This window comes from Eucalyptus grandis, chromosome 8 (genome assembly GCF_016545825.1).
Source record: "Eucalyptus grandis isolate ANBG69807.140 chromosome 8, ASM1654582v1, whole genome shotgun sequence".
Lineage (NCBI taxonomy): Eukaryota > Viridiplantae > Streptophyta > Magnoliopsida > Myrtales > Myrtaceae > Eucalyptus > Eucalyptus grandis.
The window spans coordinates 16015719-16134668 of NC_052619.1; the positions used below are offsets into that span (position 1 = coordinate 16015719).

At 39.5% G+C, this 118950-nt stretch overlaps 10 protein-coding genes and 1 pseudogene across 17 annotated transcripts; 7 read left to right on the forward strand and 4 right to left on the reverse strand.

The window, feature by feature from the left end:
• Positions 1–836: 836 nt before the first annotated feature.
• LOC104444159 (probable cinnamyl alcohol dehydrogenase 1) lies at positions 837–3870 on the reverse strand. The gene is given in 9 exon segments (XM_018873789.2): positions 837–1108; positions 1195–1272; positions 1275–1344; positions 1430–1500; positions 1503–1714; positions 2557–2784; positions 2884–2997; positions 3422–3519; positions 3712–3870. Coding segments are annotated over 8 exon segments (1059 nt in total). The 5' UTR covers positions 3511–3519; positions 3712–3870; the 3' UTR covers positions 837–911.
• Positions 3871–7876: 4006 nt separating this feature from the next.
• LOC120287774 lies at positions 7877–8601 on the forward strand (annotated as a pseudogene).
• A 32478-nt stretch (positions 8602–41079) lies between these two features.
• On the forward strand, positions 41080–47996 carry LOC104456826 (E3 ubiquitin-protein ligase MIEL1). 3 transcript variants are annotated; one of them, XR_005545724.1, is made up of 14 exons: positions 41080–41248; positions 41358–41445; positions 41597–41653; positions 41742–41774; positions 41864–41941; positions 42063–42106; positions 42202–42242; positions 44423–44505; positions 44587–44678; positions 44769–44838; positions 45747–45785; positions 46528–46660; positions 46841–46948; positions 47295–47996. XR_005545724.1 is itself a non-coding variant. In XM_010071684.3 (13 exons), exons 1-13 carry the CDS (start codon positions 41184–41186, stop codon positions 46873–46875), a joined length of 858 nt encoding a protein of 285 aa, XP_010069986.2. In that variant the 5' UTR covers positions 41080–41183; the 3' UTR covers positions 46876–47293. The 3 variants fall into 3 exon arrangements, 1 of the variants encoding a protein (XP_010069986.2); XR_005545725.1 differs by having other exon boundaries at positions 47300–47996; XM_010071684.3 differs by lacking the exon at positions 47295–47996 and having other exon boundaries at positions 46841–47293.
• A 2060-nt stretch (positions 47997–50056) lies between these two features.
• Positions 50057–54486, forward strand: LOC104416446 (zinc finger protein CONSTANS-LIKE 13). Its single transcript, XM_039300478.1, is given in 6 exon segments — positions 50057–50577; positions 50580–50891; positions 51436–51645; positions 52139–52404; positions 52621–52713; positions 54110–54486. Coding segments are annotated over 6 exon segments (1137 nt in total). The 5' UTR covers positions 50057–50322; the 3' UTR covers positions 54111–54486.
• Positions 54487–55109: 623 nt separating this feature from the next.
• LOC104416447 (CASP-like protein 1E1) lies at positions 55110–57485 on the reverse strand. Its single transcript, XM_018861628.2, has 2 exons — positions 57235–57485; positions 55110–55678 (listed from the first exon to the last, which is right to left on the reverse strand). The coding sequence occupies exons 1-2, from the start codon at positions 57483–57485 to the stop codon at positions 55330–55332; spliced, it is 600 nt and encodes a 199-aa protein (XP_018717173.2). The 3' UTR covers positions 55110–55329.
• Positions 57486–64324: 6839 nt separating this feature from the next.
• LOC104456827 (rRNA-processing protein FYV7) lies at positions 64325–68121 on the forward strand. Of its 2 annotated transcripts, none has more exons than XM_039298760.1 (3): positions 64325–64657; positions 66110–66216; positions 67597–68121. In XM_039298760.1, exons 1-3 carry the CDS (start codon positions 64441–64443, stop codon positions 67861–67863), a joined length of 591 nt encoding a protein of 196 aa, XP_039154694.1. In that variant the 5' UTR covers positions 64325–64440; the 3' UTR covers positions 67864–68121. The 2 variants fall into 2 exon arrangements, with proteins under 2 accessions (XP_039154694.1, XP_010069988.2); XM_010071686.3 differs by having other exon boundaries at positions 64328–64657; positions 67588–68121.
• Positions 68122–69513: 1392 nt separating this feature from the next.
• On the forward strand, positions 69514–70704 carry LOC104456828 (glycine-rich cell wall structural protein-like). The gene is made up of 3 exons (XM_010071688.3): positions 69514–69674; positions 69768–70133; positions 70395–70704. The coding sequence occupies exons 2-3, from the start codon at positions 69863–69865 to the stop codon at positions 70505–70507; spliced, it is 384 nt and encodes a 127-aa protein (XP_010069990.2). The 5' UTR covers positions 69514–69674; positions 69768–69862; the 3' UTR covers positions 70508–70704.
• A 2406-nt stretch (positions 70705–73110) lies between these two features.
• On the reverse strand, positions 73111–77519 carry LOC104456829 (tubby-like F-box protein 3). 2 transcript variants are annotated; one of them, XM_010071690.2, is made up of 6 exons: positions 76372–77513; positions 75240–75327; positions 74852–74981; positions 74598–74777; positions 73988–74473; positions 73111–73475 (listed from the first exon to the last, which is right to left on the reverse strand). In XM_010071690.2, exons 1-5 carry the CDS (start codon positions 76723–76725, stop codon positions 73999–74001), a joined length of 1227 nt encoding a protein of 408 aa, XP_010069992.2. In that variant the 5' UTR covers positions 76726–77513; the 3' UTR covers positions 73111–73475; positions 73988–73998. The 2 variants fall into 2 exon arrangements, with proteins under 2 accessions (XP_010069992.2, XP_010069993.2); XM_010071691.3 differs by having other exon boundaries at positions 73154–73485; positions 76372–77519.
• A 4813-nt stretch (positions 77520–82332) lies between these two features.
• Positions 82333–90502, forward strand: LOC104456830 (sodium/hydrogen exchanger 2). Of its 4 annotated transcripts, none has more exons than XM_010071692.3 (15): positions 82333–82478; positions 83177–83391; positions 83501–83619; positions 84300–84397; positions 85103–85165; positions 85829–85875; positions 85961–86155; positions 86574–86620; positions 87401–87467; positions 87567–87667; positions 87788–87889; positions 88221–88359; positions 88437–88499; positions 89270–89353; positions 89818–90502. In XM_010071692.3, the coding sequence occupies exons 2-15, from the start codon at positions 83218–83220 to the stop codon at positions 90211–90213; spliced, it is 1695 nt and encodes a 564-aa protein (XP_010069994.2). In that variant the 5' UTR covers positions 82333–82478; positions 83177–83217; the 3' UTR covers positions 90214–90502. The 4 variants fall into 4 exon arrangements, with proteins under 4 accessions (XP_010069994.2, XP_010069997.2, XP_010069996.2 ...); XM_010071695.3 differs by having other exon boundaries at positions 82382–82580; positions 89818–90262; XM_010071694.3 differs by lacking the exon at positions 82333–82478 and adding an exon at positions 82535–82686 and having other exon boundaries at positions 89818–90262.
• Positions 90503–94003: 3501 nt separating this feature from the next.
• LOC104456832 (probable indole-3-pyruvate monooxygenase YUCCA10) lies at positions 94004–96976 on the forward strand. Its single transcript, XM_010071698.3, has 4 exons — positions 94004–94711; positions 95512–95745; positions 96191–96319; positions 96479–96976. Exons 1-4 carry the CDS (start codon positions 94088–94090, stop codon positions 96695–96697), a joined length of 1206 nt encoding a protein of 401 aa, XP_010070000.2. The 5' UTR covers positions 94004–94087; the 3' UTR covers positions 96698–96976.
• A 1249-nt stretch (positions 96977–98225) lies between these two features.
• LOC104456833 (protease Do-like 2, chloroplastic) lies at positions 98226–111266 on the reverse strand. The gene is made up of 21 exons (XM_010071700.3): positions 110962–111266; positions 110373–110546; positions 110214–110270; positions 109794–109867; positions 109615–109678; positions 108033–108077; positions 106040–106147; positions 104761–104838; positions 103666–103732; positions 103465–103523; positions 103254–103353; positions 102639–102718; positions 101697–101753; positions 100553–100656; positions 99819–99906; positions 99639–99724; positions 99501–99525; positions 99270–99341; positions 99009–99059; positions 98873–98933; positions 98226–98787 (listed from the first exon to the last, which is right to left on the reverse strand). Exons 1-21 carry the CDS (start codon positions 111169–111171, stop codon positions 98543–98545), a joined length of 1905 nt encoding a protein of 634 aa, XP_010070002.2. The 5' UTR covers positions 111172–111266; the 3' UTR covers positions 98226–98542.
• Between the last annotated feature and the right edge of the window lie 7684 nt (positions 111267–118950).

The window sequence follows — 118950 nt, forward strand, 5'->3', positions numbered from 1 at the left end:
AAGGAAAAAAGCAATCTATTGTCGGGCCAATATAAGATCATTTCATGTCAAACTCCGCAGTCTTGAGGCCATGGAATCTACGACATACTTGCTCATTCACAAGGACTGAGCAAATAAATGATAAAATAAGAGCAATGGTCGTCATTGATCGTCTGCCCTTTAACTGATTGGATTCTAAATATTTTATTTTCAATTGGGGTCTAAATATTTTATTTGATTCAATTGACTTCTAAAGATTTCAATTTTAGTCAATCAAGTCCCTCAAATATTATCCTCGGAAAGAGCCACATGGCTGTGATTTTCCTAGTGGCTAAGGAGATGCTTGAGGAGAAAACCTGTAGGAGAGGCGAAGCCATCCAAGCAGAACTCTCAAGAAGTCAATTTTTCAGACAGTTTCTCAATCATCACATAGAGAAGTACCAGGATTTCATTACCCATTTCACTTGTTTCTGCTATAAAACTCACGAGTATCGAAGTATATCAGGCATAGTTTATTTGTACTCCAGCAGAGCAATTAAGAAGGCATAGATGATGCTCTCCTCTAGCTGAAAGCCCGAAACTCCCACTTTTCCTCTGTGTGATCAGCCTTGCCAGCAACAATTTCCAACTACCCAAATTGATGTTGAAATTTAATCAAATAGACTCAGAGAAGAAAACAAACAAGAGAATTGTTGCTGTAACTTTCGTTACTTTATTCATCAGAGAAGCCTATTAAATAGGCAGAACCAAACCACTTAGCAAGAAAATAGCTATAGAACAACAACAAAGACCCACTAACATACCCCACTAACCAGAACATATGCAGAAACTAACTCCTAAAAACAACCCACATCCTATTGACTAGGACTCCACTATTACATTATTGAAGACACGTAAAAACTGAAAGTTAACTACTTCAACAATTGATGGTGTCACTTCAAGGAGTTCTCAATGTCAATCACAAATCGATACTTAACATCTCTCTTGATGAGCCTCTCCAGAGCTTCGTTGGCGTAATCGATCGGTATCACTTCAATGTTTGGGTATATCTTCTGCGCCGCACACAAGTCTATCATTTCTTGGGTATCCTTTGTTCCTCCCGTTACGCTACCCGTAACAGTTCTCATATCTGCCAAAAGTTCACCGCGAGCAACTTAGTTCACCTATCAGGTATGAAATTTCATTTAGTAATCAGATTTGAGAACAAAAACATACTGAGGTTAAGGCTGGCTGGACTGAATTTAACTTCGCTCGGGACGCCGACCAATGCTAGAATGCCACCCGTCTTCAAACAGACATGTAAGGATCAAATGGGTGATCACCGGCTGCCGTGTCGATTATAAAGTCCAGGGACTTAGCAATGGCCTGCGTGCATTGGATTTATCAGATCACAACAGAATTTGACCACCATGGATCTCAATGTGGATAATTCTAGTTTTTCCTCTTTTACCTTCATCTGCTCCAGGTCAGATGAGATAATGAAATGGTCAGCCCCAAGCAGGCTCAGTGCTTCCTCCTTTTAGAAATGCTTGTACTTAACACTGTGACTTTCAGTCCAAAAGCCTTCCCAAACTTAACTGCCATATGACCGAGCCCACCAAGTCCAATTACACCTAGAGACTTACCAGGTTGGTTCATCTTGTGACGTATCATTGGAGTGTACACCGTGATTCCAGCACAGAGCAATGGCGCTGCTAGATCCATCGGGTAGTTTTCTGGAATCCTGAAGCAATACCTGTCAATGAAGCACCACAATTAAGTTTCCAAATAACACCAAGACAGGAAGTGATTTCCCAATAGAATCAGCATCCTGTCTTTGTTGTCTAAAAGGAATCAAATCACAGAGCCAGAAATCCTATCTTCCACATGCTTGGGAATTTTACTTGCTTAGACCACAATTCAGCATCATGTTGTTTCTGTGATCCTTGTTCTGACCACAAATTGCTCTAGACAAACATTTCTTGCTGTAGCAACGTAAATAAAGCAATTGCAGCATACTGGAGGCCACACTCGATTAAAATTAAGAAAAGACACTTGCTCTAAGAAAGGAAACTAGTGGCATATCATGTATGCTTGACTGAACACGTAATTTTGTATTTCCTTCAATCAATTTCTCCAAAGGACTCAAGATTCCTGCGGCTCTATCAGAAACAAGAATTAGTGAAAGCGCATACATTTAGCTACTCATTTGATCTGATACTTATGATCTAACTCTAACAATCTAAGGACAGCTTATTCCATTCTTGACAATGGTTATTCAAAAGAAAGAATTTCTTTTCGCATTTAATAAAGCCAGTTCTCCATTGAATGGTTTGAATGGTAATTGGATACAGAGGACTTAAAGACTCTCCAGAGTCGTTATAGAAAGTATCTTTATCCCTTTCCACAAGATGCAATTAATGCCTAAAAGCCATTCCTCACAGTCCTATGCATTATGCCACTTCTGGTCACAATCAGAATAAGAAGAAAATTAGCAGAGAAGAAGACATGACATGAAATCTTTTTTGGCCACCATGATTTGGAATTCTGTCACAGTGCAAAATGCTGCCTAATAACACTGTGTCAGTAAGCAATTACCTTTCATGGACGACAATGTGACTAGAATATCCTCCCTTTGTCACTGTACCATCTGCATCAATTCCATCAAAAGTCATAACCGACTTTTCACATTGGACTTCTAGCCTGTCATTGCAATACTCGCACTCTCTGCATGAATTGACATATGTTCCCACCCCCACATGATCGCCAACTTTGAAGCGTTGGACACTGGAGCCAACCTGTTTCACAATTCCAACTATCTCGTGCCTGAATCAATCAAAAAAATCATTCGCAAATTTTGTTCAGAGAATTATGAGGATGGTGCTAAGAAAAAAGATTTAACATTTGAATCCCGCTGCATCCTACCCCGGCACCAGAGGATACTTGGAGTGTCCCTGCACATTCCTAGTCCAAGCCACATCTGCGTAGCACACTCCACAGTGCGTGATCTTAATCGAGACGTCTTCGCTTCCCACGGCCCTAAAGAGATGATTCCCAAACAGGTGAGCATATAATCCAGTGACTAATCAGACTAGGGTGCCCTTTTTTTCCATTTTCAAGATCAACAAACTAAACTTGACCTACGATTATTGAGGAAACAAGAAACCAGAAATGAGAAAAGGAAAAATTCCATGACTACAAGCATATTTGTCCATACGGTAGATACAACCTCAAATGCTCAGAAAGGCAGCCAGTACAGGATCCTCATGTCTGCCATGAAATTCTGAGTAACCCATAACCAACAATTCTCGACTCAGAATTCAGCGCATACACAACAAAAGAAAGAACGAAAAAAAATGAAATGGTCTGGACCGAAACTGTCTCTCGTGAACACTGTACTGAGACTCTCGCATGAACACTTCGGTAGAAATCGAAAAAGAAAAAAAAAAAAAAATGGCAATACCTGCGGGTGAATTTGTAGGGGGAGAGGAACCCAGAAGGGTCCCGGGCAGCCCAACCGAGGCAATCCTCCTTCCCACCCTCCGAGCTCATCTTCTGCACCTACACACCCGGCGAAGCAATCACACAAACAGGTACGGTTAGATTCATCCAAAGAAGAAGAAGAAAGGGTGAGAACGCGAACGAGAGAGTGCCCAAGATCAGAGACTCGACGGGTCATCACACGGCGACGACTCGAGTCACAACGAGCTCGCCATCACTCATCAACTCACTCACTCACCCACCCCCACCTACCCAAGCACAACCCCACAGCAACTCAGAGAGAGAGAGATGACTACGGAGATGGAGAGAGGTTACGCGGTGGTGGAGTATGCGGTAGCGCGAAGAGGGTGATGAGCCGAGCAGAGTCGAGGACGGGAGGTTCAACGAAGACTTTTGCCCCCTCCTACTTTGCAGGAAAGCTACGAGTCGTCGTATGGATTTTATGGCGGTGGCCCCTAGGCTCTAAAAAGAAGGTTCGAGGAGCCTACTGCCTAGCCTTCTTTTGCTGTTAGTTTCAATATCTGCTGCTTTTCCGCCTTAGCCCAACCGACGTTGCCCTCAAAAGACATTAAAGATAAGGTAGTTGGAAGGAAACATCATCCGAAACTTAAAGATGAGGTAGTTGGAAGGAAACGTTATACGAAACTTTGGTTCAATAGGTAACGTGATTTTCTAAATTTTTAATTTACCCGATATGATTCTTTTAAATTTTGGTATAGATTCAACTTAGTCTTTAGAGTATATATTGTCGCAAATTTTAAATTAATGAAATGACGACGTTGAATATTTTCATATGATCAAATGACAACATTAAATATGTACTAAAATTTCAAATAATATTGAATATTTTCATATAATTTTGAGATTATATAGAATATGTATCAAAGTTCATTAACTATATAGTTCCGTTCAATTTGCGGAAAATAATTTCGAAAAACCGTTTTCAGATTTTTCGACATTCATTTCATGAAAAATGAATTCATTGGGAAAAATGTTTCTTCTAAATTAAGGGAAATTGTTTTCCACTTTTAAAAAGTGAAAAACATTTTCTTCACATGATCTCTCTTATCTTACACCTCTATAAATCTCTACTTTCTCCTCACATTTCCTTTTCTTCTTTTCTTTTTTAAATTTTCTTTTCTTTTTTTAATTCAAATTATTTTTAATTTCCTTTTTATTTTATTTTTAATTTTTCTTTATTTTTCTTTTTCTTTTCTTTGTTTCCCATCTTTTCTTTCTTGGCTAGTTGTCGGTCATTACCAAGCGAATCTCGAGTTCGTCAATCTTAAGCTCACACTCTGTACTCTTACTTATCATTTTCTTTATTTACTCTATCCTGCAGTTGTATATTGCTCAAACAAATGGCTCTACATGCTTTACTTCTTTTTCTTTTGTTTATTAGAACACAAAAGACGCATGAGAGAACAGGCCACTCAACTGGAAGATTCTCATTGAGGGCTGTACATGCTTTCCTTCTTTTCTCTTTTACTTCTTTTTAAAATCCATACGAACATTTTTTAGAGTAGATGAGTATTTGGCGACAATGAGGGAACAAAGATATGCTCGAATTTAAATGCAAATTCATATTTGATGGGTTTATAGGTCGGTAAGTGATGCATGCCCAAGTGGTGAAGTCTTAGAAAATATTTTCCTTACTTAACACCGAAAATAATTTTGAAACATTTTCTAGTTTTAGCTGAACACCATAAAATATTGTAATTTTCCTGAAAAACTATTTTTGGAAAAATATTTTTCGGAAATGGCTCATTTTTCACAAAACGAACGGACCCTTAGTCTCGTGAGTTTCTATGTTACATATGATCTAGTCCTTCAACTTTTCTATTTGTATACACTCAAATCTTTTGTCAAATTCAGTTTTTATGCAGATAAGTTTTATTTTGTTCATTCAAATCATTCAATGTTCTCGACTAGTGCAATTGAGTGCTTCACTCACCCATCATAACACACAATTCCATTTTTCTTTTTCCAAGTTTGCTTTTCGCTTATTTGGCACCACCTCAACATTGTGCGATATTTTCTACCTCAATGATAATACTATGTTATTAATTACTATGACGCATTCAACAAGAGGATTTATTGAACGATTTAATTGCACGAATCAAGAAAGTTAGAAGACTTGATTGAACAAAATATAAAGTTAAGAGGACCAAATTGTACAAATATGGAAATTTGGATGACTAAAATTGCATCAAACCCTTTTAAAGGGAGATGGGTCAGCCACAATAACATATTCTTTTTCAGTGACTGGCTTTGACACAACCAATACAACAGTAGTACGAAAATGAAAGATGAGTGGACAAAAGAAGGGCAACAGATGTTAAACGAAACCTGTTTCCCAAAAGCACCATGCAGAAACTTCCTTTCATTGGAAAATTTTTCTTGAAACGGAACTAAAGATTACTGGCTTCGACATAATCGATGAACATACCAAGAGCTGAGGCCTTATCCAACAACAACGTGAAAATGAAAAATGAGTTGAAAAGAAATGGACAGCAGCTGTCAAATTAAACATTTTTTCCATGTCTCGTTCAGAACTTGTCACTCCCTCATTACCATCTTGACCCTTTTGAAATTGGAAGTGAAGGTTACTGGCTTCGACATGACCAATGTATAACTTGTCGCTCATGCAATATAGTATATAGAAATGAAAGTTGAGTAGAAAAAGAAATGGACGATTGCTGTCAAATTAAAACCTTTCCCAAGTCAACTTGTCGCTCCCCTTCCTTCCATTATAATGCTTTTATGGTGGAACTGAAGATTACTGGCTTTGACACAACTAGTGAGCATTATTTCCTAACATCTCCATTATAAAGTTGATATTTTGCTCAATACCGTTAGGACTTTTTGAATAATTTTCCCACGACTAGGGTCCTGCCTGAACTATCTTTGCTTCTCTATTTTCATGTCAGCATTATCTCAACCGGCCAATGTGGATGTTGCACATGCCAAACCTCCTGCTAGCCAAACCTATCGCAAGCACAATCTAGTGGGCATTATTTTTTATAACATCCATAACTATAAATCCGGTATATTGCTTAATACGATTAATGTCTTACAAAAGGCAATATCCTTCTCGAGACATCTATTCTGGCATTTTTAAAAGTGCCAATGGTTGCTGATACAAAATAAGATTATATGGTTGGATAGTTTCGAGTCTACCCATCGGACGTGATTCCTCTATTTAAAATCATATTTCCTATCAATTTACTTAGTCATAAATAGATCGGAAAAAAGTTCTCTGTCTAACCACCCTCTTCCCCCCCCGGCTCTCTTTTCTTTCCCTCTCTCCAAATCTGATGTTGGGGACCTCAAATCCGATGCCGGCAATTCAAGATCTACACGTCGACTTTTAAATTTGATACGATCCAATTCAAACTGTAAATGAAAGTGCTGAATATCTCCCTACCCAATCCCTCTTCATAGCAATGGGCATATATTTAGTCTGTCCCCTCCAGCATGTGAGGAGGAACGTTCAACAGAATGCGCAAGTTGGTGGTCACAACCGGCAGGAATCGCAGCCACCGAAAGCCCTTGTCATTCCCCAATGACCTGTCTGCACAACCAAAGAAAACTGATTCAAAGAAAGTGGGCTTTGAGAATCTCTTGGATTGCTGGAAATCTAAGCATAAATTGACCAAGCCCTCCATATATTCTGTTGCATCTTTTGTTCTCTGTCAGTACAATAGTCCACGTTCCTTCTTCCACCTCCATGTCCTTCTTCCTGTTTTTAAACCCTATGAATAGGTTAAGTCTAGATACTCACACAGATGACCCTCGAAACAGTTAGAACGTAATTGGTAAGATTTGATCCAGCGACCCCACGTTTTCATACCCTTCTTTTTCTTTCTTTTCTTGGCTTTTTTCCTTCCCCTTTTGACTATGTGGGTATTGCAATGCTCATTTCTTGACCAACATAATCAATATTCGATAGCAAAGAAAACATGCACAAATCATCCTTTCAAGTTGCACTCTTTGTTTCAAGTTGAAATTGACTCAATCTATCTACACTGTCTTAGGTCATTATTCCTCCAATTACCTTGAAGTAGGAGATTTTGGTGAGGTGGCTCTACACCTAACTCGATGAAATAAATAATAAACTAAGTTCTATAAACTCGTGAATGAATTAGCAGAGAATGGATTTGCCCCAGTTGTAGAGCCCCATGTCGAATACACTAGTCATTATCCGAAAAAGCTACTTTTATCATGAGCTTGAGCATCTACGTAAAGAAGACCCACTTTTCGAAATTCCTTCCAAAAAGACCGAAGTATCTCTCTACTAGCCTCTTCTTACTACTGGTCTTCCACTAGCCGTCCCTATATATACATTGCGAACATGAAAGCTCAAACACATCCACACCACCTCAAGCCTATTCTAGATTTCTCCTCTCAGCCCCGGCGACCTCCCATCTGATCGAGTTCGGCCCCGGATTCGGTCTTGTGGTGATCGGGTTCTTGTTGGGCACGCTGAGTCGAGAAAACCATTAAAAACATCTTCCTTTTTCCAAACTTGAAAAAAGAAGTTTTAAGTACCATTCCTTGTTGGGAATCACCCTAAATTGATTTAGGGTTTTCAAGAGAGTGAGAATGGACAAGGTGAAGAGATGCGCATCGGAACAGGGGGTGGTGATATTCAGCAAGAGCTCGTGCTGCTTGTGCTATACGGTGACCATCCTGTTCCGAGACCTTGGGGTCCAACCCCGGGTGTACGAGATCGACCGCGACCCTGAGTGCCGTGAGATAGAAGGCCCTGGTCAGGCTAGGGTGCAACGCGCCCGTGCCCGCGGTGTTCATAGGGGGCAGCTTGTCGGGTCCACCAACGAAGTCATGTCCCTCCACCTCAGCGGCTCGCTCATCCCCATGATCAGGCCCTACCAGGCCCAGTCTTCAGCAATCTAATCAAATCAAATTGATTGGGAGTGGTTAGAGTCTCCCTAGATTGTTGGTGCAGCTATATATGAATGTGTATGTGAAAGTGTAATTTTTATATTGGCAATTTGGGGAATAAGGTACAAGCTAGGGGTTTGCTTGATGATCAATATCAATTTAGGAGATGTTGCTTAGTGTTGTTATGAATTGTATGTATTGTGGCTGTGTTATTAGCGTTTTCAGTAGCTTGGAGTAGTGTTGTGGGGTAGTCCCTTTGATTTAGTAAAAATATATATATGAAGAATTGGCCAACATATATTATGTATTCCTTCTTTTACGGGGTCATGGTTATTCATTTTATCCTACAACCACCAGCTTATTCAATTTACTAAGTTCTTAGCCTTCGCAACAGCTTCAAAGATCTCACCCACAATACTTAGTTGACATCCACAACTTGCCCAGATGATTGAAGGGATATAGTGCATCAAGGTGCTCTGGCCGTCAAAGTTGTTTCAAGGGATTTTGTCACCCATTGGTACTAGGGTGAAAAGCAGAGAAGAGTGACCAATTGGAATCCTAGGAAATGCACCGAAGCTTCAAGAGAACTAACTAAGATTCGATACACGCAATCAACCAAAGTCGATGCTTACAGCCTGTAAATAAACATCAAAGAAACAAAAAGTTGAAGAGAGAGAGTGGGAATTTTTGGCGGTCTTCGACTGCTGGCATCTTGGTCGTAATTCCCTGCATATGCCGAAAGCTGGTATATCATTCTTGGATGCACCGAATGCATGTGAATGCATGTGAACTCTCTATTTTTCAGATTTTCGATCATTTAAGTCTCATGCGATACTCATCAATATCAAGGGCCTGGACGTATCGGGCTCACGTGCGGGACTTATATAGGAATTTTTCTATCATATTGGGGGGCAAAAACAATTCCCTTCTTGCAAATGGTGGACGGAATAATAAATATATTCCTCAGCTTTTTCCGGATTGGAAATGAAAGGAATTACATTCCCTGCTTTTTGCAATGTCGTTCTTCATATTCGTTGTTCTTCTTCTCTTCATTCCGGTGGTCGATGAGAACGGAGCAGAGTGGGTTGATTGCCCATTGGGATTCGCCTGCACATTATTGTCGGCCCGGCTGAGATCTTCGTTTTTTGGACTGCGACCCCGCATGTCGGGGGATGGATTTTCGCGAAACTACTGCGCGAAAGGGCCTGGTCGTCATCTTTGTCATCAAAGGAAGTTTTCTCCTTTCGATCTTTGATCGATGGATTACATGTTCCTAGGAAAGAATGCCGTAAACATTTTGATTCCTAAACGGTGAACACATGCACATCCGCCAGTTATCATTGTTCGCCTCCTCTCTTCCTATCACGGTACATCACATCACGGTCAAAGTTGCGGCTATCCATCTCCATCTCCTTCTACTTCCACTTCTGACCCATCTCCTCCTCCCTCCCTCCCTCCCTCCCTCCCTCCCCCCCTCGTGTTTGTGTGAAGAGCCAAGCAGATTGCATGAAAGGGAAAATATTAGGGAAGCCTAATTTGCCATGTGGGCAGTAGGCCATTCCATTTGACGCGTACCATATGTCTCACGAATCCCACTTGTTAGATGTTTTTGAAAATCCCTCTCTTCTCTTTCCGTTTCTTCTCTTTCCCCAAACCATACTAAGCACTTTACAAACGCCCTCTGCTATCCCTTTCTCCCTTTCCTCTTCCTGTTTTCATATTCTTTTTCTAAAAAATTTCAAAGAACGAACGTCTCTCTCTTCGAAAGCATCTTTCCCATTATTGGGAAGGTGTCACTCTCTTCACTCCCAAATATGCCACTACCTCCACCTCCACCTCCACTATGATTTAAAAATAAATATATCTCAGAACTTACGTATAAATGCAAATTAGAGGACAATTTGAAGCTAGTTGGAGGAAATGGAAGACAACCAGCACTAAGAATGACAATTAGCTTCAGGGGATTATACAGCCTCATATATAAACAAAGTTTAGCTTTTGATCGTGATGTTTGTCATGCGGTATAAGATCAAGTCAAAGGGCTCTATTGATAATGTTTTCCAACGTATGTCGATTAAGTGAAGAAAGAAACATTCGCAGTAATGAGAGAGACAAGCTTCAAAAGAAAGAGACTTCATTCTTGGTAATTCTTGAGAAAATAAAAATGAAAAGAGGAAGTGGCAAGGAGAGGAGAACAAAGAGAGTGTCCGTAATGAGCTCAACAACGAAAGGAGGAAGAGAATTAACAGAGAGAGAGAAGTGAGTGAGTTTCAAATGGCGAGCACTGAATGGAGTGGCCCATTACCTGCGTGGTAGACCAGTTATGCCAATTTTTTCTTGCACAGAAGAGATTACCAAGCCTACTCAGACGACCCCAAATATGAGTAGTTAAAAGCTTCCAATTTCATTGCGCTATTCACAAGTGTATCCTCAATAAAATGAGCTTTGGATTAAATAATTAACAAGGCCATTAAGTGGTTCTTTTCGCGGTAATAGATTTATGTATATTTTCCACTGTTTTAAATGTAAAAATGAAAGCCAAATATTAAAAATAGGTCTTATCCTTTTAAATATTCATATCCACCAAAAAAATAATAATAACACTAAAAATTAATTGATAGTTACTTCAAAACACTTCTGATTCATGAGCACGTTGTGATGGGATGATTTTTAACAAAGGATAGGCGAAAGATCTAGATTTAGTTAGAATGGATCTTATGATAATTATAAAAGAATTATAAAAATCGCTCAAGAACTTTCTCGGTGGGGACTTTATGCACAATAGTCGTTCATGTTTTTTCGGTTAAAAAATTACTTTCAACCTGTATTGACTGACGAAATTACTGTTTAACCCAATAACATAATTACAAATACGAGTAAACCAACATAAAACAAAAGCAGATTGACTAAGCTTCGGGTATTGACGACAAAAAAAAAAACGGGTATCAGTATTACAACATGCATAATTAAATTTTTTTTTGTAGAATTTTCTATATCCACGTTAGTTTCCTTTGCCTGTCGTTGTCAATGTAAGCCATCACCTAAGATTTTTAACATTAGTCTCGAACGAAGGGAATTTTTTTTGTCACACTGGTGCAAGTTTGAAGATTAATTAGGGTATTGAGTGACATGTTTAATATAATTTAGGGTCTTTTTCTTTATAAATTTAGGGTCGCGCTTTTCACATTTCTGATTTAATTTAGACACTCCCTTTTTTGTGTTATGGCCATATTAATCCTTGCAGGGTTATCATTTCTATACAACTCTACAAAAGTGATCCTTTTTTTTATTTGGTCAATTCTCTTTAGTTTGTTTCTTCTTCCTTCAGGTTCCACTTTCCTAATTCTTCTATCTTTCCATACTGTCTTAGTTCTCCATTTTTGCAAACCGTCTTTATGTTTTCTTTCTTGCAGGCCATTCTCTTCTTTCTACACCTCCTACTCCTTTTTCTTCTTCTTCTTTTTCTACCACAAACCCCATCGTCCTCCATTTTCTATCAATGATGCCAAACCCGTCGTCCTCCACACTTTTGTCGACATTGAGCTCACTAGTGACCTCCCCACTGAGCCCTTTTTTTTTTTCCGCCCTGCGAACTCTTCTTGCACCATGGAAGGTAATATTGAGAAATACTACATCTCCCTTCCCTTACTTCCTCTCCTCATCTTGCACATGTGAGAGTGTAAAGAAAGAAAAGGTGTCTCCACCATGTGTAGGCATAAAAGTCGAGGGCAATAGGTGTCGTTGACACCTAAGTTTTAGCGATCCAGTCATTTATTTATTGCATAAAAATTAGGGATTAATTTTTAATCCCTAAAAATATATAATTAAAATTGCATATCATATAGTTTTAGGTGTATTTACTTTTCTTATTATTGCTTTCACATTGGATCAACGATGGTGAATGGACTCGAACGAATGGTTTTAAGCCTAATAGATACGAAAGTATTCTATTCTTCGATGTGATATTTCTTTATTTCAAATAAGAAATGAATATCTTCGTCAAATATTTGGGAAAATTCACAATCGGAACAAGACCGAAGAGATATTGCATCAATATTCGTTCAAGAGCATAAAGGAAATTTGACCAACAAAGCAAGGGAAGATCAAGAAAGGAGATTGGTGCATGTGTGCATGGCGGTGGAGAAAGAAAGGCAAATTCAATGTGGTTTTCCAATTATTCGAGGAAATATTCAGCAATGACTCAAAGGAAGTGGGATATTTACGTACTAATAGGGAGCTGAGCATAATATTGAGAATATCAAGTGGTGGATTTCATTCACGCCAGCCCAAGATATATCTTGCCTTTTAGGATTGACACATATAAATAAGAAGAAAGAAGACGATCCCAAGAGGGCCACACACGTTGAATATACAGCCACAATGAGAAATACACTTGGGGAATAGAGAAAAGGGAGGGAAAGAGCCCTCTCGGCCAGCAATCCTTGGCCGAGACGCTCATCTTGCTATCCTGGACTGTCATCACTCGCTGCCCTATTAAGCCGCAACGCCCCCACCGCTGTCCGCTGCCTCCTTGCACCGTTGCCGAATTTTCAACGACGACCGCACGAGAGTCGTTCATCAACGACTTTCACTTCCGGTTTTTTCCAACGTCCACGGCATCACTTCAAGAGCAGCCTTCATCCGCGATCTCCATCGACATCTGGCTCATGTGCGACACCGAGCGTCGTTAACGAACCGAGTCAAATCGTCCAGTGGACTCTAAGAGGTGATTTTGGGGATTATTTAATGGCCTGGTCAAAGTTTTGAAAGTCAGCAATATTGGGAGCGATACACAAAGAAAGGAAGTCGACGTAGGGACAACAAGGGAGCATTCTGGAAGACCTTCACTTCCCATCGACTTCTTCACGGGTGCAATAGATACAGAGGACACGCATTGAAAAGAAGACTAGCTCTTGCCACGTCTATTGTCAGGCACGCACTCCTTGGTTTTTGATTTCCGATGAACGCAGCAAATTCTCGAACCAATCAAAGCTCATCAATTTTCGAAGATTTCCTGACGTTTGTCGCCGCCGCTGACCACCGCTTGGAATCCCTTCGTTGTCGCGACTTCCGTTCGCTGCCGTTACTCCTTTGAAGACCAACAGTCTCGTGACAAGCTGTAATTTCCTAAGGACGAGCTGTTCTAATCTGCACCTGTGACACAGCTGATTTAGCTAGTATAAGCACCTAGAGGGGGTGAATAGGTGTAAAAATAATTTCTCGAGATATGAAAGCAATACTAAACAGACAAAAGAAAAAGCAATACTAGACAGACAAAAGAAAGGCTCTCCTTTAGTTAACAAAACGAACTATGATCAAAGTAAAGCAGAGAGTATGGAAGAAAATTGAACACAAGATTTATAGTGGTTTGGCTTATTCCAAGCCTCCCACTAGCTAGATTTCACTATGAACAAAGAGATATTACAGCATTACAGCACTGATTTCCCTTGATTCCACGGTGTAGATATTCTACCACACTTCCTCAAGGTATCTCAAAATATAGACTCTCTTTTGTGTACAAGATTTCGCTCGGTAAGTGAATTAACTAAGAATCAAGAGCTTGAGACTTTGGAATTCTTCTATCGTACCTTGCCTCGAACAAGCTGGAACGTCTTCCTTTAATACTCCTTTGTGCCATCATACCCGTTGGCACTTACCCAAAGGAATTTTTTCAATCCTCCGTTGGGAGAATCAAATAAGAAGATCATTCGAGCTATTAAAGGAACATGTCGATAGCCCATCAATCTTTCTCACCCATACAATCGGGATCTTGGTTTCCATAAGTAGAACCTTCCAAGAATACTTCGCCAATCATCGGATCTTTAATCATTCTTGATTTGAATAAAGGAATCCGTTATGTCATATCCAGCCAAAGAGATCTTCTCCGGTCAATAAGGCCAAATCCTTAATGAAGCGATTACGGATAGCCTTTCTTCAACGGATTAGAAGCGTCAATAAGAATAGACTTTGAGTCTTAGTGCAGTGATCAGGAGGTCTTGGACTTTAAATAGCGAGTACGCAAGTCTTGGGACTGGGAGTGGAAACGTTTTGTCAACTTCAAAACACTTCAAGATATCAATAGTACTTAATATAAGTAGCGGTCAAATCCCAATCCACGTTCGGTCAATCCTCATCCAGACACGGACACACAAGTCAAACATCAAAACAAACTGAAAATTCAACAAGTTTAAGTTCAAAAGATTTCAAATCTCGCATCTCTCCCCCTTTTTGTCATCATAAAAAAGGTTGAGATGGGAATAGAATGGAGTCAAGTTTGCTTGGGAATGTGAACAAGCTGGAAATCTCCCATGGGTGGATGATGCCTTCCGGCTTTTTCAATTCTTCCTTGAGTTGATCCACCTCTTCACCTTTAGCATTGGCTTGAATGCGAAGAGCAAGGGCTTGGATCGTCGGATAATGAAACGGAAGAAGCTTGTCCTGCATTCTTCAAGTTCGAACTTCGCTTTCCAAAGCATATATACGACCCCGCATTTCCAAAGAACATCAATGATTCTGCGAAAATCTGCTGAGTTATCAATGCAACGTGCGCTTGACACGATTTGATGGAGTAAAAGGCGAGATGATGGTATATCGGCATAATCACGCAGATTTGGCGATGAAGCATCATGTCCCTTCTCGGGGGTGAGAGGCATGAATGTCTTTGGATCTGCTTTGGAGAGTGGTGACTCCTTCTTGGCGCGGGGGATGAGGACATTCCTCTGTTCTCACCATCTCTCCCTGTTTCCATGGCTTCAGGTGGAGAAGAGTGTTCCTCATGCTCTCCTTCCTCTTGATTTTCTCTTTCTTCTTCTTCTTCAAACCTTTCCTCCTCTGCTTCTTTTTCTTCAGCTTCTTTCTCCTTTTCTTCCTTCTCCTCTGCTTCTTGCTCCTCTGCTTTTGTTTCTTCTTCTTCTTTCTCCTATTCTTCTCTCTCCTCTGCTTCTTTCTCCTGTCGTTCCATTGATTAAGAGCAGAGCGACTCGGCTTCTTTAATGCTATAGCAGAAATTGTGAGGTCATCCTCATCATCTTCATCGGTAATGAGAGCTTTTCTCTTTTTGGATGGAGCAACCATGGGCTCCTTCCCTTTTCTTTTTGTTGAAGAGACTTGATGAGATTTGAGGGGTTTTCTCCTTAAATTTCTCCAACGCCTTGTCGAGCTCTTTTAAACACATTTTGGACACCATTTTCAGTCCTACCACCATTTTGTCGCATGGTCAAACACGAGAATTTGTGGATGCTGAATATTCAAATGTCACGAATATCTTTGACACAAGACTTGGATAAAGAAGTTGGCCATTGTCCTTCACCTTGCTCTATACATGTGGAACGAATAGTGTGAGGAAGAGAAAACTTTTTCCTAGTATTGATGGCGTACATCAGCTTTGCCTCGAGTTAGAAACATCAGTCTTGGAAGTTGATTTCGGTCGAGGCAATTGATCACAATCTTGTGAGACGAGAATGTTGAACGCACGCATCCTTGAGTAGGAAATCCTTCCCTCTGTCCTTTTGTCTTTAACAAGTTCCAGTAGTGACGAGCTATAGAGACATTGATGGGTTGATATCTCCCTCTCTCAACCTCAATAACATCGCCAACATATCCACATCCACTACAAAGTCACGATCTCGGACTTTGAAAGAGATTCTATTCGCATCCAAGAAACTAAGATTTGAATAGAAATATGCGATTAATTGAGCATAGCCTTCGTGGTGTCGACAACAAAGCTGTTCAAGTTGAAGAAAAGCGAACTTTTCCTTCAAATTGACATTCACGGCATCAAGGAAATCAAAATCTACACTCCTAGGGTTTATCACCCCACTTTTCAACAATTTGGAGTATAGATCCTTCTATTCCTTCAATCTAAACAACTCTGTTCTTTTTCCTCGAATTTTCACCGCAACACCCATTCTCGGTTGAAATTGGCTGTACAATCTGTCATCATCATTCCCATCTATCGGATTAAATCCCCCAACACGCGGATCACTTGAGATAGTTGCAAGGGTTTTACGCCAACCCCTTAGGAGCAATTTCCAAACTCTCCATTTTCGCAAAAAGATGTACTCATTCCCATATCCCTTGTCCTTAAGAAACTCATCGATGTAGTTCAATGGAGTACCAATGCTCTTTAAAGCACGGTAAAGCTTATAAATAAAAAGGGTTTTGAACTCTTACAGGATCTACATCTTCAATGATTTCTTCCTCTTGTTGATGACTAGCATCCTATGGACTAGATGGTGGAGAATGTTTGGCGAGAATGTTGTGGGCTCTGGCGCCGACTTGGTGACTCCTCTTCCTCGGTGAGATCAAAGTGAGTAGGCCCCTCACTCATTCGCCGTGGTCCCCGCTTGCGATTCTCAAAGACTTTCTTGAAGACGACATCTTTCTCGGTCTTCGAAAGATTCCTTTTGACTTTCCCAAGAAAGATGACAACTTTTCGAAGATTAAACAAGAGAGGAAAACATGAATGGAGGATCGAAGCTTTTTAGGGTTTTGGAGTTAAGTGAAGAGGAACAGGCGTATATCGTTTAGTCGAAATGGGGGAATACTAAACGTCGTAAAGGAAGGTTAAAATATGCATTTTAAAAAAAAGCGCCTTTTCAAAAATAGATAAGCGCCATTAACTCTTTTTGAAAAGGAAAAATTGCACTTTTCACGGAAATTGAAGATAGCATAAATCAATTATGAATGGATAAATGATCGTACATTTACGAGATTTAATATAAGAGAAAATAAAATAACTTACAGTCAAGAACCATGATTGTGCGAGGCTACGAGTCTCTAGACTTTAACTTCTTCAAGCTTCAAGATGTTGAGTGGAACGGATGATTTCAAATTGATTTTCTCTAAAGGCTTTGTAAATATATCCCAGGTTGGTTCTTTGAGTCAACAAAGCGGAATCGAAACTTCTCCATTTTGAACATGATCTCTAATGAAGTGATGTCGAATCTCTATGCTTTGCTCTTGAGTGAAGAATTGGATTTTTGGTAAGATTGATTGCACTGGTGTTATCACAGTTAATCTATGTGCATGAATCTTCAATCCCAAAATCTCTTAGCTGTTGTTTTATCCACAAAATTTGTGAACAACAACTTCCAAGAGCTACATACTCTGCTTCTGCTGTAGAAAGAGCTATTGTATTTTGATTCCTTGAAAACCAAGACAGTCATCCTGCTTCCAAGTAGCGCCCAGTGCAGAGGTGCTCTTTCTATCAACTCTGCAACCCGCTAGATCTGCGTCTGAATATCCAAGGAGAGTAAAGTCTCCCTTTTTAGGATACCAAAGGCCAATGCTTGAAGTTGAAGCAATGTATTTGATAATACGCTTTGCAGCACTTAGATGAGATTCTTTAGGGTCGCTTGAAATCGAGCACAAATGCAAACACTAAACAAAATGTCGGGTCTAGAACGATAAGATAAAGAAGCGAACCGATGATACTCTGTATAGCTTCTGGTCAACTTTCTTTCCTCCTTCATCTTTGTCTATCTTCAAGGAACTTGACATTGGTATATTAGTCTTTTCGCAATTTTCCGGTCAAACTTTTTGACAAGATCATTAGCATATTTTCTTAATGAATAAAAGTCTCTTCCTTCAATTGTTTCACTTGAAGTCCAAGAAAGAAGGTTAGTTCACCCATCATGCTCATTTCAAATTCATCTTGCATAGACTTAGAGAATTTCTTGCACAAACTTTCATTAGAGGATCCAAAAAAATGATATCATCAACATATATTTGAACAAGCAGAAAACTTTTGCTTTCTCTTTTGATAAACGAGTAGTGTCTACTTTACCTTTTTCAAAGCCATTTTGAATTAAAAACTTACTCAGCCTGTCGTACCAAGCTCGAGGTGCTTGCTTTAATCCATACAAGGCTTTTTTCAGTCTGAATATTGAGTCTGGCTTCCTTGGGTCTTCAAACCTAGGTGGTTGTTCCACATAGACTTCCTCATGGATAAATCCATTCGGGGAAAGCACTTTTGACATCCATTTGGAATAACCTTTTGGCTTAGGAGTCAACTCCTAGACATTATTATCTTGAATTGTCGAGTTCTTCTTGCATAGCTTCAATCCGGCTTTCATCGAGATAAAGCTTCTTCTATGCTTTTTGGTTCTATTTGAAATAAGAGCCACGGACACTAGACTCTTCGCGCCTTTTGGATCTTGTGCGAATTCCTTCATTAATGTTGCCAATAATGAGGTCTTTGGGATATTTGGACTTATGCTTCCGATTCTTGGTTGATTTGTCAAGTTGATGGTCACTTCCTTCATTTGAATCTTCAATAACCATTTGTTGCTGATCTTTCAAAGTCTGAGTTGCTTCTTGAGATTTAGACTTTATAGAGTCTGGAGCAGGTTCAGATTCTTCAAGATAAGTCTGAGCATATTCATTTTGCATAGATTCTTGGAATTTGACATTCATTGATTCCTCCACAGATTGACTCTTCTTGTTATAGACTCTGTAGGCTTTGCTTGAGGTAGAATATCCAAGGAAGATGCCTTCGTCGATTTTTCTTCAAACTTACCAACTCTATCATTTGCATTTTTCAATATAAAACATTTGCATCCAAACACATGAAAATATGAAACAATAGGCTTCTTTCCTTTGAATAACTCATAGGGGTTTTTTTTTTCAGAATAGGCCTTAGAAAAACTCTATTGATAATGTAACATCTTTGTTGAAACGACTTCAGCCCAAAATCGTAAGGAGATGTTACTTTCAATTAAAGAGTTCTAGCCATTTCTTGAAGTGATCTATTCTTTCTTTCCACAACTCCATTTTGCTCTGGAGTATATGGAGAGGAGAACACATGCTGAAAACCAGATTCATCACAAAATTTTGTAAAATCTTGATTTTCAAATTCACCTCCATGATCTGTTCTTATACTCGAGATAACATACCATTTTTCATTTTAAACCTTTTTAGCAAACTTTTCAAAGTAAGAGAAAGTTTCAGACTTACTTGCTAGGAAATATACTCAAGTAAGTCGTGAGTAATCATCCACAATTACCGAGGCAATATTTCTTACCTCCAATGCTACGAGTTACGGTTGGTCCGAAAAAGTCCATATGCGAAGGCAGTACACGATTAGTGGAAACTTGATTTATTGGTTTAAAGGAATTTCTTACCTGCTTTCCCAATACACATGGTGTACATAGATCAAACTTTTGGTATGACAATTTGGGTAGACCACGAACAAGCTTCTTTGCTGAAATTTTGGCTATATGCTTCATATTGATGCGCCCAAGCTTTACGTGCCATAAGCTCGCTTCATCTTGAATTGAGATTAGACATTGTGATTCATCGGTTTCACATCCAAGAGGTAGATATTTCCATGTCTTGCCCATGAATGACCGAGTAGAATCTATCTTGGTTTCTGAACATATTCCCTCTTGAAAGTTGATTTTGAAACCAATATCCACAGTGAGGCGATATTGAGCGGATTGTAGTTGAGTCCTTCCACTAGGGCAACATTGCTTATTGTGAGGTTTCCAATCTTTACAGTTCCAAATCCCACAATTCTTCCTTTGTTGTTTTCTCCAAATGATACTTTTCCACCATTTACTTGAACGGGCTTTATGAAGCAATTTGAATCTCCTGTCATATGTCTTGAGCATCCACTATCCAGATACCATTTTACCTTTTTCTTGATAGTGACCTGTATTTAAAAAAGAGACTCAAGCTTTCTTTGGTACCCATATTTTCTTGGGTCCATTAGTGTTAGTATGATATGCGGTTTTTGCCCATACTTTCTTAACAGGTTTCCAAACCATAGGACACTCTTTTTCAAAATGATCTGCACTATTGCACTTTAAACATCTGAGAGCATTTCGACCTACTGATTTTACAAACACTTTTTGAAAATGATTTTTGTAAAATGTCTTTAGAGGTCTTTGCTTAATTCTTTCCTTCACTTTAGGAAAATCAATTAAAGGGATGGCTTTCGCTATCATTCCTAAACCATATTTATTGAAATAAAGTCTTTGTCTGAAAGAATTTTTTCAAGTTTCTCGAATCCTATTGAAAATCTTTTTGAAATATTTGATAAGTTATTTTTAAAAATGCATTTTCTTTCAAGAGATTATCTTCGCTTTCTTTAAGAGTAGAAACATTCATGTCTAAATGTTTCAACTTTTCATTCAAAATATTTTCCTGTTGTTTTAGTGTAGAGTTTTCCTTTTTAAGTTCGGAAATCCTTTTAAGAGAAGTCTTAAGACTAAAACACAGCTCATCAATGTATTTGGAAACTTTAATAGGGATTTTAAAGTTACTTACCTCAAATTCACTGTGCGAAGTCGAGTACTGTCTCGGAGATTGATTCCGAATCCGATTGTGCCATCGACATATATTGGCATAATCATCATCACTTTCTTCACACTCCGTATCACTCCGAGGTTTTACCCGCTTTAAGAGCCTTTCGATACTTTTCAGCTTTTCCTTTCTTCTTTTCAGAAGAGGACGGTTGGGTCGATGTGTCCATTTTCTTACATTCAAAGCAAACTACATCTTTGTTTGATTCATCATCATCAACAGACTTAGCCCGTTGCTTTTGAAAACTCCGTTTCTTTGGATTGAATCTTCTTCCTTTTCTGTTCAGCTTTCTGAATCTTCTTATCATGAGAGCAAGCTCCTCATCATCCATATCGTCTTCAGAATCTGTGACATCAAAATCATCATTGGATTTTAATGCAATGGATTTCTTACCTTTAGGATCTTCGTCTTCATTAATTCGTTCCACTTCATAAGACTGAAGAGTTCCAACCAACTCATCGACAAATAGTGGCATGATTCTTTGTCTCTCTTATTGAGGTCTTTATGTGATTCCAATCCTTAGAGAGTCCACGCAGTAACTTGTTTACCTTCATGGGATCAGAAATTGGTTGACCTTGATTTTGAAAACCATTCACGATTTCTGTAAAACGACTAAACATGTCAGTTATAGATTCTCCTGATTTCATTTTGAAAGCTTCATATTGACCGAGGAGAATGTTGATTCGGGTCTCTTTCACTTGATCGTTCCTTCATAGGTGATATGTAATCTATCCCGGACTTCTTTTGCTGTAACACAAGAAGATATTCCTTTGTTATATTCAGTAGGTGACAAAGCACAATATAAAGAATAAATTGCTTTTGCATCAAGAGCTTGTCTCTTGATTATCTCTTCTGAGTCATTTCACTTGACTCAACGGTTTCTTTTCTCTCTCTCTATGACGAGATGCGGCTTTAGGAGTGATTCCTTTTTCTACAACGTCCCATTCCGGAGGATCCTTTGATCGTAGAAACGCTTTCATCTTGTTTTCCAGATGTTGTAATCCTTTCCATCAAAGTAAGGTGGTCGGTATTGCTTTGCCCCTTCCACCAGCCACGGAGCTAGCATACTAGCCATGAATCTTTAACTCTGAAGTAAAACACTTTAAACAAAGTGAGTACACAAGCTCTTGTACCAATTGATATAGCTAGTATAAGCACCTAGAGGGGGGTGAATAGGTGTAAAAATAATTTCTCGAGATATGAAAGCAATACTAGAGGACAAAAGAAAGGAAGCTCTCCTTTAGTTAACAAAACGAACTATGATCAAAGTAAAGCAGAGAGTAGGGAAGAGAAAATTGAACACAAGGTTTATAGTGGTTCGACTTATTCCAAGCATACGTCCACTCTTATGCACTGACAACCCACTGGTTGGATTTCACTATGAACAAAAGAGACGTTAAAGACCTTGCTTTCCCTTGATTCCACAATGTAGATATTCTACCACACTTCCTCAAGGTATCTCAAAATATAGACTCTCTTTTGTGTACAAGATTTCGCTCGTAAATGAATTGACTAAGAATCAAAGAGCTTGAGACTTTGGAATTCTTCTATCATTACACTTGCCTCGAACAACCGGAACGTCTTCCTTTATACTCCTTTATGCCATCATACCCGTTAGCACTTACCAAAGGAATTCTTCCAATCCTCCCGTTGGACAGAATCAAATAAGAAGATCATTCGAGCTATTAAAGGAACATGTCGATAGCCCATCAATCCACGCTTTCGCCCATACAATCGGGATCTTGGTTTCCATAAGTAGAACCTTCCAAGAATACTTCGCCAATCATCGGATCTTTAATCATTCTTGATTTGAATAAAGGAATCCGTTATGTCATATCCGGCCAAGAGATCTTCTCCAGTCGATAAGGCCAAATCCTTAATGAAGCAATTCTGGATAGCCTTTCTTCAACGGATTAGAAACTGTCAATGAGAATAGACTTTGAGTCTTGAGTCTGGTAGTCCAGAGGTCTTTCAAACTTTAATAGAAGAGTCTGCAAAACTTCAGACTAGACTAATAGAAATGTTTTGTCAGCTTCAAAATATTCCAGAAAGATTTCTCCAACAATCAAGCCGACCCCGTCGTCCTTGTTGTCTCCAAGTTTCAGCAAGCCAGCCGATCTGCTCTTCGATTCGACAACCAGACGAGATCCATGCCACTACCTTGACACCGACAAATCTGCTGCACCTCGACGAAATTTCTGTTTTTGCAGGTCTACTAAAGAATCATTGGTATCGTTGTTCCCAAACAACCACAAACAGCCACGTTGTTGTGAGTTGAGACGCTAGTCGAGGACCGCGAACTATTGCAAAGTAACCCATCGTGGTTCACCACGAACCACTGCTGCTCGCCACCGCCCTGCCACCGTTGCTCCTCATTGTCGAGGAGCCGACTGCGATCCCGGTTCGATTGCACTTGGTCCAAATTTGGGAAGAATATCATCAAATTAGGTAAGATGCACATCTCTAGTATATTTGGATATTTTATTGCCTAATATATGCTATTTATATCTAGTTTCATATCCATGAGTGATAGACATAACTTTCAATTAGGATTTATTTCTTAGTTCGCAACCGCATACCGTTTTTTTATTCCATGCTTTAGATTGAATAATTAATTACGCGGGAATAAAATTGATATATTGATCTTTAAGGCTTAAGATCAATTTATTGATTTTATTAGCGAAATAATCAAGTTTGATTTAGATATTGTTTCTTGATTCAGATGATGTGTGATATATGTGATGATTCTGAATGATTTTGTGCTTATCTTTTAATTGTTTTATTTATCTCGAAAATACAAAAAAGATTGCATTTGCATATCATGTAGATTATATTTGATTTCCTATATAGAATTGCATGATAGAATAGTTAGATACCTTTTTAATTATATTAGAATGCATAGTTTAGATAATATCTTGGAATTAAATTGCATGTCAAGATAAATTTCTAAGTTAAGATAGGATTCAAATTAGTCTATTTCCTAACTTAAAAATAGATAATATCTCACTTTAGTTAGATTTTTATTGCTAGTAATTTTTAATTATGAATTTTTATAAGAAATACAAAAATATCATGCGCATGTCATATAGAATTAGATTCATGAAATGCATGTCATTTAGTGATTATTGCTAGGTCCATTTAATTAGAAATTGTCTGTCATTAGAATTAGGTCGTTTAGTTGGATTGCATTGCATAAAGCATGATTCTCATTAATTAAATGAAAACAAAAAGAAATTGCGTGTTAATTAGAAATCATATTTATGGTTGATTATGTGAATTATAATCTAACAACGCAGATGCTTTCGTTACTACAAGGTAAGTCCCATAATTTATTAATTGCTTTCTTGGGTTTTAAATTGGTGGGTTGAGCATCCGTGTGATCACCTATTTGCATGATAGAGATTTAGGTTAAAATAAATCCAAGTTGCCTGCAAAAACATTTTTGAAATTAAAAAGAAATGGTACCGAAAAGGCATTAGAGAAATCTAGTGTAACAAAGTCCCCATATCTTTAGTCTCTGGTTCGCATAAGTAAAATAATTCTCCCATTATTTTACTTAGGTGTTTAATCGACCTACCGTAAACTAATTAGTGGCGACTCCTAGATAAAATACATTTTCATGTTAAGAAATGTGAACTTAAGTCACGAATTGGTATGGGCTTGGGAGAGCCCGAGTTAGGCTTAACAATCCATTAGCCAAACCCTAGGTGGTTCATACCCGAAAATTTGATCGCGACAGTTGTCTTCTTTCAGGTAATATGAAGTGGGATTCAAATTAATAGTTTAAATTGATTGTGTTTTCAATGCCATGTCTAAGTGTTGAAACTTTGTTTTAATGCATGCTACACTCTAAATGTAGGGTTGAAACACAATATCAAGCACTTTCACGACCCAAAATTCAAATTCACTTTTAAGAAAAGATATCAAGAAACACTCGATAGTAGCTAGAATGAGCATGATTCAAGACCAAGAAACCTTAAAAGAAAAACAAAACAAAACAAGCTTTCACTAAAACTAAATGTCCAATAGCAAATGAGGAGGGCATCGATTGTTGAAATAAGCAATTCTTTTGCGGATTACAGATGAATGAGAGATTTGTGAAGGAATAAGAAGAAGTAGGAGTGTGATGTTTAGAAAGAAGAGAATGGCTTGCAAGAGAGAAATAAAAAAAACCATATGTAAGAGTGAAGCAACATCAAAGTTGTGGAAAAAAAGGAGGAAAGTAAAAGAAGGAACAAAATTTAAAAAATAAAATGACCATTTAATAAAATAAGTAAGCACTTTGGTAGAGTTGTACGAGAAGTGGTAGGACACATAAAAATTGATATTGTCAAAACACGAAAAAAAAAAAGTATCTAAGCCAAAGGAGAAGTGGTAAAAGCGCCCCTCTAAGTTTATGAAAATAATTTCAAATTAAGATCTTAATTGCCCTTATTTTTTTTAAACAAAAGTCTGAAGTGAATTTTATTTCAAATGATGGCTTAAAATGCATCTCAAAGAATGACTCGACCTCACTAGCTAGTCAAGGGCATTTTCGTCCTTTATCTTTTTTTTTATTTTTTCCCTTGTTTTCTTCTTCTTCTTCTTTTCATTTTTTGTCTTTTTTCTTTTTTTGTTGTCAATAGACTATCTAAGGTGATGGTCATCCACTAGCGACACCCAAAGACGGCCAAGCAAGGCACACTTGAAAGCCAAAAAGGTGAGGGTTAGCTTAGCCAAGGCAACCCTCATCAACCAAAAGCAAGGCCAACCTTCACCACATCTAAGTAAGGGTCGCCTTGCCCGCACCGAACGACGATCTAGGCAAGGCAACCCTTGCCAGCAGCCTACAAGGGCTTGTAGACACTCAACTAAGACTCGATTTTCTATAAAAATCAAGTCTTTTCCTAACTTCTTCTAATTTGATTAACAAAAAATGTTAATGTAAATTTTTAAATATTTTACCTTTCCAATTTTGTGTTAAGGTTAATTAAAGTAAAATGATATTGTTTTGATCCAAATCCTAATTTTTTTCACAAATTCTTAATTAAATTATGTTAAAAATCTAAATATTTTCATAAAAAAGATAAGCTCAAAAAAATAAAAAGGCTAAAACTTAAATAAAAAAATACACCAAAAAAAGAAAAAAAATCCAAGGCCTCTGCTGGTAACCACTTGCCATCGCTAGAACAAAGAGGGACCCTCTCCTCTTTTTGGCAATGGGGCGACAAGCCCTTGTCTCCATTAGGGGTGAGCATGGTCCATGTGGATAGTCCCCGCCTTGGAATTGGAAACCACCCACTAAAGACTGATTCCAAAAAATTAAAATCAAGACTTGTCCATTGGTTTCACGAATCCACCTAGGAACCAGATCACTAATTTGATCTAATTCTCGGGTGGGTCCATGGAATCAATTCCTAACCTCTACAAAATTTGTTTGGCCTTATATTCATATTAAATTGTGAGCCATTGAATTTGGTCCGGCTCTTGCATGGGTCCAAGGAATTGGTGTGTTGCGACCTACCCTCAGGGGGAGGGAACAGGTTTAGGAGTATTGCCTAAAGGATGGGCCTAAGGCCCATGATTAGGCGCAAACTCTTCCAAGCCCATATCTCGCGTGACATTGGGATATTTTTTAGGAATTTTGCACAAAATGAGTCACCACTAGCCTATTGGGATCTACTAGAAACCAAGTGAGGCATGCGAGTGTGCCTCACTTCTTACGAAACCAAAGAATCTAAGGTCGGGGACTTGATTACACTAATTGACCAATTAGTGCCATTTCGGTACCTAATCTTGTTCATTTTAGCAAAATGATTTTTGGCAAGCAGTTTGGATTGATTTTATACTTATCCACTAACATGTGACGTGATCATGCAGGTGTGCAATCATTAAAGTAACAATCATAGCTACCAAGATTCTAATTGCAATAAAATTAAACACGTGCAATTAAACATCCACAAACGTAATTAAATATGTAAATTAAACTTACGATATAATCAACACACGGAACAAATAAAGGCCTAATTATACTAAGAATGCAAGATATAACAATTCCTAACCAAACCTCATCATTTTTGGATTTTCAATTTTTTTAATTTTTTTAATTTTTTAAATTTTTTAATAATATAAAATAATAATTTTTTAATTAATTTTTTTGGGCCGGACCAGGTCGGGTACGGTCGGACCGGACTTGGGTCCGACCCGGCCAGGCTCGGGTGTCGCGGGCCCGCAACACATGCTCGGCCAAGGAATCCTCTTTTCCTATTTCCTTTCTTTTTAAAAAACAAACTTGGCCCAAAATGAATTAGTCTTATTTCCTAAAAAAAAGGGGCCGGCCAAGGGATCAATCAAACCATTCGCACGGAGGCCCAACCGAACGGAACCCTACCCGGCCGACAACCCGAGTCTGGCTCAGGTCGGTAGCCACGACCCGATTCTTGGCGAACCCTACCCAAACGCCCACCTTCTTCTCCTAAGCTTGTTGGCGGCAGTGGCGTGGGGAGGCATGGCGACGCTATGCTGGAGGTCGGTCACGGCGGCACGGCAAGGCGACTAAGGCGCGGTGGCCGACGCGAGTTGCTGGTGTCAAGCAGAGACGGTGGCAGCGTCAATGGCATCATTGCGGGGACGAGCGGAGTTGCGTCGGGTGAACGGCGGGCAGTCACGAGGTTGGCGTAGTCGGCATTGGGCAAGAGGGTGGCGGCGTCTCGGACGGCATCGAGTTGAGGTGGATCAATGGCAATGGCCGGGTGACAACGGCGGCGGATGATGCGACAAAGGGCAACGACTCCCGGATCGATCGCGTGATCATGAGCCTTTGAAGGTGGATCAACCGATGGAGGGCGTGGAAAGTGGGCGGGGCATAGCGGGGATGTTGGCGGTGAGCTACTATAGCAGTCGCTCGGTTGCTAGCATCGGCGCGCGACCGGTGGAGCATTGGGGGGGCGCATGGCATCAAGTGGGCGGGCGGGGATGTTGGAGGTGAGCATGCTCAAAGGTCGCAACAAGTAGCGAGCGGTGAGCACTGGATTGGAGGTAGCGTGAGGTCGACGGGCAACGCTCGAGCGAAGAGGGCGTCGGGTGCTTGGTGGAGGTGGCACGAGCGTCGGGTCATCGCAGCTGTAGCAGGGGGTCGCAGACGCACAGGCAGCGGGCGAGTGGTGGCGTGGTGCTCGCAAACAAGTGGCTCCGCCACGAGGCAACCAATGCAGTGAAGGCTTCGAGCGGTCGCAGGGCGAAGCCACTCAGGCTCTCTTTTACATTGCTCCCTCTCTCTCGAGCTTCCCTCCCTAGGGTTTTTTGCGAAGATGGGCAGAGGAGGAAGAAGACTCGGCGCGAGCCAAGCCAAGGGGAGATCCGGCCCGGCCCCTTCCACGTTTTCTTTTTTCTCTTTTTTTGTTGTTTTTTTTTTTTTAAATGACTAATTCCTAATTTTGTACATGATTAAGTCATAAATAAAATTGTAAAATTTAGGTGTCAACAGCTGCCCCTCTTTGAATGGGAGCTCGAAGAGATTCCATTCAAAGACAGAAAACACCTAAATTATTTTGGCGATAAAGAGACCCCATGTGCATAGGCACGTATCAGGTCGATGGAAAGAACTCATAACTATGGAAACACGTCTTGTCAATAAGAGAAAGAAGGATCCTGGGCTACAAAAGCCCACTGAGTCATACGAAGAAAAAAGGACTCTAGGCTACAAAGCACTTCGGGCTACAAAAGCTCATCAGGCTACAAAGCTCTCCATGTCATAGGAAGAAGGACTCCAAGCTACAAAGCACTCCGGGTTACAAAAGCATGCTGGGCTACAAAGCTCTCTGTGTCATAGAAGGAGGACGCCGGGCTACAAAGCTCTCCGTGTCATAAAGGAGGACTCCGGGCTACAAAGCACTCTGGGTTATAAAAGCTCGCCGGGCTATAAAGCTCTTTGTGTCATAGGAAAAAGGACTTCGGGTTACAAAGTATTTCGGGCTACAAAGCTTTCCGTGTCATAGGAAGAAAGACTCCGGGCTACAAAGCTCTCCATGTCATAGGAAGGACTCCGGGTTACAAAGCACTCCGGGCTACAAAACTCTCCGTGTCATAAGAAGAAAGAATCTTGGTTACAAAGCACTCTAGGCTACAAAAGCTATCTAGGATACAAAACTCTCCGGGTCATAAGAAGAGAGAAGACTCCGAGCTACATGTCGCGACCTAAATTTTCAGGGCAATCCTAAAAGTTTAGGTTAATGGATTACTAAGTCCGAAGACTTGGCTCGGACTCTCCCAAATCCTACCAATTGCGACTTGAAATTAATCTATTTAAACATGCAATTATATTCAATTTGGAGCCGCCACTAACCAATTAGGGTTGGTTAGAAACCCAAGTAAAGTATGGGAGAATACTTTACTATTGCGAACTGTAGATTCAATAGGTCCGGGGACATGGTTACGCTAGATTAGTCTAACGCCCTTTCGGTACCTTTTATTTTAAAAATATTTTGCATGCAATGTTGATTAATTTAAACTTAAGCTACTAACATGCAAATGGTGGTCATCTTTTGGTGCACAATCAATAAAATAACATTACAAAAATGCTAATAAAAATACATGCCCTAAACATGATTTCTAAATGACATGACACCTAATTTTTCTTTTTCTTTTAAAATGTTAATTATATGCAATCTTAATTTAAACTTAATATGCATGAATTTATTTTAATGACATGCGAGATGCAATTCATATGGTATGACTGAAACTTATCACTATATGTATGCAATCTAATTTTTATAATCCTAAATATGCATGTGCTACATGATATGGGATAAATGACATGGTATTTCTACATGCATGCTCTTTTTTTTGATTTTATTTTAATGATGATTCATTTTTAATGCATATATGCAACCTATGCTAAATAATGATGATATGAGATTAATTATGAATTAACCTATTAACTAACCAAGGAAATGATCTTTTTTTATTTTTTTTAATGACATAATGTTTTTATTAAAAAGAAAACAACTTAATGGTGCAATGATCATCTTTTAGCATTTTCTTTTATTAAAAAAAAAAAACTATAACTCATATGGCATGCATAACATTTTTTTGTTCATCTTTTTGTTCTATTAAATGAAAATTGACTTAATCTAAAAATATCTACGTATGTTGCTTTAATATGAAATGTGCATGGACCTAAGTACCTAAGTTCTAGATATGATAATATTTTACTAATAAACAAATTCTAATTAAACCTATTATGCAAATTAACTAGCATGTACCTAATATTTTTTTGGATTTGTTTTTTTATATTTTTTTTGTGTTTTGGTTTTATTAAAGGAAGATCATCTTAATTCTACATGAATCTTAAAAAAAAAAAACTAAAATGCGTTGCTTCAAATGTGATATGTGTATAGACCTAAATACCTAATATGATGCATGATATGTGATGAGCAAATAATAATAACATGCCAAAATAAAAATCCATCCATATAAATCAATGGCATTTTAATATGAATTAATGGTGCAAAGTAATTCATGAATTTTGCCATAAAAAGTCGAAATAATCAAAAATCTAACCCGGCGTCTCGCGGGTCAATATTTTAATTATCATAACTTAATATGACAAATTTCCTAATGATAAAAATAAATCAAAACAAATCAAGTTAGAATATATAAAAAGTAAACAAATAAAAACTATGAAACCAAATACCTAAAAATTTACCTAGTCTAACTCACGGTAGACTTGAAGAAATGGCAAGGAAGCGAGTAATGGCTGAAGCTGCGATGGTGGCTCGCCAAAAGGGTGATGGGTCACAGTGACCGGAGCTGGGGTGGTCGATCGGAGCTCCGGCAGAGCGGAACTCAACTAGACCAGAAATAAACGGGGAAGCAACGGTGGTGGTGCCACGGCGGCAAAAGGTGCTCGAGCTCGGGCGCGAGGCACCGGGGTGGTCGCGGACGGAGGTGCGAGGGGCGTCGTGCAGCGGCGGAGACGGAGCGGCGCGGGCTAGCGGGAACAGCGTCGTGGCCGAGTCACGGCGGAGAGATCGGAGCGAAAAGCTGGTGGCAGCGTGGGTGCAGGCTGCGGTGGTGGGTCGCTCGGGACTCGGCAACAATGAACCGGAGCACGCGAGTGCGGCGGACAGCGGCGACGGCAAACGGAACCAGCACGGATGAGAGGTGGCCGGGAAAGGGCCCACAGTGCGAGCTTCGGTCGTTGAGGCAGCGAGCGGAGGCGCGGGCTGGGTGAATGCAATGGTGCGGGTGCGGGCACGGCGGTGCACCGGTGAGGAGGAGCTGTCGGTATGTGGGGCAAATTCCGGCGAGTGCGGGGAAAAGGATGGTGATGTAAACGTCCAATCCCCCGCCGATTACACTTTCGTCTGCTTTTCCCCCTTTTTTACTTTTTCCTTCTTTTCTCTCTCACCACGACACTCTCTCTCACTTGTCTCTCTCACCCTCTAGAAGACTTCCCCCATTAACTTTACGCCACTTTGTACTTCTTCTCTTTTTTTCTTCAATTTGCTATTTTTGGACGAACAATGAAGAGAAGCTCCCCCGGTTCCGAAACCTCGCATTCCTTTTATAGAGGAAAGACTTGAAATTGTTGAAGATCCGCGATATTCACTCAACTTCTTCAACAAAAATGGCTCCAAAAATCAAACGGTTAATTTTTTAAAAATTTTGAAATGAGAATATATTTTCAACAACAAAATTTTTCAAAACCGAATTTTATTTAATTTATTATTATTTTTAAATATTATGTGTCAACACTACGAAGCCCACCGGGTCATAAGAAGAGAAAAGACTCCAAGATACAAAGCTCTCCGGGTCATAAGAAGAGAGAAAAGACTCCGGGCTATAGAAGCCCATTGAGTCATAAGAAGAGAGAAGACTCCAGGATACAAAGCTCTCCGGGTCATAAAAAGAGAAAAAACTCTGGGCTATTGAAGCCTACCGGGTCATAAGAAGAGAAAAGACTCCGGGATACAAAACTTTCCGGGTCATAAGAAGATAGAAGACTCCAAGATACAAAGCTCTCCAAGTCATAAGAAGAGAGAAGACTCCATGCTACGAAACTCTCCGGGTCATAAGAAGAGAGAAGACTCTAGGATACAAAGCTCTCCGAGTCATAAGAAGAGAGAAGACTCTGAGCTACAGAAGCCCATTGGGTCATAAGAAGAGAGAAGACTCCAAGATACAAAACTTTCCGGTCATAAGAAAAGAGGAAAACGATCTTACCATGTAACAACGAGTTTTGACAGGGTATGATAGTCTCACCATGTACGAATGGGTTTCGATCGGAAGGAATATCTCACTGTGTACGAACAGGTTTCACCGAGTGTGATAGTCTCACCGTATACGAACGGATTTCGACTGGGAACGGACAAACATGGTTTACAAATGAAACCACAAGCCGTGTGGTTTAGGAAAAGCCATCAATCCCATGGTTTAAGGATAAACCCACCAACCTTGGAAAATCATGATTTAAGGATGACCATGAACCTTTGGAAACAACATGATTTAAGGCTAACCATGAACCTTGTAGATGACATGGTTTGAGGCTGACCATGAACCTTTGGAGATGACATGGTTTGAAGCTGACCATGAACCTTTGATTTTTAAGAAAGCACCCGATAACCCCTTGAAAACTACATGGCTTTACTAAGGAATCCTGTCGAACTCAACTTGAGCAAATGTCATTAGAGACGTCATCAATAGACGTATTGGCATTATTGCAGTATTAATTGAACAAGCAAATCAAGCTAAGTTCAACTGCTTTTAAAAAAAAAAAACATTCGATGTCAATTAGCATCATGTGGTGCAAAACTATCATCTTGCTCGGGGATATATCATTAATCATCAAATTCCCTAGGAGTCGAGTTCTTATCAGAACGGTTACAACTCGTAAACAAAGCTCATTAAGCATGCCAAACTAGAGTTTCTTAGTCAAAAATGACTTCTCACACACTCTCGATAAAATAACTGCTTGATCTCATCCATTCGCGTGAGAAGTAATAGATTGTTGAGGATATCTCACATAACCCATGTCAAAGGCTTTTAGAGACATTTGCAATGAACACAGTCTGATCAATCAAAAATGGTCTTTTGAAAGGATCGCAATATGGGTTTGGTCATGGGCTTACACAAAGGGATTATTGCTTTGACGCCAATAAAGAAACATTTGTCGTTATCTTCATCGGGTTTACAAGTCGAGAACTTTGAAGATAAGACAAGATAGAATTACCTCCACTCCTTCAAGTGATAGCTTTCTTTATGGCATTCTCATTTTCACTCAAACCATCCCAATCATAAGAGACTTTGGAAGGGGGTTGTAATGTTGGCTTGGGAGAAGCTTGAAAGGCTTAAAATTTTCAAGAGGATTTTAAGAGTCGGTGATCATCATGGCATTGTGACCGGGTCACTCGACCTTTCAAAAGCATTTGGCTTTTGAAACAAGCACATCTCAAAAGTCCATTGACTAATCATTTATGCATGGGAGCTTTGCTCCTTTCTCTAATGTCCTTTGCTCCTGCGATGAATTTTTTTTTTTTGCGTAAGCACTTGGAGTTTGATCATTTTTCTTCCATATAAGATGCAGCTTTTTGGCTTCTTTTTTTTTTAAAAAACGGGCATTGGCCTTGCTTTTACCAGGCACGCTGCTTTTTCATACCCCCTAGTTTGTCAAACTTTTTTGCTCTTTGAACTTTTGTAGCTCTTATGACTTTCAAGATGCTTTTCACATTTTCTCGTGACTGTCAATTGTATTTGGTCAATTCTTATGACTTGCCCCAGTGAAGGGAGATGATCACCGCTCGGGGTTTGGAAATGAATAATCAAGCCCAAATTGGTTAAAGCAATGAGTATCGGTGTTTAGGTAGAGAAGGAAATGCTCTTCTTCACCTTGGGATGAGTTAAGCTCTAATGAGAATTCCTATAGAATCGGAGAAAGTTATCACCGTACCTAATCTTGTTCCTTTTAACAAAAGAAGATTGATGCAAATGAAAGTAATATAATCTTTCTCAATCTTTCACTCTACAACATGATTATAAGCCCCTATGCTGCCCCAATGTAGGGTTGTTCTTGACAATGGTACTTTGAAGTATTATCTTTTTTTCGGCCCAAAAGGATAGCAAGAGATTAGTGAATGAAACACCTTTATCATTTGATCTTTAACTGATGAATGGGCCTTTATTTTCGATGCGAATGAATCATCTTTGTCTCTAAGGACCGGCTTGACCGAAACTTCCTAAGAAAATGTTGTCTTTCACTCAACTCTCAAAAGTATTTGAATGATGTGTTTGGAAATGGCTTGCCTTTCCTCATCCTAAGTATCCTCCGCTTGGCATGATTAACATCTCTATTTCACTCTGCTAAAATTGTTTGAGTAGATTAATCTCCATAAGAAATTTTGATTCAAAATGAATAATTCCCAAAACGATAAAACAATTTTGAGATAAAAATGATGTTCAAAAAGCTTGTAGAAAGTCTTTTTTTTTTCAATTATTCATTTTTGTGCTTGTCTCTAGGAAAGCATAAAAGGTTCTTTTCTGTAATGAAAATTCTCCTCTTTTTTTTTACTTGAAAAAAAAAAGATTGAGAAGAATGGTACATACTTGCAGCATGGCGACCCAGTAACCCTGTAAAGAATGAAAACGAATATGTTAGTGCAAAAATCTATAGGGATTGAAATGTTGGAAACGATACATTATTACCCATCATTCGCTTTCATTCTTTGTGCACTAACATCTCTTAGATTCACCTTGGTGGATATTTGATAACTCGACACTACCATTCCCTTGCCTTCACCTTTAAGTGTTTGATGTTTTCTTGATTCCTTGGTAAAAGGTGCCACTTCTACGGTCAAGGTACAACTTCTTCTTCTTTTTTATCACCCTGTAAGAAGGAGAGATGAAACGAGTTATCTCCATTCGTAGTTAGGTTCAATTGAGGAACGATACATTCTTCTTGATAAATTTGACAATGTTGTTCCAACACACTTCATTGATGGGTGAATGAGAGATTTTTCTCTAAATCAAACGTTGTTCTCCCACTCTTTATATGACAAACATTTGTTCCATTCGAGTCTATCTTGTATCAAAGAAAATGACATATCATTTTTTATGCTAAAGAGAATCAAGTTTAGAAACGAGATACATCCTTTTCAAAGTCAAGCAATCAACATCCCAAGGTATCTCTCATGGAGGAATGAATAATATTGCCCCTCTATTTCATTTGAATCTTTCTTTGTTTAAGATGAACAAGACTCAATAACGCTCCATTGCAATTGTTGGAACGTTGTAAAACTTGGTACTCTTGATGTCTCCTTGACAATGAAAAGAAAATCAAGTCAGAAACGGTATCAAAAATGGGTAATTGGAATCGATACAGTTTAGTCTTCCTTAAATTCGCTCTTTTGGATATTTAGCAACTCCTTTCGTTTGTCTCATCATGCAAAGTGAACGAGATCGATGGATTGTTTTGGCACCTAAGGCATTTGCGAGTAACAAAACTTCTTATAATGGAATTCAACTTTGTTCCGTCTCTATGGAAAATTAGTGCCGACGAAACCTCAACGTATACTTGCTCCTCAAGTTCGATGAGCTCGAGAAAATGACTACATGAAGAGAGGGCCTTAAGCTGAGTTTTCTTGAAATTCATTTTGGCATGTAGACATAAAGGTTCGCCTAAAACACTTTTGAATTTTTTCTACTTTGTTTTTTTTTTTTTAATTAAAAAAAGATGATTTTCATGAAACTGAATTCCATCATTAAAAATGTGAGTCGCACGATTTACAAAAACAACAATTGGATTCGCAATCAAAACTCAAAATGGAAAACATGATTCTTAACATGAATAAAAACATTGATAAAATACAAGAAACTCTTGTATAGATAAAAATAAAAATCAACTCTTGTCCTAATGTCAAGGAGCACCACGTATTACTTGCAAAAAGATGACAATGTTAGTACGTGAATGAGAAAAAAAATGATATCTCAATGAGGTTGCTTCTTACAATAAAATCAAGGCAACGGTACATGCCCCCATAGTCCTTATTACGGGGTTTTAGTATTTCACCAAGATTTTATCATAAAAGAATGCATCATTAAAATAATCAATCCACAACCATCAATCGAATGTCCACTTTTATTCCAAAAGTTTCATATGCAAAAGTGACATTGATTTTTTTATTTTTTTATTTTTTTTTGAAAAGATTGATTTTATGATTTTACTTTTGCAAAAAATGAAGTGGCTTCTATTTTGAAAAATCTATACAAAATGTGATTTGCATTTCAATCCCAAAATGTGAAAAAGAAAGAGTTTGATCTAAAATGCAATATCAATTTTTGTGCCCCCATATATAATCGCAACTTGCGAGCCCTTTTTTGGCTTGTTTTTTTTTTTTTTTTAATGTGATTTTGAGCCCATAACTAGGAATTTAAATAAAATCAAGTGTTCAACAAGGCCAAATCAAAATGTTTAGAACTTGCATTCAAATGCTCACTTATCAAAAGTGATTGCCAATTTTTCAATCATAAGCCTACATCACCGAGGGCATTCGATTGATTTCTGCGAATTTCAAGATGAAAGTTCGATACAAAATGAGCAAATAACAAGGAAAATGATACTTACAATGGGTGTTGACCTTTGTCTCTGTTTTTTTTTTTTTTAATTACAAGACAAGTGCATAGGATGTGGTTCGATTTCTACTCTATCCAGCTCAAAATGGAGCCATGGGATCACAAGACTGAACCAACATGCTTGCAATTAGGTCGTGTTACCCATAACTCCGGTTTCGTCAAAGAACCGACCCGTGTCGCATGCTCCCAGACTAGGGTGGGGACCTCTGACATCAGGAAAGAAATTTCGGGGTTGAGATGGGTAACTTGTACTACATGCTTGTAGTCGGAGTGGTATCCAACTCAACATCATCCTAAGTGATCCTATGCGGCCCAGGTCTGGCGGCAGGTAGTGTGTGCTAGGGTGTAGTACAATGTAAAGAATACATGCACAACAATTTATAAGCAAATAACACTCTGTACATAAGAAATAAACCATACATTCCTATAGCTCCCTGCAAGATAAAGGTAAGCAAACACTTCCCCTTATACCTCCCATTATGCAAAAACATTTATCACCTTTAATGTTAGGGGTGTACTTGGAATCCTCGCTGCTAAACAAAAATATTTTTGAACAAGATTAATTTTGGCCTAAATCCTCTAGGGTTTAAAACCAAGTCCCTAGTGGAGTCACCAAGCTATTACGACCTACCCTCGGGGGGAGGGAAGAGGTTTAGGGTATTGCCTAAAAGATGGGCCTAAGGCCCATGATTAAGCGCGAACTCTCCCAAGCCCATACCCCATGTGACATTGAGATATTTTTTAGGAATTTTGCACAAAAAGAGTCACCACTAGCCTACTGGGGTCGGCTAGAAACCAAGTGAGGCATGCGAGTGTGCCTCACTTCCTATGAAACCAAAAAATCTAGGGTCGATGACATGATTACACTAATTGACCAATTAGTACCATTTCGGTATCTAATCTAGTTCATTTTAACAAAATGATTTTTGGCAAGCAGTTTGGATTGATTTTATACCCATCCACTAACATGTGAGGTGATCATGCGGGTGCGTAATCATTAAAGTAACAATCATAGTTACCAAGATCCTAATTACAGTAAAATTAAACACGTACAATTAAACATCCACAAACGTAATTAAATATGTAAATTAAACATACGATATAATCAACACATGAACAAATAAAAGCTTAATTATACTAAGAATGCAAGATATAACAATTCCTAACCAAACCTCATCATTTTTGGAGTTTCAATTTTTTAAATTTTTTTAATTTTTTAATAATAAAAATAATAATATCTTAATTATTTTTTTGAGCCAGACCGGGTCGGATACGGTCAGACCAGACCCAGGTCCGACCCGGCCGAGCTGCGGCGCGCAGCCCGCAACACGAGCCCGGCCCATAACCCTCTTTTCCTATTTCCCTTCTTTTTTAAAAAACAAACCCGACCCAAAATGAATTAGCCTTATTTTCTAAAAAAAAGGGGCTAGCCCAGGGATGAATCAAACCATCCGCACAAGCCCAGCCGAACGAAACCCTACCCGACCAATGACTCGAGTCTGGCCGGGTCGATGGCCATGACTCAATTCCTGGCGAACCCTACTCGAATGCCCACCTTCTTCTCCTAGGCTTGTTGGCGGCAATGGCGCGACGAGGCATGGTGACGTTGTGTCAGAGGTCGGTCATGACAGCACGGCAGGGTAGCTGAGGCGTGGTGGCCGGCGCGGGTTGCTGGCGTTGAGCAGAGATGGTGGCAATGGCAGCGGCATCGTTGTGGGGACGGGCGGAGTTGCGGCTCGGACGACGTCGGGTGAACGGCAAGCAGGTCACAGGCCGGCACAATTGGCATCGGGCAAGAGGGTGACGGCGGCTCGGACGGTGTCGGGTTGAGGTGGATCGGCGGCAATGGCCGAGTGACAGAGTGGTAGATGATGCGGCGAAGGGGAACAACTCCCAAATCTGATCGAGCGTGATCAAATCTGGGCCTTTAGCGGACCCCCGACGGGGCGGACTGGTGCTAGCTACAGGAGCGGCTGAGATCGGCGAAGGGTGCGGAAACAGTGACAGCGGGGCGGAGCTTCAAACGGTTGCAAGGCAGCAGCGGCACAGCGACTAGTTCAAATCTGCTAGTGTTCGGGGCGGTAGCGTGGCATCAAGTGGGCAAAGGCAAGGACGTTGGAGGTGAGCTACTGCAGGAGTCACTCAGAGGTGCTGCAGCAGTGGGTAGCGAAGCGGCGAGCACTGGATGGAGGTAGCACAAGGTCGACGAGGGGCGCTCGAGTGGAGAGGGCATTGGGCACCTGGTGGAGGTGGCGCAAGTGTCGGGTCGTCACAACTACAGCAGGGGATCGCGGACGTGCGTCGCGCAAGCGGGCATCAAGGTGGATTGCGGCACGAGTGTCGGGTCGCGGCTGTGGGATCGCGGGTGCAAGCCGCGGGCGAGGTGCGGCGGTGGTGGCGCAGTGCTCGCGAACGAGCAGCTCCGCCGCCCGGCGGCCGACACAGCAAAGGCTTCGAGCGGCCGCAAGGCGGAGCTGCTCAGGCTCTCTTTTTCACTACTCCCTCTCTCTCGAGCTTCCCTCCCTGGGGTTTTTTGCGAAGATGGGCAAAGGAGGAAGAAGACTCGGCGCGGGCCGAGCCAAGGGGAGATCCGATTTGGCCCCTTCCATGTTTTCTTTTTTCTCTTTTTTGTTGTTTTTGTTTTTGTTTTCTTTTTTTTTTTTAATGACTAATTCCTAATTTTGTACACGATTAAGTCCTAAATAAAATTGTAAAATTTAGGTGTCAACATGGTTTATTCGAATTAAATTGCGAGCCATTGAATTTGATTAAGGATTGAAAACTATAAGGTAAAATATATAGACAATAATCGTTAACTAAAAACTTAATTTCTTCGAACGTCGTGAGTCCTCTTAAGATTTCTCAGCACCGCAAATTTATGGAGAATTAGACTCCACATTAAAAGTCCTAACTTCCATAGACGGTAGAGCATAGATCGCTCGATTCATCTTTTTTCAATATCAACCTAATTTAATCATGGGAATAGCTAAGGAGACCTAATTATACTTTTAAAACGACCCGTTGGCTCTTATGGACATCTTCAATTGGTTCTCTCCTTCCTCTATGGTTGTTTATCTCGTTTTAGTTGAAAAGGTAAGTAAATGGATTATTAGAATAATAAATAAATTTAAAAGATAGGGGGTTAACCCTATTACATATCTAAGAGACAAAATTAGTCAATAATATTCAATAACTACAAATATACATGTATGTACATACATATTTAGTTGAAAAATAATAAAATAATTAAGTAATTAAGATGTAATTTCTTTATATATATATAGGTCTAGTCCGAGTGGGTGGACGAGTGGTTCCACCTCTAAAATCGGTAACCGGACCAATACTCACCGGTTCTTATAAATTAGAATCGGCAATCAAACCAACCTCCATGGGAACCATTGGTTCCGATATGCTTTGATCCGATTCCAAGCAATTTCCAATTCTTTTGTAAACCCTAATATCATTTTTAATTTTCAATCTAATTTAAATAAAATTTATGATAAAATTGTCTTAGGACAAAAAATACCCTCGAAATAACCGATGAAATATTTAGTCTTGATTTCTTTGTTTCTCTATTTCCAAGAACGGGTTTGGAGGTCAAGCCCTTATTCAAAGATTTGAAGAAGAAATCACGGTCACTTTAGAAATTGAGAAATCCCTAAATCAATTTTGTTTCAGAAATTTTGGAAATTTTCAAACTATCACGGTCACTTTAGACCCTTATTTGGAAATTTTCCTTAAATTTTATTAAGACTACAAAAGAAGGGCGATCAATTGACTAAGCTTTTGAAATTACAATGCATGGCGAAATTAAATCAAGCACATGAAAGTCCACGGTGCTTCAATGGCGTAGCCACATTAGATTTTGAAATTTAGCACGTTAAAAATACATTTATTTCACAAAGAATAAATGATTTTAAAAATATATTCCTAAAAAAATCACTTATAATATTTTTATTATTTGCAAAAATATTCAAAGAAAATTATTATTGATAATAAAAATATATTTTAAAAAATAATTATTTTAATTGATATAAATAATTAATTTTTAAAATATATTTTTCAAATTAATTGGGCGTGTTTGGTATAATGTTTCTAATCTGGGAAACAATTTTTAAACAAAAATAGCTTCTTCTTTTTTTTGTTTCTATTCTAGGAAACAATTTCTGAATATAAGAACGCGCTTGATAATTACAAAAAATTTATATTCCAAGAATAAAAATGCATTTGATAAACTTGTATAATTTTTTCGTTTCTTTTAATTTTTCAATATTTTTATTATTTTTTTTTTTTCTTCTTTTTCCTTTTGGCAGTGACCTCATTTGGGCCATTGCCAAGTCGGTGTTCGCCTAACGGTGGCCCGGTGAGACCAAGCTTTGTCAGTGGCTAGACGAGCTCGGCCTCGCCAGATCTAAGCAAGCTTGAACTCGCCCAGCCAAGGCGAGGCCAAAAATTGGCTGCGTGAGGCTTGGCCTCACCAGGCCAGGGCAAGGCCGACCTCACACTGCCTAAGCGAGGTCAAGCCTCGCCAGTGACCTCACCTAGCCACCGAGGCCACCTGCGAGGTTTGGCCTTGCCTTGGCTAGGCGATCGGCCAAAATGAAGAATAAAAAAAAAAAAAAAAAAAGAAGAAGTGTTTATCGGAATTGTTTTCGGAAATAATAAGTAAATTTTTCTGCTTTTTATTTTTCCGAGAACAAAAGGAATACTAAATGCGTTTCTATTCTTTTCTTTTTTCGAAACAAAATAACATAAATTTTTGTTCCGGGGGAGAGAAAGATAAATAAACAGGCCCTAATTTTTCGCGATTGGACCGCAAACGGTAATCCCTCTCCTCTGACCTCCGCCGATTATCAGAAGCTTACTTCTGCCATCGAAAGGAAACAGCAGCTCGCACGGAGTCATCCATGGCAGAAGGAGCAGAGCACGCGATACAGACGAAAGATCGAGACTTTGCCAAATTGGAGCACGGGTACGCCGCCGCCGCCACCATTTCCGCGCCCGGATCTCCTCTGCCGGCGCTTCCTTCTGGTTTTCTCTTTCTGGGTTTTTCATTTTTCCGTGTGCCCGTATCCTTTCAGCTGCGAGCACTACCGGAGACGCTGCAAGATTCGAGCCCCGTGCTGCGATCGGGTCTTCCCGTGCCGCCACTGCCACAACGAGTTCACGGTACGGCTCTTCCTCCGCCTCCCTCGTCGCGCCCCCATTGCGTTCGTTCTTCATTTTGTGTGTAATTTGCGTGGGAAACAGTGTGTTGCTACTGTCGTCGTGTTTGGATGTGGTTTCGTTGATCTTTTCTCCGGTTTTTCGTCTCGACTAGAGCTCGCTGAGCAACCTGAAAGATCATCATGAGCTGGTGCGGCACGACGTGAAGAGGGTAGGTGCCATTCGTTTTGTTGATGTGAGCTCTGCTTGCGCCAGATTTTGTGGCGTGGTGTGGTGCTGAAGGTCTTTTCGCGTTTCAGGTCGTCTGTTCTGTTTGCGACACGGAGCAAGAGGTATGTCATGGTGGATCGCTTGTGGATTTTACATAGTCTCTTGTCAGTTTTTTCAGCTGTCTTGGGGAATTTATGTGTCCTTCGTTTAGGCTGCTCAAGTTTGTTCGAAATGCGGTGTGAACATGGGAGAATATTTCTGTGGAACTTGCAAGTTTTATGATGATCAGGTAAGACGGATTTGGTATGTTCTCATTTATACTAATTAAAGGTGTAGCCTTTCCATTTTGATTCTACATGAATTGAAAGCATAGGTGATATGACAGTGTATTTTATGTTCAATTTTTGCAGACCGAAAAGGAGCAATTTCATTGTGAGGAATGTGGAATTTGTAGGTGAGCTAATTGATGTTCAGAATGTTCTTCCCATCTTTTGGAAGTTAACTGTATCTGCCATATGAATTGTAAATTGAATTTTGCCTGTCTTCCAGAGTTGGAGGTCGTGAAAATTTCTTCCATTGTCCAAAGTGCGGTATGGCTTTCTCTTTTAGCATCTCCATCGCTGCATGTGCTTTTTTGTTGCAAGAAAGAATCTCTCTCTCATTTTTACACATGTTGATAAGGTCGTCTCTTTAGAGAGTTTCCATCTTCTCCTAAAATTATGAAAGTTTGGACTGCTTTTATTTCTGAATTATTTGGAATGCTGTGTTCTAGTTTGGCAATTGTCGTGAGTTACATAAGCCCATAATTTCATACATCATATAATTAGGCATGAACATGTATCATTAGATGGAAATGCAGTGACCGATGATTAGGCAATAGTATATTTCTTACTTGAATCTATGAGAGATGGGAATCAAGGAACTTGCTTTATGTTGGACATACAAATTACCTTCAGAGTGGATCTTGGTAGGAACTTATCTTGAAGCAATGGTCTAGTCACCATCGAAGACACTGCCTTGTTAATATCCATCTTGGTTCACATAATCTTGGAATAATCACTTTGGATTTGTAAGGACAGTTCTGAAGAAGTTTGATAAAGCAGAGTAAAATTTTGGCTTTGGACTGGCACTTGGTATACAGATACCCACCAGGAATCCTTGAGTGCTCAGTTACATAGTTAGATTTTCTCATTGAAAAGGTAAGACGTGTGGTGAGCTGGTTAGATATGAGGAAACCTGACATGTATTAATGAGTTTTGCCCATAGGATGGTTAATAGAAACCAGAAGCTGGTTTAGCCTGCTGGACTTTTCCTATCAAATTTGTTTCACGTTGGATTTCAGAATTTTTCATCTCAGGGTTCAATGGGTAACGAAATATATATTTAAAAAGACTCTGGAAAAGAAGCTCTTTTCCAGAGTCTTTTTAAATATATATTTCGTTATGTTTGAACCTTTTCTCTATAGTGGGTTGGAATCCCTATCTTTTCCGCTCCCCTACTTGCCTGAAAAGAAAATAACTTGTCCAGTTTTAAAAGGGTAGCTCCAAACCTACAAGAAGTTAAAAGAGATTTAAGTAGATCTTTTGGTTGACTTAAAATTCTGAAGAGTCTTAAGTCAAAGCTGCTCTCTAAGGATGATGGTAACCAGGGTGGTTCTTTAGAGGTCACTGGATCTAGGATATGATATCAAGTCTACCACAAGAGTTGTGATGACTTCAAAGGTACTTGTTCAAAGCTGGCGCAATCAACTTTGTATCTTGAGAGGGAGAATGTTAGCAAAAGAATTCTTATTTTGGAGTTTTGGGTACTTCCCATTGTTTAGACATTTAAGAGATGACATCTTAAAGTGGTGTGCGCCACATTGCTTACAACTTATTCGTATTCAAGGAAGGACAGAGGCAGGATTTGTTTTTTTTTTTTTTTTTTTTTTTTGGGTTCAGATATTTTTTATCACGGGGAGGGATACAAAGGCAAGAAATCTTCTACTACTGTCATATCTACAATGGCAAATATTGGGTTCACAAACCACACTGCAGCAGCATTTATGCATTCTTTTCCGCAGCAATTTAACCAATAGGACTGACTTTAGCATCTGAAATATAGAAGAGATCAATTGCAGTATCAAAGTACTTTATATCAGCTTGCAGAAAACTATTGCAAGCTCCAAAAGGAGCACTCTGCATGCAGGGGTTGCTTAAGAGTATTTAAATTAAAACTGAGAAATAGAAGTTATTTATCAGTGCAAGGTTAGAGTGTTGTTAGGCTTATGTAGCAGGAGAAGTTCATAACTGAATGCAATGATTTTCTGAGAGTGATCCCTTAGATTAGAGAAAAGAAAGTTTTAGTTAATATCTGTTTCTTGTTTCTCAAAATATGTGATGGAGACTTGTTGTTCTGTTATCATACATGCAAATGGATGAAAGAAGTTTAACCTCGTGAGAGTTGAAACAGATCAGAGTCATAGAATTAGGTAGATTGAAAAATATAGTCGTATTCTTATTTGTTTAAAAAATATAAATGTGTGCATGGTGCATATTCTTGTTTCAAAAGTATAATGTGTGCATGGTGCATCATTACTTTACTATTGAAACATGGAAGTATGCTTTATTATTGGCATCACATGAAGTCACCTGTTTCCTGAAGGTCCATATCACTGGTTGTCTTGCTCTGCATCTTCTAGATGTTAGTTTCTTCTTTCTTGCTCCTATGTCTTGAGGAGATGCTTAATTTCTATATGCATAGCCTTAACAAACTTCTTTCAAAAGTGCAGGATCTTGTTATGTTATGTCGTTACGTGATAATCATGTATGCGTGGAGAATTCAATGAAGAGCCATTGCCCTGTCTGCTATGAGGTTGATGGTTTAACATATAACAAATTTGGCAATAATAAAGGTTTGAAAGGTCTTTCTAACAACTTTCTGTTGACTCTGCAGTATCTATTTGACTCGATGAAAGGAACAACAATCTTGAAATGTGGACACACAATTCATATGGACTGTGTCAAAGAAATGGCTGACCAAAATCAGTTAAACCTTTTCCCTCGTAGATAGTTGTGCATATGATTTCTGATAAATAGTCATTGGTTGTGTCATTAACCTATGTTCTGGTCACACAGGTATCGTTGTCCCATTTGCTTGAAGACAGTTATGGAAAAGTCTGAAGACTGGAGAATGCTGGATGCAGAGGTAGTAAGCTTTTAACTTGATATTGTCACAATTGCGTTAGAATTACATCCCGAGGGTCAGATGTGTAATTGCGGGACCAAAAAGATTGATGGAATGAAGGTTCAGTCTAGTGAAATAGAAACTCTCAACCTTGTCATTCAAAAGTAGCTAACTTTTACACTGAAATTGAAGAATAAGAATGGAAAATCAATAGTTCTGCAGAAAGAGAAAGGAAAAACCTGTGACTAACAAATAATATCATTATTGATATTTTAGGTTCTAACAAATTGTGCTCGGTTGTCATTGAGCATGGTAATGAATGGCTGGAGATTGTAGTCTGTTTTTATTAGTCATGTCTGAGGTGAATGAAGATTGATCAGCTTGACCAATTTACCAGTTAAGCTGAGAGACCTAATGGATGTTATGATACTTAGCTAGTTTATTGTCTGTGCCACTTGTAATCATAGGTTTTAGTGCTAAAGGAGGCCATGGATGAGCACACTAGAGTCTTTGTTTGAAGTGTTAAAGAGAAATTCATAATAAGGGGCACTGCCTTTGCACAAAATTAGATGCAAATATGCCAGTCTTCGAATGGAACCTGAATTAACTCTGCAAATCTGCATGTGTTTGTTTACTTTTATTAGAGTGAGGCACTCTTCATAAGAGTTCTGGGCTTTCAAAAGGATAATGGCCACTCACCTTTCCCTCGATCTCTACTTTAAGAGACAGGCCCTTAAGAGGCCCCAGTAATAGAGGCTGGAGCAGAATGGAAAATATTTCTAAAATAATCACTATTACCCATCAAAATGTAACACCATGCAATTTCATGCTTTTCTATTATCCTTTTCGTCATTTCTGAATTGAACTTTACATTTTTAATATTTGGAAAAGATAGCCTTTCAGTTTGATCATCTTTTTTTCTTGTTTAGATTGCAGAAACGGTCATGCCTAAAGAATATCAGTATAAGGTGTGTAACTCATCCTCCAATATTGCTCAGTTTCTTTTCACACATGTCTTGTGTTTTGCAGCCCAATTTTATTTATTTTTTTATTTTTATTTTTTTAATTTTGTAATGTTTTGTTGAGTAATTACTAATGAATTTTTGAAAAGACAGTTTGCCTTTGTGAGCTCTGCTGGAAAAAATTATTTGGTGTTTTTAATTAAAATCAATTGAAGTTGGTCTTATATTTTATGCTTTAGAGCATAATAACGCTTCGAAAGAAAAACAGAAGTTCAGATGACTTCTTTCTCCTTTAATATGGGGAATAATAGGTAATAGGCCAGGCTATACACTTGCTCCGAGGGATGATATTGCCATTAGGATAGAGTGCAAGTCTCCTTTATTTAAGGCACTACTTTCGTAGAACAAATGCAGATAATTTTATCTTTGGATACTATTCATCTGAAAGAGTATTTGATCAGTTTATGTTTTCTCATATAGCTGGTATATTAACCTGAATCTCATTGAAGAAATGTAGCATAGTTATCATTCAAATTAATGAGTAGCTGCAGGGGATCATGCGTGTACAGTACTACGGTTTTGTTACAACCTTTTGAAATTGGCCTCATTATAATCCTCGATCTGCTCTGAAGCCCAGACATAATGACTGTTGCCATTGTTTCCAGCTTGTCAACCTGACCTTGCTTTCTTGATGGTTACAAGTGCATTTAAAAGGAATGTCATCTTCACTTTTAATGAATTTTGACAGGTCACGATTCTCTGCAATGACTGCAACAAAGCAGGGCACGTTCCATTTCACATTTTTGGGCTGAAGTGCAGCGAATGCCGTTCATACAACACTCGAAGAATATCAGCTGTGGACCATCAGCAAGATGATTCAGGCAAACTAATTCATATCATCACATTACATTGTTTTAGATAGATTTTCCATCTTGACAACTGAACATCTCTTGTGTGCAAAACAATTGTCCTACAATTATTCCCATATGCATGAACAGATAAAACTGAAAATAGTTTCGTGATACTTTCTGAATGCTATGTGGTTTTTACTCGATTTCCAGGTGAAAGTTCAACTCGCGGTCCTCGTACAACTTAGTGAATCCTGGACTCAAATACCTGGATCTTTGCTCTCTCATTCGACATTGGCCCGGGAGGTGCTTCTTCAGCAGGTTCTTGGCACTAACCTATTACAGCACTCGCACCGACTCTAATGATCATCGGTCGACAATTGATCGGTCCACCTGCCGATTTCTTCATTAGTGATATGTTAGATTGGGGAATAACTTTTCAAAGCAGTTCTCATAGCCGTTGATACTTTCCGCAATCAATTAGCTTTTTCACTGTTCTGTCGCCCATAGCTATTAGCGCCCCCTGCAAGAGTCGCTACTGCAGGATTACAGCTGATCTTGTTGTTGTCTGATGATTGCATTCCTTGTTCTGATGTAGCATCCTCTGATCATGTGCTCATCTGAGCTCCGCATTTGGCCATCATATAATCTATAGAAATTTTTTCAGTCCAGTTTTGTCGTCCAACACAATCTTCTCATCACCCATCACGGCGAAACTTCTCATCGCCCGTCACGGCGAAACTGACTCGGGCTAATCAGGGTGAAGCGTTCAACGCCGATCCACGTGGAGAGAGGTACGCATCCGGGAACGAGATCTCTCTCTCTTTTATCACCGCCCATGAGGCATCCTAAGTGCAGTTTGCGTTCAACTTCATGTTGTTGTCATGAGTTATTGATGATGTACCGTAGTTCCGCGAATATCGGATGGTGAAAATTGACTAGCCGGAAGGGATCCGTGAACCGATTTGTCTAGGCGGTCGCATCTTGGACGGTGAAAATTGACTTAATCGGAATGGATTCATGAACCGATTTGTCTGGGCAGTTGGGCGACGTAACCGGGTCGAAATGGATGCTCAGCTCTTTGATATTTTTTATTCAGACAAAGTACGATGATGTCCAGTCATACTACTTTATGAAATTCAGGGTACAAGTTAATGACATGAATCTCCACCTCAAATGATAACCCGAGTTCGTAAAATATCCCCAAACGATAACGAATCGAGCGCCGTTGCATGGGTTGAGGCTAGTCTCAATCGGTGGGGAACGCGCTGCACTTAATAAGGCGAAAAATCGAACGTGGCTGTGCGCTTGATCTGTGCACATGTTAATTTTAGGTTAATATCTTGAAAAATCCTAAACTGATACATCTGTAATAAATTTACTTTAAATTATTTTGTTAACCACCAAAAATCACAAACTTGTATATTTTTAACAAATTTATCTTAAAAATTTGTAACAAATTTATCCTATGTTAGTTTTTGTTAAATTTTGATTAAGTTAAATGACGCGTGACAGTTGACTGATATACCAATTTGCGATTTTACGCTCCGTTTGTCACAGTTTATAATTTTTTTGATTTTTTGTGATATTAATACAATTTAGCGAAATATATATTTATCACAAATTTATTAGTTTAGAATTTTTTGCGGTCGAATAAATTAGTTTGGGGTAAATATTTCATAAATACACCAATTTAGGGTTTTTTTTATGGTTAGTAGGGCACAAGTTGGGGTTTTTCATAAATTAAGGTGAAAGTGTGAAGTGAGCAAGTAAGAGATCAAGCAAGGATAAAAGAGAATCATAGAAATAAGTTGGATCTAGGTAAATTTGTGAAGCCAATCAACATTAGAGCTATTGATGCGTTGGTAAACAATTAAGGGAAAAAATGGCCAAGACGTTTATATGGAGTAAGAAATCCACTTAGGTTGGGGTAAATTTGTTACGGGTGTATCAGTTTTGGGTTTTTTAGGGTATTAACCCTTAATTTTATACTCATCAACGTTAACAAAGCAATTCGTTATTGGGTTAATACAATTAAAAAAATCTCAAATTGATATATTTATAATAAATTTAATTTAAATTAATTTTTTAACTATCAAAAATTTCAAATCAATATATTTATAATAAATTTACTCCTTATTTTGCCGTTCCTAAATTAGATGATATTGACAGTTAATAGTTATCATATTTCATTGGTCCTAAATATATCAATTTATGATTGTTCGTTATATTAATTCAATTTAATAAAAATTAAGAAAGTATAATTTTGTTATAAATGTGTTAATTTGTGATTTATTATATTAATTTGGAATAGATTCGTCACATTTATATTAATTTGAGGGTATAAATTTGTTATAAATGTGTTAATTTGTGATTTATTATATTAATTTGGAATAGATTCGTCACATTTATATTAATTTGAGGCTTTTTGATCAAAATATAATTTAGGATAAATTTGGTTTTTGTGATGTTAATCAAAGCGACTTCTAATTACGACTTTCGAACTATCTCCATAGACTACAATTAAGGTCCGCGAAGAAGAGGAGGAAGCAAATTTCGATCACATGACTAAAAAATCGAAAATTTAAATTTAAACTCCAATTCTATTTTTTAAGAAAAAGGGAGCGGCGACCATCCTTATCAGCAGTTATTGCGTAGGGCCCTTTTCCATTATAAAAAATCTAAAAGTGCAAATAAATATTACTATCTTATCAGAAAGATCACCCAACTATATGATAAAAGAATAAAAATGAATTATTTATTTATTTATTTGTTTATTCATTTATTTAAGTAACTATTTTTTGACATCTAACGGAGAGCTGATTTCGTCGGTTGCCAGTTAATTCCACTATCGTCACCCATTACGTCATCCGCCTTCCGCTACTAGCAAGTCAAAGGCAAGGCAATGCTCACGCCTTTCTAGAACATTAAAAAAAATAGCTCGTCCTTTTCATTTTCCCAAAATGCCAAAAGGAAAAAAAAATATTATTCCTACGAAAGGCTGATTTTCTTTATTACCTTGGGAGGTAAATGACAAAATGATTACTGAATTTAGATTTTGCACAATATAATCATTAACCTTTAAATTTATTTAATGTGATCTTTAAATTTTGAGTGAATAGTATAATTACATCTTGAACTATTTTGCTACATCTTTAATTTAATTCCTAAATTGCGTAAGAATATTTAATGTTGTCTTTGAACTTGAATTAATACGAAGACGATATCGCACATTTTTATATAATCCAATAACAAAGTTGAATGTGTGGTAAATGTATAAAAAACACATTGAACAAATTAAAAATAACATTGAATAAATTTAAATTTCATGGTCCATTTGTGTTATTATAGTCAATCCTCGTGTAAGAAATCGATTTATATAATATTAGGTGAAATGTAAAAAATATAAAGAATAAAAAAAAGGTACCTTTTTCAATTTTCACGTCGACGTCAGATCACAAATTCCTTGCGGGCGACTGTTCTTGCTCCATAAGGTAAGGAGAGCAGGGACTCCCCGGAAAACCAGAAGATAAGAACAGAAGCAGACGACGAAGAAGAAGACGACGACGAAGAAGAAGAAGAAGAAGCTCGAAGAAGCTCTCCCCGAGAAATGAAGGAGACGCAGATCGAGGCCTGAAGAGATAGAGATAGAGACGGAGACGGCGACGGCGGCGGCGGCGGCGGCGGCGGAGGCAATGGCGAAGGGCGGAGGCGGGAAGCGGCCCTGCGACTACTGCGGCGGGACCACGGCGCTGCTCTACTGCCGGGCCGACACGGCGAGGCTCTGCTTCGCCTGCGACCGGGAGGTCCACGCCACCAACCCGCTCTTCGCCAAGCACAACCGCTCCCTCCTCTGCGACGCCTGCGACTCCGCCTCCGCCTCCTTCTTCTGCGAGGCCGAGCGCCTCCTCCTCTGCCAGAACTGCGACTGGGACCGTCACGACGGCGGCGGAGGGGGAGGGGGGCGGCGGCGGTGCACAACCGGAGGCCGGTCGAGGTGTTCACCGGGAGCCCTTCGGTGGGCGAGATTTTGGGGATCTTGGGGGTGGAGGATTTAGGGTTCAAGGGCCCGCCTTTGGGTGGTGATGAGGGTGGGGATGACGGCGGCGGCGGCGGCGGCGGCGGCTGCGGCGGCGGCGGGGATGGTGGGTTCTCGGATGTTTTGCTTTGGGACACTCCTGCTTTTGTTACTCTCGATGATTTGATCGTTCCCAGGGAGGATGCGTGTGCACTTCGGGCTGTGGATGTCCCTCCTCTGCCTAAGGTAAGGCATTTTACTTCTGCTGTTCCGATATATATATATATATAGATATATATAGAGAGAGAGAGAGAGAGAATTTAGAGGTCTAGCTGATTGGTGTCCTGTTTTCTGTGTGAGGATCGGAAAAGATCTCGACTTGCTGTCTTATTACGTAGTGCAGGGAAGTGAAGATTGAACGGGTTTGATATTGTGAATCCTCAGCGGATTATTAGTTTGAATTTGATGGAAAGGAATGTCCTGGAGAGATAAGCTCCGTGATGCAGAGATGTGATTGTCTACGATGCTTTCGCTTAGCTTGAAGTTTCATCTCGTTTTATCTGTTGGTTCGGTTTGTCACAATAGTGAACGGGTGTCAGAATTGGAATCACTTTCAGTTTTAATTTCGACAAATTCTATGTAAGGATAACTGGCCTCCTTTGCCTATGCCCAACAACAAAGCGATAAAAAGAATTCTGAAATCAGACATGTTTTGAATCTCTTGTACTCTTTCATCTTGTCCGTCTGCTCAGTGATTTTGACTTTTTCACGTGATTACTTTTTTATCCAGAATAGAAATGCAACCTGTGGTCTGCACATGAAAGAAATGCTACGCCAGCTCCGCTTACTTGCTAAACCAGAATATAACTTCAACTTTGAAGAGGGGGAGATTGAACCGTTGGATGATTTTCACTTGCCAGTTTTGACTCAAGCTCTTCAGCCAGCAAATATTCACACTGGATGTGAAGATAGAGATCAAGGTGGATTTCAAAAAATTGAGGTACTTCTTTCTCCTTCCGTGGTCAAGACTCAAAAGCATCGTGTTATTTCTCTTATTCCATTTTCATACGACACCATAAATGGCACTTTGGGATGAACCTGCATATATACAGAAGGGGAGGTGGGGATCATGGGCATGGTACAGTGCATGGGCGTTCACTTGCTATTTCATGAGAGCTTGTTGACTCTGGATATCTGTGTTGCTTTAGTGCAACTCGTGCATGTTTTACAGACTAAAACTAAGAATTGACTGTCTTTGAGGCTGAATTGCAATGTCCAAGATATGTTATAACATTGAAGATTAGCTCTGAATAGAAGTCCACCTGAAATTTCAGTGGCCTTCATGTAATTTTCTTCTTCTTCTTCTTCTTCTTCTTCTTCTTCTTCTACTTCTTCTTTGTATGTGATTGCACCAGCTCACCTGCTTAACTCGTTAGTGACATAGCCATATATACATGATGACCAAGACGAAGACATGAACTTTTTGTTTGCAGGCAACTGACTTTCAGTGGTTTTCTAATGACGGCAACACCAGAAACCAAGCTTATGACGCTTCTTCATTCTCTGGTGGCTATAAAGAGGAAAGACCGACAGCTTTAGACAAATATCCAAACGGCAGTATTCTGAGTTCTACCAATGAATGTCATGAAGTACCATCCGAAAATTCAATCAATCCAAATCCTTTGCCTCTGGTTCCATTAACTAGCCAGGAGAGAGAGTCTGCAATCTCACGCTACAAGGAGAAGAGAAAAACAAGGAGGTAAAAGCACTGTAATTTCTGAAGGAAAAATATGGTGTGTTAGTATAGATAGTTAAAATTTATGAAACCTCAAATACATCAAGCAATATGTTATCTGCAGCTCATCTGCTTTTTAAAACAGGTCCTTGTGGTTGATTAGATGCATTCACTTTATCTAAATGCTTTAACTGCATCTTTTAATCACGTCTGGACTCCCTGGTTACATGTGCAATGCAGGTATGATAAGCACATCAGATATGAATCACGGAAAGTCAGGGCTGAGAGCAGGATTAGAATCAAGGGACGTTTTGCTAAGACGGACAGGACCTGGTAATTGCTTTGGCTCCTGTAAATTTGGTTTGCATGCTTTAGAAACATATTCTGTTAAGTATTCAATTGCTATTGCAGTTTTTGATGTTTCTCATGCACGTGTGTTCATACCTTACCTCAGTAGAATAATTAACATTGTCAGAATGCTTGTTTATGACAAGTGAATGAAGATTAATTATTATGTAGAGCACGATAGCATCCAGCTAATACTGACCTTAGAGAAGGCGACGTTCATGCACGAAGTTGGATGAGTTGCAGATGGTCTTTGAAAGCCCCAGGGCTATTATGCATAGAGGGCTGTAGTAGGAATATGAGAAAAAGAACCTTCAGCCACAGCATTTAAGGCTACATAATGTTAGATGTTTTCCAGGCAGCTGATAGTTTATGCCAGTCTATCAATCTGGTAGCTCTATTTCTGCCAATAAAAAGTTAGCAACGGTCATGCGTGTGAAGTTTATTTATGGTTGATCAACAGTCTGTGGTGGAGCTTTCAAGAAAATGGAAGCATATTTACACTTGTCCTTCTTGGTTAGATAAACTGGTGAGATGGCTTTTCATGGCAGGTTTTCCATATGATATGGAAATTTTCTAGGTAGAAAGCCTTTTTATACCTTTAAACAAAAGGGTTCAAAAGAGTTTACGATGGATTTGATCATGAGTTACAGTTGTAAGTACAAAAGTTAGTGGGGTGAGTGTATGCTCTAAGGAAGTGAATGTGTCTGCAATATGGAGAAAATCACTGGATGTGGTCATGCTAATTATCATTTTCTGTTTAGGTTGCTCTGGGTGTACAAATGGTTTAGTTACCTTGGTGTATAGAATAAAGTAATGAGGCAAGAAGCAATTGCATGAATCAGTACTTTATCTTGTCTAAACTCTTATGCATGCATTTATTCTCTCATAAAGTGTGTACTCTAAAGGAGAAGGAGTTCTAAGTGCAAAGCTGCGAACCTAGAAAGTGTAGGCTGTTGAGCAGAACAGAAGGAAACATTCATTGGAGAATATTATTGTGGTAGTGGCCCAAGAGGTGGAATGATTCACAGTAGTGGGTGGAAGGCTGATAGTGCTGGATTCTTCTCATTAGTCTAGACCATTGTATTCTCTCCTTCATGATTCATTTCATTTCCTCTGGTTTGGTACCAGTTTCAGCCAAGCCTTACCCTTTGCTCATCTTTATTGTAGTCCACGTTGTAGGTTGATTTATTCGAATAGCGATTGCTTACCGAATTATCCATTGGCCATTTATTTTTTCAATATTTACCTTCCTGCCTTGGTTTAATATTTGTTTCTGGCAACTTATTCTCACATGGCTGAATAGTTGAGTCATGAATGCGCTGATTTGTTTAGTTACATACGTGTGCAAGTGAAAGAAGCTGACTTGTGTGGCAATCAACAGATATTATAAGCAACCGAGGTATGGATACTGAGTGAGTCACTGTTGATCAAATCGGGACAAGATATGGAAGATACGCATCTTCGGGATCAATGAGTGCATCCCATGGTAAATGTTTATGGTAGTATATACTTATGTACATGGAAATAGCTGTTAGTTTTGGGTTTGATTTTCGTTTGCTAGTATCAGTGTCAATCATAGGGTAGTCAAGAGCATTCTTGCTCTCCCCGTACTGAAATTCAGAGTCAAATGATGCATAGCCTCTGTATAGTCAGTAAACAAAGTGTCTGTACATACGTGGATTCTCTTTTATATGCCCGTCCAGTAGCCCATGCTTGCTATTGCAGGTCCACGTATCCAATTCTGTTGACCTTCCTCTTTTTCTTGGTGCACCACTTTGAGCTCCACTAACCAAGATGCATCAAACCAAATCATCGAATAAATGGGGTATGAAAGGTGTCGAAGCCTAACCTCTGTAGGGTACCTGGTTTTCATGGTGACTCTGGGCTTCAGGTCGTGGTTTTCAGCTCGCTATAAGCCCATGCTTGCTATTGCAGTACATAGAATGTTCTACACTTAGGTTTAATACCTAGGGGGGGCCAAAAGCACAACCTTTTTGCCAATCGATAATGTTTATTTCCTTATATGCTGGATCTTTGACCACCATACCAACAGGAGAATTTGGGCTAGACTTCAAGAAGTTCTGGCGATTCCTATGTTAGAATGATATACCTGCTTTTCTCTTCTTCCTAACTAATCTTGCCGCGCAGGGTTGAGGGCTAGGTTGGTCGCTGTGCTTCGTGATATCAATCGAAGACCAGCATTCATGTCTTTCCCATATGTATGACATATCTTATCACGATAAGAAGTTACCGATGGTGTAAAATGACTTCATTTGCAGCATTGGCAGACTAGAGATCCAATATCAGATTTAACGTAGTTAATACTCTCAGAAGAACCAACGAGAAGTAATATAGTCGCGACACATTCGTCACATGCCCCGAATCACTAACTCACCAGATCTCTGCAACTCAATGGCCAGCTAACTTTATACTACGAACCAAACCACATCCATGCATTTACTACTCCATACGTACCCTTCGAACCTACCCACGCACCTTCCACTCGCCAAAGAGATAAAATCAGCAACCCTAGCCACACAAATATTAACTTTCCCTACCAAACAGCATTGATCGCTTTGTATCTCCAATTATCTTCAAATTTCATCTCGACATGGCCTTCTTGTGGAGGTCCATGACATAGAGCACCGAAAGCAGCAGGAACGCAAATGAGCCGACGAGACACAGGGTGAATGCCGCCGCCATCTGGTGGCAGTAGCTGCTGAACGCATGGCAGACCTTGTTCCACTGCACATGGGAGTTGCCGTGCTGGGCGATCACGCCGATGGCGGCGGATGCGCCGCTGGCAGATAGGAGCAGCCCCATCATGACAGTGTCAAGCACGTTGATGGCTAAAGCTGCTTTGGCGCTGCGGGCCGCCCCAGAAACGGTGACGTACACGAGGGATGCAGCTGCATACGAACATGCGACGGCATTCGACACCAGGAAGTATCTGAGAGACAGTATTTGGAGATCGAATGCATTATTAGGGTGGCAAATACCTTACAATACGACTCATGAATTCTAGAAAACATCCCAAAATAAAAAAATCTGTTTACAGGCATGAGCATGCACTCTCTAGACTACTACTGACATTCAATATCCAAATGAACTGTAGCTGAAATTGAAGAACACATGCACATGAGCATATAAACCCTAACAATTTGAAAAGATCAAGAGCATCATTCTCCTCATGGTACTCAGTCGTGGAAACTACCAACATAACTCGTTATCTTATCGTCATCTGTACGTATTTTGCAACCTCCTTATACTGATGAATTTTATGATAAGTGAAAGTACTTAATAAGAGGTTGTCTATACACAGTTATAACTTATCAGCGGTCGAAGTTTCCATCATAAAATTGTCCACCCTCACAAATTTTCACTCTTCTGAAAGGCAGACGACGACGAGTTGGTGAACCTTTTTGTACTTTGGTCGGCGTACAATGTGGGGTTGTGCTTCTGCCTTCGAGCATGGGAAACAAGACATTTGAGAGGTAGTTGACCCAGGCTCGAGATGGAGGACAATCTCTGGATTGCTTGGGCTTCTTTATTGTGCGTCGCGGCATGGCTCGTTGAGGGTGTCATAAATCCAATATTAAATGAACTGAACCATAGCTACCCCGGTATGAATTAAGTTCACGAAATCTCCCTTTAAAGCAAGGGAATTGGAAAATCGGGAAACATACGTCGATCATCGTCTATTTTTAGCCCACCCGTTATACATTCATGGGGATAACTTTTTTATCTTAGGTAAACCTCGAGATCAAGTGATACAGTACTAACATTGGGGGCTAGTTCAAGGCACGAGCTGAAGTCGAAATGCGAAAATAATCTGGGAACTAAGCTCGCATAAATGCGCACCACCTTCATGCTCTCAATTGCTAAACCGACACTTACCCATTATTATTCAAGTCAAAAAGGAGTTAACATCATAAAAGAAGCAAATATAACATGAAATCTACCCCTAGGTTTCTATACGTATGCACATATTGTGCAGCTATAAATGTAGTCGGTCATGTCCATAATAACACCACTTTTGCCATCTGATTCTCTCCCTTTTCTTAGGGCAAATGGCAGGACGTGTTAAAGATTTATTACCGCTTGAGGTAAACATTGAACTACCGAAGGATCCGGAGTAATGAGGCGTCAGCTTTTACGAGCATGGGTCACTGTCAAGTTGGTTGGGACGAATGCTATTGACCCTCATTTTGAATGTTAATAATGGGAATAAACTGCCAAATTACTGATTATATCAGAAAACAGACTGATAATTTACATTTTATATGAGGAGGATGCCATTTAACAAAATACTGATACGTCAAAGCTTGTTGCATGATCGTATCTGCCCTCTTCATTTGTCGTACGCACGAGTCGTGGAGAGCTAGCTACGTTCATGTACTTCTTCTATATTCCCCGATGTAGAACTACTCTCGTTTCGCTATAAACTCACGCCAGATGTGAAAGAGAGCGAAAAGATCAAGCGAAAGATTGATAGCGGGGACTTACACGAAAGCGGACATGTATTGCCACTTCGCGGTGGCACGGACGTGCAGTGTGAGGCTCTGGGAGATGGTGACAGAGACCGTCTTGGACTCCTTGTCGACGCCGACCATGACCGCGGCCGCCAGAGTGAGTGCCAGTGCTAGGGCGCGGAACAGTAGATCAGGACACCTGACGGCCTTCGGCGGACGGTCCGCCATCTCGACGTCGCCCCTCGCCGACGCCCCGTCCTTGCTCGACTTGCTCTGGCTCTCCATTTTGTGTCTTGTGCGCGCGCCTTGTGTGTGTGTTTTTTTGGGTTCAGTGAGTGTGAAACTTTTGAGAGAGAGAGAGAGGGAGAAGGAAGGAAGGGGAGTTGATGAGTAAATAGAGAGAGATGGAGAGAATTGGGAAGGTGGAGGGGCATTGAAGGTGAACACAGTTGAATTTCAAAGGAGAGGATGCACGAATTTAATGCAGTCTTCTTTGCTCGGCCGGCTAGATGATGCCCCTTAGGGCAAACCCTTAAACCAAGAAAAAATGATTTTTTATTAAACCGGGCACAGTCTAGGTGTGGTTGTCTTGAGTGTTAGCCACTTAGTTTTTTATACGACCTTAGCAGGTTCGTCTGATGATTGTCAAATGATTGGACCATGTTTAGTTGGCTTTGCTTGGATGGTCAATCAAATATACAAATGCGAGTTCTATTCGCCCTTCCCCTAGCTCAAGAACGACAATTTCGAGACTTGCCAATTACATGCGAATCACTAGAAATGAGGATTGTTGTGAAAAGAGATGGCGCAAGGATTCACTACATGTCTAGATTGTGTTTGATCAAACTTGTGCGCCTTCGAGGTTTAGTGCTGTGTTTTGGAAGGGGAAGAGTGGGTGGAAAAGTTGAGGAGAGAACAAAAACTTGGAGGGATAATGTCTTGTTTGAGAGGCCAAGAAAAGAGTGGATGTGGCGGATTAAGTCTGAGGGTTTCTTACATGTATAATATTACATTGACAATCAAACTCATTGTTGATTCTAATAAAGCCAAAGAGATTTTTTTTTTTCAAAGAGAAATTTTCATTTCCCATGAAAGAGAAGAAGCAAGACAAAAATGCAAATCCCATAAAGTAAGTAAAACTCACATCTTATAGAGACTCACTCATTCCATAAACATGAATATATCATGCAACCGATTATTCAATCTCCCATCATTATCAGTTATGAGTACACGTAGAGATTTTCCTCTCTTATAGCCATGGCTTTGCTAAAAAGTGGTGCGCGCCTAGGATTAGCGTCCCTAGCACTATCACCATATAAAGACAACAGTAACACCAATAAGTTGAAAGGGCACAAAAAACGCCTTATAAATCCCAAATCTAAATATAATCAAGATAGAAGAGCACATAAATCTAGAAAAACCACTAGATCGAGGGAGAAAAGTTGTAAAAGAGATATCGAGTAGCCTGAAAGACTTGTGAAGCACTCAACTATTCGGAGCAAGCACCTGGAGCCGGAACGAGTGAGCAGATTCGGAGAGACTAGATTCTCCCAATGCACTCCCACTTCGATCTTCAAAGCTCACGGGACAAACCTCTCCCCTTCTGTGGAGGATGTCAATCTCTTCCTCAAGGATGTGAGCTTCAAAATAGAGGGTTAGGCGGCAACTTAGAAGAGAGGAAATCAAAAGGGAGAGGGAGAGCAGTTATTTTTGGATTACGAGTGGGTTTAGTCATTATGAAAGTCAAAGAGATGAATAGGTCCCAAATAAGGAGAGATACTTAAAAAAAATTGGGTCCGATTGTGCATATTCCTGATCCAAAATGAAATACATATCATCTTATTTTGTTGGACTTACTAAGAATGGTATCATAACTCTGCTTTTTGCAACTTTAGCCTTGGCTCATGTAGACAAATTTACAGAGAGTCATCATTGACTCATTTTCAATATAAGTGTATACAATCTCTATAATAACAGGAGAAAATAATATGGTATTCCAATTAAGGAAATTCTGACATCACTGAAACTTGGTATGTTCATCAAATCGCCCACCAAAGCATTTTCAGAAGACAAATCTAAGGACACATACTAATAATTGTGGTCTCGTAGTTTTATTAGTAACTTGGTAATAAACTTATTTATAACTTGTAGGAAAATATTATCTTACTGACACTAGTTATGGAATCCAAAATAGCATCATCTCTCCCTATCGTGGTGTTAGATACCATTTGAAAGAGTTTAGTGATCGCCCACCTGAAAACGAGAAAGAACTATTCAATTTGCGACATCCATCTCTAAGAACTACTATTGAAAGAGCATTTAAAGTTCTAAAGAAGCATTTTCAAGTATTGGATTTAGAACTTTTTTGGTCATTTAGAACACAATGTGATGTTGTCTTAGCTTCTTGTATCATTCACAATTTTATTAAGGGAACTAATCCCAATGACTCTATCATGAAAGAGATGAATAGACAAATGGAATCTCAAAGATAAAATCCAAGAATCCAACTTTCTCAAAGGGCGAAAAAGGAGGAAAATATGATATGGGCATAAAAAAGGGATAGGATTGCACATGCAATGTGGATTAGTTATCATATTATTAGAAGAAGCCAATAGTTTTCCTTTTATTTCTTTCGAGTGCTTTATTCTGAACATGTGGTTTCCATTTCTTTAATGATAATCATCTTTAAATATTAACTATGTGTCCATCTTCATCATATTTTTTCTTATTCTACTATTTAAAGTTGTTACATAGTTATCATGATGGGTAAAAGTAAGGCAAACGATGAGAAGGTCAAGCAATTTAGATGGTCGAAGCCTATGGAACGTGTTTTACTTGAAATTCTTGCCAATAAAGCTAGTAAAGGAAAGAAGCCTTCGAGCACATTCAAACTCTCTTCAATTGCTCGAGTTGTCAATACAATAAATAAGAAGTTTGGTGTTTGTTGTGAGCCCAACCATATTGAGAATCATTTGAAGACAGTCAAAAGTAATTGGAAGACGATTCAAACTGTGCATGGCAAGAGTGGATTCAGTTGGGATGACAAGTTGAAGATGGTCATAGCTGGGAAAAGGAATTTGATCAATATGTGTCGGTAATTTTCCTCATCACTTACTCAATACATTCCGTTTAGCCAATGTTTCACGTAAGTAGTTTTATGTGTCTTTATATAATTACTCAATATATAAGGGATAATTTCCTAACTATTTCAGCGAAGATTTTTAAACTTTAATGCATTTGCTAACATGCTGGACTGAAGAAAAAAAAAAGCAAATTATTGACTTGTTAGTCACCCATGTTTTGCCGAAGCCATAGATTATCGTGTTGATGTTGTTTCATTTTTGTTACAAGTGCAATGCATAATTTAATATTGACTTTCATACTAGCAACTTATATATTTGGAAATTTTCTCAATGTCTTTTGCTGTTGCAATTTCAATTTCAATTGTTGGGTATCTTTGGAATGTGACTAGATTGGTAAAGTTTGCTTCTTTTTTCTTTATCTTTTGCAATTTAGGTGAGGAGAGCCTAAGAAGACACCATGTAAGAATGTCCAGAGCTTACTGAGTTAGTACTAGAGCCTGGTTGGACTCTAGGCATGTTATGATGGGCTAATTGCCTAAGATCGTTTCTGGGATTGCTTGAAAATGTGATCTTGAATATGCTTTAAGACATTACTTCTCGAGCCTCATTTGAAGAAATGAGCAGTAAAAAAACTAGAGAAGGTCAAGTAGTGATAGCATTTTGCCTCAATGATCAAGAAATGAATTGGAATAGTGTGTTACCCAAGACTCTTATGCTTTCTGGTCTATTTTGATCTCAATCTATGCTGGTATGGAAAGCACATTGATGACTCCACTTCATAACATTGTTGCAAATGAGTTGCTAATTCTGACATTGATAGGCATTTTTGGAGCCTCGTGTTTTGATCTTGCATCTCTTGCAAAGATAAATCGACAATGCAATTTCTGTTCAAGCATAATTGTGAAGGGAAAAGGACTAAAAGAACAAACAAATGAAGGGCTTCAAACATGTTTCTGTCATAATTTGAAGCCTAAGTGTTGTTTGCTTAATAGCTTATTTTCATATCTAGCTATGGAACTAATAATTAAATGAATATTGTGTATTTACAGGTCCGTCCTTCTCATGAAAAGTATTTGAATAAGATGATTGACACGTATGATGAGATGGTTATGGTGGTTGGGAGAGGTATGGCCACCGGAAGCTTTGCTAAGCAATTTGGGGACATCGATGCAACAAAACTTGGCTCCTCACCTATCGACTTAGACGATGACTTCAATGAGTTAATGAAGAGCTCAAAAATATCTTCCTCTACTGTGCATTCAAAAAAGACGTCTCACAAAAGGCGAAAATGTTTCGATAATAATAACAAGTATGTTGCACTTTCAACACAACTTAGAGAGATGGCCTCGGCAATTAAGTCATGAGGTCAAAGTGATGTCGAACACTCTCGAGTCTATTACTCTCAACTCTACAATGAGGTGATGAAAGTGGACAGATACGATGAAATTACTCTTAGATTAGTTTTTGACCGTTTAATTGAAAATGAAAAAATTGGAAAAGCATTCATGGTGGAGATTGCAAATCTTCACAAAGTATGGATTGAAAAATTTTTAAGCAAAGGAGATCATCATAAATGATATATTGTAGGATAAGTGTTCCAGAAGTCCTACAATTTGTCACGAAAATGCATTTCGGTCCTAAAACTTACAAAAAGTGCATTTAAGTTATAAAACTTGTCAAATTGTTTCAAACAAGTCCTAAAATCGACGCCGTTAGCCTTTTTCGTTAAAAATGCCGACGTGGCATTTTAAATATTTTTTATTTTCCACATGGATTTTTAATTATTTTTTATTCAATTTTAAAAAAAAATAGATTTAAAAACTAAAAAAATCAAATTTATTCATTTTATCTTATTTTCACCAAAAAATTTAATATATATATATATAAATTTATTAAAAAAAAAAAAAAAACAGTGGCTCCGGCGAGGGCCGGGCACGATCGTTGCCCACCCAAGGCGGGCGATGGTCGCCGAGGACTCCCCATGAGGGCCAGCGACTCACTTCGCCCAAGGGGGCGCGAGTGAGGTCGATGAGGCCGCGATGACTCCCCGCGAGGGCCGATGGGCCCAAATCGGGCACCTCGCCTAGGGCCGGTGAGGCCCGGCCACCTCGCCTAGGGCCGGCGACCGTTGCCCGCCCCCTCTGGCGATGGGCGGCGACGGCGCCGGGGGAGAGGAGCTACACTTTTTTTTTTTTTAACAATTTTAAAAATACATTTTTTAACTTTTCTTTTTAGTTTTTGTTGAAAATAAGATAAGAATAAATTTAATTTTTTAGTTTTTAAATCTAATTTTAAAAAATGGATAAAAATTAATTAAAAAATACACCTGAAAATAAAAAATTATTTAAAATGCCACGTCAGCATTTTTAACGGAAAAAGCTAATAGCGTTGATTTTAGGACTCGTTTGAAATAATTTGACAAGTTTTAGGACTTAAATGCATTTTTTGCAAGTTTTAGGACTGAAATGCATTTTCGTGATAAGTTGTAGGACTTTATAACACGTATCCCTATATTGTATTGAGCTTTACCACCAAAAGACTCGTGTTCTTTCTTTCTATATTGTTATTGTCAATACTTCATGAAATGAAATTTGATATAAGGTTGTTTTGTATTGGCATTTCTATGACTAGTGATTTTACTGTGGACTTTACATTCAACTTTTAAAGCCCTTGCACTCTTCATTATCATTTTCTTTATTTACTCTACCATGTACTTGTACATTGTTCAAGCAAAGGGTTCTACATGCTTTGTTTCTTTTCTCTTTTGTTTATTAAAACAGAGAATACTCGATGGGAGACCAAGCCATTAAACTGGAAAATTCTTGTAAGGTTGTACATGCTTTGCTTCTTTTTTTTTTTGCTTCTTTTTTATTTTGTTTAAGATTGTAAATTTTCAAGAGAAGTTTAAAATTCATACAAACATTTTTTAGAGTAGATGAGCGCGTTTGGTGACAACGAGGGAACAAAAATGTGAAGCAAGTTTCCTTGGTTTTAAAGGCAAGTTTAGATTTAATGGATTTATAGGTCAGTAAGTGATGCATGTGTCACGGGCCGATCGATTGGGATTGTAATCGCGCGACGACTTAGGCACTTTTGAATCACCTAAACCAAGCCTTACTCAATCGATCACACACTCTCTCGCTTTACCCGAATGGTAGAGAGAGTAAGTTTAGAGAGAGGAGATCTTGAAAGAAATGAGCTTTATATTACTGAAAGGATTGGATGGTTACAAATAAGGAGGAGGGCACCCCTTCTTATACTCAAGGACCTCATATTACATCCGTTAATTTAGAATTTATCTGGCGAACGAGATTACACCGCCTCATCTACCAACATTAATGTCAACTCCCATCTACTAACATAAATAAAGCTAGAGACTTTTAGAATACGGCTCAATGACAGTTTCGCCCGCTCTTGAAAATTTTTGGAATAAGACTTATTAGGAATCCAAGCGAGCGCGGGAGGTCCTCCGCGTCATAGCACAGTCCTTCATCTTCGGAAACTTATTGACCGTGACACATGCCTAATTTGTGAAGTCTTAGAAAATATTTTTCTTATCGAACACTAGAAAATATTTTCCAAAACATTTTTAGGTTTTAACCGAATATTAGAAAATATTATCATTTTCCTGAAAAATTACTTTTAAGAAAATATTTTTGGAAATAGCTCATTTTTCACAAAACAAATGAATCCTTAGAGAATACATAACTTTGAATGTGTAACTAAATATAGATAGTCTATCAATTGGAGAAGCGCATTCTTCATAATTTGAAAGTGACTTATGTCATTTGTTTTAGTTGCTAGGTAGTGGCTTATATTAATTGCGACAGTTTAAGTAAGATCAATCAACATAACTTCGTTTGTAGGCCACCCTTCTCTACCCCACTCCTCTTTTTAACATTCTTTCTTATACATTTCTATGTGGTGTGTGCCACGTCAGCTCCAAGTGGTAATTTTTCGCCACGTCATCAGAACGGAGGCCCATTGGGCCGGAACCCGACAGGCGACATGAGGAAAGGAAATCCGGGTGAATTAGGGCTCCAAATTCTCTCTCTCTCTCTCTCTCTCTCTCTTACAGAGTACCTGCTCTGTTTCGCCTGAACCTTGCGATCGTCGGTCGGAATTCCTGCTGGTCCGCGCCGTGATTCGTGGCGAAGATGAAGGGTCGGGCGGGTAAGGACGGAGAGCCCCGCGGAAAGGGCGGTAGATTCTTCGGTGGCTCCTCAAAGCCTGCGGGGAGCAGCAACAAGGCGGCGGCGATGAAGAAGAAGAAGCAGAACGTGACGCGTCTGGGAGGCGGCGGCCTCTCCCTCGAGGCCTTTGCCAACATAAAGTCGACCACGAACCGGAACCAGTACAACCCCGCTCTGATCAGTACGTGCGCACGCTCTGTGTTTGATGAATTTCCGGCGGTTGTTTTAGTTGAATGGGGTGATGTGTGTGTGTGTGTCTCTCTCTCTCTCTTTTCTAGCGGTTGTGTTAGAATGGAGGTGATTATGGTTGGTGGGTGTGAGGTGCAACTGCGAAAGTTGCGTTTTTTTTTTGGTCGTTTGAGAAATCGAAAGCGGAGTTTTTTTGGTGGGGAGTGAATTGCTCACTGGGTCGCTATGAGCTTATTCAATGAGGATTTTGTGACTCTCGATTGATCAAGGCGCTGTAAAAATGAAATGCCAGCGTGGTGCGCAAGCGGGTAGGTCCAGGTCGATATTGTTACTATAGCTCCTTGATAGGATTTTGTTATTGTGATGGTTTTGGCCTGGCGAGATCTAGTGTGCTAGAATATTTTCCAGGGTGTCTGTCTATCTGTTCTGTGCGGAAGGGCAATCAAAATTTGATCTATTGGTTGTGTTCAGACAATTGAGACAGCCTCACTTTGTGAATGAGCTCGATTTTAAAAACCTTAGTTTTCTTTTATGATGACGTGAATGCTTGAATTCTTGTCTCTCTAAACACACAGCTTGTGGTTGTCATGATCACTCAAGCTTATGTCACTGGATATCAATGTCCATCTGATTTTTAACTGTTGCTTCATGAAGGAGGTGGCTGCTAAGGCATCCCGTTTCTGTTTACATTTCTAATCATTTGAGTTATAATTAAGACTATGAGGACCTGAGCAATAAAAGGCTAAGGCTGATCTATTTAGTACTTACAATTGAGATTTCTAATGTGGTTAGCGTAAGGCTTCTCACAGACAAGAACTGACTTTTTTCCTGCAGTTCCTTTCTTGTTATAAGTGAAGGAAGGGCTGGTGAGATGAATTTTTCAAAGTTCTAGGGGTTAAGGTGATAGAGGTTGAGCAAGGAGGTTGCTTTTTTATCGTCTTTTAAGATTGCGATTTGCCAAGGTTTTGGCTCATTGCGGGAGGCTAATCTGAATATTTCTCTTTCATCTTCTAACAAACATCTTGGGTTTATTACCTTCCAACATCTCTCGAAATCAATGTTTCTTTTAGTATGCTTATACGATTTGTTGACTCGAGTGACCTATGACCAGCTCGATGCATCATCAGCTTCTGCTGGCCAGCTTTTGGCAATTTGATAACTGTGATAAGGGATCAGTGATAACCGACTTGTCTCTTTGTGACCTACTTTTGAATTTAGGAATTTTGTTGCTTCATCCTCATGTACATCCTTTTACTTGTTCTTGTTTAATATAGGTTCTTCATTTTGTTTTTCCCCCTTGACTTGTTGCTTCTCTTTATTGTGTAGGATCAGAGCAAGACTTTCTTTTATCATTATATGGATGTTGACTGTTGTCTGCAACTTCATGCTTCTTTAAAGTGTTTGTTTTTTAATCTCATGAGCTGATAAATTTCATCATTAACAGAAAAGAAGAGGGAGTTCTACAAGAATGCCAAGTATATCAGCAAGTACAAGAAATCCCTAAAGCATTTAAGTGAGCCAAATGATCCATCGGCCGTGAAACCTTCAGAGGTTTGTTGTCGCATTTGACAATTTAGTTATTTGTCATGTCTGCTTTCTGTCATGAGAATTGACTATCCATCTGGTTGACATTTGGTAAAGGATATGTTGTATGCACATCTCCTTCTGTGGTAAATCTAAATATACTTTATTTTTCTTATGGTTGCATAGTTACAGTTTTACCTGCAATTCTCTTTTAAATATCGTGTGGTTCTGCCTTGATGATGGTTGAGATTATGATTAGGGAGTATCCATTTCCAGAGTGATTCTGTAAGACCGACTTCTTTTGCAGTATCTCAGTTGAGAGGATTTAATAATTTCATGAGCAACAGTAACTCAAATATTTATTTCTCATCATCTGATGGTCAAAAGCTTGATTCATCATATTCACTCAGTTTGGATGGAGTGATTAGGAGGGAATGGAAAGGACTTGGACAATCACCTCAGGAGAGAAAAGAAAGAAAAGGAAAAAATTGATTTATTGGTGTTTGGATGCTTATGAAAGAAAGGAAATAAAGGGAATTTGGCCATTTCATGTATGATTGAAGAAGAGAGAAGAATGGAAAGAATCTAATCATATCTCTATGATTATTTTGTCCTTATTCTACTTCATAAGAATAAATTATATTATGGTTTACTCATAAGAAAAGATGTAGCAGCATAAAAAGTAAACCTTGTTTAATGAAAAAAACCAACAAGTTGTAACAGGCATTCATGTTTATTAAAAAAGGCAGACTAAGCATAACACCCTATGATTATAACCATATGCAATATTTTTAGTTTCCTAATCACTTCGTATCCTTATGACCTTTTTAATCAAACTGCTCTCTTTTGCATGTGATTGTTTTGCTTTGTAGATCTCATCTAAACTTTCTGCATTTCACTTGCAATTTTTTCTGATATTTGAGTGTGTGCGTGTGGTGTAATTCTCCCAAACTTTTTCCTGAAATTTAAGGTGAACTCTACGATTTATGCACGTTAGGTTTGAGAAATTTCTTTTCCTCTCTGTCGTCGAGGTTTACAAAGATTCACTCCTGCTTTGAATACTTCCATGATTATATCCATATGCAATATTTTTAGTTTCCTAATCACTCCGTATCCTTATGACCTTTTAATCAAACAAATCTATTTTTGCATGTGATTGTTTTACTTTGTAGATCTCATCTAAACTTTCTACTCTTCACTTGCATTTTTTCTGATATTTGAGTATGTGCATGCGGAGTAATTCTTTCAACCTTTTTTCCTGAAATTTAAGGTGAACTCTGTGATTTTATGCACGTTAGGTTTGAGAAATTTCTTTTTCTTTCTGTCGTCGAGGGCACAGATATTTATTCCCACTTTGAATACCTCAAGCTTATACACTAATGTTGATGTTTTTTGCAGGACACAAAGGAAATGGACAAATCTAAGAAGAGAAATAAGAACGAGAAGAGAGGTTCAAATAGTCTGAGGGAGCTATACGAGAAGAAGCGTGAGGAGGAAGAGATAGCAAGAAAGGAGAGGGAGGTGGTTGCACAAGCAAAGAAAGAAGAGAGGGAGAAAGCTGAGGCTCGGAGGAAGGCAGAAAGAGTGAAGATGTTCAAGAAGACACGGTCCGGTCAACCCGTTATGAAGTACAGAATCGAGCATCTTTTGCAGAGCATGCAAGGCTCAAATTAGTGCTTGGGTTGCTCATTCAATGGGGATTTTGTCATCCCCTTCTCTTTTTCTTTGGTTTCTACACGAGCGGTCTTTGCTTGAACGAGGGATATGGCCATGGTTTCTGGACTTCTTCTGGCCTTTTCAGAAAGTACAACCTGAAATGGCATATTCTTTGATCTCTGTATGTAATGAAAGCTTGTACATTTTCTTCTAATATGAAATGGCAGCTTCAACATATCCATTAATTAATTGGGTGTTCACTGGGTTTTGGCCTAACACGGGGGAGTCTGGTGCTATACATACTGGATAATCACCAAAGCTCGTCGTTTGCGACTGTACTTATGTATGAAGATCATTATGGACCAATGGCGTCGCTTTGTCTCTGTTTCTCGCTGCCAAGTTGGTTGGCGATTACTTTTTTGCCAGCTCCGAAACTTACACGTCCCCACCCCATCCTCCTAAGAAGGGAAATTGAATTGAAACCACACGTCTTTTCGGAATGTGAGATTTCTTACCTCTCCCTTCCATGTTGGAAGAGTGGCTACTGGGATGAATCTTGGTTGCCTGTAGAATTGAATTACCACATTTTTTGGTATGGAGTCTTAATTAATGACAGTTCAAATCTATATGATTTTTGTACACCGGTGTCGCTGTTATCATGTACTTCGGCCTCTAAATGATTGTTTTTCCATGGTCAGACATCTTTTTTCTCTAACTAGTTCATTAGCACATCCAAAAGGGGCTGGCATCATTAGGGAACATATGTATATGTTTATCTTGGAAATTCACCCCCATTATGCGGGCTTGTGAATGAACTAGACCAAAACATCCATAGTATATACATGAGCCAACCGCAGCCATAACATTCATCCTTGTTTTGTGAGGTCACACGTGAGCTCGTAGTTAGATAAGCCTCGTATAAGTTTGGCAATTGATTACGATCACAGGAAGTTATAACAGAAAAAAGAAAAATCAATAGCTTGACCCAACGCTTGAGTTGTATAGAAGGATTCTGGCACGACCATAGCATATTCTTCTGGCATCATATTCTGTTTTGTAGTCCGTATATAATGTCAAGATTCAGCTCATTCTCTCATTTGAATTTTCGAAATACAATCGATCAGCACACTTGCCAAAATAAGTGGGGAATATATGCATTTGCTGAATAGTGTAAGGGCCCCTGTGGCATCACAGAAGAGAAATACTCCTATAGTATGTCCCTGATATGTGATTGTTACATTATTAAGTAGACATACTAAACATGACAGAGAGGTAGCCCAGCTGTGAATTGATTTGAGCAGCTTTAATTATCCAGAGATGGATGATTGCAGATGTTAATATACATGCTATAAGTACCAGTGAAAGATCAGCCAAACGAGGTTTAGCGATTCATACCCTGCAATCATAATAAGTGCTGGTCATTCGTGTCATGCCATGTCGTTAGGAAATTGTTTCAATCCAATCACAAAGAGTTCTTGTCAAAGATTGGTCAGAACGTGCCATTCCTAATGTTTCCAGTTTATACGTGTAGTGTCGTGTTTGTGTTTGTCTGAACAACATAAAGATTGTCATCGATTGACAGCTCTCAGTTTACCCTTTTGAGAGTCATTGTGAGTGGTTACTTATCTTGATCAAATTCACGTTCCAACAGTATTGAAGTTGAGGCTTTGACTGGTTGGTATGGACGTCGACGAGGAGAGGACAACTGCCCTGCTTTGAATAGTAGGTCGTGTTCTTTGAGAAGTTTGGTCGACATTTTCGTGAGCCACCGCGATTCAAAAACGAAAGCGAGATGCTTTGACACTAAGGAAACTGCCTCATCCGCTCACGTATTCAGATCTCACACCTGAAGAGCCCTGTCTTAAGTCGTTATATTGTCATCATCTGCACATACCCATCTTCATATTTTCCTCTTTGTGCAGTTTGCTGCTTGAGCTCGCTTGCGATTCTCTCCGGTGATCGGTCAGTGCACCAAATACCACTGGTGTCTGATCTTCATCTGTTTTCCGGCGATAGAATGGGACCTGGAGGACCCGGCGGGCCTGGAGGAGGGGGTTTCGGCGGGCCTGGAGGAGGACCCGGTTTCGGCGGGCCAGGAGGACCAGGGTTCGGTGGACCTGGTTTCGGAGGTCCGGGTTTCGGTGGACCCGGATGGGGTCCTGGCCCCGGGGACCGTGGGGTCCGGGGATGGGATTCGGAGGTCCATGGGGACCTGGCGGTGGCTTCTTCGGACCTGGAGGCTTCTTCGGTGGGTTCTTTAATGGCATATGCAGCATGGTATCTTCTTGGTGAGCATTGTCTTCCTTTTGCTTGATCTACCATATCCAGTACAGTTGAAGCTTCTTATGGACGTGTAGTTTTCTTTTTGGCCGAATCTATCTTATGCGATTGAAATATGTGTTGTCCTGTTGATTTTATCTTGACAAAAGTAGAATTCAAACATGTTCGTAGTTCAAGAAGAGCATATAGGACTTGCAGTACACCTTTTGCTAGAAAACTGATGGCAACGACACTAGAATTTCTGTTAATGACTCTTTGGTCGTGTGCAGCATGTACTGCTTGTGCTGTTGCTGGCTGCTGCAAGATTGCTTCGGCGGGCCGCGCGGGTATGGCCCTCCCGGTCCTGGAGGTCCTCCAGGCTACTGATCCGGAGATGTTTTGATCCAACACCGTTGCATGCGCTAATTTACCTATCTATTTCTCCGCTTTTCACTTCTATATCATCAATAATAAACTGTCTGTTTTCCATTCTTTCTGTTTGTGCTTCACATTAGCGCACTAAATGTTTTTGGAATGTCTATGAACCATTTCCAATTTCCCAAGGTACTGATGATTATGACTCACCATTCCCCTTCTATGCGAATTGCATGATCTGCAAGATTGACAAAGTAGTCATCTCATCAATGCATTAGACAATTGGACAAGCTTGTTGAGAGACCTTAGTACTAAGATTCCCCGTTCAGTTCAGGAATTTCATAGTTAGTATGAAGTTCAATATGGAAGGGGTTGAGTATCGTTAACATTCCTAGGAGATACTCCTTTAGGGGGAATAGTTTATGCAAACTCGGCATTGTATAAATTTCACCTGACCTAACTCAGTCAAACCGAAAAACATGCCTGTGGAAGGTGGATGATCAAAATGATCTGAACATTGTTCTGCATTTCTTACTGGTTGACCTAAAACCTTATGTAGAGTAGGTCAAGTCAGCATCGCCAAAGTGCATCGTCCAAATTTTTGGAGTTCATAGGCAATAGCCCAAAGGTTCAAACATCATTATTGACCGGCCTCACGCAACCTGTATTGACTTATATCATAACTCTTCATTTCAGAATAATTGATTGAGTAAGCACACGAAAAGTTCAATTTCAGCATTGGCTTCTTCCAAAGCTGTCAGCAAACTGAGTAGGCACCCCTCAGCAATTATTCCCAAAGAATCCGGATACATTAGTCAAAAGCACAAGCAACCAGACTCATACACACAAATGCTCTCCAGCTGCAAAAGCACATGTATACAATGAAAAATCAATAGGAAAACCAGACAAGGCGGGGTAAACTTCCAAAAAGAAGAAACCAAAAAAAAAAAAGGTGCTACCGAGTTCTGGCTAAATCCTTGATCAGAATGCTCCCCGGAAACACGTTCAAACGCTATGCCTTGCAAGAAATCCCTGTCCCTGCCTAGAAAAACCTCCAAGGAAGGGAAAAATAGAAATTTAAGTCAGTTTAAATGAACCCAAAAGCTGGAGCAACAACATCGTAAGATGGCAAACAGGGACCATATATGCCATTCCTTTTAAGCCTTTCTTTATCAATACAGGTAGAGCTAGTAGCTATTAACCAAAGAAAAGCAAACGTTCTCAATGAATGCCGGATGGAAAAGCTGAAAGACTGAAACGAGGCAAAATCACTCATGTACACTTCAGGGTGGGATGCAAGAACATAGAGCTCCTCAAGTTCCGGCAAACGCCGGCACAAGCAACCACATTTCGCCTCCAAGGCCATGTCCTTTCCGACCCCTCTATCCTCATCAATGCGTCCCTCAAGAACTCGGGCGGCACGCTCACCCAACAACTCTGCTCTAATGCATCGACTACCCCCAACCTGTCCTGAACAACCCGATGCGAGCATGATCTCAGCCCGTACTTCCTATAGACGTTCCTAGTCTCGTCCTTCATGTCCTGAGCGATGCTTTTGACCTTTCGTGTATAAAGACATGAATTTTGATAAACTCGATTCCCTCCCACTACAAAGCAAACGCCATTCTCAGTTCCATTCCTTCACATCAATCCAAAAAACCACCCCGGCGAGAACACCAAGAAGAACCAAAGCAATGAAACTTGTTGACCCCGTGATGTAACCAACCCAAGCTATGAGCACGTGAATATAGCACTGATAAGGGCGCACGCATCTCTCCTACTCCACGTGTCAGAATCAGCAATGATATTGGCTTGGATCTTCCGCAACTGCCCCCACAGATCAATCCCCAAATTCACCACGAGAGAGTCGGGGATAGACTGCACCATTTGGCTCGGAACAGAATAAAGCAGGGTTGATTTGGTCAGATACCCAGATGAGGATATCCAGGGCGCTGTCAAGATCTCAGGGCCATTGTCACGGACGAAATCGCCCGAGAGACAATAGATTACCAAAACGACAAGAATCAATTTCCGGGTCTTGTAATTGAAACCATTTTTCCGTTACTCTAAACTCACTGGTCGATACTCTATGTCGTGTCGGCTAACGTCAGCCAAATTTTACTGAACCTGGGTCAGGTATGACTGGACTTTCGTGAACTTGTGCCATGTGCAGCGTCCCGTACTAAGATGCCCTGTTCAGTTCACGAACTTCGCTGTTGCTAAGGGTTAATATCATGAAAGTTCTAAAGCCGATATAAATTAGTATGAAGTCCAAAATGGAAGGGGTTCGAGTGTTTTTAACATAACAGGAGATACTCCTTTTAGGGGGAATATATTCTTACAAACTTTGGCATGGTATGAATTTCACCGGACTCTGCTCAAGTAACTCACAGTCAAACTGAAAAACATGCCGTGATTTCTTCACTGTGGAGATGGATGATCAAAGTGGTAAGTGCTCTGAACATTGATGCTCTGAACATTGTTCTGCATTTCTCACTGGCATACCTAAAAGCTTCTGAAGAGTAGTTCAAGTCACCATCCCCAAAGTGCATCCTCTGAATTTTTTGAGTTCATAGGCAAAAGCCCGAAGGTTCAAACATCATTATTTACCGGCCTCACGCAACATATATATTGACTTATATCATAACTCTTCATTTCAGAAAAGTCAATCAAGTAAGCACACGAACAAGTTCGATTTTGGCATTGGCTTCTTTCAAAGCTGTCAGCAAACTGACTAGGCATCTCTCAGCAATCATTCACCAAAGAATTCGAATACACTAGTCAAAAGCACAAGAAACCAAACTCATACACACAAATGTCTCTCAGCTGCAAAAGCACATATATACAATGAAAAATCAATAGGAAAACCAGACGAGTCAGGGTAAACTTCAAAAGAAAAAAAAAAGGTGCTACCGAGCTCTGGCAAAATCCCTTGATCAGAATGCTCCCAGAAACACGTTAAACCTCTATGCCTTCCCAGAGACCCTTTTCTCTGCCTAGAAAAACCTCCCAGGAAGGAAAAATTAGAAATTGCAGTTAGTTCAAATGAAACCAAAGAATGAGCAACAGCACAATAAGATAGCAAACAGGCACCATATATACTGTTTGGTTTTGCATCTAAGCCTTTATCTATCGATAAGGTTAAGCTAGTGGCTATTAACCAAAGAAAAGCAACTGTTCTCAAAGAATGCCAGATGGAAATGCTGAAAGACTGAAACTAGACAAAATCACCGCATGTACCATTCAGGGTGTTATGCAAGAACATAGAGCTTGAGAGCTCGACCATGATGTGATAAGATATCCTATATGTAACATTCTCATGAAGATAAAAACCCAGAAAGTATAACGAACAATAAAATGTGATATCTACATGATGACTTGAGATACAACCATTAGTTTGCAACATTAAAATTGCCAAACAGAAGTTCATTAAAATTGGAAAAGAATTGCTTATCATTACTATCAAATTAACCAGTAGTAGCCTGCATAACAATGGAGAGATCAGTACCTGGCAGTCAACTATTCACAAGCAATTCGAGTGTCGAAACTGCTGAGACATATGGCAAATGATTGGAAAGCTGAGATAGGATATTGATAATCCATTGTGAATACATCCTTCCCCACTTTTCCAAACTGGAGGATAACGTTCTCATGCTCTGTACCGGCGACTCCTTGTTCTGGAGAAGCCACCAACTGGAAGTTCTTCACTGAAGCAACAGTAACCCGTCCATGAAAATTTAGGCACCAGCACTGGAGTTGCTCGTGCCACCTCGGAGACTTGTTCTTCAATACCAGCATCCCATCTTTTGGAGCAGACATTGGTCTCCCAGACTCAAGGTTCTCTACGCGCGTCGATTTAGATCTGAAAAAAGAGAATGAGGGAAATGTGTCGAGAGTGCTGGACATAAATTCAGTCTGTGTCGGGGCAACTCCTCCTGGCTCAATTGAAGAGGCAGGTATGGCGTCCAAGACACATTGCATTCTTCTCGGTCCCCTGCTTTCCACACCCAAGACAAATAAAATGCAGAAAGAAACAGTTAGCTGAGACTCTAGAATTCACCATTCTTAAAATCGTTCTTTTTTGTTGGTGGTAAATTGGAATGAGTCAGTTTTCCTACCTTGATCCCAAGACATTCAACTCATAAGATATGTGCACTGCAGGGTAATTTCCAGCGGGAACTTTCGGGGAGACTTGCTTAAAGTTCACTAGCCTGGTCGACCGGCTTTTCATGACTCTGGAGCCAGCACTTGGAGGCTGTGCATCAAAGGCTGTGAACTTTGTGCCCAGAAAGTTTGACCTATCATTAAATAATACAAGGGGTTTAACATAAGCAGTATGACCATACAGCATGAGCAAAACTTCGGTAAGTACCTTAATTTTCCAATATATGTGCTACTCCCTTTGGACATGTCATCGGGATTTAAAGAGATGATGTAGTCTGTGCAAGTAGGGCGCCGGAGCTTACGTGCAGCGAGAAGAAATTTGCCATCTTCATTTAAAGCTGCAAAGATAGTGCATTCACAGAGCCTTACAAACTTTTCCCTTAAAGAGGAAACAATGAGAATCCTCACATGTCTTGTAGCATAATACAGACATCTAACAGCTAAAACTTCATAGAAAACCTAGACCAACTTGAGAGGCTAATTTCATGGTCCAGAACTAAATGCCCTGAGTAAGAGCAAAAGGATGCTCTGGTATTTCAAAAGTAAAGTAATATAAGGAGCAAAAGAAGAGGAAAAATAGGTTGTCCTGTTCTCACCTTGATCTAAGCTGAGGTAGAGATAATATGTTTGGTTGCTGCGATTGCGTTTAATATAACACTGAAGAAGGGAGTCCCTTGGACCAGGCTGCACATTTATCCAAAGATTATGAGTTAATGATAATAAACATGTCGACATTCATTTTCCTTGATAAAAACAGCTCAAGAACCATTAGCTTCCCAGCATTACTACTAATATAACACCTAGGCATCATACAACATATGTAGTTGTGATGCATGTGACGAGATATTTATGAAGCTTGAGCTTGAAGAACTTGCTGTCGATAGAAGTTACTACTTTATCATCTAGTCTTCCCAAGGCATTGAAATAGAAGAAATCACTTGGTATACATTGGCCAACAAATAATCTATTTAAGTGCTTGCTGATTACATTTTAAGAGTCAATAACCTTTGCATATAAATCATCGCAATTACAACCATAAAACAATTACAGACCAAAGTACCAAAGAAATTTCATCAGATTATCGAGATTCCAATTACAAATAAACTGAAGGAAACTCTGCTCATCAAAAAGAAGACTTAATCCATCAAAAACCACTGTAGGTGATATGAACATGGAGAAAAGCAAGATTGAAGGGCAGAGACGTTAGATTAGACATAGTGTCCTGAAGCACCATAATTAACTTCCTTCCCATTCCATTCAGTGACTATGATTCACAACGTGAAATTCATCCTTAAGTACTCTAAGAATAAATCAAGGCAATGTCCCTGGATAAGTTAAAGAAATGAGGGTACCATATATCAGTGCTAACCAAATGACTTAAATCAACGTCCAAACACAATCCTGACCCAATTTGCAGGACATGAGAAAGCCATCAGGAAGAAAAAGCAGATACATTTGGAAAAGTTAGAAGACGGACGGAAGGAATTCTTTCTTCTCACACTAGCACATTATTTCTGCGTTCTTTATGGAAAAGCAAATTCTTTCTGCACTATCTCCTCTTGTGTTGCTTGCATCAGGGCCACTGGCTAATTCAGCCCGCATCTACTATCTAGAGAGGACACGTATCATTGAGTAATGCTGAACATGAGGTAAAGGTCCAAGCGAATGTATAATTGAAAGCTCGAACACTACAGTTAAAGAAGCAATATGAGAACTGCTATGACAGACCTGCTTCAAGGAAATTGGAAATGTCAACTTGCCAGACACCTCCGGTGTTTTCACAATTTCCTTCATGATCTCCCTCCAGTTCCTACAAACACCAGCACAAGCAACCACATTTTTCCTCGGGGGCCACGTGCTCTCCGACTTCTCTATCCTCATCAACACGTCCCTCAAGAGCTCAGGCGGCATGCTCGCCCAACAACTCTGCTTCAACGCGTCAACCACCACCGAACTGTCCTGCACAACCCGGTGTGAGCGTGACCTCAGCCCGTACCCAAACTTCACATGGTCAAACCCTTTCCTAGAGATGTTCCCAATCTCATCCTTCACGTCCTGAATAATGCTCTTGAACGACGCCATATCCGTAACCCTCGCGATCCCACAACCTCTTAAAATGACCAATTCTCGCCGAAAGACACCAAATTTCAACACCCCGAGCGCCTCCCGCCTACCCAGCCACCGCCCATTCTCAGTTCCATCTCCTCACATCACCCAAAAGCCACCCAGCAAGAACACCCAGAAGATCCAGTGATGTAACTAACCCGAGCGAAAAGCACATGAATATAGAACTGATAAGGGGCACAGACACCACCCTCTCCTCTCCTCTCCTCCTCCACGTGTCGCAATCAGCAACACACTCTAACTGATAACAACCCCACGAGCAAAATCAGAAATTGGGCAGCACCCCCTCAGCGCCCAGATCTAAAACGCCCCAAAAAACTCTAGCAACAACAACCACCCCCTCGGGAAGACCTAACAAGAAGAAACCCAGATTTCCGCTCGCGTCACCTAACGCGCCGCGACCCGACCTTCCGCGAATTGCCCCCCCGCAGATCAATCCCCGCGTAGGCGGCTTACCCAGATGAGGAATTTCTCCCGAGCCGCTGTCGTCAAGAACCGGCGCCCATTTCCACGGAAGGAATCGGTGCCGCGCCGCGGGGGGGGGTAGATAAGACGGTGGGATTACCGAGGCGACAAGAATCGAATTCTGGGTCTTGTAAGAAAGACCATCCTGCGGTTACTCCTCGACTCACTGGTCGAATCTCTCTCTCTCTCTCCCTCTCCCTCTCCCACGCACACTCGCCACGCACACTCTCGCACAAGCAACGGAGAGAGCGAGAGAGAGAGAGAGGAAGGACTTTAGGTTTTTATTGCGAAGGCACCAACGGTGGTCGCTGTTCGCGTCGGCCAAGGCCGGCCGTTTTTGGTCAGTCTGGGTCCGGCGTGACCGGTCCAAAACGCAGCCTTTTTGCCCCCACCCTTGACTTTAAAAATCTCATTTTTATGTCCAATCTCAATTTTGACTCTAACTTTCACGTACTCCCGTTCTAATTTCAGTTCTACCCTTATTAACCTTCCGTCCAAAAGTCGCCACTGATCTCGTAATTATCGGCGTTGGGAAGTTGCCGTTACTCTATACAAAAGTTGAGGTGTTAATGAAAATGCGAATTCCTATATTGAAACTTCAAGTGGTCCTTATATTGATGCTTGTGAAGAGAAATCGGTGATGGTTTTTGGACACGCCGGCAAATCATGGTGTTTGAGTGAAAGTAGGTATTTTTTAACAGAAAAAAAAATCAAGATGGAATTGGAGTTGGAAATAATATTAGGAATTTTTTAAAGAATGAAGTCCATAGTCAATCGAGACTGATATAGGTTAGTGTTTTAGGTGAGAAGTTGTCAAGTCACATGAGTGACAATTTATAACGCAGCCGAGATAGTCCAACGGGGAAGGTGTGGATGATCAATAAGTCAATGCCCAATTTAATGGGAACCATTTGAAAAAAAGTTAATTTGCAGGAAAGTTATGATTATTTCTTTGACGATGTATATATAAACTCTGAGACTTTTTGTGCCATGTAATAGGAGCTCAAACTTTGCATGGCGTTAGAGCTCGACAAATATAAGGGCAAGCAAATCCCACCTTTTATTTAAATTTATTTATGGTAAAACATTATTTTAAGTTCTAAGAATATATGAACAATTATGCGAATGCGTCGATGTACTTCGTAACCCAATGCTGGTCGAGACGATGTAATAAGGAGACCTCCTTGCATGGTTCAAATTCATTCAACGAAAAGAAAATTCACCATAGTCGAAGTTGATTACCCTTATTCTAAAAGAAGGAAAACCTCAGGAGAATTTCTTGCATTTTTCAAGCCATAATTTAAACATTTCTTTTCATTACTTTTCGTAAGTTAATGTCATTGTAATATATGAACTTAGGGAATATTAAGTAAAAAAAAAGTATTTAATAAGCTACTCTTTACAATATTTTAATTAAATTTTTACATTTAGTGCATGATTATGTATTTATATGATTATCAAAATCGGGATGCTTCAAGTTATGAATTTTACCCGTGTAATAGGATTTAACTTTTTATTAAATATATATTTAGATGGATCAATTAGGCATTTAAAAAAATATACCATATCAAATAGTTTCTTCAATTTTAAGATCTCAAGATAAAAGTTGAATTTTATTTTCATAGATGTTATCGTCTATCTATTAGGAAGGCTTAAATCAAAAGAAACTATATTTGGGAAACAACATTTCTATATTTTAATACTTATGAATTCAATGCATGAGCTGAGGCAAATATATACCACACGTATGGCATCTAATAATCATATATGTGAAGTGAAATACTACCTCAAGATTGAATTTGTATTAATAAGAGAGAGAGCATGATTATTTACCTTCACAAATCCGTCGCTTCCATAAATTTTTGATGTGAATCGGAGAGCTACCGAGAAGAAGGCTTCGACATCGATATTTTAGTTATGGAGGAGTTGTTTGGGTGAACAGAGGAGAAAGAAAAGAAAAATGTAGGGTTTCAAGTTTCGGATAAAAGAAATCTTTGTTTCAAGTTTCAAATAAAAGAAATCTTATCCAATCTTATCTTACTCCTCAGATTTTTTTTATACGGGCTATATTCCCTCTATATCTAACTTTATCCTATTCTAGACAACTACCAAAATCTGATAGAATAAAACATATCCTAATATGATTTTTATACGGTCGATCAAATGCAATCTAAGTAAACATAATTGATATATTATATATTTCAAGATACTTTATTTTTAAAGTTTAAAAATATATGGTATCTCTATTTGACTTTTCCAATTTAAGTCCGGTTAGAGATAGACATGAAAAATATATTTGAGATACTTTCGCTTTCAAATTGACATAGTATCCACCGTCACCGTAAAAAACTTCTTAACGTTTCCCATCGGATCACAAACAAATAAATCTCTCTCTTCATCTTCTTTTATTAAAATTAAAATTTAATAAAATTGAAAATGGAAGTTTCAGGTGACAATTAAATAAGCCAATTCATACTAGTCAAACGTGGCAACGCGACAAAACTATTTCATGCGTCCTGCTATGTGACCACAGTCCACACCACAGAGACTCAAATTAAAGCGACACGTGGCGAGCACAGGAGAACTCTCTAGATCAAATACCAGCAATGTGGCAAAACTTTGCCGACTATCTCGCCAAGTCGCAATCATAGAGGCAAAATTAAGCGATAGGTGATGAGCACGAGGATGGATATTCTCACGATCCTGGACTTATTAATTATATAAAATAGATAAATTAGTTGAAAAGTATTTAAAGTTGCACTGAATTTGTTTCTCTTTCAATTTCTTTTTCAATGTCTGCCATGGATTTGTCGACCATGCTAAATGTTTCATTTTTACTCGTATTGGTGCGCACACGGTGTGTAGCAAAGAAAGACAAAATTTATTTTGTCAATTGTATAGTGATTACCAAAAGAGATCAGATTTCACCAGAACTGCACAGAAGTTGATGAACGGGTTTCCTATTTTTACTACTTTCTTGATTTTTTTTTTTTTATCTAGATTTAGATTAGATGGGAAGGCATGATGGTAATTTAAGGACATGAACACCAAATCCAAAGTTGACTTGTATAAATTAGCACATTCTACTTTAGAGACGCCAATTGCAGTGAGTCAACCCCCTCACGGGGTGCCAAGAGAGTCCTCGCCATCCTCAGCACTCGCTAATTTTAAATTGAGTATGCGGGAGTATTTGAACATGACACTTGAAAATAGGGTCGACACAACATCTCCATACACACTTCGATTTGCTTGGAGTGGGGGCACCAAATGACCCTTCACCCCCACCCATCTCAAAATCAGTTTGATACGTTTGCAATCCCCATGTACTATTTCCAAGCCATCAGGCATTTATAAGTTAAGCGGAATTGATAGGTAATTATTGCTTTCAACTACCATCGGATTTTCAAATGCCCTTATACTTCTCCAGCACATGGTAATGAATGCCTTGTGTAACTTTATTCAGATACGAAGAAGTCGTGGCACCCTAGTTAACAATTGAAAACACTCAGATCGCTATAGGGTCCATTTGGTTCAGTTTTGGGGAAATGCCATTGGAAGAATATAAATACTGGGGTTTCTGGAAATATTACACCATTTGGTAAATTATAGTATTTAAACGTCACTTAGCATAAATGCTATTTGGCAAAATTCACATTTATAATTGGTTTTTGCTATTTTTATTTTAAAATCCGAAATCAAATTTGCCCGCCAACCACCTAGGCTAATCCGATGTCAACGGCTAGACGGCTAGAGTCGCTCGAAGTCACGAAGGCTAGATCTGGCGGCCTCAGGTCTCGACCTCAGGTGGTGTTGCCTGGCTTGTGCGCACTAGGCGACACCGCCTAGGTCGCGAGTTGTGCCACCTCGAGCGGTAGTCACCGGGGATGCAAAACCCCCACGCGGCGGTGGCGGCTGCCGAAGAAGCTGAATTCTCAAGTGGTGGGGAAGACGAAGACGAATGGGGAAGAAAGGGGAAGAAGATGACCAGTAACTGCGATGAACATTGACTTGTATTTTCGAAATGCTCAATACTCAAAGCTAGTTCGGACTTGCGTTGGACGAATGCTGATATTTGCCTGAGGAGCTTTCGAAAATAGTTGCCAAGCACAAAATATTTTGTTCAATGGGCTTTGAGGGCCTAAAGTTCATTGGAAAAACTGAACCAAACGGGACCATAATATCCCACTGTGTACCGTGCAGTGCAGGTATATCGTGGGAACGCTGCTAACTCATCTTATATCGAACGAAAGCTCACCACACGATCGAACGCAACAGAGGGAAAAGAAAGGGGTCAAAAAGTCCCAAGACCGAAAAGCCGGAGAAGGTGGGCCGACCTTCGGTTAGGTGAGTTGAAGATGAAGATGGTAAAGTATCGGAACTTGAAAGGTAGTTGTTGCTATTGGATAGTGACTCCTTTTAATACGATGCCACCACCCAACCCAAACTCCGAATTCGATTCCTTCTCCCTCTAGGCAAAAGAATTATCGCGTGGAGTAGAGTCCACCGTTCCACCCTCTCTAGGACGAAGAATCATCAGGAGGCAGCGCGATCATAGCCGTCAATCACGAAGTTCTCAGGTACCAAATTCTCGCGTGGCTCACCAGATCGACGGCTTTGATGAGTTTCGAGAAATTCTCTCTCAGATAGGTTCGAGCATTAACCCAAAAAAGATAAAAGTGACTATAATTATAAAGATTAATTTGAAAGTCGGGAAATCACTTCAGATTATTCTAATGACAATCATTCCCGCATTAAAAGGAAAGGTAAGGAGTTTGATTCTTCGCTTTCTTAAAAGATTAAAGGTGAAAATATGGAAATCTTTAGTATCAGATTACTAGGTATAAAGAGGACAGGATAAAAATTTAAAAGTAAATTAAGAATTAGAGCAAGGCGGCCAAATAAAAAAATTTGCAACTCGGGATTTACGTCGTATGGATGGCAATGTTCAACCGACCACACGGTTGTCGGTCGCGCGGATAGGATTCCCCTTCCTTTCCTCGCACCCCCCGCGCGAACTCGATCGGACGGCCAGGAGCGCGCGTCGCACGGATTCGATGGTGGTCGCGGGAGCATCCGATTCCTCCCCGCCCGACGAAGTCCTCTCTCTTTCGCGGTCTTTCCTTTCTCTTTCTCTTTCTCTTCTCTCTCTCTGCAGCGACCCTTCTTCTCCAGCTCGCGCGTCTGCGCAGGTACAACCGCGGTGGAAGCAGCAGCTCATATCGCCATGAGAGCGACGCTCTAGGCAGGCAAGCAAAGCAACCCTCTACATCTCTCTCTCTCTCTACATCTTTCTCTCTCTGGAGTTTGGTGGCTTTTTCGTCTCGGCGGGGGAGGCGATGCCTTAGCTTGTAAGTTTCCCTCCTCGCCTCCTTGTTTTTTTCAACCCCCCACTCCGAGAAACGACGAAAACCCACGAAGCTTCTCGCGGGAAAAAGAGCGCGATGGAGCAGTGAGGTCAGGCCCGGGCTTTCGCCTGACTCCTTGTCCTCTTCTTTTCTTTTGCTTTGTTCGGGCGCGATGCTTTGTTGCTGAATTTGAGTCGAGCGATGGTAGGAGCGCGGTGAGAGAATACCCAGAAGGAAAAGTTTTGAACTTGATGATGCCCTCGCCGTGTACTATGCTTTTCTTGCCGGCGAAGTTTTGTGAGCTGATGCTTGCTCCGAGCGGTGACTGATGAGTACCCGCTTAGGTTTCGTTTGGATTGTCGATTTCGTGTTCGCAATGTGCGGCGTTCTGGATACGCGGCGACGCTAGCTTAGGATTTGTTGATTGCTCTGCAATGCCACGTCGTACTGTGTAGCACGGGACACAGTGTATTGACGAACGGTGAAGTTTGGGGTTGGTAGTTAGAGGGTTCTCTCTTTTGATTTGATTGTGTTTAGCTAGCTGTTTCGGGATGCAACGCTGTCGCCGTGCGCTGACTTATCCAGCTTCGTATGGGCAGCATTTGACTTCCAGGGATCGAATTGAAGTCGAGGTGGCATAATGGGGTTCAGCTTGGGCTCTGTTTTGATGAGTTTGGGGATGCGATCGGAGGCCGATCAAGTATCTGTGGAGGCTATCACGTTGTTCGTTGGGCTCCTTTGCACCTGTATTATCATTGGACATCTTCTGGAGAAAAACAAATGGATTAACGAGTCTATTACAGCCCTTACGATCGTGAGTTTTTCATTATGAGATCCAGAATGAATGGATGGCTGGTGAAAGAAGGATGCTGCAAGCATTAATTTTGATTAACAATGGTTTCTGGATGGTTGCTTTCTTGCAGGGTCTTTGCACTGGAATCGTTCTTCTGCTAACTACAGAAGGAAGACGCTCACATATCTTGGTCTTCAATGAGGAGCTTTTCTTTATATATGTTCTTCCACCTATTATCTTTAATGCTGGGTAGGTTGGAGTTTGCACTTTTTTTAGAGACTGGAGTTACTAACAACCAACCATCCTATTTGCCTAATAGCTTGTATAGTCTTAGGAAACAAGTGTAAACTTTACACTTGTAAATACTTATAGCTTGCGACCAGGCAATCATTTGTGATTTTGATTGGGTGCTGTTGCAGTCATTTTGCATGAAGTTTAGAAGCCTATTAACTTTTAGTTTTCTCTTTGCAAACATTTTACAAGAAACTAGAAAGTCTGGCTGACTGTTTCGGTTGAGTGGTATAATGCTGACTGGTAGATTTTGTTTGGTATTTTATATTCTTTAATGCGACTTTTGACATGGAATGGCTGCAGCATTGAGTAGAATATGATCAACTTGAAATTGAAAGAGTTATTTTGTTTGTTTGAAGAACTGTTTTACATTCCTCTAAGATTGCCAAGGTGTACTGTTGTATGCTCTCTCTCTCTCTCTCTCTCTCTCTCTCTCTGGTGTCTGTGTGTGTGCCTGTGTGTTTTTTGCTTGGCACATCATGCGCATATTACCGTTGTCTTGGATGCTGATCTATTGTTTACAGAAGTCATCATAATTTGTGTACTTGTAAGCACTTTGCATCATTCCGGGATAGGATGATATATAATTTAATTTCACTTTATTTCCAATGCTTTATTTGCAATTTTCATTTTCCCAGGTTTCAAGTTAAAAAGAAACAGTTCTTCAGAAATTTCATGACAATTACTCTATTTGGGGTGGTTGGTACTCTGATATCCTTCTTTATCATATCACTAGGTATGTCCTGAATCTAATGTGGCTAACATCTAGTTCATTACAGATTTGGCGTGATATTTCCTATGTTCTGGTGGAACCTCTTGAATTTCATTGATTTTGTAGAATCTGTACACCATTAATTGTTTTGTTAGTATGTGCACCACACTGCATGATGATTTTGTTGCAGTGAAAGAGTCAAGAAAATCTCAATAACTGTTCTTTTTTTTATTTTTAGCATACTGGTCTTGGCCCAAAAAAGGAACAAAAAATGTTTATCACCCTGGCTAATTTCCCATGTAATTAGAAAACAAGATCATCGTTACTATTCATTCTGAAAGACCCTTATTGTCTTAAAGCATCTCTCAAGAATTGCTCCTAGTTCGTCATCCACAGAGGGCATTTTACTTTTGGGGTCAAAATTCTAGCAAAATGCATATCTGTTGCCAAAATATTAACAATAGAAATGGTTGACAAAATAGAGCTCCACAGTGAATTTACAATTGGCTTAAGTTAGTTTAGTGCCTTGTAGAACTACAGGTTCAGGTTGGCTTTTGTGTGTGTCATATTGCTATGGAGTATCATGTGTGCAATCTGCCTTTTAAAAGAACAGAAGAATGATAGCTGATTTTCCAGCTAACAAGAAGAAAGAAGAATTAGAAAAAGATAGCAAAGGAAGAGCTTATGCTGCTTTGCAGTATTCATATGACTGTCCTATTGTTAATACAGGTTCTGCACAGCTGTTCAAAATGTTGAATGATGTTGGCTTCCTGGAGATGGGAGATTATTTTGGTATGTCTTTTTCTTTATTTTAATTGACAGAAAGCATGCTTCCTGAAGTTAAGGGCTTCTTTGGTTCAATTTAAATAAATTAATAAATACGTTTAGTTTTTCCAAAATATAAAGTAACATTCTAATTTGAAAAAGATATGAATTTTTTTTACATGGATCCACGTTTCAACATTTGCATTTTGTGAAAGTTTCAAGTGTTTCGGATTTAGGAAAAGTCAAGATGTGTGAATTGAAAGAATTTAATTAAGCAAAAAAATAAACAGTAAAAGTCAATCCAGACAGAGCCCAAATCCTTTATGCGAGTACAGGAGCATTCTGTCTATATAGTTGTAGAGTTTGGTTAGAAAATTAGTTCCTCTCTGCAATGTATTTTCCTAACTATGCATATTGAGGTTTTCAGGTTTCTTGAATCCTTTGCAATTTGTAATTACTAAGTCAATAAGGACATATGCTTTGGGTTTAATGATGGTTTTTCATGCAAAAAGAGAAGAACAGAAAGATAGAGACTGGTTGATTTACCTACAGTAGATCCATATATGTTATCATCAGGTCACTCTCACTTTAAACTTATAGGTTTTACCTTCTTAAAAAAAGAATTTGGTGCATATCAAGTGTCATTTGTATGGTTTTCAGATATTAACTACTTTTTGCCTTGACTTGTAGCACTTGGAGCAATTTTCTCTGCCACAGATTCTGTTTGCACATTGCAGGTAAAGTTGCCTTCAGTTGGTGAATGTATTTCATATTTGGATGACAAGACAGACATTCAAATTAAGCATTCAATTTGTCATTCAGGTGCTAAATCAGGATGAGACACCTCTACTTTACAGTCTAGTTTTTGGAGAAGGCGTGGTTAATGATGCTACTTCTGTTGTCCTCTTCAACACACTCCAAAGATTTGATCTCTCTCATACCACCTCAGGCATTGCCACACAATTTGCTGGCAGTCTCTGCAGTTTATTTTTCACAAGCACATTGCTTGGTGTAGCTGTAAGTTTCTCCCCTCTGTTAATTGTATCCTTAGTCTTTTTTGTGTTCCCATTATTTCCTTTCCGTTGTGCAATTTGAGTTTCCTTATTGTGTTAAACATCATTCCTGTCCTCCCTCGTTGTCTCTCAGTTAATTTAAGTAATGAGAAACACATATGAATGAAGGTCAGCTTAGTGGATGAATCAAAGTGGTAGCAATATTCTCCAGTTTTCCTCTTAAGCACAGTAGACGGTTCCCACATTTCTTTTAGAAATCTTCAGAGCATATTACAGGACATTGGGGAAATTTCTGGAGTTTTAGGCGCTAGGTGCTTGCCATAAATTTTTTATGCCATGATGTATCATTGTCTCAAGCAATATGTCTATGTGATACTAGTGCAGTTTTTATCGGGTGACATCTTGTTTGGTTTTACTTGCAGGTTGGTTTACTCAGTGCATATATCATTAAGAAACTCTACTTTGGCAGGTATCCGCCAGGCTTAAGTTTTCTAACACAATTTCTTTAATGTAATGGAAATCCATCTAAAACGTTTCCTCTGGAATATAGAGATGAATGTGGTCCCTTATTAGGAGTAATTTGGTGAAGTCTGCTTTCTGCCAAGACACAGAGCACCACGGAGTTGTAGCTCATTTTCTTTCCTGACTTTATATTATTGCCAATAGGTTAATAGCTGAGATTAGTTAAATTAATCCTCTGGACTAACTGGCCACCTTCAAGCTAAAAGTCATTCTAGAAAGAAATCCGTTTTGTTCAATGCTATCTTGCTTGCTTGAGAAATCCCTTCCTTCTTATTGGCTTATTCTACAAACGGTATAACACTTCTCTCATCCCACTACCGCGCTATCCATGTCCTATTTCTCTTTTTCTTATAATCATATCGGCAATCCTCTGCTAGAGTCTCCACATCCTCTGAGAAAGAACAGTATGATATAGTAATGAACAAATGATATATTGAGTTTGGTTAAACATCCTCATAGGTTTTATCCTAGAGACATCATGTATCAGTCTGTCAGTGGCTGTAGCAACTGATGCTGCTCTGGTGTCTTCAGAGTAATTTGAATTGATTATCTATCGAATATGATGGAGGCTGAACTGCCAAGGGTGCCAATGCACACATATACTGCTTTTAAAGGCTGACTTAGAATTTTATTTTCCAATGGGCAGATATTTAAGATCAAGTCTTTCAGTGTTCATTTGCATCTTGAACTGTTATGACACTGATGTTGCTGTCTGTTCAATTTTCAGGCATTCTACTGATCGTGAAGTTGCTCTGATGATCCTCATGGCTTATCTTTCATATATGATGGCAGAAGTAAAGTTTAAATAATTCCTTCTAGGCAGTGTAGCAAGTTTGGGGTCCAATTGCTTTCATTAACTGAATTTGACTGCTTTAATTTGTATTCTTATGCAGCTCTTCTCTTTAAGTGGCATTCTTACAGTATTCTTTTGTGGGATTGTGATGTCACATTACACTTGGCATAATGTAACTGAGAATTCAAGAGTAACAACCAAGTACGTAATTTTCTCCAGTCGATCAATAATGCTATTCTTTGTCCTGCGATACAATTTTCTTGATGAATGAAATTACAAAAATAACAATGCGGGTCCCATTCTGGATTCCATTTTATGCAGACATGCTTTTGCAACAATGTCCTTTATCTCTGAGATCTTCATCTTCTTGTACGTTGGCATGGATGCCCTGGACATTGAAAAGTGGAGTGCTGTAAGCAAGAGGTAGTGTTCAAATATTTACAACAATTACATTATTGAATTGGCTGCCATAGTTCATTGCAGGATCTCTGTCTAGTGATATCAATCTGCTTCTCTCCCTCCTTTGCCCTCTCTCTAAGAGTGCACTTTTATGCTTGTTTGCATTTTGTCGGTGAATGTATAGGTGAGATGCGAGTTTATCGCACAACATTATTCACAAGTATACACTTTAGACTCTAGTGCCAGTATTCTTACTTCAGCTGGGATGTCTCCTGGGTGAAGGTCCTCTTTTGGTTCTTTATATGTTGCTTTTGTTGATGAGAGGTTTCTTTTCTTCCTTTGATGCCTTGTGCAGTCCAGGCACGTCAATTGGAGTGAGCACCATACTGCTTGGCCTAATTGTCCTTGGGAGGGCTGCTTTTGTGTTCCCCCTGTCCTTCATTTCCAACTTAACTAGGAAGTCTCCAGATGATAAAATTGGTTTTAAGCAACAGGTAGGCTTTTCTTTTTTTCCAAGTAATTATATTTATTAATCATCGTATGAGCCATCAAATAATGGAAACCATAACAGGTGACAATATGGTGGGCTGGGCTCATGCGTGGGGCTGTATCCATGGCGCTTGCTTATAATAAGGTACCACTGGGATAATTTTGACTTATTAAGGACGTTGGCTATATATTGTTAGGTTTGGTGCCATGGTTCCTTTTTAATCAGCCTAGTCTCTTAACATGATACAATCACGTGCTTAATTCTGCAAAGGTTGGCCAATTGCATTGTCTCATTCAGATAAACCCGTCTGCAGCATCAAAACAAAGCAATTGTATGGTTTTTAATATATACAAATATGGTCGCTATAGGCTAAGTGGTCATCTTCATGCATTTTTTTTGTTATCTCTATTTCACATGTAGCCCAACATTATGAGTTTTATTGATGTAACCACTAATGAAATGTTTTTAGGTAGCATTCCCTTTTGTATCTAGTCCATTCTGACTTACAAGACAAGTATATTTGCCAAAGTGCTACCACCAAACCTTTATCTGCAAGAAAATTAAAAAGTTGACTGACGATATTACCATCCTTAATATCTGTGGTGGCACTGAGGAGTTTTTCTATGTTAATTTGTCTTATGGTTACATAAACTTGACAGAGAAGCCCCTTCTAACATCCTCATGTGTTTCTTAGGCCAGACTTTTGGGCCAAGTTCCAGTTTTCTTTGGGATTATCTGAGTATGATCATGTTGCCTTCCTGTCAATTAGTATTTCCTTGTGTCTTCTTAAGAGTTCTTGGAAAAAATTCTGTCCATCTCCTGTTCCTCATCTAGATGATTTATATACAATATGAAGCTGCATTGCTATATTCGAGCATTGAATGTGCTAAGCTCACATTTCAACTTTCACACAGTTTGCCAGCTCAGGCCATACACAAATACGAGGAAATGCTATCATGATCACCAGCACCATCTCAATAGTCCTCTTTTGCACAGTGGTAAGGGCAGTGGTTAATATTACCGTACTCTGCACAATTGTACATATACATGTATAATTTCGTCAAGTTAGAATCCATCCTGATATGCATATAATCCAATGAGGATGTGGTTCACAGGCCACGTATTCCACAAATTAAGCCTCTATTGCATGAGCAAGAAATCTGAATGGCCATTAAGCTTTGATTATAAACTAATTGGAAGGTGGGAAACATAAGCACAAATTAAGGCATATGCTTTCTGGACTGGATGGAGGTGCAAACCCATCTAATCAGAGCCATCTCTTGTTTGGGTACCTATCTTTACCACAGGTGATCCTAAAGAAGCCTGCACGGGCCTCGATTTAAGGATCAGTATATCTATAGTTTGACCTTCTGTCAAGAACATAAGACCACACTTTTTTTTAAGAACGATGAATTAACAGTGACAAATCTAATGTATAGACTATTCACCTCTTCTGTTTCAGGTGTTTGGGTTGGTGACCAAACCTCTAATAAGATTCCTGCTGCCCCTGCGGAAGCCTTTGAGTAGTATGGTGGAATCTGAATTGTCCTCACCGAAATCTCTTATGCTGCCTCTACTTCAAAATAGTCAAGACCGGGAAGTTGCGATGAACGGCCAAAACGGCACAACCCTGCCTCTACTTCAAAATGGTCAAGACCCGGAAGTTGCGATGAACGGCCAAAACGGCCAAAACGGCACAACCCGTCCAAGGAGTCTATGCATGCTCTTGACAACTCCTGCTTACTCCGTGCACTATTACTGGCGTAAGTTTGATAATGCTTTTATGCGTCCGGTGTTTGGAGGGAGGGGCTTCGTGCAACGCATCCCGGGCTCACCGACTGAGACAGTCGTCAGCTGATGATCTTTGGAAACATCAGAAATTTTATAATTTTGATACGCATGTTATACAGTGGAGCGACCCAGTGCATATATAGTAAGATGGGTCCGCATGCTCCGTTACACGGCACTCGTTCGGCCTATTGATGAGTAGTGAGGCTGAATTCCTTGCTTCTTAGGGTTAGCAACTAATATGTTCTGATGACAAACTATGATAATACGTTTATCGGGAAAAAAAGAGATTTAAGTTGTTGCAGTAAACACGTTTGAGCTTTCTGTCCAGCTCGTCAATTAATGTTATCAATTTTGTAGGCCAATCTCAAAGTGACCACCATTGTACAAGATAATCTCCGTTTTCATTCTGACTTCTGCTCTTTCTGGGGACCACGATCCCGCGGCTGCATTCTCCCATTAGAGACAAGACAACGCAGTCCTGGTCCAATTACAGTGCCTTGTGAATAAAAACAACTGACTTTTGTTTTCGGCCACGAATGGGGACAACCGATTCCATTACTGAATGTCTGTCCTAGAATGACTTGGACCTTGAGCTTCTCCGGCCATGTGAAGTGGACCCATCATACAGAATGACCAGACATGGCTATTTCCAACAGCAGATTCGGATGCAAGCTGGCTCACGAACGTTGTTGATGTAGTACGGCGCGTGTTAGCATCGGTTGCGTGCAGTGCCTGCTGAGATTTATTATCCACAGGGACAATGACATGGCGATGTGCGACATAGATTCAGTATTTTCGTCGAAGTTGTATTTGTCCTGTCACTTTCCAGATTATGTCTTGCGTAGACGACCCGCTCCTAATGTTTTCGCAAGATGTCATATTATCTTCTGGCAGAAGAGAACAGAACAACCATCACGTCGTGACTACGAGAGAGGGAATCTTTCTGCGTACTCAATGCACGCGATGATTCATCTCGGCCATGGTTCGCATTTTCTTCTCACAATACTCCAGACTTATCTCAGGATGTAATTACATTACATACGGAAAATTACATGAGGAATCCTAAACGTTTGATCCATGTTGCAATCAAGTCCCAATTCATTCTTACAAGGAAACAACTTTATTTTCAATAAATAAATTTCAAGCTCCTGAAATTCCTCCATTCATCTTATAGATGCGGTAAGTTGTGAGATAAAATACCAGGACAAGCAAGATATCATTTTCACTTGATAGTGACGAGAATCGAGCATATATCATATGCCTGATCTACAAATGAAGTCGCGCTTTAATCATTAAGCTACCCACATTGGATGATACGTTCTTAAATACGCATGGAGCCACAGAGAGTGAAACGATCTCCATTCATCATTTTCAAAAAGTACTGTTGTAATCTCTCTCTCTCTCTCTCTCTCTGAGATGTGTGGCTGTATAGGGTCGGAAGGTCATGGTGGAAGAAGATATTTGAGTTCAGCGGGTCCTTCTATTTATTCGGCCTTTTGGGGAGTTCTTTGGATGGATTGGACGGATAATAAGGGTACGAGCTAAAGTTTATCCTCAGTTACGAGACAACACAGGATATAACTATTTTCGCATTGAAAATTTTTTCCTATCATGTCTCGGTCTCGACCATTCAAGTCTCAATCAAGTAGTCATAATTATCTCATTAGTTGTCGTTCGAAAGGGAAATCATTGAAAATGTGCACTTAAAACTCAATTGTTAAAAATGATTGATTATACTTAGTTTGAAAATGTAAACGAATCTACTGAAATGTGATTTTCTCGAAATATATGTTATTTACATCTTCAAAAATTTGTAAGTGAGCAAACCCTCGTACTGTTTTTACTAATCTTAAATAGTGTCTTCAGACATTAATTGAAAGATCCTTATTTTATTTTTTTGGGCCACCTATGAAAAGATCCTTATTTGAATAGGGTTTGTAGAGATAATCATCATAGCGATGAGGTAGAGCTTTATGTAATGGATGTGGGCCGATTAATTCATGAGCATCTATAAAGATGTATCGAGTCAAAACTTTGGAAATTATATAGCAATCGAGTGCAAAATTACTTTAATTTCTTTACTGGATAAAATCGAAATAAGTTCATAAAATTGGCCAAATTGTTTGAATCGCCCACTTGGATGGCTCTCATCCATCCAATATTACTATTGATATAGTCATCCTACTGGACCCCATAGTGATTATAGGGTTTGGTGCAGCTTACCATCAAAAATCGATACGCTACACACGTGTTTGTTGGAAATGCTTCCCTGAATTCAAGCGTATCGTATCGAAGCTTTACTGCCATTGCCATTGCTGTTGATCATGTGAATCTATAAGGATTTCATATTTAGGGCTCACATAATCAAGAGCTAAAGCAAAAAAAAAAAAAAAAAAAAAATTAAAGAAAAATCATCCTCATGTGCCAATGGCGATAGAAGAAATGGAGGGTGAGGAAAAGAGGGGTGAGAAAATTGTTTTAGTAAACATTACCTATGTTGGCCTAATTTCCTAGAAAGTTTCCAACTTTAGATCAAATCTCAATTCTGCTTCGAATTTATTTATGTCTAAAAAAAAAATCCTAAGTTTTCACTATAATCCAAAATCTGTCCATATGTCTGAGAATCGTTCACCAGTATCTTCAAATTTATCAATTTCAAGGCTAGTTAAAGGTCCATTATCAAAATATGCATTTTCATCAACACCCTCATGTTTCGTATGAAATAATAATAGTGTCTCATGATGTTGACAATCTTGAAGAAATCGATGACCACTTTTGGACAAATAGGCATATTTGCGATTAGAGTGAAAGACAAGGATCTTTTAGAGAATAAAAGAAATTTGACCCAAAATTGGGGTCTTTTTAGGAGGCTAGCCCTATTTGTGATTAAATTAAATTTCATTCCAAATTTCTTTAACTAAAAGTCTAAGCAACTTTTGTGGGACCAATAAGGCCACCGCTAGCCCCTCGTTATTAGTATTAGACATACAAATACAATGAAATAGAGAGTAGGCCATAAAGAGAAATCAAGATATACGGTTCATCCTTGAACTAAGGCTGTACATCCAGCTTATGATTCCACTATAATCACCACCTTACACTTCTTTGTTACAACTCTTAGTTACAAATAAAAGAAGTTATGTATGTTACTCATCAACTACTCATAACCCAAACCTAAACTACCAATAAATTACCTGGGCATGGTGCCCACTGTGACCCCGTGCCAGGGTAATCCCTAAAGCGAGATTCCCATACTTTTCTGTCAATGGTGAGTATGAATCCAATCCTAATATTCGTAATTTGAAAGAGTTTATAGTTGTCATTTAGTTCATCATCTGCGGGCTTCTTCCCCCAAAGAGGTATTTGCTATGTATTCGGAGCATGCGACCAAAGATATATCTGAGGACCAACTTCAAAAGAGAGAGATTTCGTGGTGGCAAACCTGCAACGTACATGACGCAGCCACATTTGGCTGCGTCCAAGATGATTTGGCTCCAACGCTTATGGAGATGGAGTTGATGGGCTCCATAGAAAGAGAGAGACATTTGTGGTGGTGGTGGTTGGCAACTCTGACAACAAAACTTTCCTCAATTTTTTTTTTTTTTTTTTTACACGAGACTTTCGAATTGAATAGACCATTCACATAAATTCTAGATTCTCTTGTATCGAGCGATGTTTCGCGACATAGATCAATAAAATTAACCTTGAAAATACTCTTAATTAGAACTCACTGCGATCCAAGGGGATTGCATGTATTTTCGAAAAAAAATTATCATACGAAACTGAATTTAAATCATTGAAAATGACGTGAGTCACATGGCCAGCCAAATTAGGGAGAAAAGACTCCCAAGTAGTGCCAGTCCGGACGCCCTCCTCCGTCCTCACATCTTCCATTAACAAATTCTAATCCTCTTCCCTCGCTGCTCTCTCCACCGCACCACATGAGCAAAGAAGCGGAAGTGATCATAGTCGGCGGCGGCCCCTCCGGCGTCGCCGCCGCGGGGGCCCTCTCCTCCCTCTCCATCCCCTACCTCCTCCTCGAGCGCGCCAACTGCTTCGCCCCGCTGTGGCAGCGCGGCGCCTACGACCGCCTCCACATCCACCTCCCCAAGCACACCTGCCAGCTCCCTCACGTGCCGGTCCCCGCCGACTGGCCCAAGTACCCTCCCAAGTCCCTCTTCGTCCAGTACCTCCAGGAGTACGTCTCCCACTTCGGCATCAACCCGGTCTACAGCCGGTCCGTCGAGTCCGCCAGCTACGACGAGGCCTCAGGAAGGTGGCGCGTGGTGGCCAGGGACGTGTCGAAAGGCGGCGCGGGGGTGGTGGAGGAGTACAGCACGAGGTTCCTGGTGGTGGCGACCGGCGAGAGCTGCGACGCGTTCGTGCCGGAGGTGGAGGGGATGGAAAGTTTCCCCGGGAAGGCGATGCACTCGACGGAGTACAAGAACGGGAAGGAGTTTGCAAAGAAGAAAGTGTTGGTGGTCGGGTCCGGCAATTCGGGCATGGAGATTGCTCTGGATCTCGCCGACCATGGAGCCATCACCTCCATCGTCGTCCGGAGTCCGGTGATTAACCCTCAGCTTTTCTCCATTATGGATAAACCCCTCATGCATACGTGCATACATACACTGTTCTATACACTAATACTCATGTCATGTGAATTATCCTCTTTTGGAGTTTAGAAAAACATTTTGTGGACACATTCTCGGTGTAATACAATGGATACAACCGTTCACGGTGCATGATTTATATGATTAATCATGATTTTTAGTGAGATTGAGCGCGAGTTTACGCATACTTTTGATATGGAGATGATTGATCTTATAGAATGAGTCTAGATGATATCTAGCAAATTAGAGCCCATCAGAGTGAAAAATATGATTCCATCGATTGCCCTCTAGCTTGTTTCTTATAGGCTACGTTTGGTACTGAAAATAAGATAGGTTAGAATAGGATAAGATTGGAAAAGAAGTCCTCCCTGAATTTCTCATCCTATCATTTGTTCAAGGAAATATACCACACATAAGGGTGTTTGCCACAGTCCCTGTGGTTGTAGTCGCAACCACAAGCGCTCGCAAGTGCGAGAGAGAGATCTTTCCAGGCTCAGATATGAGTTTTACACTTGCTGTGAGGAGTGCGATTTAATCTGGTTCAGGGAATGAGTTTGATAGATAATGTCGGAAAGCTTTCGAGCGAAAAATCCGGGGTTGGAACTTGAAATTGGCATTGGATTTGCTTTATAAGAACAGAGGTTAATATACTTATGGTGCATATGTAGATCAAATCATTATGTATGAAGGGATTTTTCGTGGTTTTCCTTCTTCTCTGTTTAACGTTTTTGGGCGATTCGTGTGCGACTTTGTAGGTCAATTTTGTGACAAGGGAGATGCTGAACTGGGCGATAGTGCTGGTGAAGTACTTGTCCTTCAGTTGGGCCGAGAGATTGACGATGATCGCGAGCCGCCTGTGGTTCGGGGACATGAGCAAGTACGGCATCCCGAAGCCCAAGGAGGGCCCCTTCACCATGAAGATGAAGTATGGCAAGTACCCTCTCGTCGATGTCGGCACTTGCGCGAAGATCAGATCCGGAGAGATTCAGGTTCTCGTTTCTTCTAGTTCTAATCATTATTGTTAAGGAATTTTGCGAGGAAATGTGAGAAGTTTTGTCTGTTGCATGAGGCTTGAAGTTAATGCAGCAGCTGTCTGAACAGTTTCACTTATTGCAACATTGATGTAAGTAAAATATGTTAGAATAATTAAATATTAAATCACGCATTCATCTAATAACTTTAAGCTTCTAAAACAGTTAATAGTGGTCATAATAAAATCTTTTATGATACCAGAGCTGGAGGTCCCGAGTTCAAATCTTTCTAAGTTTTATTTGCCTCCTTAGTTAAATTTTTACGCTTAGTATTAGACCAAAAAAATAACAGAGTAATAGTTTTAGAATAGTTGGCAACGGTCCTATCAAAATCTTACAAAATCTGTCATCAAGGAGCTGGAGACTTGCTTAAACTTGGACGAGATGTTGCATTCTTCTGCAGGTTTTGCCGGCAGTCAAATGCATAAGAGGCAATGAAGTGGTATTCGAAAATGGACACTCCGATTCGTTCGATGCCATAGTGTTCGCCACCGGCTTTAAGCGGCCGACGAAACAGTGGCTCAAGGTCAAGGTACCCGGCTCTCTCTCTCTCTCTCTCTCTCTCTCGAACTTTGTATAATCGATATTTTGTAAATGATTGTCCGAGACTGCGATCGACCAAGACTGCTCACGTAGAAGTTAACACAGCAGATGATGTAGTTTCTCACTTTGTTTCCCTTTCCGATGACAGGAAGAGGATTGCATTCTGAACGACGACGGCATCGTGAAGCCGAGTTATCCAGACAAGTGGAAAGGAAAGAACGGCTTATACTGCGTGGGACTGTCGAGGAGAGGGTTCTTTGGAGCTTCTCTCGACGCCCAGAGCGTCGCGAAGCGACATAAAGGGGCTGCTGTGACGTCGCCCCGATACCGGCGAAAGGAAATCGCCGCCGAAATCTTTGCTGTATGATGCTCCTGGTAGTGCAGTCGTGTACTCTCTGTACGCAAATGTAGCAAATTAACTGATCCGAGCGGTGATGATCATCAGCAGTTGCTTTGGCTATTTGATGCCGTGCGTCCTAGCGAAGATGCAGCGAAACATGGTGCCGAGCGAATCGATTAAAGAACGGCGGTCGATATTTTTGTGACTAAATTCTTCCGCATGTTAACCGTTCAACGGTGAATGTGTAAACTATTTCTAGCACCGACAGCGGACCCAACGAAGATCCATAACAGTGTTTTACCATTATGAGAATTATTCGAGTGCCGAAGAAACGTGTGAAGCATAATATATATCCTATCAATTATATCAAAATATCTAAAAGTTTAGGGATCACTTGAACATTGTACCAAAATTGGGAGACCATATTGAATGAAATAAAAATTTAGTTATGACATTATGTATTGGACCGAAATTTAAAGACCATATTCACATTCGTATAATTTTCCCTTTCTTTTATGATAAAATGTACCACATAGTCTTGGGAAAATTGTCCAAAAGTGATCAAATATATATTAATTTATTCCTAAACTTTTTAATTTTGCCAGTTTAATCCTAAACATTTTCACATTTTGACAATTGAATCAATCTGACTAAATTTGGCTAAAATTTGTTGACGTGGACACCGGTTGATGATAATGTGAATAATTTATTAATAATATTATAATATTTTTTAATAGTTTTCCCTTTGTTCTTTGTTCTTCCCTTTGCCGATGGTCGACCATTGGCCATGGGCCGGGCAGCTTGGCCTTGTCTGCCACAAGTGAAGCCGCCTTGACCTAGGAGGGCCTGACCTCGTCGTGTCTGGCCAAGGCAAGGCTAAGCCTCACGAGGGCTCGCCCTTGCCCTACTGCGCCTTGCCTTTGGTAGGCAAGGGTGACCCCCACCAAGGCAAGGCCAGCTAGCCTAAAAGAAACAAATTAGCCATGGCCAATGGCTGCAAAAGGAAAAAAGAATGGAAAAATAGTACATAAAAAAAAAAAAAAAATTTATTATAATATTATTAAAAAATTTCTATAATATCCACATCGGCGATTTTGGCCAAAATTAGCCGTGAACTCAATTGGTAAATTATTAAAAGGTTTTAACTGAATTTTAAAAAAAAAAAATGAAAAGTTTAGAATTGAATGAGCTTCGCGAGATAAAAATACAATAAATTTATAATTTTTTTCGATAAATTTTCCCCTGTTCTCTATTATACAACTACTTGTCAGTCAATGCCTCTACGTATTTTGGTCATTATACCTTATTTTCCCCGAATGATTTTAGCCACCGAGGTAAATACCGTGGCGGGTAGACGATCCTCTTCCGACTTGCCTCCATACCCTCACCTTGTCAATGTTGAGGCAAAAAGAGAATGATCCACGAAGGAAAAGCTAGGAGCGAAGAAGAAGCAGACTGCAGACATTTTCAAAGCTCATTCAACCTTTGATAAGGCTGCATAAACTCCCATTGGTTTCAAAATGCTACATTTAGATAACAGAAGGTAATGCGCGTATGACTATTCGAGGAGTATCATCCAAAAAATTCATTCATTATAATCTTTCCGACCCAAGATCCGACATCACTCAATCGTCAAAATGAAAAAAAAAAAATACAAAATTGACCGCCATAATTTACATGTAGAACCACTCGTAACTTGATCTCCACCTGATAAGTAAAAAAGAATTGATCAAGAATCGCGCAGGCTCAAAGGAAGAATAGGAGATCAGTCTTCAGACTCCTCACTTCATCCTTATTGATGATGCAACCCTGCCTCCAGTAAGAGATGCTACAAGGGTGAAAAGAATTAGGCCGATGCCGACTGTCAGTTAACTATGCCCACAAAATTCCATCATTCCCGATTTCCAAACTTGAAACTGGGCTATTGCCGAAATCTTGCTCTACTTTTTCATTATCTGTTGGCAAATCCACGTAAGGTTCTAAAAGATCGGAAGATCTTTCGGCTGGAATCCCATAATCTTTGAGAATGCAGGACGAGGCTGCCATAGCGGCTTCTCTCTCCAGGACAGCCAGATAATTGTCTTCAAACTCAAAAACTAGATACTTGTCCTTACATGCTAAGAAAGCCAGTGGACAAATTGTGAGCGTCATAGTAATCAAGGTCATGTTAAGACAGGAAAGGGGACAAATGTCATCACTTACAGTCGACGAGGTGGGCAAGGTGACGAATGTTTTTTATTTGAGTGCCATTGAACTTCAAGACCTGATAATACCTCCTACTGAGTACATGGAAAATACTAAAACTAAAAGCGCTAATATATGGGCAGTGCCATGGTACCTGTTGATTGCCCATGTCTTCATATCCTATGTTTACCTCGTTTGCCAGCACCTATACATATGAAAAGGGATGATGAAATACAGTTGCGATTGTGTGAGGAGGATCTGGAAAACTGCAAGATCTAGTTCTCCAGATGGAATAAAGGCAAGGAAAGCAAAATGATTGCCGTTCTTTTGTTTGTTGATATCTAATTTTGGAGTAGATTTGACCGGAATCTCATAAAGTTTTCAGGGAAATCATATAAATATAGATACCACTAACCTGCGATAGGATCACAATTTGTTCACCTTTGAACCTTGCCAAAGAATAGCGAGCCTTTGCTAGTAATTTTAGCTGCCATGAAGAGTGCATGTAAGACTTAATTCAGATGGTTAATTACAAGAATATCTCCTGTACTTTTTCTCTTGAAAAAAAAGAAAAAAAAAAAAAGAAATCTGAACATCACATGATAATATAATTCGTCATATCATCTGCCATGTCAAAATGACTTACCCCTATAGAATCTTCACACTCTTCACTGTCCAAACAGTTAGAAAAGAAATTTATCAGATATAGTTGCAATGTTTAATCAACTTCAAAATGTGAACTTTATACAACTAGAAGAATTTTCAGCCGGTAGTTGGACCATACTCTATTAGCGGTTCTGATAGTGGGGTAAAGACCAGACCAGCTATAATTAGATAAGAAGGCTGACCCCCTTCGATATGATAGGGAACCTACAAGCATAAACCATACAGGATTGTCACAAAGGAGAGTTCCAGAGATTAGGGATGCAGTGTTATGTAGAGACAAAAAGCTATAGTAATTTACCAAATGAACTCGCGGATTCAAAATTACAGGAACTTTCACGAACGTCCCTGCTCTAATAATGCCAAGTTGTACTACATCACCAGCAAACCTGCATAAGCATCACATGTAGTCAATAAGAACTTGAGCATGGGGCTATAGCTTCTATGAAGGACAATGGTTTCGATTGTGATTACGGAACGCAATAAAAAACTTAAAAGGAGCATATATGCATTACGCAAAATGCAAACTAAGAATGGCCAGACATAAGAATATGACCCTCTCTCTTTCTTTTAAAAAAAGACAATTCCTCCTTATGTGTATTTTGTCAAAAGTTTCCAGTGGCAGTGATAACAACTGCTTCCTTGACCTTCCATAATGCATGCTAAAGTGCCCCATCAGTGAAAATTCCAGAATGACACTTATATGCCACATTGTGATTGTAGGGCCTATGCAGAGCAAATACAAATCACTGGCAGCAATCTCACAATTGCATAATAATAACTGATTATATGTGAATGACTCCACCTTGTAATGACATCTCATTCACATCTCAATGACAGAAAAGATGGGCATAACTAGTCTTATGACGACTCAAAACTCCATCACAAAACAAAGAGTTGGGAAACATGAGGGAAGCCATAAAATGAACAAGATTGAGCCAACATTTGATTGTCATAGTTACTAAACTAACATGAAGTTTCAAGGGAAGAATATCTTTCTCCTCTGACATCTGCTTAGAAAAATGAGCTCCTTACTTCTGACTAATTAGGTAGCGGAATGCAATGCGCTCAGATGATCGGAATGGCACAGTTCCTTCGCACCCAACATGAACATCATCAAAGCTAGTAATCACGTCCCCCTGGAAAAGCATAGATAACATGATCATGTGACTTATAAGACCATTTTCCCACCTTTAACCTTTACTTTGGCATACTAGTTCATGGTGTGAATTTGCAAGCCTTTCACTTTATCTCTTTAAAAAAAGTTGATAGCAATTTAGGATGCGTTTAGTAATGTTTCTGTTCCAGAAAACAACTTTTGAACAGAAATAGAAAATTATTTCTGTTTTTTAAAATAATTTCTGATCATAAGAACGCACTTGGTAATTGTAAAAAAATTTTATTCCAAGAATAGAAATGCGTTTGGTAAAACTTGTACAATTTTGTTATTTCTTTTAATTTTTCAATATTTTTATTATATTTTTCCATTTTTTCCCCTTCCTTCTTCCTTTTGGCCGGTCGCCACCTCGGCCATGGCTGGTGACCAGCCAACAAGGACTAGCGACGCCGGCGAGGTCGCCGGCCCTCACTTGGGCTGGCAACACTGCAAGGTTGCCAGCCCTCATCCAGGCCTCATCGGCCATGGCCAAGGCCGGCAACCAGCCAAAAGGAAGAAGGAAAGAAAAAGAAGAAAAAAGAAGTGTTTCTTAAAATTGTTCTCGGAAACAAGAATCAACTTTTTTACTTTTTGTTTTTGTTCCAAATTTGTTCTCGGGAACAAAAAAAATAGATTTTTTGTTCCGAGAACAAAAAAATTTTTGTTCCCGGGAACAAAAAGTTTACCAAACACATTTCTGTTCTTTTTTTGTTCCCTAGAACAAAAAAACAGAAATTTTTGTTCCAGAAAACAAAAACTCTTTTTGCCAAACAGGGCCTAGTGAACCTATTTAGGCAATCCATGCGTATGATGCAGGGGAAAAATTGACAGAATGAAACATTAATAGCACAACTATTGATACCAAAACCAATTTGAAGGTTCATTTAAGTTGCCTAAACAAAATTTATTTCCGTAAAGCTCCTTACGTGGAGCTCTAACTTTTGATGTTTGAGAAAGCAATCAGTAGTATAGATAAAAGAGTTGTTGACTGTGTCAAAAGTACTCCTTGAGTCAGAAGAATACCTCTTTTAAAACATTATTTGCATCAGATGTTGGTTCCACTCTTCGCACCAACACCCCCTGCACATGTGCAATTCTTGTAAGGATGGTGTGTAGCAACACTAAAAGCAGGTGCAAGCTCTTGAACCCACATGAACATGAAAGAAGGGGAAAGTAGCACTAAGGATGCTGCATTTACTCTTATTCATGATATGCAGCAATTTGCTGATAAAAAGCAGAGCGAACCAGAACTCTGGTATTTTCTGTAGTCTCAGATGCTCTTGACAGAATATTGATGCAGCAAGATGATGGTTTTCAGAAAATTAAAACATGACGGGATGGCTACATGTGAATAAAAATATGTTTTTCAGTTTCTACACAAACCAATTTCCTCTGATCTTAGTATGAAAATCAATATAAAACTACATAAAAGTTTACAAAATGCCAACTAATTAAAGCACGATATATAAAAGGATAAGTACGTCATTGGCCTACCAGTAACAGGTATATAAAACAAGGCTAGCTTTCACTTCACAAAAAGATTGCTTTCAAGTTACAGGCATCATCTATCCAAGTAAAGCTACCTTTCAATTAATAACTATTGCACAAAAGATGGGGAAAATGTCACGTGCTACAAATCTAACATCTTAAACATCAATAATCAGGGCAGATAAGAAATTTATTATGCTGAATCTATCCCAAAATGATGGACATTTCACTCCATTGCATAGTGATATCAGTCAAAAAGCAAGGTGGTGCACATGTAAATTGCCAGTAACTAAATAATTTGGGGCTGGGTATGCACTCTGATGTATCTGTCTAAAATACAAAAGATGCCGACTGGTATAATCTGACCACTGCACGATACATGAATGAATTAACAGCAACTATTGATATGCCAATAACCATCAATAATTGCACAACTTGATCCGAGAAGGCCTTCCTGCAAGTAAATGAGAGATGTACCTCGTTGGACTGTACTTTTAAACATTCACGTAGAGCTGGATTTTCCAACTTTTGCAGCAAGACTCCAAGACAAGGAAAACCTTCATGAATAAGAATATTGTTCCATTGATTTAGCAGATTCAGGCCATTTGACAAATTCAAATTGCTACAAAAATAGCAAGGAGAAAATGACACCAACAAAGAAGGTCTTCAAGACATGCAAGAAAGGAGTAACGAGCTATGCCCAATAATCAGAAGGCAGAACCTCCACTAATAGTGACACTTCAATCATCTCTAATTTCTACCAAGGAGCTGCCACTGAAGCCTAAGAACCAACAATAAATTCAACCAGCTTATAAAAGCTTTGCAGGGGAAGAAACTCAGTGATAATCATCAGACTAGTAAGCAAAGTGGCAAAACTGTGCATCATATGTTACAAGCTTTCAAGCAGATTAAAGCTCCATAATTTCCAGTGCTGATTATGTTGGGCATGAAAACCATTTGTGCAATCATACAGCTACAGCTTCATGTCTATGGTACCTTTAAGTTGCTTATGTCTTTTATTCAGATAAATACAAGGTTAAGAACAGAAGACAACAGAACATGAAACATGCACTGTGACCACTTAATCCTCACCAGTATATTTCCCGTTTCGGTCATAGTCATTCAAAAAGTGAGAAACGACTGTTGTTGGAATCACATAACCAATATTTTCAGCCTCTTCAGATCTGTAAACCTAAAAGAAAAGCTTTGTAAGAACGTTATCCAAGAAGAGCTCCATATTGACTTAGCCAACATAAGTGCACCACAGCTCTGAAGCTATTTTTGCCAGAAGCCATAGATTTACCTGGAATGCTACCCCGATGCACTCTCCTTGATCATTGAATGCGGGTCCACCACTATTACCTACAATCTCCCAAATATGAGCAGAGGCCGGTACAAAAAATGAGTGCCGAAATTTATGGTAAAATAAGGATTTTAATATGAGGATAACTGTCCCTTAGAAAATGCATGAAGAGACATTCATAAAGGAAAAAGATCCACCAACCTGGATTAATTGCCGCATCAATTTGTATTCCCAGCAAATCAGAGGATCCATGAGCATAAGATGTTACCTGATGACAAGTACTTAATTCTTAAGATATGGACTTCACAGACAAACTCAATAACAAAAAGGCTTCAACGTTATAGCATGAACAGACCATGTCAGATAGAGCAGTTAGTTTGGAGTGCTACATGCAATGGAAAATCCAAGAGATTAGCTAGAGTGAATGTGTAGTCAAACTCTTCAAATTGATCAACCTCCTAATGCTATGGCCCCAACAGACAATATGTTCACTCTCAGACCATTTAGCAATCATACACAAGCTAGCCTCATATATTTGAAATGAAAATGACATATACATATTCTCCCCTATACAAAGAGGAACACCGGGCAGTGACTACAAGATTATATTTTACCACTCTATCAATCCACCAAAATAATGCAAAAAGACCACTTCGAATGTGAATATATCATCCTATAGTTGATGAAGCAGTGCAAAATATGCAGTAAAGGATGAATGTCAAAAGCTGACGCTAATCTGAAATTAAGTGCCGGCCCCATTGCCCATCATGAAGGCCAAGAGCAGAAGATCTTACACGGTCAAAATCTTCCAATTTTCAGAGTTTCTCGACTGTTAGCATTTACATTTTAAAGGAACAACAGAAATGCTATATTAAACCTCCAAAAGATAGAGAGAAAACAAAAGTCAAGAAATTTTGCTGCTCTCACTCTGAGTGAAACTACAAGGATAAAGCCCTTGCTCTAGTAATACATGATTGTAATTTTCTAGCTTTAGGCAAATCCTTCACAAAAAGTCTCGAGCTATAGGCAAAAAATTAACACCATATTTTGAGAGGCATTGATTGTGTAAACCGTGAATCATTCCATTGTCACCATCAAACCAAAGCATGTCAACAAACAAAGGACAAGAAGACATTTACATCTATAGAGGTACAAGACTCCCCAGCAAACTAGTTTTGCACAATAAAAGGCAGACATTACAACATTTAGTGAACACTTGTCATATGGGTCTTCGAAGAATAAAAGCCATGTTCATTACTTATCAGAAAATAATACAGTTAAATGTGAATGTCAAACCTCTATACGTGATACAACCCCTTTTGTTACGGAAATGGTATCTCCTCCAAGCGGATATCCAACAACAGTGACAGCATCCTGTCCAATAAGGAACAGCTAAATATGAAAAGTTTACCCACAAGATGAGATTAAAGGAAATTGAGAGTTGATGAGTCATGAAATGGTGCTACATTGACTTTAAGCTCGTTCAAACTCTTAGAATATTTAATATAAAATCACACATTCATCTAACCACTTAAATTTTTTGTACAGTTGCAAAGGTCCCACAAAATTTTACATGGTATCAAAGCTAGAGACTTGAGCATATGTTTCTCCACTTCAATCTTAGATCAAAACCCAGTCTATGCTTGAGGGGAGTATTAAAGAGTATTGAAACGTTAAACCCGCATTTATTCAACTACATAAGTTTTTAAAATAATTCGCAATAGTCTCACAAAATTTCACACAAACAATCACAAATCTGCAGAATGACAACAGACAATCTCTAGTGTTGCAAACATCAATGTAGAGCTGATCGAACAAGAAGACAAAATGTTATTGCCAAAGTGCAGTAGACTAATGTCGTTCAACCATTGAAAATTCACTTTCCTGTTAATTATGAGAGTCTTCAGTGACACATCAATCCAATTTCTATTACCTTATCAAAAAAAAAAAAAAAAAATCCAATATCTATTAAAATTTCAAAGTCAGAAAACAATAAAAGATGTAGAACTTCCAAATTGTCTATCACAGTTCCTGGGAACCGCCCAAACCGACCGGTTTGGTCCGGTCCGCGGAGACCACAAAGCAAAGCTTTATCCTGGATCTTAGACTTCCCTTAACATTTTCTCTGTATACCATTAATTTAGTTTATGAACCACTTTGCTGGACCAAGTTCTGTATTTATGATTCCATGTACCGAGGCATTTTGCCAAAAGCCATGGTGTAATGGTAGATAGTCAGATGCATCTCCCAAATAGTGATGCTGCTTCTTGTGAAATAAGAGAATAACTCAGACAAAGAAAAACTTTTTAAGAAAATTACAAGATGATAGTGCAAGAAAGATATCTAACACTTGGGCAAAACATTAATCTGCACTAACCCATCATCTTTATGATAATAGATTAGTCTATTTTAGGAGATATCTCCATGCAAAGATAATATTAAAATGCCAAATTTCAATATCGTCAAAAAATCTTGCTAGGGATGGAAGAAACAGAAAGAAAGCTTCATAGAATTTGAAACAACTTCTATGAAGTGAAACAGAGAGCTAGTTGTTTCACAACCAAATAAGTCCTACCTGGAGCTGTGGTAAGCGTCCCAATTGCAGTGGTTCTGCTCCTTTCCAAAATCCCTCACTCTCTACAGAAAGCAAAGCTATATCACAATCGATGCCTTTAGCCAAAACCTGTCCATTCAACCAGAAAGAAGAAGCTGAGGCATGGGATTGTTACATCCAAGACTGCAAATTTGGAACTGAGAACTTGATTGGTTCTTCATATTCAGCTTTCACTTCTCACTAAGAGTCAAAAGAAAAAATGCACACTGCTGACCCAATGATGCAAAGGGACATGTATGTGCCTATAAAAGGAAAAAGGTAGAGAAGGCAACAGAGATAATTGGACACTAGCTCCATATTACAGAGAAAAAATAAAGGAGAATCACCATCTAGCTGTTTTGAAGGGAAAACCAAAATGGTAAATGAACACATGCACTAAGGCACTATCCATACAATATCAGATCATTTTTCATTTACCAGTATAAACAGGTCGATAAACGATGATTCATCTACATGACGCAATTTACAGCCTTGCTAAATGAAAGAAGACATTATCCCATGGTCAGATATGTAGGTCGGTACTTTCTTGCATATATGATGAACATAACAGAAAATCAGTAATCGTGAAGAATTTGTTTTGTTTCTCATGGAAGCAAACACATGAGAATGTTTAGTCATTCTTTGGCTCTCTTTGGCACATGGTAAAAAAAAAATAGTTCATATTATCAGCAAATGTAAGGGAGAAACATTAATTGTGGCTGATATATTCTAACCTAAACCGTAATTGTCCAATATGTCTGCAAGAGCAGCAAGATCTTTTGGTTAAGAGGCTCAAATATGCTTTCCACAGGTGAAATCAGGTTTACAAACAGAAGAACCAAGTAATAAATTGAGCCTCCTTATAGAGATCAATCAAGGGTGTGCATGGAAACGTTTAAACGTTTCCGGAACACTTCTGTACGGATTTTGTTCGGGAACAAAAAAAGAACAGAAACGCGTTTGGTTGCGTTTCTGTTCTTTTTTTGTTTTTTTGTTTCTAGAACGAAATAAGAACAAAAAAAAAGAAACAACAATTTGTTGTTTCTTGCTCCAAACAAAAACGAAGGAAACGCGTTTCTTCTCTCTCTTCTTCTTCTTTTCTTCTTTTCTTCTTCTTTTTTTTCTTTTTTTTTTTCGGGTCGCCGGCCTCGGCCATGGCCGGCGACCGGCCGCCGAGGCTCGGCCTCGCTGAGGGCCGGCGAGCCTCGCCATGGCTGGGCGAGGCTGCCGGCCTCGTCGGCCGGTCGCCGGAGGCCGGGGACCGGCCGAAAAAAGAAAAAAGAAAAAATAAAGGAAAAAATGAAAAATAAAATAAAAATGTTTAAAAAATTAAAAGAAACAAAAAAAGAATAAAATTTACCAAACGTGTTTTGTTCATTTTTTATTCTCGGACCAAATGTTACCAAACGCGTTCTTTTGTTCAAAAATTGTTCCCGGAACAGAAACACTTTTTTTTGTTTCTGTTCCTCGAACAAAAAAAAACGTAAACGTTACCATTCGCACCCCAAATATTCTGAAATCTTTTCCACCTAAATAATGCAACTTAGATAGGAAGTTTACAAAGTGATAAGTAGATCTTAGCCAGAAGAGCTTGCTATGGACTATCAATGCTTCAAAAAGAATTTACATCTCTCAGTAGGTTACGGATCTCTGAAACTTGTTTGGACAAAACAAATTGTCTCCGTCTTTTTCTGAGGAGTGGCTGGCTGCTCAGTGTATTTTTGATTTTCTAATATTTTACATGCTGCCTTGCTTTATATTCCCACTCGTTGTGAGGAATCATCTATCAACCTGTGTCTTTAAACACCTTTTTAGGACAAGTTTGTCTCCAGCAGTACTTCTAGTTGACATTCACTAATATCCACACAACAGTAAAAGAATGTTGAATTCATGGAATAATAGGCCAAATAATACTTTACTTGAAAAGAAAACAGATATCACAATGCATCACTTGATTACTGAATCAGTGAAATACCTTAGCCACGTATTTGGTATCATCGCCTCTTCTCTTTACTTTGACCTGCAATCGAAAACATCAATGAACAAATGTAACGGAATATGTTTGGTCTTGCAAATTTGCCTGCAAATCATATCCAGGGCAGTTCAAAATTCTAAGGATGCCTAGGCAGATAAAAAAATAACTCCTGTCCCACAAGAAAAGACAGATGGAGATTACCAAGGATGTTTAAGATTTTTGGCTAGTTTGGTAGTTTCAGTCACAATTTTAAGAAAGAATAAGAAAGAAATGAAGAGAAATTTGCGTAAGATAATAACATAAACACGAGGAAATTGTGGGGCCAGCATATAATGAATCGAAAGAGAAGATTAGTCTATACAAATATACTTCCAGATTACTCCAGAGTCTGTATCTGTTTTACAGGGAAGTGCTTCTCAGAAAGCGCATACCCCATTTTCTTTGATTTGGCAAAAGGGAAAAATCAGTCATGGCATTTTCTTTTTGGTATCTGGTTGATGAACAATTGATACCAAAAGCTTTACAAGAAACACATGTTTCTTCTCATATTCTTCTTAATTTCTGTTGTTATTACTCCATTTCCTATACTTTGTTGTATCATCACTCACCATCATTGCTCACAACCAACCCTTTGTTGCCATAGGAACTACGGCCACCCAGATGCCTATCCCCAATCCATCTTGAACCCATTCAAGAACATCAACACCAGGCAAAACATCACTAACTACTATCTTTCTATCATCTTCATTGGTTGATAGCAGTACGCTGGCCATCAATTATCTTTCATAAGGGTACTATCTGATAAAAGTCCCACTCAAACATTTTTCACATGTATGCTTAGTGTCAAGCGTAAAAAAGGATCACCACCTGGGAATCATGACAAATATCCAAAAACACATGGTTGGTTGAGATTTCAATCAATGCATTTACTAGTCAGCATCAATTTATCTTGCCAAGAAACTGTGCTGAAACATGGAATATTTCATCTCAGATTATAGGTAAATAGGATACCGAAAATGCATATTAATAGTCTTTCATGGCTATAGAAATAAACAAAGCAGGAGAGGGAGGGGAAGAAGGTCAATGGTCGTACAAAAGAAGACCAGAAGAGATGTCAAGACAGACATTTACCATGAACAAGGAAAAGAGTAAAAATTCATCTGATGCCATATATTACTGGAAGTATCTAAATTGGGGATGTAGGCAAGTATGAACGGCCAAAACCTATTGAAAGAAGCATCGATAGCTTTCAAAGAAATGCAAAGATTTGAATGGAGCACAACATATAATTATTGATATTTATCACAAAACCACAGAAGTTTGAGGTCCAAGGCAATTACCACGTGAAAAGAAGATGTCCTACAGTATTGAATGCCATAACCAATAACCATTGCAACATTCGGAAATTCTTTTCCAAGAACAATCAGGAATCATTTTCTAGATCTGCAAAATGTTGTCTGATATCTAATCGTATAGCCTGGAGAAGCTAGTTTGCCAGAGAAACAACTAAAGCAAACTCAAACAACCATGGATATCTATTAAACAATAAATAAACTTTTGGCATGACAAATAAGTAGATTACCTGTGTATAATGTTCCACACAATGTGCATTAGTCAAGAGCTTTCCATCACCAATCATAAAAGCACTGGAGCAAGATTAAGAGCGAATAGTGAAGTCACCAGAAGTTTGACTTTTGCATATAGAAAGAGCGATTGCCAACAAATAATACAGAATGGGAGAACTATTGCAAGAAGACCTGCCTTCCAGTACTTGTATATTGTCTTTGCTTTTGCCAGGGAAGAGAATAATCGGGTTCCGTATGAGTGCAATACACCTGATATACATAAAGGGAGATCAAACACTAAAAAATTACACAGCAATTGTCAACTTAAAAGGATCCTCAAGTATCATTATCTTCATCTTTTTTAAATGAAACATCTAGATATAATCATATAACAATTTCATTGACAAAATATGATAGGGACAACAAAAGCTCGAAATATTCAAATAAACATACTTGTTACTCGGACATGCAGCAACAAATTCCAGTTGATGCATGTAAAAGATTCATGATGAGCTCAATAGAGAAATTAAAAATTTAAAATAGGTGATTCTACCAATTAACATTAAGTTTTTGGGAGAAAAACGAAGATGTTAAATTAAAGTGCAACACAGTCTACCTTAACGACAGCATTGAGAGAAGCTGCATCTTGGAACTTCCCAGGTTCAGTTTGTGACTGTCATAGGGCGCAACAATATCATATCACCATAACAGTAAAATCCAAGGAGATACAAAGTCCAAACATTTAAAATATCAGTTGAGATATCACGAGAGATACCCGCTGTTCAGTGAAATTGAAACCCCTCTTTTCTTTTCTTTGGAGGCCAGACGAACCAAAACCCGTAGAATCAGATCGCCCTGCAGATCCTCTATTCCTATCACCATCAACAAATGGATAAGGCCTTTCATCTTTTGATCTTCCAGGATACTTTTTCTGAGAAATAGGTTTCCCCTAAATATGGCAAACCGAGTCAAGAGAGAAATAAGAACACCCCCAAGTCCAACCGTAGCAACAAAGTTCAGACAATACAGAAACCCAAAGCAGAAACATCTTTAATCGGTAATGTGCACATTCACATCTTCGGAGCTCCCCTAGCGAAAAAAATCGAACTTTGTAGCCATCGGCAAGGTCATCACATAAAGATCGAACAATGTGCAATCATCGGCAATCCATCAACAGGCATATGTCTGAGTATCTTAGATCACGACGCCCTAACCAGCTACCAAAGCTAGGAATTTGCACTCAGCACTTCAACAGACTAAAAACAGCAGACAAGTTTTACTTCTAGATAGTTCTGCAGCGAGCACGTGCTGCGCACGCTTCGACGACTCGACAGCTAAAAGAGAGGGCGCGCGCGGCGAAGTACCTTGTCCCAGCTCGTCTTCGCAGACGGCGGCGGCGGCGAGGAGGAATCCTTCTTCGGAGGTCGCTTGCGCTCGGACTTCAAGCTGAGGGGGAAAGGCGAGTCGCGCGGCGCGGTGGAAGCGAGGCGGCCGAGGCCGGGGAGGAGGGAGCCGCGGTAGGTGACGGCGGAGGAGAGGGAGGAGAAGTAGCAGCCGGCGGCCGCAATCGCCATCGTCGCGGCTTCGACGGAGGAGCAGGAGGGGAAGAGAGACGGAGAGAAAAATTATCGAAGGAGAGAAGATGGATTTTAAGCGCGAGTCCGCCCCCTTATCCTTACGGCCAATTTCATATGGCGCCTCCATGTCGTTATTTCCCTTTTGTTTCTTTTTTTTTTAACCAATTTTTATTTTTTTAATCAAATTTTTTTTTTGGTGGCCATGTATGGGAGAGACTCAATCGTTCCCACCTATCCAATTTTTACAGTGCGCTGGTTAACTGTTCATGGACTAGCTGTACCTACCGTTTCTTTCTTATGGTCAATATCAGCAATGCAGTTTATCCAACGATAAACCTAATAAAAATTATAGAGCTACGACACAATCAAATCCAAACGAACAAAATGTTGAATTGAATCGTACTAGTCTCTACTGGGGGTTATTACTCATTTTTGTACTTACTGTTTTTATTTTCCAATTATTTCTTCAATTAAGAGAAGAAAAAAGAATAGTATAGTTAGGGGCGAGCATGGTCGGGTGGCGGTTTTCACCTTAGAATCGGATCTACCCAAGGACCAGTTTGGGTGGGTCCATGGAACTAGTTCTAAGCTTGCCGCACCTAGTGAAATTTTTCCATCAAGTCAAAGTAAAGGAAAGAAAAATAAAGAACTTCACCGTTCTTAATTACAATATCAATAAAAAGATTAGGCTCATATTGAAAATTAAGAGTTGAGACCATGAGTCAATAGGCGTTAAGTATTGAGCTTGAGGGTCAAGGCCATGAGTGAGGGACAGAGAGATAGCTTGGACAAGGTAAGAATTGAACGAGATGAGTACTCAATCAATAGATATTGAGCTTTAGATTAGGAATTTTAGGAAATTTATTTTTCTTAAATTTTTTATTTGAAATTTTTTAGTAAAAGTTAAATTTATACCGATCCCATCCAAGTTAGTGGTTCCACACCCAAAATAAGGAATCACCGATTACAGGCAATCCCTAATTCCTTTGCACACCCAGCAAGAAATTTCATATTTGAGCTGATGACAAGCTTTCTCATAGAATGCCGTTCTAGCTTGTTTTCAATTTCTTACAATAGAGAAAATTTCCCTGATAATATTTTTATCCAACGAGAAAATTATGGTCCGTGGCTTGATAATTGCACATGTTTTTGGTAGTCTACGCTTTGGAGGTTGTGCATTTAGGAGAACGAGGATGCCGGGAATGTGACAAGGATGGTGAGAAATGAATGTGGCAAAGTAAAGGTTCCCAATCCATTAACGTTAGGTAGGGGTGATCGGATCCCGGTTTGGTACGGTTCCACCTTGGAACCGGGAACCGGACCAGGAGCACCGGTTCCCAAAATTACGAACCGTGGACCGGACCGTTTGGTCCTAGGATCGGGAACTGGATCGGACCATCGGTTCCGGTCCGGTCCGGTACGGTCCAACAAAATTGACTCTACTTTTTTGCACTAAAGAGTGACCGTGCTCCAAACTAATCAATTCAATTCGGTTCTTGGGCGATTTAACAAAACTAATCACACATGTTTCCATGTGTAAAATATTCAAACTTCACTTGTGTGATTCACACTTTGTGTGTTTCACACTTAACTTTAACCGCGAAGGCCATGAACAATTTGGGTAAAGGTTGGGTTTGGTTTCAATTTTATAGACAATCTCTCTTCTGCTTTTTTAATATTTAGTCGAGAAGGAGATTTTTTCTATAAATAAAAGAGTAGCAAAAATGGTTTTAATGGTCTCTTGGCCACATAAGAGGTTCTTACCTCAAATTGCAATTTTGGTTGCAATAAGTTATCATGTTTATATATTTTATTAATTCTATGTATATAAATTATATATTAAAAAAGTTGGTTCGGTCTGTTCGGTCCGGTTCCCACCTTGAAACCAGGGAACCGGACCGACCGGCCATCGGTTCCAAGATTAGGAACTAGGAACCGGACCGCCGATTGTGGGAACCACCCAAAATCGGCCAATTCAGTCCGGTCCAGCCGGTTTCCAGTTCGGGCGGTTCCCGTTGCACACCCTTAACGTTAGGCTAACACATTTTGAAGAACATGTCTCGCCAAGTACCTATCTCGCAAGATCAAGTGAAACAAATTCATTTCACTTAGGGGTGCACAAAAATAAAAAATTGCCCAGACCACATGGAGCCAAAATAAATTGGCCAAGAATTGATGGTTCCTAAGTTCAATTGGAACCAGTGAGTGCAGATTTAGTTTCCAATTCTAAGTGTGGAACCACTCGTTCGGACTCCGTATATATATATCACAAGTTTCCTCTTAGTCTCGTCCCTCACCTCACTCATCTCGTACCCTCCATATAGAGTCTTCAAAATCACCGAGACAACTCCTACCTCAACGTAGTTTCTAAGGCTAGTTGATCATCCCCAACTTCTTCACATCCATTAGAAATATTTAAGAATGAGTAGGGGCCAAGCATCAGTTCTGGCTAATGGCATTTTCTGTAACTTTTGCCGGTACCATTCAGCCCATTTCAAATTTGATTTTTGTAAAAGGTTAATGTTGGAAAGCTTATCGTAGGATGCATCCTATATTGGATATTGAGAAGGTACCTTGGATGACCCAAAGAACCCAAAATTTATAACAGACTCCTTCCAAAGCCAGCGTTGCTAGAAAAGCTATAAAAATTAAAAACATACACAAATAGATCATAGAAAAGGAAGGTGAATTGCTCTGCTTTAGATCGATGAACCACATGAATTTATTGGGAACATGTGGCATCCTAGAATTCCTTGCTAATCTTTAGGGGTATTCTAATTCATGTCTTATATTAAGACTTTGGCCAAGCCTATGGTGAATAATTACTTGATAAAAATTTCTATTTTTGGCCATGAAGGATTATGGGTTGGAATGTATTAAGATAGGTCACAAAGTCTTGTGAGTTATAAATTTCAATTAGGTGCTTATAAAATTAGGGTTTAAGGAGGATTATTAGGATGAGATGTGGGCCAAAGTATTAGCTTAAGACCAGCCCACAAGAAGCCCCACCCTTCGGCCATTTGGGCTTAGCCGCGAAGCCCAAAGGAGGAGGAACCGCCGGCCCATGACTGGCCTCAAGCCCGGCCGAATGGAGCCCCATTGGGCTGTCGACCAAGGAGGAACCGGCCCATGAGAGGCCCACTCCTTTGCATGAAGATTTTGCCAAGTGTTAATTCCCTTTTGTCCAAGTGTCCTTCATGCAAAAGCAATGATTGTTCATCATTGAGGAGAGGAAAATTGAGGGACCCGGTTGATGATGAAGGGGAAGCGTCCCCGAAGAGAGGGAGTGAGAGAGAGAGCTACCGAGGGGAAGAGAGAAATCGAGAGAGAAAGGAGGAAGAGAGGAAAGGAAGGGAGCTGTCCGTCGACCGTCCGCCGTGCGTCCGTCGCTCGTCGCCGTCCATGTGCTTGCTGTTTGCTCAGTATAGAGGCAAGTTGGGATCCTTAATCTGCTCTTGCATGTGGTATCTAGCATGTGTTTTTGAATGGTGATGAATTTCGGATGTCTAGGGTGTGAAAAACCGAAGTTTTGAGTGTGTTGTTTTGAAGTAGTAGGCTATTCTCGAGTAAACTGTCTGACCCAAAATGTTGTAGTGGCTTGCATGCGATGTTTGAGTTGGATTTTGGCTTCGGCTTCGACTTCTCCATGAAAGTTGTAGAAAAAATCTTAAAGTATAACATACTAAAATTTGAGGCAAAATAGATGAGTTTTGAGGGGTGAAACCCTCCCTCTGCGAAAATGTTAGATTTGAAGCTGTTTCATTGACCTCTTGGTGATTTTGTGTGTTGCATGTAACTTTTTACTGAAAATTTCACTTTTACCCCTTCACAAAAGTTGTAGAGAACATCTTAAAGACTAACATACTCAAATTTTAGGTAAAACTAACAAGTATAGCCTAGTGAAACGATTTTTCTTTTGAAGACGTTAGATCTGGAAATGTTGTACTGAACCCCAGTGACTTCGTGGACTATAAAGTGACTTTCCTTTGAAAATATCACCTTTATCCCTTAATGAAAGTTATATTAAACCTCATGAGGCAAAACATATCAAAAATTGAGAGGAAAAGATGGAAGATAAGTAGGTGAAATCGTGATTTTTCTGAGACGGCTAAACCTGGAATGTTCGGTACTAGGAACAGGGGCTTCAACCGTCCATAATTAATTATCTAGGACAAATATGACTTTTATGTCTTCATGAAAAATATAATTTAGGGTCTTGAATACCACATATTTAAATTTCATAATTTTTGAAGGTCATTAGAGTATTTAATCGGAAATATTTCAAAAACCGAGTAATCTGACGCCTACGGGTTTAGTCAGCTTCAATGCATGGGTCATATCTTTTTATATGAAGACCTTTAGGTAAAGTGTTCTTCACGAAGTATATTTATTTATGTCTTCTCTACAACATATTCAAATTTCATAATTTTTGAAGTTCAATTGCCTATTTAACCAAAAATGTTTCAAAAACTGTGCAAGCTGTATTGATAGAATAGAAATGCTGTGATGCGTGATCTATATCAAATTTTATGAGGGTCTTTTGGTGCAGTGTCCTTCATGAAATATCTTTCATTATGTCTTGACTATCACATGTTCGAATTTCATAATTTTTAAAAACCATTTGGGTATTTAATGAAAATATTTTCTAAAACTGTGCAAGCTGGATTGTGCGAATTTCAAATGCTGAAATTTATGGTTATTCTGTTTTGGATGAGCCCTATTAATTATATTGGTTGAGGTGATTGAATTTTGTTGAGCATGTGATGATATTTGGCATTGCATATAGAATCAAATGCTGAATTTGACTTCGTTGCCATTATATCATGTGTCATGTTATTTGTGAGACATAAATTGGTGAACGTGAATTATGATGAATGAGGAAACTGTTGGAGGTGGGTCGATAATGCCCTAGGAGTGTTAGGATGCCCGGGATGGGGGGTGCCAGATGCCCGGATGTCCTCGGGAGTTTCAAGATGCCTGGAATGGTTGGATGCCGGAAGCCTCGGAGGTTTGTGCCCGGGAATGCCTCGTGAAGCCAGTTGGGATGCGAGATGCCCAGAATGTGGGGGTGCCGGATGCCCGGTGGTGTGTGCCGGAGGTTTCTCGAGATGCCAGGTTGGGGTGCGAGTGATAAAGTGTGGGATGCAATTACTGGTCCCGGGAAAGAAAGATGTGGTGATCAAATTGAAAGATAAAAGTGGAAATTGAATCATGCACATATGATATGGTGACATATGCATGGCTATATGATATGATGATGATGAGTACATGGTTGTGTGTGCACCTATGGCATGATGGTACATGTATGACATGATGAGTACATGGTTGTGTGTGCACCTATGACATGATGGTACATGTATGACATGATGATGATGATGAGTGCATGGTTGTGTGTGCACCTATGGTATGATGGTACATGTATGACATGATGATGATGATGAGTGCATGGTTGTGTGTGCACCTATGGCATGGTATATATATGACATGATGGTGATGAGTACATGAGGAGGTACGTACATATGGTATGATGACATGTGCATGGCTGCAAGGTAAGTTATCCGTGAATGCATGAATGACATGTACTATGTTATGAATGTTATGATTGTATTGTGTGATGCATTGAGTAGTTTACTGGATCTTTTACTTGCTGAGTGGCTGTACTCACCTCTTCGGGGACAAACATTTCAGATTAGAAAGATGTCGCTCCCTACTGTCACGCGAGGCACCTTCTATGGCCTCCCATCTGACGTGGAGGTAGAGTGTTCGGAGATCAACTGTGTTACCATCCCTGGTCTAACGTTTGTGCGAGTTCGAGTGCTGGTCATGTACGATGTGGGCTTGGCTGGGGGCCCGGTCATACAGTAGTTTTTGTCGGTCCACGTTCGCTGAGATGGAGTGTTTAAGGGGATGTTGCCACCACCACCGCCCAACACGCTAGGATGGGTGTGATGGCCGCGTGAGGGGTAGAGAGCTGATATTTCTTTTTGGGGGTAGCCGACACTGATAGATGGAGGATGACACGTGATCGTTATAAGGGTCGAGATATCTTTTTGGGATGTGGCCAAGTGTAGCTAAAAATCTTGGATTTTCTTTTGTTGTATCGACCTGAGAAAATCCATCACGAAAATATGTAAATAAAAGTGGCTCGGCTTTGTCTTTTCATATGGTGCTTAGTGGTGTGCATTGTATCATGATTTGTTGGAGGGAGAGATGATGATATTCAATTATGCTTCCGCTAATAAGTTGCGCTGGGACCGTTTTTAAAAAAAAAAGCCTATGAACTACGATGCTTTTACTAAGAGATGTAACTAGCATTCATTAGGTATAGTGATAGGTACCTGTGGCAACCTTAGGTGTTTCGGGGTGCCACATAATATTTCAATCAGTTTTATGGACCCATCTATGAATTGAACTATGTCCAATCTGATTCCCATATGGATCCTTGGAACCAATGGACGGTTTCTATTTCCTATTTTTCGAAACCGGTTCTTAGTGGTGTTAAGGATAATGGCACAAATCAGGGAATCAAGATCAAATCAAATCACACAAGTACTAAAGTCAAGGAAATATCCCACTTAACAAGCAAGTGCTAAGATCAAGGGATTGTAAATTCAATTTGATTGATTTTAACAGCTTGTAATCTCTTGTATAAATACGTGTACTTAACTCATGAAAAATAGATTAGTTGCAAAAAGTCTTTCTCATAATTGTCTCAATTCTCCTACACTTTATATGGTATTAGAGTTTCTTCAATCAACCGAGCATTTGATCCCACTAGTTATCGAGTCACTTATCTCCTCCGATGCCAAAGAAGTAGCCATCATGAGTTTAATTAGTGACAACACCAACTCCTCTACAATTGGTCTCATAACCATCGGCAACACTGTCCAACTTCCTATGAAGCTTACAACCGGCAACTTTCCCTCTTGGCAAGCACAACTTCAAGCTATTTTAATCAAGCATGGTCTACTCTGTTTTGTTGACGGCACACACCCTTATCTACCACTTGATTCATCCAAATCAGCCAATGCAGCATGCACATTATGGATCCACCAAGACCAACTATTGTTATCCGCCATTTTCAACTCAGTTTCTAAATCCATTTTGCTACTAATTGCATTCAATGAAACCTCTCAAGAGGCTGTGATAAAGCTCACCAACCTTCATGCCAACAAATCATGTTCTTGGGTAATGTTTCTCAAAGACCGGTTATTTACAATCTAGCGTAAATTGAGATCAGTTTCTGAATATTTTCAAGGATTAAAGAGTATTGCCAACAAACTATCTATTATTGATACACCCCTTCAAGATAATGATATTGTTACTCATGCCTTATGTGGAATTAGTCTTAAATTTAAAGAATTAGCTGTTTGCACTAGAGAAATCCTATATTATTTGAGGAATTACACAACAAACTTGTCACTTATGAAACTTACCTTAAGCATGAAGAAAAAGCTACAGAATTCATTTCAATCATAAATTAATATATTGCAAAATCACACTCTAGTCCGTTCACTACTCACTAGAATGGTGCCCAAAATGGATGTGGTGCTTCTCATGGTGCTTGCAATGACCTTAACAGTCAACAGTTTCATAGAAAACCCACCTAATGGGGCAACCCGTGACATTATGAATTTTTGACCCTGTCTCGATAAAATGAAATGGGCTTTTCATCAACGTGCCTATGGCCCTTTTTCTCTGAGCTGATTATTCACGAGTTAATTAATCCATTAGGTGAAGCCATTAAGGGATATAATCGCGATAAAATCCCTAAAA

Coding starts and splice junctions, on each gene's coding strand:
- LOC104456826 (XM_010071684.3), top strand. CDS start 41,184: ATGGCAGAAGGAGCAGAGCACGCGATACAGACGAAAGATCGAGACTTT. Junction 41,775..41,863: donor TTTGCGACACGGAGCAAGAG/GTATGTCATGGT, acceptor TCCTTCGTTTAG/GCTGCTCAAGTTTGTTCGAA. Junction 42,243..44,422: donor CTTCCATTGTCCAAAGTGCG/GTATGGCTTTCT, acceptor TCAAAAGTGCAG/GATCTTGTTATGTTATGTCG.
- LOC104416447 (XM_018861628.2), bottom strand. CDS start 57,485: ATGGAGAGCCAGAGCAAGTCGAGCAAGGACGGGGCGTCGGCGAGGGGC. Junction 55,679..57,234: donor CAATACATGTCCGCTTTCGT/GTAAGTCCCCGC, acceptor ACTGTCTCTCAG/ATACTTCCTGGTGTCGAATG.
- LOC104456827 (XM_010071686.3), top strand. CDS start 64,441: ATGAAGGGTCGGGCGGGTAAGGACGGAGAGCCCCGCGGAAAGGGCGGT. Junction 64,658..66,109: donor GTACAACCCCGCTCTGATCA/GTACGTGCGCAC, acceptor CATCATTAACAG/AAAAGAAGAGGGAGTTCTAC. Junction 66,217..67,587: donor CGGCCGTGAAACCTTCAGAG/GTTTGTTGTCGC, acceptor TGTTTTTTGCAG/GACACAAAGGAAATGGACAA.
- LOC104456828 (XM_010071688.3), top strand. CDS start 69,863: ATGGGACCTGGAGGACCCGGCGGGCCTGGAGGAGGGGGTTTCGGCGGG. Junction 70,134..70,394: donor TGCAGCATGGTATCTTCTTG/GTGAGCATTGTC, acceptor GGTCGTGTGCAG/CATGTACTGCTTGTGCTGTT.
- LOC104456829 (XM_010071690.2), bottom strand. CDS start 76,725: ATGGCGTCGTTCAAGAGCATTATTCAGGACGTGAAGGATGAGATTGGG. Junction 74,982..75,239: donor CTACCTCAGCTTAGATCAAG/GTGAGAACAGGA, acceptor CTATCTTTGCAG/CTTTAAATGAAGATGGCAAA. Junction 74,778..74,851: donor ACATATATTGGAAAATTAAG/GTACTTACCGAA, acceptor ATTTAATGATAG/GTCAAACTTTCTGGGCACAA.
- LOC104456830 (XM_010071692.3), top strand. CDS start 83,218: ATGGGGTTCAGCTTGGGCTCTGTTTTGATGAGTTTGGGGATGCGATCG. Junction 84,398..85,102: donor CTTCTTTATCATATCACTAG/GTATGTCCTGAA, acceptor TTGTTAATACAG/GTTCTGCACAGCTGTTCAAA. Junction 87,668..87,787: donor AATTCAAGAGTAACAACCAA/GTACGTAATTTT, acceptor CATTTTATGCAG/ACATGCTTTTGCAACAATGT.
- LOC104456832 (XM_010071698.3), top strand. CDS start 94,088: ATGAGCAAAGAAGCGGAAGTGATCATAGTCGGCGGCGGCCCCTCCGGC. Junction 94,712..95,511: donor CCATCGTCGTCCGGAGTCCG/GTGATTAACCCT, acceptor GCGACTTTGTAG/GTCAATTTTGTGACAAGGGA. Junction 95,746..96,190: donor TCAGATCCGGAGAGATTCAG/GTTCTCGTTTCT, acceptor ATTCTTCTGCAG/GTTTTGCCGGCAGTCAAATG.
- LOC104456833 (XM_010071700.3), bottom strand. CDS start 111,171: ATGGCGATTGCGGCCGCCGGCTGCTACTTCTCCTCCCTCTCCTCCGCC. Junction 103,733..104,760: donor GGGTTGTATCACGTATAGAG/GTTTGACATTCA, acceptor ACTTGTCATCAG/GTAACATCTTATGCTCATGG. Junction 99,907..100,552: donor CGCTACCTAATTAGTCAGAA/GTAAGGAGCTCA, acceptor ATGCTTATGCAG/GTTTGCTGGTGATGTAGTAC.